The sequence below is a fragment of the Nomia melanderi genome, chromosome 3 (genome assembly GCF_051020985.1).
Source record: "Nomia melanderi isolate GNS246 chromosome 3, iyNomMela1, whole genome shotgun sequence".
Taxonomy (NCBI): domain Eukaryota; kingdom Metazoa; phylum Arthropoda; class Insecta; order Hymenoptera; family Halictidae; genus Nomia; species Nomia melanderi.
In genome coordinates this window covers 10,654,790-10,776,685 of record NC_135001.1, presented here as the reverse complement: position 1 = coordinate 10,776,685, position 121,896 = coordinate 10,654,790, and the positions used below count along the sequence as shown (strand labels likewise).

General features: G+C 39.7%; 1 protein-coding gene across 6 annotated transcripts; it reads right to left on the bottom strand.

Moving 5' to 3' along the window:
• Window positions 1-1,198: 1,198 nt before the first annotated feature.
• On the bottom strand, window positions 1,199-99,483 carry salm (spalt major). 6 transcript variants are annotated; one of them, XM_076365929.1, is made up of 8 exons: window positions 98,223-99,483; window positions 12,536-15,967; window positions 11,398-11,531; window positions 9,657-9,929; window positions 8,624-8,891; window positions 7,974-8,122; window positions 7,368-7,541; window positions 1,199-6,800 (listed from the first exon to the last, which is right to left on the bottom strand). In XM_076365929.1, the coding sequence occupies exons 1-8, from the start codon at window positions 98,323-98,325 to the stop codon at window positions 6,396-6,398; spliced, it is 4,938 nt and encodes a 1,645-aa protein (XP_076222044.1). In that variant the 5' UTR covers window positions 98,326-99,483; the 3' UTR covers window positions 1,199-6,395. The 6 variants fall into 6 exon arrangements, with proteins under 6 accessions (XP_076222044.1, XP_031843529.1, XP_076222045.1 ...); XM_031987669.2 differs by lacking the exon at window positions 98,223-99,483 and adding an exon at window positions 18,223-18,491; XM_076365931.1 differs by having other exon boundaries at window positions 6,660-6,848.
• Window positions 99,484-121,896: the final 22,413 nt, after the last annotated feature.

Genomic DNA, 121,896 nt, shown 5'->3' with positions numbered 1-121,896 from the left:
TTTATTGCCTTAGATTATTTCTATATAGAAATAGAATAATTAGAATAATAATTTTTATTTTTGTGCTTGTTCAATTTTTCAGTAAATTTTTGTAAGTTTATCCTTGCATGGTACAATATCGACTGCACTTAATACTTTATGAAATCTTAACAACGACAATTGAAAATTAAATACTGAAGATCTACTTAAATTTCTGATATATTATTATAAAATGTTTTTAATTATAGTGAGTTAATTTTAAAGTATATTTTAATTTCATATTAAAGGATATAATGCTGAATATTCATTTGTAATATAGTAAAAATATGTTACGCGATACCAAATTATTAGTTCTAATTAGCAAAGTAAAAAAAGTTAAGGTTAATTAATTATCAATTTCAAAATAGGAGTTCTTTTTCAACAAGAAAATGATATTTTTTAATTGATAGTAAAAATGAACAGTACAATTAATGATGAGGAATCTCATGGTATAATACCGAGTGTATAGAAAGTGAGAACGTATTACTGGAGATTCGTACAGATGGCACTGTATGTTTCCAATTGTGGCTATATTGCTGTGCCATAGGCCTATTTTTACATTCCTTGCAAAGTTACTACTAAACTACAATCAAAGAATGAGACATAAATATTTAATCATTAAAATAATAGTTGACAAACGTGAAACTATTTTCTTATATTCATATATTTTTACTGAAATACTGAATTCTTTTCTGTATGTATAATGCAATTATTAAAACAGATAATATATAAATTAATTTTTAATAAGTAAATAAATTTTCTTCATTGAAAAAAGTAATGTTGTTATATTTGATGTATCTTGAATTTTAATGAAATAGAATTATGTCAATTTGAAAATCAATCTTTACACAGGGGTTGGTCGTAGCTTCAGTCACCCTCAACTTTCGTACGCCGATGAGGAATAAAGTTATTCTTTTTCATTTCCTTTGTTATTTTCATCATTTTTTTCCATAAAAATTATCATCAAATATATCGAAAAGAAATTGAAAGATAAGTCAGTTTTCAAAGTATAAACGTATTTCAAAGGGTTTTCTTCAATTAAAGAAATTTCATTCCATTACAGGAATTGCTTCTTCGAGAAATATGGCAAACAGAGAGCCGATAAACAGTTCAACTTGGTTTTACGATTGCTGGTAGAGAAAAGAACAGAAAATTAACAAACTTTACTCATTCTCATAATAATTGTTTATTGTTTAAGTGATATAGATATAATGATCCGTAATGTAATTTAACTACAATGATGGGTTTCGCAATTAGCAGAGTCGTGTTTATACATGGATTATACAATATGTACAGAAAAGCAATACTTGTTTTGGACAATTTCACAGAATTTGCAATCAAAGGATCAGCTATCGGGCACTTTCGTCCCCCCCCGTTCCATCTTTGAAAAATGGCGTTGTGTATGTAAGCGCGCGCGACACCTGCACACTCCGAACGCGTAAGGGTTCGTTCCCACTTATCTTACGAAACATCTTTTTTTTTTAGTAACACACTAATGATTTACACGGATTTCTCTAATCGATTTCATTTTCCACTTATCACGTGTTCCTTATTTACAGTAGTGTTATGTATATATTTATAGATCCGTCGTTCTCGTCGATGAACCGCTCGTGGTTTCAACTGACGAGAATCTTTTGATTTTCCTCTTACATCTATCCTCGCAATCATGAACTGTCTTTTTCTTCGATACACGCTGCATGGGATGCATTTCCTTTCATTTCTTTTACTCCGGAATTACAAATCATATCGAATTCTCTCATACCTTTTGATACGGATGCGATTGTTTAAACATGCCTAACTATTCACGATACATTCGTTTCTGGCTAATTTAGTTTACAAAGTGAAAATATAAGTGCCCAGAAGACACGTCATCGATATGCTTTTCAATTCGCAACTGTAGTTCAAAGGAAATGTAACGTCATGAGTGTAGATTGCATTTATTCGAGCCACCATGTCGATCGGTCGTGGAATTTAATTATTGAAAATGTTTTCATATCCGCGTGATGCACGTAAACATACTTGAAATCTCGTGTTTTTTTCAATGCCTCTTTGGAATTTCTGTTTTCGTTGTGTTTGTCATACAACGTCGATTATTTGTCTTTTTTAAACAAATGAAAGTTAATTGTCTGGAAATTGTTCGGAACACACGTCTCGCTTTCAATATATGCAACATTCAATTGAACTTGTCGTTAGACTGTGAATGTTTATTCTAATTCAACGTGTTTGATAAAGCTTTGTTAAAAGAAAAATTCAGTAGAATTTTATTTGTTGAAATAATTTATTGTTTATTGTTTGAGTTACTGAAATTTGTATTCTATCGTGTTTCGTGAGTTAGGAAATGTTATATAAATGCTTGAATTGCCACAGTCTACTTATTATTAATAACCATTCACTTCCTTGCAAATATTCATTCGCATTCATTCCACTTAATTAGAGAGACTATTGTTTAAATTAATTGTTTGATTGAAATTTTAGGAAAGAAAGAAACGTAAATAAGAACGCGATACGTTTAATTTCTTTCATTATGAGGATATTAATATTCAGTTTATGTCAGTCAGTCAAATATAAAAGTTTATTCTTGATTGTTTGGTTAATCTGATCCTTTATACCGTGGAGGTATTGTGCGATTTTCATAGAAACGGATCAAACATACTTAAAATTCATGAAAATATCATTTAATTTAACCCTTTCGGTACGGGGCAGAAGCGTTTCGTATGGTTGGAGCGAAAGTAAAAGTTTTTCCTGCACAGTAGTAAAAATGCATTAAAATGCATTTTCTTTAAGGTGGTTATATGAGTCATTTATAAAAATCAACATAAGTATAAGTAAATCTTTCTGAACGTATATATCAACGCGAGCTTATTTTTCGGAGCGCATTTATACGCTCATAATACTCAAAATGTTAAGGTATCATAATGCGTATTTATACGCTGATAATGTTAAAAGGAATTTATTATTGAGGATACGAACTGTTAAATAATACTTTTCTAAACTTGCCACTATTGAATTCGTGAAACGTCGAAATGTCGAAATTAATATTCATTATAAATAATTCATTTAACATTTTCGCCGGAATGAAACTTTACACCAGAAATATTTTCTGAATTCTTTAAAAAGTTTTAGTTCTCAGAGATGTTCTAGGATTCCTTCTCAGTCGACGGATTTCAAATTTTTGTATTTCCAGCAATTTTTATTTACGGGGATTCATCGTCGAGATCGAGATCGTGGCTTCGGGTCTTTTTTATTTCGCGCGCAACCAGTTTCCCAATCGACAAAGCTCTTAAAACGTTATCTCTAAGCTAATTAAAAATCAGATAAATTACGCAAAGTGCCTACTGGACACATGTATGTCGCTATCAATACTTTTTACAGATTTATACACGCATATCGCTTATTACTTTTTTTTTCTTCGTTATATTCTTCGCATTTCAACGGTTTAACACGAGAATATAGAGGAAAGCTGTTACACGTAAGTATTAGTTTTCGAGTACGAATGCGTGTGATTAATCGCATTCCATGAATGGTGGTTTTACGTGTCTACAATTCTGAGTCTGGGAACGCGTATCAAATTATGTATAACGTAACGGCGTCGATACAGTACAAAGCATCCCGTCACGATATTTTCGGCGTAAACAGAATCACTTCAATCAATTGCATCTAATTAATTTTATTTTATTTGTGGTTTCGTTAATTTGATGGTTTTTAAGTTCAACGAATACTTGCGATTTTAGGTTACCGTTTTTACATAATAAATAATCAATAAATTACTGCTTTATATCCATACAATTCTTATTCTTTCGTTAACGCCATCAGACTTACTGAACGTTGTAATGTACATTATTCCCTTTTGTTATCTTAAAGAAATTTAAGGGATTCAGAATTCGGATTATCCGACATTCTGAATTTGAAATACGATGTCACAAATCTGTTTTACCGATAGTGGGTGTTAACAAACCCATTTTGTACGTTCATTTCGTATTTTATTTAGGCCTGAGGGGTTTTAATTATTTCGAAGTTCGTCAAAGTTTACAATTCTTTCACGTTCAGATTGTACCGAAACTGTTGAATTTATAATAATTTATTTTACATTCAGATTAATAAAAAGATCTCTAAAATTTTAAGGATTTATGGTACTCATCAAGAAGAGTAAAAAATGCCTGATCAATATAAATCTCAATATCAAGTCGTTCCATAGAGAATACAAATTTTCCTACGAAATTGTTTTGCTAATGTATATAAATATTGATATCCTGTCAGGCCAACCCTTTCGTTTAGAAATAAAAAAAATATTTTGCCCGAGAAAGAATAACTTCTGGATTTATTATTGATTAACAAACTGCAGATTTTTATGCGTACTTTTATTGTTGATTCCGGTGCGAAAAGCTTCAAAGGTTTAGAAATGTTACGAGCACGAATAAAATCTTATAAAAATCTCTATCTTTTATACTCTTTAAAAATCTACACAATCTGCGAATGCACAATAATCCGCAGTCTATTAATTAAGCATTTCTACCCCCTTGACGATCAATCTGAATGCATTCACTTTGAACTTTCATTGTTACAATGACTTTGTACGCCTGAACGGAACAATGATATTTTGTATTATATTGTTCAAATGCCCACTAATAACCTAATTATTACCTACTTGTTGCATATCACGTAATCTGTGTTGATTGTAAAAATTACCAGTGTCTCGATTTTAATATAAATCGTTTCGAGCTAGGCGTACACAAATTGATTATTCTAAACCCCCTCAGACCTGCTATACATTGTAATGTACATTACATTTCCATTGGCTTGAAAAAACTTAAAAGCTCAAATTACTGGATGTCCTGAACTCAAAACACATCATTATAAATCTGTTTTATCGATAGCTGGCACTAACAATTCCACTTTCGTTACGTTTCCTTCGTGTAAATTCGAATTCCAATCTTAATTCGATAAATATAACAATAAAATGTATTTGATCGAATTAAATAAACTGGATAATAATTCTGAAGAATTGAGACAAATATTTCCATGTCCTCTGCAGAAGTTTACAACGATGCCAAACGAATCGCGATTGTACCCATGTCCACCGGAAACGAACACCAATTCCGCGTGTAGATTACTGGCGCTTCATCGAAAAAAGTGAAAAGAAGAAGAGAAAAGAAAAAAAGACTGTCGAGGTTCGGGGGAACACAAAATAGACGTCGGCTGTCTTTTTCTATACAAAGAGGAAGGTCAAGCTAATTTGCGGTGCGTACTGTACATCGAGTGTAAATAATAATACTATGATACAACGTATAAGTACATTGGTTTAAATGATTGCAGGCTGCTCCTCTCATATCACAACGAGGTGCGTTGCCGGACCCGCTTCTAAATATCTAAAAACGGCTTTCTCATAAAAGAAAGCTGTACATGCGCTCGGATGTGTATGTATACAATTTGCGCACTCATACCCCTTCGCACCAATATATATATATGTATATATATATATATATATAATATTTATATTCATATTTATAGTTATATTTATACTTATATTTATACTTATATTTATATTTATATTCATATTTATATTTATATTCATATTTATATTTATATATTTATATATTTATATATATATATAATCTTTCTCTTCTTTTATGTATATATTTATATCATCTCGCGCAGAACATGCCGTGTAACCCCACCAGTTTAAATGCACCATTTACAATTCACCGTGCAACGAGACTGCGCTGTTTTCAAAAGCGATACAAAATTTAACTAAATATTCGGGGCTCGAGATTCTCTAGAGAAATGTCCAGGAGCAAATTAGACTCCGGGACCAATTGGACATCATCGAACTTCTCTTTCTCGTTGCACAGTGAACAGTAGCATAGCGATTCTATCGTATGGCGAAGAGCTAAATGGCACCGTTTGCGCGGAACATTTTGTAACGTAAAATAAGCCTAAGTGAGGTGACCATCACTGACGCGCATGGACGGTCGAGAATTAACGAAGGGCCGGGACGTCGCGGCACCACGTGTCTTGCGGCCCGACCGGCTCAGTCTAGGCACCGCGCACGTCGGACCCTCGTACGAAACCACGTCACGGGGGTTCTGGGGAACCGGGACGTGGGGCCCGGTATTGACCAAGCCCCATCAGTCCTCTTTTAACACGTTTAAGACTAGTGTGACAATAGGAACATGGTATCTGCTGGCTCTGGGTGTTAACGAGAAGATATGTCGTCGGACTTTCTGGTCCTGAGTCTCTTTCATTTCCCAATGCACTCGAATGGATGCACACTGGCCTGGCTCAAACCACCACTCTTCTATCGGCTGGCTAGAGCGGGGCGGAGTTCAGTTTCCGATTGCGTGCAGCGTTGAACGTGAGAGATATGTACCGGTTGTACTTCACGTGGCCAACCCTTCGCCTCTGGCCGCTGGGGGCGGCGGGAGTCGCGTAGACGGTGGTGTCGAGTCGCCTTCTGATCGATTCGAAGGCTCTCTGTCGTAGTGATGCTGCAGCCCGTCACCTGTCCAACTGGGGACCCCCGACGAGTTCTGGTTGCTACCGTTAGAAGACGGCGTGCTAGGCGAATGGGACGGCGAGGACGTCTGGAAGAGCATGGACCCAGATGGAATCGATGATTTCCCGTCGACCAGGGGCCCATTGCTTGTAGCCGCCATAGGTTGTTTGTCCAAAGGGAACCCAGCCCCGGTCGCGTACACCGAGCCAAACAGGCCCGCGTACTTGCCGGTCGCCACAGAATGGCCCGGAAGGCCGTTGTTACTTTGGATCACCGAGATCTCGTTCAACTGTAAGTAATGCACGCCGACGGGTTAGGTTTATTCGGGACCAATTACCTATAAAAATCAAAACAGAGAATGATTGTTTAATGGTTGTCTGAATGCACTGGATACCCGGTGATTAGAATTAGTTCGGGACTGGACGATTTGGTGTGGCGCGTGTTCTGGGAGATCGTGGTTTTCGTTTTTCATGGGAGCACCTTATAAGAGTGCTTTCGAAGTTACTGGTTTAGGGTCTTTGGATATCCGTTACAAATCTGTTACGAATGAACTAATTTCAATCTGAAGATTAAAATTGGTGCAATAGAGGAGAAAAGTAAAATAACATTGTATTATGTTTTATGAGAATTTTGTATCGCACGATTCTTTAAGAACTCGTGTATGTCATCAGAGCATGACGTTTTGAAATCTTAAAATAAGTATAGTCACATCGCTATTTTTAAAGATTTATGTGATCTCAGACACTTTATAGTTTCAGGTTAAAAATCGTAATTTGTTTTTTGAGTGAGTTTACAAAATTCTCAATACATATAAAAACTAACAGGACGAAAACGCAATGTTTCGCGTTCGACATACCTTCTGCTGCACGCCGTTAAGGAACGGCGCGGGTAAATACGGGTAAAAGAGATCCGGCCGCCGCTGGAGAAACTCCGAGTCCTTGGGCGTGATTGGTAGGGGAGGCAGATCCAGGGACATTCGACGGCCTCGTCGCGACGCCCCGTTGGTCCACATATGAGTGCCCATGTGCACCTACGGGCAGAAATCACAAAACATCCCTCGGTACGTCTGTCACAGTCGATCAATCCGGCGCAGGTGTCTTTCATCGAGCTCGAAATTTTGTACGTTACGCGTCAGCGTTAGTACAAGCAGTAGCAGCTAGCCAATGTTAGTGAGAAGAGAAAAAACTCGAAGACTCAAAAAATGGGAATAAAACACACTAACGATTATGAGTAATAGGGTTTGAGGGAGGGAGAGGAACGTAGAAAAAGTAGAAAACTAGAGGAAGAAACGGAAACGTAGAAAGGGAGAAGAAGTAGACAGACAGAAAGAGAGAGAAAAAGAGAGAGCGAGAAAGAGAGAGAGAAAGAGAGGGGGGGGGGAGAAAGAGAAAGAGCGAGAGAGAGAGAGAGAAAAAAAGGTGGATAGATAGAGAAAGAGAAGGATCAAAATTGTTCTGTATACCTTCAGATTGCCCTTGGTGGTGAACGCCTTCTGGCAGACGGTGCACCGGAACGGTTTGTCGCCCGTGTGGGTTCTCATATGGATCTGTAGCGCCGAGGACGAGGAGAAATTCTTATTGCAAATCTGGCACAAGTGTTTGCTCGGCACGCCTGCAAATACACACACACAGTTTTCTCTGAGCAGGCCGTGGACACAAGTGGGGCGGCGCGCGCGGCCGCAAGCTTCCCGACTAATGGACACAGGAGGGTACTGAAGACGGTGTTCCGATCGAGAACACGATCGTCCCTTGAGTCGGAAAAGCGGGGGCAGAGAGACGGAAGAAAAAAAGACGATAAAGAGATCGATTGTTCCCCTGGTTGTCGGCGGTGGTGGTGGTGTGCGTGTGGAAGAAGAATATAATATATATAGCGGTGTGTACAGAGAGAATAGATGGCAAGCAAGTGCAAACAAGCGAAGCCCGTTGACAAATTAACTGCCCTGTCTCGGCTACTAATCGTCATCGCAGATGCTGGAACCATGAGCTGATCTGTTAGCGGAAAATAGTTTAGTTTTGCCAAGCGGCGAAAAGCCTTGGACTGGACGGATTGTGCTCGATGAAAAAGCGATATGTTGGACCCTGCCGCTGAGGGGCGGCTAGCGTCCTTACTTACTGGCTGGTCTCTTTGGCGCTGGCAGCTCTCCTTCGGACGGGGATCTCTTCACCGCGATCGTCTGCTCTATCGATGTTGGCGGCATCGGCGGTGGTGGAGGCGGAGGCGGCGGAGGCGGAGGCAGGCTAACGTCCTCCGCGCACATAGGACTCCTCGAGCTCTCGTGCTCCGGCGGCTGCTGCTGCTGAAGTTGCTGCTTCGAGTCGCTGAACAGATGCGGTGGCATATCACGGATTTTGTGGGTCAGCATGTGCTGCTTCATGTTACCCTGCGGATCAGAATATTATTTTTAAGGCGAACGTTCTTACGAACTGTTTGATTGGATCGCTCGGTCCAGATTACACCACACTGAATAGTTTCTGATGGTCGAAGTCCTTTCATATGATTACACAGGAACTCGCTAGTATTTAGATATTTATCAGTTCACGTTTTGTCGGAAGAGATATTGACGGTGGTAACCGCCCGACAGCGATTTCTATCAAGACACGTAGAAGATAATTGTGATTATATATGTGATGTGTGAAAGCTAAAAGAAGTAGGAACCATCGTTGTCGCCTCTGACAACACAGTGAATTGCAAGAATGGCAAGGAAAGGGACATCGAGAGAACACGAAAAAAAAAAACAGTGTGAACGCTAGGGGGATGTTCCCAATTAGACTTTCAAACTTCTGTCATTCCATTGTTGAATTGTTATAATGAACAAAACTGTTGTAATCGAATAAAATCGGTATGCTGAATAGAAATGTGTTACTTGCTCCCTAAGTGTGTATCATTAAGAAAAAGGTGAAAAGAAATTCTACGGACAATTGTTTGATAATATTCAGTAATGTGGAATCCTTTAACACTTTGAACATTAGCGGTATCTGCACTTCGCGCGTTTCTGACCTAATTCTGATCTTGATCATTGAACAGAAGAAATATATAAAAATGATGCTTAATCGGGGTCGATTTAGTTGGCAAAGTGTTAAAAGATGCACAGTGGTGTTATCATTGGCATTTTTGTTTCGTTCTCAAAGCTTGAGCAGGCTCTTACCAGGAGGCTGTGCGCCGAGGGTAGAAGTCCGAGGGCGGGTGACATCAGCGGGGGTAGGCGGATGGCAGGATAGACAGGTGTCAGCCCCCGCCCCCCTCCGGCAGCTCTCCGCCCCCGGTTCTTCCGTTCCTCAGGCCGCCGCCGCCTGCGTTTCGGTTTCTCTCGATTACTGGCGCACGATGTTTGATATTGGGAATCGGGTGAAGTGATCGAACTATTATCGGGCAACGGTTGCGCTGTGCAGTTGCATGTTTGCTGACCGGAACCGTCATTCTGAAAGTATCGTAGAAAAACAAAGATAGAGAGAGGTCCGTCCAAAACACGATACGGATAAAGTTTTGTTGGGCGTGGTCACCGGTTTTCGATCCCGATGACATGGAGGATCGTTTGATCGATCCTTATCGCGCGAAGATTCGGCCATTATGTGCCTAACGTGTACTGAAATGTTTCACTCTAACAATAAACGATAGAATCCGAATGATTTCAATGGATCTCTAACTGCGTTCTTAAAACTTCGAAGGCAGTCTATTGTATTGTATAATTTTATAAGTTGTCAGCATTTTTTACAAACTTATCTAAGCGATGTTTATAGAAGTGAATATATTTATTGTTTGGATACAAATAAAACTAATAGTTTTCGCAATTTATGATATATATACATATAAGAACGTTAATAAGTATTTTAATTTGAAATGATAGGTCTGAAGACATAAAGTTACGTGTACGTGATATAAGCTGGTAATGGTTGATTGACGGAGGTCACACCGACCAGATACCGATCGTCAATATGTTAAAAATAAGATAACACTGCGAGATTGTTTTGAAGGGATCGAACTTCAGGGATTTCTTGGTGAATGAAACAAATTATTGAGCGTTGCAATCAAATTGCATACGAAGTATAAAAAATCACTTATTTTTCCTTTTGGTATTGAAAAGATGTTATTTTTAAACAATGACACTGGATATACGCTATTGTTTTCGTAAATAAATCGATTTGGTAAGCGGTTTGATTTTTTTCCTTTGTTATTTTACGATGCCTGCTTTGCAAAAAGTAGTTACCATTTACATACTATTCTCTTGGCACGAATACGATTGTTATATACTTATAATGTAATGTGTATATACTTATTCACGATCAGAGATCTTTGAAAACAATAACAGTCAGACTCATAAAGTTCGTTGTCTTGATATTTTATGCTAATTTCATATTTACATAAACATAATTATCACTACGACCTGTACTGCCATTACTGATAATATTTTAAAAACTGGATTTTATATGTGCATAACGTCCATTCCATATCTTTGATCGTTTCAACATGAATACAAGCACGAACCCTGTTAATTTATGTTTCTCTCACCGATGTTTATATTCCAAACAAATAATAGTAAAAATTATCTATAATAAATCCAACCAAAGTGCTAAGTAGTTTTTAACGTTTAGTTTATATAATACGCCGAGGTTGATTGCAAATTAATTTTTAAAACCTATTGAATTGAATTTTATACGGACAAGATTGTTAAAAATATTCTTGCTGTCAACTCTCCTTTTACAATCGAAGGGAGAAATTAGGATTAATAATGTTCTTCACCATTGTTCGCCAACGTTTCACGTAGCTTTTCATCGAGCATAGAACGAGAAGCTAAAACGAGTTTCAACGTCGTTTAACGTCTTACTGAGAAAATGTGAAACCGCTCATCAGTACACCTAACAGATCGATTTTAAGAAAGTGTCTATTACCTTTGTGGAAAAGCCTCGGTCGCATATGGTGCATTTGAAAGGTCGCTCCTTCGTGTGGCTCCGGTAATGAATCTCCAGCGCGGAGTTGCACGCAAATGTCTTGTAGCAGATATTACATGTGGTGTTTCCACGCACTGTAACAGATCGTAGCTCTTTACAATTCGCTTCTCGACACTTCCTCGACGTGCTATGCTTACGAGAACAATTTATAACCGCGATTGTAATCGTCGAACCACCGGCAACGGGCGCGCGAAAGTAGGCTAATCTCGGCGCGAGAATAATCTCTCGGCGACAACAAAGACGATTTGTAACGCGAACATTCGCGACTCGAGCAACAATTGACTTTTTTGTTTTTATCATCTGCCCGATAAATCTATGCTTGTACAAACAATTCTTTCGTGAAAAAGAGGCTCCGAAGCTAACCGTTACGCTCGATCGTCCGACGGAAGGATTGAAATGAATAGTGAACGCAACAATCAACTTTTTGTAAAAAAGATTTTATTTATTCACCATGTGTCCACAGTTCTGACTTTCTTTTATGCAGACAGAGAAAGAAAAAAACTGGATAAATACAAAACTGATGGTCTCTATAATAATTTCCGGAATCAGAACGCAAAAGTGACTCGAACACAGACTAAAAAGGCAATGAGAGTGAGAATGAGAACCAGAGACACAGACAAACAGAGCTAGAGAGAGAGAAAGAGAGAGAGGGGGGGGGGAAGAGAGACACAAACAAGACGTAGATAGACAACAGAGTAAAAGACAGAGAAACAAAGAGAGAGAAAGAGAAAGAGAGAGAAAGAGAGAGAGAAAGAGAAAGAGAGAGCGAGAGAGAGAGAGAGAAAGAGAGAGCGAGAGCGAGAGAGAGAGAGAGAAGTTCCGAAAAGAAATAGGTGTATACATAGAGACGATAATAACGAAGTCAAAAAGTGGAAGGGTGGGAGTGCTAGGTCCGGCTACACCACAAACAGGATGTCGATAGTTACAGAGAGCTTGGATTTAAGGTGGACAAATATATAATATATATGTTATATATATATATCAGTCAGTCTTTCGGTCGAGGATCAGTGAATCAGTGTCAGATCGATCGGGAGGTGTAGCAGGAACTGCAGCTCGCCCTGATGCTAGCAGCGCCTACCTGCTGGCCCTCCGACAGCCAGGCCGAGCGGATTGTAGGTGGACGTGGCAGCCAACACGGCCGACGTGGTTAGCGACGCCAGGGGCCCAGCGGCGCCGGATCCCGGTGTCATAGCGTTCATCGAACTGACACTATTCACGCTCGTGGATCCTATGCTGCTGGTGGATGGCGACGAGGAGACCGCTTGCAGTAGGCCTGCGAACATGCCGAATGGGTGTGGATGGTGTGTCGGAGCCGTCTGAGGAGGCGGCGGCGGCGTCGGTATCGATGCCACGGTGGCTGGAGTCGAGGACGCCCTTGGGGTCAGATCTAGGGGAGCACCGGGGTTCGGCGGGCTACTGCTCTTCTCGCTGCCGTTGTACCGGTGAAACGGTGGCGACCTACCGGCGTTCCCTGCGCTCGAAGCAGCTATCGTGGTGATAGTCCGCACTTGGTTCTCTAGAGCCGCGAGGGAAGTAGAGAAACTGGGCAAAGAGACGTCCTTATGATCATTCTCCTCGCTTTCGTGATCATGCTCGTCTTCTGGCTCGCACCGATTTTCGCGGTTCACGTCACATCGTTCGTCGTCTTCCCTACGATCCTCTTCCTCGTCCTCTTGATCCTCCGCTTCTTCACTCTGATCTCCCGGGTACCTCTGCTGCTGCTGCTGGTGCTGTTGCTGTTGGATGTCTTCTTTCAGCTCCAATTTCGGTGGAAAACCTAGAGGAAATCCCGCGCTGGCGGGATGTATCGGCGGAAACCCTTGCGGTAGGAACGATGCTAACGGGTGGTGAGGATAACCGGGCGGGAACTCGTTCACCTCGCCGGCCTGTATCTGCTCCGGGCTGAGCTCAGTCGGCTCGCCCGTGTGTAAGCGTATGTGCTGCTGCAGTACCAGTGCGTTCGTGAACTTTTTGTGGCAGACGGGGCACTGGTGTAGTACCCTCAGTGGTGGTTTCGCTCTGTGCACACCCATGTGCGTCTTCAGATTGCCCTTGGTGGTGAATGCGCGACCGCATATTTTGCATTTGAACGGTCGTTCACCGGTGTGGGTTCTGTAGTGCATCTGGAGCGCGCTCTTGCAGGACAAGACGCGGTGGCAGATCACGCATTGGTTGGGATCGGTCAGTTTGTGCTCGATGTTGTCAACCAGCTGCTGCAACTTCGACGTCTCCGAGGTCTTCGTGATCTCGATCAAGCTTTCCCAGGAGTTGTCATTGCTGCCCGGTCGCGGTAGGAGACTGGAATAAATGGCCGGATCCTTCGCGGGATCAATCATTTCGTTGGCGGAGATCGCGGGCGCGTTTACGGCCGAGGTCGCTGCGTGGTGGGGTATCTGGTGATGGGCTGGTGGACCGGGAAAGAGGATTCCAGCGAAAGACGTCTGAAGGCTGCCGCTGCTAGCGCTACTGCTGGCTGGAGAAGCTCCTGGATAAGCAACGACCTGCTGCGGCAGACGGTTCATTGTTCCCCGACTGGATAGGTTTTCTGGCTGCTCCTCGATCTCCTCGTCGACTTCCATGTCACCGTCTGCCTCTAACCTTCCGCTAATCTTGCTGTCCATGCTGCAGTCTTCGTAGGTTTGCGGCTGAGAGAGCGGGTTCACGGACGACTGGGGTGAGTTCAAATACCTCCTGGATGCTTCCTCGAAGTCCTCGCTTTCCTCTTCCGTGGGCTCCTCAGCCTCTTCCGGCTCCTTCTTTGGGGTTATCCTCTCAGCGGCCTCTCGACTCGTCGGCCGTTGGTGGTACTGCTCTTGCATAGGCGACCGATGCTCCAGCTTGATCTCGTCCCTCTGCTCGATCTGCTGTTGCTGGTGCTGTTGCGGCTGTTGCTGCTGCTGCTGCTGCTGCTTTTGTTGTTGGTGATTGTCGTGAAAGGAATGACGAGAGTTCGACACAATCGCGGGGGAATGTGGAGAAGATGTGGTCGGGGCAGTAGTGACGGGTTTGCTTAGGTTCTCCGGTACGTCCTGGTCGTCCCGGTGAGCAGCGACTACCGGCGATCTGTACAGGGGCGGCATACCGGGCAGGGCAAGGCTGAGCGGCAGGGGTGGCTGAGGAGGTAGAAAACCGTGTGCCGCCGCCGCCGCCGGGTGAAACGTGGGATGATGAGAGGTGGGTGGCGGCGGTGGCGGTGACGGCATCGGTCTCTGACCGGAGGCGATCTGCTGCAGCAGGGGCGGGTGGTACTTGTCCAGGTGTTCCGGAACGGGATTCGGGTTCATCTTAACATGTGGAAACTTGGCCGTGTGCCTTTGGAAGTGGACCTTCAAGTTCCCTTTCGTGGTGAAGCGGCTGCCGCAGACGTTGCATTTAAAGGGTCGCTCACCTGTGTGCGATCGTATGTGGATCTGGAGGGCCGAATCGCTGCCGAACACCTTGCCGCAGTAGCGGCACCGGTGCTTGAAGAACGGCTCGCCCCGGCCGCCGCCGGACTTCGAGTCGTACGGCGATGGGCGGGACCCTTTGCCGCCCCTGAACGCCAGCTCGTCGGCGAGGTTGTTCGCCAGCAGACCTTGGCTGGCGTTGTCGAGTACCTCCTGGGCTCTCTTCTGCAGCATCTCCAGGGTGTTTGGCTCGTGCAACGGCGGTGGATCGGTGTTGGTTATGATCGACGAGGCGAGGGACGAGCTGATGGAGCACAGGGGCGGCATTTGATGGGACATCGGCACTTGGCTGCCGCTGTTGCCGCTGCTGCTGCTATTGGCGGCGGTAGTGCCGGTCACGTTCGACGAAGGTAGCGGGAGATTCAAGGGCGAGGCGCTGCTGGTCGGCGTCGGGCGTTCTTGGGACAGATTAGGCGTCATAGGAGCCGGCGAGGTTTGCTGATGGCTCGGCGGACGCGATGACGGGGGTGACGTCAGGCTTGACAGAGGCTTGGGGTGGATGATCGGCGACGGGGATACTTCTTTGTTATCCGAGGGCTCGCCCACCGTTTGCGGCTGCACCGACTGGTTGTGCGTGATGGACAGTTGCTGCTGGAGCTGGCTGATTAGTTGCAATTGGAACACCTGCTGGTGTTGCAACGTGTACAATGTGCTCTGCAGCAGCGCCAGGTCCTGCAGAGCTGCCTCGCTGTCCGCGCCACCGGCTAGCGCTGTCGCGGCGAATTGTGCGACCGCCACCTTCGTGTTTTGCAGCGCTTCCAGGGTGACGTGACTGGTCCCGGCTGGCGGGAAGAGGCCAGCGGCCGCGCCGCTCTCCACGAAGTTGTTGTTATTCTCCGCGTCCTGTCGGTGACGCATCTGTTTACGCGAGCCTTCCTCGTCGTCCTCCTGTTCATCCTGTTCGTCCACGCCTTCCTCTTCGTCTTCCTCCAAAGCGTCGTCCTGGTCCTTATCATCCTCGTCGCCCTGATGCGACCTGGACGCGGTGAGATCCACGGCCTCGTCGCCGCCGATTCCTGCTCCGCCGCTCTCCTCGCCGTCCGACGTGAAGTCATTTTCTTCTCCTGTAACAGAAATATTTTAGATATTATTAATGCGGTTAAAAAATCTTATAGATTAGTAAGTATGTTGATTGTATAATTAATGTCCGTTAAAATGCTACGAAATCGAAGGTAATTCTTTCGGAACGGACGGCAAGAAATTGAAGTTTTCTAGGGTAATTGTATTACATTCTACAAATGAGTAAATATTATAAGAAAATTTGTCTAATTCTCAATTAATTCTGCAGATAATAGCCGTTCTATTTAATTTACGAAAACTTTCTTCGTTTCTACAGCGTAAAGGAACACGAACTTCTTGAAAGTTCGTTAAAATTTTACGCATTCTGAATGTAATGTTGTAAATGCATAAAAGATCGCTTTGTATTCGTTGCGTGTACAATAAACTTTTGTAATCGTGGAGAGCAAATTCTCACGATTCGGTTGACAATAATGGAGACCATTTGAAAATGGTCAGATCTCGAAGCAGGTATCAAAGGGACACTTCCGGCGAGAAAGAACTCGTTTTTCCTAGAAGAAAACCCAAGAATTTTTTACGAAGATGAAAGGTATTCGCTCAGGGAAGCCGTCAACAGAGGCATTAACGATCCAAAGAGTTCGCAACGACTTAGACTTTTAAAGATTAAGTTTCAAAGATAATGTTATCCAAGAAACGACTCGGCGCGAAACGAAGAAGCGATCGTAAGGCTTCATTTCACGATTAAATCTATCGGCAAGGCTGAAACGGAGTAAAAACTTGGCAATACTGACGCGAAACTATCATAGAATCGCTGATCGCCGATTCTCCGGCTTCAGTTTAACCATTGGATTTCATTAATACTAACTATGGAGTACAGTAGAATCACGATTATCCACGATCTTGGACATCCAGGGTCTTGACCATTCATGGTCTCCCTGCTTCGGAGTTAACCAAATTTCGTTTTTTGAATAAGATATGTCTACTACTTAATATTTAAATGTATTACATTATCATTCGTTTATACATTTATTTATTGTCTTATTGTTCACCGGTTTTCGTTACCCCTTAATAAAAATATTTTGTTGACGCAGATACTTCTGATTTGGATCAACCATTTCATAATGAAACTTGTTTCACATGAAATATTTCCACAAGAAAAACATATTTTTGAATTGCACGTTCCAATGTTTGCTGTGTGCTCTAAATCATTGTATAATGAAACTATTTTCTAACACCATAATACTAAATTCCACATAAGTAATGTTAAACTTATAAAATATTATAAAATAGAAAATCCCGTTATCATTTTCAGGATACAGTTTCAATAATATCTTCCGGAATCTTAATTATCTAGCTCAACCATTTTATTCTCATTGCATGGATCTATCGACTCTGGATATTTACGCGAGAACTGCGATGAGCCGATATGTCGATTTTATTTATTCGTGTCGAAAGCTTACATATCAAATCAGCTCACATAGTTTTCACACTTAATCATTTAACTACGACAGTTTCATGAGAATAATTCTAACAGCAATCTTCAATAACAACAACCAACAAGCTGTAAGTGAGCCAGTAACGAAGACCTTGGTAAGAACGACGCTACAATCGCGCAGACGATAAGAACTCTTCAACCATTAGTATTCCATGTCGTAGTTGCATAGAACCCGTACTACTGGAAACTTTTAATAATCACAGGTGGGACCGGCGAAGAATGAAAATCACGCGATTACCATTTCCGGCGGGCTGTCCGGGCACTGAACGAAAGTTAACGTATCACTCAGGTGACCTAGAACCTCTTGCCAAGATCCAACAAAATACAGTCCATAACTAGAAAGCTGTGAATATCTATGTTTGCGTATGATGCGTTACAAAACTATTACTAAAGAATCCACTAGCAGATCCCAAACGAAATGCACCCCTCTTTCTCTTCCAACATTTCTTCTTTCTACCTACCATTCACTATCATAAATTTATATTTTAACATCAAGTAATGGCTCTGACCATGTATCCACACTTTCAACCGCCTCTTTCAACTGATAAGGCGAAGACGAAGGAACCATTCCGTCCCATAAAGCCATCTCGAAAAGATAAAGACCTTCGCCCAGAGTTCCTCAAACACGAATTATATTTTTAAAAAAAACCACTTTCCATTTGGAAAAAAAAAGAAACTTGTTATAGCACCATAGTGCTACCAGAGTCCTTTTATACTATCTACTTTTCATGTTTTCCCCTACTTCATTTTTTCAATGTCACCGGTACACCATGCCCACCATCGGATCTACAAGGGGTTGAACCGTACCAGAAGACTGGGGACAAGAGAGCCTGGATTGCCTGCAGGTGCCTTGCTTGATGCCACGGGATTCGAGCCGACGCGTGATGCTCCATCTCATGAGCTGCATGTCTCCACCGGTCCGCGCACAGTCACCCGGTCCGTGGCGCCGACTCGCGGTGGCGCGTCAAAACTCTCCCTTATCCTCCGTTTCGCCAGGTCTCGTTTCTATTTCGTTCCGTTCCGTCTGGTCTGTGTATCGGACGGACGTCCGCGTGTCGACCGGTGTCATCCGGCAAAGGACGAGAACCGACTGATCGGTTGGTAAAGAGCCGGCCTGGGCGTAGGTAGTGTCGCGACGACGTCACGCATCACCCTTCCCCCACCAGCGTGACTCGTCTCATCCCCACCATTGGCCCTGCCCCCACTACCGGGCGGCTCGTACGCTTGCAGTTATGACAGGGAAGGCGGTGCGGTTCATAAATCAGGGGGTAAAGGGCGGGGTCTGCGCGAACCATTCAGCGGCCGGTTATTAATTATTATACAGCGGTACCCCCCACCCCCCTCTATACTCGCGCTCACTCACTCTATCTCTCTCTCTCTCTCTCTCTCTCTCTCTCTCTCTCTCTCTCTCTCTCTCTCTCTCTCTCTCTCTCTCTCGCTCTCTCTCTTTCTCTCTTTATTTCTCTCCCGCCTTTGGCTCCCACCTACGCCGCGCAATTTCCGGATCCACGGGACTGCCTGCTTGACTGCATGCGCTGTGCGCTCGTCCGTCCGTCCGACCGTCCCACCGCTTCGCTGACTGTGACACGGCTCGTTGCGTTCCGCTTTCGATTTTCTTCTTCCCGCGCGAGGTCGCGTCCCGCGACGCGAAAGTGCGAAGTCCGGTCAACTTGCAGACTTTTTTTCTATTCCTTTTTTCTTTCCTTCTTTGCGGAGGATTGTATGCTCCTGCTTCTTTCTTCTCCTTTTTCTTTTTTTGCAGGGTTTGATTTCTTGTTTCCTTTTATTTTTTCTTATGGAGAACCGGACGATTTTTCTTGTTCTTTTTTATGTAGGGGACTATGTGCTTTTGCGTGTTTCTTCTTTCTTCTTTTTACAGAGGACTGCACGACTTTTTGGCTTTTCATTTTCATTGTTCTTCTTCGTAAAAAGATTCTATCATCTCTTTTTTTATCCGAAGTTTGTCGATGAAGGGATTTATCGGTCGGAGTTTCGCGAAGGAGTAATTATTAACTACCACAATTTGGGTTACATTGTTCCTCTATTTGTTATGCAATTGAAGGCTGTACTTGCGTGACTGATTATCATTACGTAATTAAACAACTGTTTGTTGTGTTAGTATATGTGGGACCTGGGTGGGTCGATAACTTTGCTACGAGTGATTCTCTTCTTTCGACTAAAAAGAGTCGTGTGTGATGTATAATTACAGAAATATTCAAATGAGATTAGCCGAGTTTCTAAGGATTTCAAAGTGAATTAGATAAATAAGCAGAATACAATGCAATAATCTAAAGTGCATTAAATACTGAATTTAGATGCCTGGGGGACCAATAGTAATAAATACATTTGAATTTACAAGCTTACTTTACCATTTTAAATGTGAAATTCCAACTACGGATTTTAGATTAGCAACGAATCCGTTACGTTCGTACGCGTTTGCTTCGATTCTAACACTTGCTGTCAACAAAAAACGGTTTGAAACAATCGAAGATGTATAGAATTAGGTGTGGGGAACGTGTATGATGTAATATGGACGATCAGCATGCTCGTTTTTATAATAATGTAACAAATACGGCCAATATTCTTATTTTGATCCTATTCGCCTCAGTCTGCCCTACCATTGACAAATAGGTAGGTACCATTGAATAAAAATTATTTCTAATCTTATTTCATATTTATAAATTCAGTTAGGTGACATCCTTCGCTTTTCAGTTGTCAAATGCGTTTTACATGCAATAATTCATAGATACTTAAAAACGCAATACTACGAATGTTGATATGAACTTCGTTATTCTTTTTGTAATACAAGGGTTTCAAGAAGATACTCCTAATTAGTTTAACTCGCTTTAGCTGTAGATCAGTGAAGTTATTCCGACAAAAAATAAAGATTCTTTGAAACGCAGGATTTCTCAGGACCTCCGCTAAAAGAAAGTCTAAGAAACTTGGACTCATCGGAACTAAGAATTCTCCTTATCTTTTCTTGAGACTAAACCTCTTGAAGAAACCGCACTTTCGCAATTCACTGAAAAAATTCCCAATTTTCTCCGACATACAGATAATTCAACAAATAAACCGTGAACAATATAAAATCGAATATTCGCACTTTTTAACTTCTGAAAATTCCATTTTTGCGTTACCGAAAGTAGCAATTTTTGGTAGTACTATTCTTCAAATAGAGAAACTGCTAAATGTGTCGAAATCATCCGAGTTTCACTGAATCATCCACACGTGGCATAAAGTAAGTTTAAATTCAATTACGTGTTATTGACTGTAAACCCTGGTACTTCGTATGACTTTGTGATCACTTTCCGACCTTTTCTTCAAGATTACATAGTACATTTCGACATCAGCGTTAGTCACATTTAACACGAATTCGCGCATCCCATCCATTAACTCCACATCCATAACACTGATGTACGATCTGCAGTTCGGTTACCATTATCAACAATCAGTATTTCTTCTTTAATTGTTTATTTCATTTCTTCGAATTATAAATACCTACCAATGCTATCAACAAATTGAAATTATGAAAACATTCCCAACAAGACAAAAATCCGAAGGAATTGAAATTCTAAGGACAGTCGGTAGATAGAAAGAAGAAAAATACAAGTATAGAATGTAAAACAGCCCCTTTGTCGTTATCTATATAAAGCAAACAACGATAGATGTAATCTGATAGTGAATGTGCATCTTAGTATTGACGCGGGCGACATGTTAAAACGCAAAAGACTTCTGCAAAATACTCAAACTCTGTTAAAAGTTTAATCCAGTAATTCGAGATAAAATGCCTCTGAAGTTAAAATGCTCCGATCCCGAGTTACCAAATGTCTAAATCTTCAATTGTTTTTAATCGCACCAAGTCGTCTTTAACTATACATTCTTCTTATCCTATTTGTTCTCATAAATATGTCCCTTTTTGTTAGATGTCGATGACATTTTTGACGTAACAGCCTTATAAAAGAAGTGGGCCATCTATCCTAGATTTTCCCTAGTCAATACTACATCGTGGATACAAAGTAACCCGTTCTAAGTGGTGCGAGGGATAAGGGACCCACGACCGAAACTCTTTCGGTTGGAAAGTCATAGGAAAAGGCGTCCCGGACACGCGCCTGGTGACGCGTCGAGTGACGCAGGTGGTTGCAGTAGGGGGTTCAACCACGAGACAACAATCTTCGTCCCTCGGCCGGAGTCGGCCGACTTCTGGCAGGTCAAAAGCGGACGGCCTCCGGTTGCGCAACGTGCTGCCCCAGCCACCGGGTGGCGCAAGGCGACGAACTTTTGTTGGAGGACCCGGCCTTGGCCAGGCTGAGATGATTTATATGCCAGTAAATCATAAATCCACGAAGCTCGCCGGACGAAGGTCACCGAGCCAGCCGGGCCCACGCGACAATGTGAAGAAAATGGGTCGAAGGAAGGCATAATTCATGTCCTAGGCACAGCAGCCAGCCGACCGGCTTTTGCTTCCTGTTCCGAGGAGCATAAATATTTCACTCGGAAGGAACTATGAATTCGCTGGGAACACGAGCGATAGATCTCTGACTTTCACGCCTGGCACCGTGGTAAAAGCCGCTTCCTGTTCCCGGGATCTTCTTTTTTAATCTCCACGTTGACGAAGTTCCATAAAATTGAGACCGGGCGCATCGGCTGCTTCTTCGTTTTACTGCTCGGCGGGGGACAGCCGATCACTGGATTTACAGCCGTGGCTGGAAAGCGTGCGGGAACTCGTTGGGGATCCTCGGTTTGGAACCGAGAGGAAATTATTTAAAGCGAAATTCAAAGGAGGATTTGCATTTCACTAGGTTTTTTAGGGTTCTCAGTGTAAAGATTTACTTAATGTTAACGCTTTGAGGACGAACGTCATCCCATTGGCGATCACTTTTGCGTATTTAGGGTTGAAAGTTGCGAGCGAATAATTTGATTGTTTCAGCAAGAAAAGATCGATACATAGTTTTCTACCTTTCTATTATTTTAGAGTTTGAGAGGTAATTGAGATTTCTATGGAAAACGTTCAGGCATCTATGCTTTAAGCTGTAAATTATGGTTCCTGTGACAAACACCCTTTTAAGACTTTAAAAAATTGACGTATTGCAGTAACCGAACCTTCTGAATCCCCGTATCCTTATTATTCACTGGTACCTTTATCCTACTCCCTACTCAAATAATTTACTATACAGATGCAATTTCTCAACTACTAATATTACAGACTCATACAACGTCACTGCAAATTAAATTTAGATGAAAATTTAAAGTGCCTCCCCCATTCCCCATATTTAATTGTTTACCGTTTACACTCAGAGTTAACTTTGTCTACTACAATTATTCTGAATACCATGCAGAAGTAGAGAAGAAACTAACCATGCCCGAAGATATTATTAAAATTACCATACTATTACTAAATTGAAAGATAACTCTCCTACAACGAGGGATAATTGCAAAATCCTCGCAACCGCTTGAAACCGGAGCGTACAAGAGGTGAACGCGGCGGGTACAGGAAGTAGCCGGCCCATAAGATAGAGAGATTCGTGCATCCTGCGGAGTACAAGGTCACGGGACAAAGAAGGCCGATCGATAAAAGCACCGTCCGAAGAATCGTCGTCGCGGGGGTCGTTGCTCTCCCGAGTCACGGCGCATCGGTGCCGAATACGAAAGGGATTCGTACTCGTAGTGACGGGGTCGAGTCTCGTTTAAATAAGTTAGCAGCGGCGGTGGCGGTGGTGCCGGCGTGCACAGAGGCAACAGAGACAGGGGGTGGGGGAGGCAAGGAAAGGCGAAGGCAAGGCGATGCAAGGCAAAGGCAGCGCACACAGCAGCACAGCAGCAGCACCAGCAGCACCAGCAAGGATAGATAGAGGAGGAATGAGAAATGAACAGGGAAAGAGAGACGCCGAGGGAAATTGCACGTGGCGGGTCGCGATTGGCTCGCACCTGTCTCCTCGGACCGCCCTCTTTTAGCCCAGGATCGCATGCCTGCGTACCTAATACGCTTTCTTACTCGTTGCATATACGCGGGCTCGCCTTGCACCGCGCGCCGCGCGTGTGTGTGCAGCGTGCACACCTTCTCACCGGCCTCCAAGGTGTTCGTTTCCCCGTGTGCTGTGTAATGAACCGCACACACCACCGCGTTACGGGCCCGTCCCCGGCCGCTCGCCTTTCCTCCACCGTGTCCTACGCCGCTACTCCTCCTCCTCCTCCTCCACCCCCTTCCGCCCTGCCGCCCTCCGGTCCCCACTCCGGCCGATGATCCGTCGCAGTTCAGCCGGAGTGGGGGCGACACCGGAACAAAGTGGTGGGGCCACGGAAGACTCCGCGGATAGGAAAGAGGACAGACGATAGTACATATTATACTTTTGTACGGGCGTGTATAGAGCGTGTGTATAGGTGGGGGTGGCGGCACTGGCTGGCTGGCAGGCAGGCAAGCAGGCAGGCAGGCAGGCAGGCAGGCATAGCCGCGGTTGCACACGGTTAATCTATCTCCGGGTAGACACTAAAGCGCAAGATGGAAGTCTCCTTCCATTACGATTGCCATATTTGCAACTCGAGGTCCTCTCTCCCTCTCCCTCACCCTCACCCCCCACCTCCTTTTTCCTTTCCGCTCTTCACCTCGCTCTCCCCCAGCAACCCCCTTTCAACACCCCGCCGTTCGCGATCTCCCGCGACCGGGTTCCCTCTTTGTTCGCGAGTGACTGCTTGTCGGCTCTCGCGATGAGTTACCGGCTCGTTTTTCTCGCCCGGCGCCGGGACGAGGAGGGCGCGACTCCGATCGGAAACACCACCGGACCCAGAGGCTGCTTCCCTCACCGTTCTACTGTTAACACGTTGACTGCTACATAAGCACTCACTGAAACTCCTATGCAATTGAAACAGTTTTCTTAATCAGACAGCAACTGGAAAATAAAGATTCTACATAACGACAGCTCTGCTGTTCTTCTTACGTTTCACGTATCAAATCAAATTTGGTTCATTCGATACGTCACGATCGTCCGTTTCCTTATTGTTTCTGTTGCCCCCCCCCTGAAGTTAGATGCAATGATGCCGAAACGTTGAGAAAATACTCCTATTGTACACAGCTCCCACCCGAAAGTCCCGAACAATTATAACGTTCATTGCTGGTGGAACTAATTGGACGTATTGACACTGACAAGAAAATCCAGCGCTTGGTGACAACGGGACTAATCACTTCCATGTATTTTTACTGTACTAACACTCAGCGGTTTAGTATGTATTAGCATCAGATACGCACACAGCTAGATTGGTAAGCAACAAATGTATTAATTTTCGTTGTGCCGAGTAGAGTACAGGTGTACAACAAACATCATGTTTTTGTTATTTCGACTTCCTTCGTTTTAATACAATGATTTGTATTGTAAATAATAAGTGCTTGTTATAATATGCAGTAATTATATTCATTCCTTTGACTAAACTTATTTATATGTACGTTCAGTACAATTAGGATAAAAACGTAAGGAGTTGGAATTATCTATACCATGAAGGTTAAAAGAAATTAATTTAAGCAATTTCCAGAGATATACGAATATAACAATCTTCAAAGGATAATACGAGAAGAAAACTAATAAAATTTGATGGTATATGAGACGATTGCAGTTTATAACGATGTATGGAATTTGCTGAGGGGTTAACTCTTTAGGAGCGATATACTGCTACAAGGTTCTGACCGTCGATATCATTTGCAGCGTCAACATTTCATTTTGTACCTTCTAGTGTTAAAGATAACTATGTAAACTATCAACAATTTAACATCCGTAACAGAGAAAGAATGGTTCGGATAGATTGAAAAAATTGAGAATTGGGCGTTATCCCTTGAAGGATTAATTTTCGAAGTGCCAAAATGGCAACGGTTCAATCCCTCGCATTTACATTTTTTATAACATAATAACGATAAATCATTTATATTTCATTCTCAGTGATGTATCTGAACGTATAGAAACGTACTGAGTTGTTAGGGGTTAAATGAGAAAAATTCGTTTTTTCGATCGTTCCCTGATCGTTGTCCGCGCGAGTTGCGTAGCTTCTCCCTTATCAACGTCGATCGCCGCGCGCGGAAGGGGAAGCGAAGATCCTCGCGTAACGATTGCATTGTTTCGGATTGCGTGCTAAGTTACAAATTGCGGGGCTTGTACGCGCGAGCGTGCGTTATATTTGAGGCACTCGTTAACAATCGTTGCATGTTCCCCTTTGAAGATACGCGGGCCCGCGGTTTCGGGGATGGGTCACGTGCACGCGGATCTTTCTTGAGGTTGAACTGAATTCGGAGCGCTTAGACAAGCTTCGCTTGCCAATTTATATAGATCTACGAATAACTCCTACGAGGTACTTGTGAAATAGTTTCAGAAAGTTTATCGAGACTTTTGTTTTCTTTGGCATGTGACAAATTTATCTTGTCACGTTTGACGAATCCGTTTATAGAGATGCGCATCCGTATAAAAATTACTATGTCCCGAAATAGCTGGTAAGCTCACTGCTAAAAGCTGAGAAGCTAAACGAGCCTTTTGAAAAGATGGGTCAAAGCAGATCGGCGCTCCTTTGTTCGAGAGTTAGCACAGGTATAGGATAATATATAAAATACATTCATAGATAGCAGTGTTTTTGTATATGCACGTTTTCATTGAAATTCAATGTGGAAGGAAATTATGGACTTCTTGTCCTATGTTAAATACTAACTGAACGTATAATTTTGTACTCCAAATTATTCACTGCAAACAATACCTATATGTTTACATAAGCTCCTTTGTTGTGTAATCATGCAGCATCTCCCACTGCGTCTTTTTAATTCATAATAGGAGATGCGTATCTTTGTTTGCAAATGATTAAATGATTGCAAAATTTAGTTGAGAACTCATCTCTTGTGAATCAGTTTTCTCATGTAAATGTGTTACGTTGCTCCGTTGAATGTTATTGTTCGGTGATCGTATCAGATTCTTTGATATATTATCAGCCAGTTTCTTTTCTATTGTTAATTACACCCATGCAAAATCCTTTTGTAATTATACTAAATGCGATTGTTTACTATAGACATATGAAATTTATAAAAAGATACCCATCTTAAATCGTGTAAACTGCCACCGCCATTTTAAAATTACTATGTAACTAAACTCAAACTTCTCCGAGTTTCAACGCTTCAACGTGCATTCGAACCGTACTATTCAAATGAGACTCATTCTCAATCAGATCCAATAAAAACCTATTATTCCTCAAGCATTCGCTTGCATCAATGGAATCACCCGATATCAAACGATTGAACACCCCCGTAAAAAGCTAATAAAAATGACGATTCACTAGAAACTCCTGCTCAACATCCACGAAAAACCTTTCCCAAGAACCAAGCCAAACCCGAATAAAAGCAAATCAGATCAGAACACCCAAGAACCAAACGAAACAACGAAAGAAACCGAACAGATCACCGTGTCAGAAGAAACCAAGCCGCCCGGTTCCATTGATAAACCAAGTATCCCTAGCTCGACATTAGCGGGCGTACTCGCGCAGAACAAACTCGTCGTTCCCAGCGTCCGGGAATCCACGGTTTTTCACCGTGGTACCTTCTCCCCCGGCTCCCACCCCGTCGATCCACACTGTCGAACATTTTCATCGCGCGATCCCCCCCTGGCCGCGGGACTTATAGCCGATCCGCGTGTTTGCTAGGCGATCAGTAACGCGTTAACCGTGTCCGGGCTTTGTTATCTTCGAGCCAAGGCAACTCGGAAACAAAAACACCGTCCGCCCGGGCATGAAGTAATAAAGAACCATAGGAACGGCGAGGAGAAGAAAGCCAGGCGCACGTGTGTACGTGGTGTACACATACGTGTGTGTATGCGGTGGGAGCGAGCAGGGGGGGGAGGCAGGGTTGTAGCGGGCCCCGTGAAGATCGTTCGGCGACCTGTTAAGTAACCAACAGATTTACAGGACTCTATCTTATCGACCGGCCCGTACACCGTCCCTCGGTGGTTGCGCCGCGCGCGCGCTTATTTATTCGTTTGCAAATGAATAAAGAAGGCCGATCGATGCTCGCGAGGCCCCCGCGGCCGCCTATGGATTCCAATCTAAGAAGTATAGAAGTTGCCCGAACGGGCCCAATGAGAGAGGGAACGAGAGGGTTGCTGCGGCGGCGGGCGGGTGGGGGAAGTCCGGGCATGTCATACGCGAAACCCTTATCTCGTCCGGGCGGGATCATGATCGTTCCTCCGCGCGAAGTTCCCCGCGGGACAGCCAGGTACACCAATTCACGGGCGCAACACGGAGTGTGAGAGGGTTTTAATGTTACCGGCGCTCGGGCCCCGGGGAATTTATCGTTATTCGTAATCGGCGCGGCTGGTCGAGTTTCTCGGCGAGCTCGCTCGCTCGCTCGCCTTTCGGCGGGCATCGCGCGCGTGTGCACACGTCCCGATCGGCGAAATGTCTTCTGCGGAGGGGGCCCCGCGGGGCCCGTGTTCGACGGGCCCGTAAAAAAGCGTTAGATACCGCGGCAACTAAGTACCCGCGGATCGCGAGTTACGGCGGGATCACGCTACACCGCGGTTGGAGGGGGGGGGGGGATCGTTGTTCACCGTTGTTAATCGTTGATCTCGCGAGGTGTTTTGTGTTTCGGGAAACCGAGGCTGAGGGGAGTCGTCGGATTAATTGGCTTGATCGGTGGACAGACGGCCCGGATAGAGGCAAGGAATAATCGAAATTGGGTGAGTGATCGTTGATTGGAACGTTTTTCGGTTATACGATGGTTCAAATCGTTGATTGGTGTTGACGAGTGTAGTGTAGATATATTCGTCTTCATCTTTGGTTGGCTTCTGGTATTGTTACTTAGTTATGCGGGAATTCTTGGGCCGAGTTATGTCGTGGTGTGTGTGGGACTGTAAATTAAATTTCTTTTTTGGGTCTTGTAGGTGCTGAGAGAACTATTCGACGAGTTCGTAAATCATAGGAAACAGGACGTCTGTGTTGTACTATTTTACTTGTTGCATGTAACAAATTAATGGCAGTAGTAATTTTAACAATAACTTTTTAGTGACAGCTCGGTATAGTTTAATTTCACCGATGGCCAATCGCAGAACCGTCACTATTTTTGCAACAATCCGCAACAACTGTCATCAGATTCAAGGAGTAAGAAAAGAATGAATCAATTTTTAGGGGAGTTTGCTGCGCGGATGAAGTGGACATAAGCCAAAATCGTTCACGGTTTCGGAGTGGGTTCATTACCGCGTCTAAAATTAGACGTCGATAGATCGTCTTTGATCGATATGGGAAACCCCGAATGGTATCAGAAGATTGCACGGAAACTGTTTCATTGTTATTCGCGCCCAGTAAAATGAAATTGTTCAATCAGCCCAGAGGACAAGAAAAGGTTCCGAAGTCGAAGAGTCGTGACAGCATCCTAATCGCGGAGTTGAACTTGACCGGAGGAGTTAAGGAGATCCGCTGAGTGTGCCGATCAGTCACGCAGGCTTACAGACCTATAACCGAACCATTTAGCTAACCTAATCTTCATCCGGGCCCGGGTGGTATAATCCCCGAGGGAAAGAAGGATGCGCGGGAACAGGTCATTGCGTGGCACAGCGCATGTGAACATTGTTCTGGACGCAATTTAAACGGCGTTTGACCAACGGGTCAATCTGCCGGCACTAATGCACTCATGCCTGTGTAATAGACTGGCGAAACTAAAAGCAAAACTTGAGGATCGTTCTCTTTTCTTATTGGCCGTTTATTTACGAGGCGCGCGTCTATATATATGTATTGTTAGACAAAATGATAAAACGCAGAGTTGCTCGGTCAAGGTTCCCTCGGCGTGGCACGAGAAGTTGAGAGTTATGTTCATCGGTGAGGGAATTCGGTTGCGATGCCTATACATGCTTGGTTTGGAAGTTTATTGAGATGTTTGTCGTGTAAAGATATTGCATCTTGAAAAGAAAAGTGTACTTTATGTAAATTGCTATGAGAGCAAAGTAGTTGTTTAGTTTCGAGATACATTTTCATTAAGATTTAAATATTCGATAACTGTCCAGGCAAGATGATTTTTTAATATATTTAATCTGAAAAAATACTTTTAGAAAGGTTTGCTTGGTCCTTGTGAAATATAGTTCAAACTATTGTTTCTTCATACGTTGAAAGTAACTGACTAAGAAATTAAGTGTAATTGTATATTATATTAACATTATAAAATAAAGTATCTATACTTTTTTGAATTTCGTTCAAAATAGATAAGTGCGCTGTTCAAAGTCTGTTTCCAAGTTGATTAGCAAAAGGCATTTTCATGTAGCAAGAATTTAAAAAAAACGTGAACGTGTTTTCCCGTTACTTTCATTATAAGGTATATAAGTTTCTATAGTATACAAGTTTCCGATTGTAATATAAAATCCGTGACGCGACATCTTAAGATTTTATTATATATAAATCCTTTCGAACTGTTGAACCGTGGCGCGAAGATTTTTATGTTCCTCTGGTTTCCCGTATCGAATATACAACAGTGAAAAGATTTGCCGAACATTAGCGCATTAGGTTTCCTCAGAAATGTCTGTCTGTATTTCTCAAAAGCTATGATTTTAATTATGACAGGCCAAGCTTTTATGAAGAAGTATTTGCATGAATTACCGCTTAATTAAATAAAAGAGGTATTAACGGCAGGGTTTCCGGAGCCATTTAATAGAACCGCGTGCATTCACACCATTACTAAGATTTATGCATTGACCCGGCCAAGTTTTATCCGCTCGATTGGCAATGTCCAATGAGCGACGATTAATGCCACTCGTTTAGTCGGTTCGCGATAATTGCCGTTCGTTTTAACTTGCCGCTTAGAAAACTGAATAATACGCGCGAACGGAATTCTCGGCCGTCATTCAGATCAGTTTTCTCGATGATTTACGATCGCATAGTCGATGTTTATGGATTCGGAATGTGTATGTACGACCTTCCAAGATTGAACACGGTTGAAGTTTAATATTATTTTCGCCGAGCCGTTCATTTTACTTGTAGCCTTGATATGATAACAACAATAATAACGGAATATACAAATTTTTTATTGTTTTCAGTTCGTGTAAATTAGTTCATGAATATCGGAATTTGCATAAGCATTCGTAGTATATTTATAATTCGCAATCTCGTTTGCATGGTAATTTTTAGTGGCGTGCAAACAATCGTGTATAATATGTTAATATGATCTACGATGGGCGGTTCACGTCTCGCGAAAAACTGTAACGTCGCTCTAGACATGTAATGTTTATGGTTAAAAATAATTTTCAACATCGAAGTTCCTTTTGTAATATTAATCTCTGTGAAAGAGATCTCTATTCACTCTGAGAACAATATTGTATAAAAATTTATAAATTCATTCGTATTTCTTCTATCAAGAAATAAATTTAATATTCTCATGAAATAAATGATCTCAATTTCCCTTAACCCAAATATAACATAGCTTTTTCAAACATTTTGAACGGTATCAACATTTATAATTATAAACCAACATAATTTAGGAACTACAAGGGTATTAATTACTTAAACGGCAGAGGGTTAAAACGATTTTCAGAGATATACTTTCCGCATATGCACAGCCACGGCTAAGAAATAAATACTGAAATGCCTGATAATGACACTACTTTATATCCTTCAAGGCGGACACTAAAGGAAGTTTCGAAAAATGAACTCGGAGCTACCTGATATTCAAGTTAGATATTATGCAAGGGGTTGATGCGGTCTAAGAGAAACTCCCAAGCTATCTGTCTCCGTACTGTTCCCCCTTCCCCGAACCACGCGATGACCAACCCTTCCACGTAGGTGTGATTAATTCTCACAACGCACGGACTACGCTTGAAAAGCTGTTAGACACGAGAACCGTGATACCTGAAATATTCGATTAAGTCGTTGCCGTCAAATATCTCACTGTAGATGGTGCTCACTGTACAAATATCTATCTGTAATCTTAAAAACGTTGTACTTAAACTAGTTTACCTTCTATAGAAAATTTTCGTTCATATTTTATTTCGCGAAAATGTGTAAACTTAATTTTTGGAGACACATAATTCGCATATTTACATATCTGTATTCTTCTCCTTTGTGAGTGAAGTTTCTTTTTATCGAAAATAAGATTCTCGAAGAAGCAAGTCAATTTTCATAAATTTTCAATTTATAAGAAACGTTAGATTCGACATTTTAAAGCTCGTTTTCGTTAATAGGCGATCAGTAAATTGTACATTTTCATGCAAATGTAGCCGTCTCAATAAAAATGTTGTTTCACTGTATAGTATACCGAGTTAATGTAAAGTAGCTTGAAGTTTACACTTCGAATCACAATATTCTCCGCATACCATCATTCACGCCTAATAAAAACAGACACTTTAACTTAACAAACACCTTTCGTTAATCCAATCAACCCGAGTTACCAAACTGCACTAATGGGAGAAGTCCGTTCCCAACAATCAACTGGCAAATCTGAATAAACCCCTTATTTCTAATCCACAGAAACCGGTATCTAACAAAGTGAAATTCCAAAACCGATCTCGTCTCCGAATTCGTCTAACCCATAAATCCTCTTAAATTGTCGCTTAACGGTTCGCTAACGATACGATATCGCATTGAAAATCGACGGCAGAGCGTCGCGCGCTCCGGACATCGTCGAACAAACGGAGCAGCAGCTGCGGGGGTGGTTCGCAGCTGACCATCGGCCAGGAAGAAACAAAAAGTGGGGGCGACACGGGGACCAAAGGCAGCGTTGACCATCGGCTGTCTCCGCCGGACCCATTGTCCGGGCTCGTGCCCATTAGAAACCACGCCAATTCCCATTGATAAAGTCCTCCGGCTCCTTTCACCATTATCCTCTATTATTCAGCCCGGTAGCCTGGCCCCGCTACCTGCGGAATATATTTCATAATCGTCGGCAGAGGGAGGGGAGGACGGGAAACAGGACGACTCCCCCTTTTTCGGGGACTAATCAACGCCCACGCAAGCTGCGCGCTCCCGGCTGGAGCATTGTGCGCGCGTGCTGGTGGCTGCTCCCTGTCCGCTCACGGATCTGGACGGGTCGCTTCACAGACGCTGGGGATTGTTGGGTAATTGCGGAAATCTATTTACAGCCCATTACTTGTACAAGCTGCCGTAGGAAATACGCGTTGCACCGTTGTCGGGACTATTTTCAGTATCACGAAATCGGCATTCGATTGCCGAAACTCGGGCCTGACATGGGTTTCTCATTGCGTTCTTTGTTTAACGTTTGTGTCTGTTGTTTCAGGAGTTTCGCGAGCGAAGTTGGAGCGTTGAAAATTGGTGACGCGAGGAATTGAGTAGAGAATTCGTATGGAATAAAGGATTATTTTAAGCGAAGTATTGAATTAAGAAGTTGGTTGTTGAAATATATCTGCAATTTACTTCTTGGTGCGTTGGAAAAGTTTGTGGGAGTTGTGGGAGTTATATTTTTGATAATATGATAAACATGTACGTTTGAAGGAAAATGATTGAAATGCTGCGCATTATAATTTGGAATACATCTTCTTTGATTAAAGATTTTATAGGAATTACTTTATAGAAATAACAGACATTTATTACTCTAATTTAGGTTTGCGTAAATACAGATTGCAGTTGGATTATGCAAGAAAATATGTCCTCCGCCTTTCAAGGTGGCACGTTTCGTGTTCCTCTTATTTTAGGAAGTTGCCACGTGACATTCAAGAAGTGTGCCTAATAGACAGCTCACGCAGGATTCTCTCGTCATTTCCCCGCATTTATCCTGAAAAGTGACTGAAGAGGGTGAGAAGGTTAGCAGCTGCCTTCTCGTCTCTGTTTTCCTTGTTCCCGAATTTCGGGCGCGTGTCTTCCTCCCGCCATCCATTGGAATTCCCGCGGCTGCTGCGTTTTGCTTTCGATTACGAGCGATTATTTTTAACAGTTTTCACGGGTAAAAGTTATTTATAAGCGTGCACGATGAGTGACCCTTCGCGGTACGCGCTTAAGGGATTTTTCCTTGTTTACATTTTAAAGTGCAGGATGAGTGGCGACGTTAAGGGCTGCATCAAAACTTTGTCGCCCCCCCTGGAAATTTTAGCCACTGGATTATGTCAGTTAAAGCACGCTGAATATTTCAATACGGTACAATGCCGTTGCTGGCCTTAATAACTCTTTAATTCGATTTCGTTCGATTTGTAGATGTTGCTGTAGCTCTCAGGCATATAAATACAAAGCATGAAAGAAATTCTGTTGACAGTTAATTACTTACATATGTGTACTGTTTAAGGTAATTGTTGCATTAATGTGTTGCGCGTTAAATTGTAACGAACTTGAAAACTTAAGGTAATTGTAAAACTTTAAATTTGAAATTTGAAATTTGAGATCTGAGTTTCAAAATTTGAAGTCTGAAATCTGAAATTTAAAAGTTGAAATTTGAAATTTGAAATTTAAAATTTGAAATTAAGAATTTAATATCGAATACACTGCTAATGATTCACAACGAGTAACCTAGTTAATCAAAGTAGATCAATGATTAATAGTATTAAACAAGATCTCTCACAAAACTGTTTTTCTCCAATTAACCATAAAAACATTCGGTTAATAAACACGAAATCCAGTCCTCGCAGTGTGTCACGGTAAAAAAAAAACATTTCAAAATCGTCAGTTTACGACGCGCACGAACGCAACACGCTTCCTTGGGTGTATTACAAACGTCGTTCGACCGTCAACCGAGGTCACGGAAAAGGAAAAGAGGACGGATATCGGGGGTGGCGCGTGGCTGTTTCAATTTTGGGGGTGTAACACGGCCATAAATAAAATCCGGGCCGTTCGTTTTCGGGCGCAGCGTGCGCGCGGAAGCGCGCTCGCCTATTTTTGGATAGCCGATGGTGCGTGGAACTTTTACAAGTTTCAGGAAAAACCGGCCGCGCCCGTTGTCTATGGGGTTCTATCAATAGCGAGAGAGAGATTCGTTGCCCGTGGAATTGCTTTCACGGACTGACGAGCCCTCGAGAAACGCTGCCGCTAGTCTCCTGTGACTTATTTTTTCAGTGTTTCCATGATGGCTTTATGGTGCTCCACGAACGGTGCTCTAGGACTTTGCCATGGTTTAATAATTGATGGCTTTTTGAGTAACACGCTTTAGTCTAATTTACACGGGAATCTTCCTCTTTCCAGATCCTACTCGTTGCATTTACGTAGACGGACCTGAAGTTTTCTAACCAGCTTCGTACGCTATTTCTGGCAAGATTCTAGGCTTTGCATTATTATCGATAGAATTTTATGCTGACTTGGATTTTTATGTAGCAAAAGAAAAAGAAAAGATCAACGAAACATTTTGAATTAACCGTTTGATTTACAATACTGAATTAATTAGCGTTATATTACAGATTTTATATTGAATTTAATAATTGCGAATATTATTCTGACTACTTTGCTTTAGACGAGTCGAAGGAAAATATTATTTTTTATGTTTTCCTTAGGGGAAATTATTAACGGTGAAGTAACTTCGTGAAGCTAATTAAGTAACATTATGAAGCAAGAGATTAATTAAAGGATTCCGAAATTTATTACGAAATCTGAGTATTTCGGTGTGAAAATGTACCAAGCTGACATCGTCGCTAATTACCTGATATAGAATACTAAATAAACGCTCTAATTAAAAAGTAATACTTTAAAATATCATTTTCGTCATTATTGGTTTTAATAAAGTAGGAAAGAAGGGACACTACATTTTTAATTGAAACTTGTGTCTTATTAGTATTGAAATATTTTTATACGTTATAAACGCATAAAAATCTGCTGTCCAATCATCGATGATCTTCGAATTTCTAACTGTAAAATCTATTACAATTTACGTCAGTTCTATTCACTATGAAGAGAATGGATTCAGATAAGATTGTACAAATCATTAAGTTGTATTCAAAGTAAAAACAATGAAATGAAAAAAATTAATACAATTTATAATTCCATTATAAACAAACTCTCATATAGCAATATGAAAGTACTTTTAAAATCTTACAACATTTACATTCGACAAAGTTTCATTCGCTTTGAATTCATGTTTCCGTTCCCCTCGACCCCATGCAACTGCGTTTTAATCCATTTTCCTCTGCACATAATAATATTGACATAAATTATAATGATAATATCAGGAGACCCAACCCCATATAATTTTCAGATTAATGTCGACGGTTATAATCGCGTTATGCTGTATCACGTTTAATTTATCGTAATTAACTGGCGTGTATTAGATAATTATCTCTAATTAAGTAAGCAATTTTAGACACGATTTTCTTTGCTACAATACAGGAGAAGTTACGTAAGATAATTAAAGTATGCTGATAAACGCAAGAATTGCGGGTTTCAGACGAGATAAAGGTTTCAAACGTTTATATTCGTTTATTTCTGACAACAACTGCTATATCGATTTCTGAGAATAGGCACACTGTTTAGTTTCTTCCGTAGAAAAATCTGTGTGAATTTCCAGGTTTCCTATTTTGATTTTATTCGTTTAAAGTTTCGCAATCGTCGGCGTCCTTTATTTTCTAATGCCGTCAAGTATCAACTACCCGGCAATATGATTCAAGTGATGTTGCGTGTCTACTAAAACAGAAGAATGATTCCGACAGAAAGACAACAAGTTCGTCTACGCATGCCATGCAGAAAACCAATGAATGTTTAACACCGTTTTCAAGGATTGAGCACTGCGTCGTATAAGGACAAAGTTGAACTGGTTCAAGTCTAGAAACGACTTGAACGTGCCTTGAAAGCGTACAGTTTCTACAGTGAAATCTGCATAAAAATATTTACTTGACACGAAACATTGTGTTCATGGAAAATACGTATTTATTGTCTATTGCATTAGACGTGGACTCATTGGTAATACAATGTTAAATATTAAGCATGTTAAAAATATTTTTCAAAAATTTATAAAATCTGAATTTTAATAGAATTCAACACACTGCAATTTCATTTAGAATTCATTCAAGCCATCCCCAAAGGAATTTTATTTAACTTCAGTTATTTTATAACGAAGAAGACACGGAAACGTGAAGTTAAATGATCATCCGCGGTTCACTGACAATTCGAACTCTTTACACTCCACAGACTCCGCTAAGGTGTCAATTATTGTTTAAATATTTTAATAAGCAAAGTTGAAAAAGCTGCCACAAAATCATTGGATTTGTTACATATGTAAATTCTGCCTTAAGTAGGAAAATAAAAAATTTTAAAACTATTATGACATTTTATAATTAGAAAAATTGCTTGGAGTTGCAGTAGGTTAGAAAATCGATTAGAGTGCCAAGGTCTGATAATTCAATGAAAACAACGAAATAAATGAATGGAAAGTACAGGTTTATGCGCGAGGCTACGCACGTCCAGAGAACTTTAAACCGCAGGTCAAATTAGTCAACACGTGTTTTAGCTCGTTTGAGATACTACCATGAGAAACAATTAAAAATTCTTTTGTATTCCGGTCCTGGAACAAAACCGCTTGTCACCCTTTTTCCATTTCAGTGGCGGCACGTCGACAGCGGGAGCTCAAGAGAGCGCAGCGCGTGCATTTTTCCGAGATAAGCCTGTTCCGGATTTCCATTCAATGGGAAGATCGTGTAGAGATTCGGCCCGCGGAAAAATTGCCGTGCAACCATCGTATAATTGCGTTATCAGTGTCCGGCGGATATATTGCGGGGAGCTTCTGATCTCACTGACAGCGTATCATGTTTCTCATAAAGGAGAGCTTCGCGCAGATCGAACCTTCGTATCGCCAGTCCACATCTAGTACAACAGCTTGTAACCAGACATGCAACTTGATGAAAATTAACACCGCCGTGGACAAATTTCAGCAAATTCGAGTAATATCTGTTTTTCTCGCATTAACCGCACTAAGTTTATGGACATTTATTTACAGTTTATTCTATTGGTCTTCGAAAAATCGATGTTCGTTCATTTGGATTTTGAACATTGGAAGTCTAAAGATGGACAATTAATCCTTTGCACTTTCCTCGATTAACATTAGGTTTACGAATATTTATCGTGCAGTTTATCCTATTAGTCTTTGAAAACTCGATGTTCGTTCATTTGGATTTTGGGAATTTGAGGTTTAAAGATGGATAATTACCTCTTTGCACTCCAAAGACTCCTCTCGATTGTCAATTGATTTGATCCAGCGAGATTGAAAAATTTGATATTTAATATTTAACTTTGTACAATGCATCAATATGTGAAATATTGAAAGAAAATAGTTTTGTCTCTCAATGTATGTTCGATTCCTTGTCAAGTCAATTTCAGAAAATGTCGTCTGTATCTTATTAGAGAATGTTGAGTACTTCTAGTGAAAAACTGGAGCTTGTAAGGTTAAAATATACATTTAACGAACGGATGAAATATTACATTTTCGTTTACTTTGTGCTTTACATAGTTTTGAGAATATTATCTTACATTTGCGTAGAAATCCTCAAACTATTTCGAAATGGAAATCGAAGTCCTATATAACCTAATTTAGTTGATTAATTAAACAAAGAAATCTTATATTACAGTTTATTTTAGGAAGCTAATTCTTATTCAATCGTGTCTATCGAAACAAGCACGCAAAGGTATCCTCCAGACATTCGATCCGTTCATCAGATCGTCATCGATGATGAATCCTCAGCAAGAATCTGCTATTTTCAGGTACAAAAGGATAAGACGTCACGAGACTGATTGACCTCGTTGTCACGTATGTGCGTTGTTGTAAAAAAAAAAGAAATTCAAGTTTCTGAAATGAGGCATAATAATGCCGGAAACCGAAGCCGATTCCTGAAAAAGGAGAACGAACGAAAACCGTCAGTTCCCCGTACACGCGCAAACACGCCTGTACGTAGTACGTGTCTCGTTGGAAGGAATTGGCTGTGAAAGGAGTTTTCTAGGAATGGATGGAACAACAAGTGCAAACCGTTGATCCTCCTTTAATTATTTAGTCTGTGCTGCATCTTGGTTATTCTTATGAGTTTATGATCACCTCTAATGATGCTCAGTGACCGGGCCGACGGCGATACGTAACACGATGCGGATGTACGTGACGCGGTTTCCCATGGAATAAAACAGCGAGCAGAGCCTGATAATTGCGGGCGTACGCATGCCGGTCACGGACAGGTGTTGCGCGTCGTGCAACGCACTGGAATAGCGCTTATTTGTTTGTAACAGTTGTTCTCGCTGTTGGTAAGTATTAACCTCTTTGCGCTATCAGCGCGTCCGCGGGAATGGCTGCCGCCCGTTCGAAATTTCGCGGAATTTTCGAACCGTCGCGTCGCGTCGGAGGAACCGGAAGAAACGCCAACGCGCGGTTGCTCCGTTGCAATGGCGAAGGGAAATACGAGTATCGCAAGGGAATAATGAAAAGGACGTAACAATTTTGTATGATTTTTAAATGAGTATTTTGTATGAATTATGTACAATCGACTCCACTGCAATGTCGGAGGGAAATATAAATATGACAAGGGAATAACGAAAAGGATATAACAATTTTCTTTCCATCAATTTCGTGAAATTTTTAAATGAATATTTTGTAGAAATTGTATATAAACGTGCAACTGATTCCGCTGCAAAAGATTATTCCGTTCTAACAGATCATTTGTAAAATTCTATCATATCTATTGTAAAAATGAAATGAAGTTAGTAATATTTTAGATACACTGATATTCAAAATTATCAGCAGTATTTCAAATATGCTGCATTTTCTCTATACAATATGCGCAATCGTCTGTGATGGCGAGCGAAAGTACTCGCATAGCAAAAGAATAATGAAAAGGATGTAACAATTTTGTTTCGCTAAATTGTGTTGTATAATGTTTCAATTAATATTTTGTACAAATAAATGTAAAGAAATAAAATCTGTACTCTAAATTTTACAAAGGAATTATTCTTAGATTTAAATATTATAAAAAGTATATGAGAATGGCATTTTCAAGTAACTTATACTGTCGAGAGACAACATGAGAGACGCCTTGCATGATCCTACATTCAAATTTTCAAATTTTTTACAAGAATGGAGAAGATATTGAATATTATTAAATGAAAATTCGGAAGTACAGTCATACCTTTATTTAAATAATATCTAAATATTCTTTTACAATTTTCACGGGACTGAGGGACGAATGAAAATACGTGTTGCTCATATAAGTCGGATATTAAAAGCCTGAGAATTGTAAATTATTTTTTGAAGGATGCAGGAAATAACTGATTATCTAGCAGAATATGACGTTCATTGTTAATCGTTGTACATTGTACCATACAAATCAGCTATTCAAATTTATGTCAATTCCTTTATTTTTTTAGAGAACATTCTAGACATGTTTTATCTTAATTCTTTTAATCTTAATGTAATCGTGAAATATTATAATCGGTTCGTTTGGTTTCAATTTTAATGGGAATGCTTAGGAAGGTATACGCACCTACACGTGAACAAAACATTAGGATTAAATTGGCGTTCGTTGGCAGTCCAAGTTAACAGCGCGAAAGACAGTCCTTTTGTCAGCGTCGTTCGTTTCGCGCGTGCACCTTTTTCCCCGTGACAAAAGCGCGGAGATAGCGGACATAAACTGTTATGAACGTGGGCGTCAGACTAAATATACCGATGTAAATATTCCAGACTGGTGGGCTCGAAGGGGGTTGACCGCGAAGAAAAAATGCTCGAAGTCGGTGGCGGGCATTTTGTGCCTCTCGACAACTCGTAAAGAACCAGCCATTAATTGCAACGAGAATCGACATACATACTCGCTTGCTCAAACAAAACTTACACGCTGAAAAGAGATGCTGTTCTCCTCATTGTTATGTAGCCGATTGTATTATAGAAGTTTTTGAATTTTCGAATCTCAGGATTTTTATGGTTATACGTAATATGCCGCTATTGTACAGTTTGGTATATCGTTTTTAGAAATATTGACATTTGTTCATTTAGATCTTGGAAATTAGAGGTTTAAAAGTAGATAATTGAGGTATACATTTACGTGACTGCAACAATAAAAAAAATCCAAACATTTATTAAATAATGTTTATAAAACTTGATATGAGTTAAATTGGCTCGTTCTGCAAATCCAATGTTAATGGGAATTCAAAGTTTTATGCGTTATTTTACTCGAAGTGGCATCAACGGATTTTATTTGCATAGAAGTGGCATAAGCAAATGCAACTTTTGTCATGAGAATTGGATATGTATGGAATTAAAAAAGGTAAATAAATGAATTTTACACTGTTTTGAATGTATATTATATTGATCTTTTCCTTTTCTTCCTTTTGTACGTTAGATACATGTTTAACACACGGGAACACTAAATTTATCGTGATCACAATGCATTGAACATATTTTTTCATTATTATCATTTTTATAATTACCACTATAAAATAAGAATATAACAGTAATAATAACTATTCCAAGAAGAAAATAAATTCGCAGCAAATTGCTTTCGAATAGTAAAAAACAAACATGTTCAGTGATAAATCATGAAAAAGTAAAATTCTTTAGCCTATCTATGTTAAGAAATTTGCCTATTTATCTCGTCTTCCAGAAAATTTAACAATAACGCTTCGCATTCAACGACAAACATTTAATTGATGTCCAACTATTAGTACAATTGTTTTCTCGGCACGCCGAGCAATTTATTTTCCGAAATATTCTGGGGCTCTATATTAGGAGCTGCTCGTATCAGTCGCCTTTACACTAATTTCCTTCAAACGGCATTATCAGAAATCGTATTTTCAAAAAGACTACTGTTCACCGATTCACAAGTGAACACGCAATGGAACGTTCAACAAACTCGATGTTTTATATTCCGAAAAAGTATAGCTTCCCCGTAGACAGTACTTTATCAAACCGTAGCGAGCCGTCTCAATTATTAGAGGCTCGAGAAGTGTCTGGAACGTAACGCGGCAAAAAGAAGGGGAGAAGAAAAAGGAGCAGTCCGTTTACACGATGAACCTCTCGCGGTTGATTCTCCACCGTTGGACTAGGAATAAGTTCATCGACACGGGTCCGCGACACGGCCGCTCAAAAATAGCCGATGTATAAATTATGCGTTCCCGGGGAAATGAGAACAATGTTACGGCCGGGCGTAGTTAATGCAAATTGTGGCCCGGGGTAGAATTAGATTCTACTTCGAGGACGCTTAAATAGTTCGCGAAGCGCCGGCCAGGGATTATCATTATTCATCGTGAAGCGTCTTTGAATTGCAGAAAGCGATTAGGCGGTAAATTAATTCACTTTTTCTGCCGCTACGGAGCCTCGGTATTCTCCCCGATTCCGATCGTTCCGCGCGGCGAGTTGCAGTCGCAGTCGAACGCTTCGATCGGAATTTACATCACCGAATCTTCGAACAAGCGGAACGGCAGCGTTAACACAATGAGATAATTTATTTATGATATCGTGGGAAGAGAGCGAGAGCCGACCGGATTTCTCGGTTCTCTTCTTCTACCGTGGATTTTCCGGAGTTAATTAGTCCATTCATGGAAAACGACTAATTGATTCATGAGGCTTATTATGTTTTTCATATTTCTTGCTGTATATGCATATGCATCAGGCTGCCCGACAAGCTTGCGACGTTTCGGTTCGTAGAACTGTGGCGTAATTTACGATCCGTTCGCAACTCGCGTTTCGCAATTTCGCTTTGCTTTTGTATGCCGGATTGATTAAACGTTCTTCTCGTAGTTTTTGAAGGAGGCACTAATTGACTGGACTCAATATGACTAATTGAGTACTGCCGGTTTTTATTCGCTAATTTTCTAACGTTTTTTAATGCGATTCGTTATTTCGAATATTACACTTACTTATAACGGGAACTGAGAAATAAAGACTTCTTAACCAGTTATCTGCGTTCGACGAGTATACACGTCATCTTAAAGATTGAAACGATACTAACTCTTTCAACGATGAATTCTTTATTTTCTCACATAAACATGTAATCCTTCTGAGCTTCGGTTTGGGTTTTCATTAAAATATACCGTAGGCGCATTCGTCCTGCGTTTGACGAGTGCACGCTTCGTTTATCGATTTCATTCATTTCGATTACATTCCACGGTTAACAGGTCAATCAACTCAACAATGTCACTATCGTTTTATTCTACCACTTAAAAGATTCGTTAAACATCTATACTCCGCGTACTCAGCTCTCCACGTCGGCACAACGTTTAAACTAGAAAATTTCACTCCCTCCTCAAAACAAAAATAGAAAATTCTAAACTGCCAATGAAACGTTCGTTATTGAAAAGAAATGTGCCATAAATCGAACGAAAACTGAACACCAATTCAGCTTCCACGCCCAACACGTGCAACTCTCCCGAAGCGTATGCCCAAAGTCGACGAAACGAGACAAAAGAGGGGGGGGAAAAATGAGAAACTGTCAATCAATACCCCCCGGCGACGTTCCAGTGGCAAAACGCGGCGGCGAGGATTCCGACGGGCACCGGCAAAAATTTGTTTCGCATGAAACACAAGTTTTCGCGATGTCGACGATAAAGACACCCCGCAGCACCGGGCAAGAAACCGGCCATTCTTCGGGAAAAAGGGGGGCCCCGGCCAGCCCGATGCCAGATGACGAAATTCCGTAGCACGTGCGGTTAAAACGAAGTCACAAAACAAACCCAGAAGTCGTCTGGAGGCGGCCAGGCCTCGACGTTTATCGGGCCGCTACTCGACGACGGAAGGACGTCCGCGTTTCGAGTAAATATTTGAAGATCTTGAGTCGTAACGCCGGAGATCCTCTCCTCATAAAAACCGCGGGATCGACGTGTGCGTTCCACGGGCCTCCTACGAAATCCCCGGCGCATCTGCCCCTCTGGCTGCTCCCGATGATACGATCTTTACTTCTTCGTGATTATTTCGCGGCCAAATTCGTACCGCTACTACTCCCCTTCTGGGCAACCGTTCATTCCATCTGTATTTCTCCTTTTCTTTTCTTATTCATCGCAGACGTTTGCTGCGGGAATCTTATGTATCACTGTTTATAATTATACAGTATTTAACCTGTTAACTGTGGAATTTAATCTCAGAAATCTCTGATAACGCTCGCAGCGAAATGAAATAATGAAGTGTATGCTCGTCTAACGCGGGCCAAACGCACCTATAATAAATATTAAGGAAATGCTAAAGCGGAATGAAGCAGAATTACTTGTTTCGGTGGGAAAATTAATTTATCATTGAAAGAATTGGTACCGTTTTGATTTTAAGATGACGCGCATATTCGTTGAACCATGAATTTTAAGGCAGCACAATCAACGTTTCGAGAAAATCAGTCTTTCTTTTTGTCCTCGTTCACTCGGTCGCTATTTTGTTGATTCTTGCTACAAGTATCTTTATTACGTGTATATTTTTTATATTAACCCTTTGCACTCCAAGCAATTTTTAATACGACCTTCCAGCAACTCCGAATCATTTTTGCTATAAGCTATTAACTACTCCAGGAATAGTTACAATCGCACGGGCGCGCTTTTGTGAAAGATTGAAGATCCTGCTTTGTCATTACAATAGCTCCTGTACATTATAAGGTTATACTTGATTAAAAATGGAGTTATAAACCTATCTTACAATGTCGCCGCAGCGGCAACAACAGAGTGCAAAGGGTGATGTAGGTTTGAATAAGCTGAAAGCGGTTATATTCATAACTCACGTGGATAAAGTTAAAATGTAGACTCATGCTGTTTTGGAATACACGATCTCAATTTGAGAAAAGCGTATTGAAGTGAGATTTTATTGAAATTTAATGAAATGAAAGCATTTCCGATTTTTGTTGCTAGATTTGTGTTTGTTGATGTTTATATTAATCATTTGCACTGCGATGGCCTCTCTCAATGGCCACTTGATTTAATACATACAGGATTGTGTAATTCTAATGCTTAATGTTAAACTTCGTGCAATGCACTAACGTGTGAAATATTCATGCAAAAGAACATTGCTATTTAATCTGTGTATGGTTTCTTAGGTTGTTTTCAAAACACGTCGTTTGCATCTTATCAGAAAATGTTGGTGAATTTTATTTATTTGGTTTTCCAAACTTTTTTCTGGGAACATGTTAACGTTTGACGTTTGTAATCATAGCCGAATCATGACACAAATATCTCGATGAAAGATAAATTAGCGATGGCAGGAAAAGAATGTACGTTTAATATTATACACGGAAATCTGGGCTACTGCACGACTAAACGGTCCCGTACACCAAGCACAACAAAAACATTTAATACTACAATTTTTTGGAGTGTTAACAATGATTGGGTTACAAAAACAAATCGCTTTACAAAACAAAATCGGTAAAAATATATTTAGATTGAGAAGAACGCTTCGATTTCAATGACTATGTTTTCAACAAAAAGTGGAACTCTCGTTTCGTTGAATTTATAAACGAATGTTTGTTTTAATGGTAACGATGATCATCACTTTATGTTTTATACAACTTGAATAAAATTCAGCACCTCACATTCGAAACAAATAATTAAACTTTCACAGCTCGGTGTGCTTTTTTTACTGTAACTGACCAGTATGACGTATCTGATTTGTTATGTTATTTTCTCCCGCAAATTGTTATCATAATAAAAAAAATTTTCTTTTAGAAGACTTTGGTAAAATAATTTAAGAGATACAACACAAGCATTAAATTGAATAAACTGATATCATAATAAAACAAGCAATATTAATTCTTTATGCAAGTTAAATTGGCAATGTCTCTGTCGAACACTAATGGGTAGTTAAATGTCAGAAACTCGTTTCACAACTAACATCCCCTTTTATGATTAATATCCAATTATAAAATAACAAAAAAGAACAACAACAAAAATATTTGCAATCGAATCAAATAAAATTCAGGTCCTTAGGGGATGAAGTCAAAGAAATATCCATAGGAAGGATCAATTAGTTCAATAATTATAAACATATTTCACAACCATATTTAATAATCAACATTCCACCCACAACCCAACATAAAACTAACAAGAAAAATATTTCCAATCGAATCTAATGGAATTCAGGTCCCAAGGGGATGAAATTAAAGGAAGAGCTGGAAAAATCGATGGGGAAGGGTTAGAACGGACATCGATAATATTTGGCAGTCGCGAACCTCGTTCCCTAAGTTATGACCGATGCGGAAAATGAGGTCCTGATCCCTGGGGAACCGAACGCGGTAACGTATCGTCGACTTCCCGGAATCTCGCGTGGCATTATGTTATATGGGTATAAATAACCGAACAGGAGCAATAATACGTAATAATATATCAGTCGGGATTTTAGTGGTGCAGCTAGCTCGGCCGGCCCAGCGGTCGTAATTCATCGCGCAACCCGGCTCACGCCGTACCGTATCCGGCACACGCGTCTCTATACAGCCGCGCACACGGAGAACGCACGCGCCGTGTGCCGGAGATCATGCGAGTTTGACAGCAACCGCGTTTTCGATTGGCGAGCCCCGTCTTGATATCGGTTCTGGAGCAAGTCCGATATCGAGACGTCGTTTCAAGATTCTTTTGTGCTTTTCTGTGCAATCACTCGAGCTGCACGCCTTTTCGATTTATTATTTCCTTTGACAATAACATTGCAATGGTTGGGACGTGACGGCTGGCGAGAAAGAAAGAAGAATTTCAATGCACAAACTTGGAAACACGTTACACGCTAAACATAAAAATGAAGGAAACTTGATTTCTCCTTTAACCCATTCTCTTATAATATCGAGTCAGGCTCATAGTAAAAATTTGCAATTGAATTTGATCAAACTAAATGTTATTTATTTGTTTAGAATATGAGTAGAATATTATTTGTCTGTTATCCATCTTTAAACTTTAGAGCAAACGCAGACGGAGAATAAACATAATTTCATTTCTTTTTTTACTAATTAGTAACGATAAAATAATTCTATCAAGCAAAAGGGATTAATACTACAATATTATATCTTCTTTTTTCGAGTTTCACTTTTTCTATGATTCGTTCTAATTTATTTATAAATTTGGTTTTTCGGGTTTAAAACAGAGATTCGCTGTATCTCTTTGTTACTTTTGTGTTCAATTTTAGTGTGATAAAAGCTTTAATTCAACTATCGAAACGGTAGAATTTACTTGTGAAAAAAGGGGATAGTACAACGTAAGAAAGTGTATATATTTCACAACATTCGAGTATCTTAACGCTAATAATTTTGTTACACCAGTGGATTCGTGAAGCTTAACATGTGTCCGGAGAATTTATGTAAGAACCGAAGCCGGGCAATCGAGAACAACCCCTTCGGAATAGCGTCAGAGCAGGGAGTTAACTTTCCAGCTCGATTACACGGGAGGTTTGGGCTATCCGAGATTTCATCATCATAATTTTCCAGCCCATTAAGTCATAGGGGAGCGAGCACGATCCTCTTTGCATAAGAAACTTAACAATCTCTCTCTGACTCCGAATGCCGCGCACCCTACTCGCGAGTTTCCACAAAAAATCAAATCTGGCGCTACACGAGCGTAATGTTTAATCACAGGACACAAATAAATAACACAAATATATTTTTAGTTCAATAAATTGATCATCGTGATTCTGGAAACAGTTTCTTTAATAAGAACATTGTCAATTTGACTCATACAACAGAATGGAAGTAATTTTGCAAGAAATACTAATTCCAATGCAATTTAAAAAATTCACTGGAAACATTTTTTACACGTAAACTCTGTTGTTGAAGTACATTGTCCACAAACACTTTTATTACATCTACAACGTATATATGTTTTTCAAAAATAATATTTAAGCTGTTTACATACATATACAGCAATAGAGTTTTAAACGCGTCAAATTGGAGCAGTTCGTACATTTAGTTTTAAGCAGAACTCTCAAAAACTACATCTCAAGGAAACTCCTGTAAAGATTTAATTAAACATAGTTCACTTGAGCAGAATACTTTGGTCGATAACGATTTCTTATCATCGCTATAATTATGTAATTTTGTTATGTAATTACGATAACTTTTTATAAATCTAATACGAATAATTCCTCGGCCATGCGAAAACAAACGTTCACTCCAATAAAGTCGTGGTTTCGGCGATAAACGGTTTCCCGGGAAAAGGGAACGAATATCGAGTACAACGCTGTGCATGAAAATGATTGACCATTGCCACTGGATCATGCACCGATGTCTGTCACAGTCAAAGAACAACAAATTTGAAAAATTACGTGTAGGGAAATGCCCGGGAGAATCAAAGAGCCGCGTCAAATCGTTTTTTCATCGCGTGGCATACAATTTTCGCGGTCGTCGCCCCCGCTATTTTCTTTGCCGGGCTATATAGATACGCTCCAATATTTACCGAGCGTAAGCGTGCCGGGACTAGCGTTTCCAGCATTAATATTACATTATATCAATAAGGGCTTGAAAAATCAGGGGCGTCGCGTCGCAGCAAACGGATGCCCGTCGTTTGAGGTTTCGTGTTACTCGACAAACACTCCGCTGTCCTTTCCCTTTCAATCTTCCTACTCCCCAGCGGTGTTTTTCACCTTCAGGCGAAGGGATATTAGGCGGACGGCGTCGAAAGTAATATCGGCTGCCGCGTCGGGGACACGTAGCCCGCCGTTGCGACGATACTCGAGCCTAATTGTGCCGTTTGCTTTACGAAACACCACGTTTTCTTTCGTTTACAAGCGAGACTTGCATCGCATCTGACTCGACTCCTTGCCGTACGATTTCTTTCTGAACTGTGATCGATCTAATTATTTTGTTATTAATAATTTATTGAAAACAAGTAAAAAATTCTAGACATATTCTACGTCAACGTTGCCTCTACGATATAATCACTGATAACAGAGAAGTAATAATTAATTTGAATTTAAACGAATTGAATAATATTTGTGTTCGTTGAATTCTAGTCTCTATTTGGAATAGTTTGTGTTTCCGGATCTTTATGCAAACTGAAATTGTTAAGACTATAATTAAATAAACGTAATTATGATAGAGAAGTGACTTTCCAAATAAATATTATAAAATCACTGTAAATATTTTATATACTTCTTTGTATTGCGTGCATTCCGTACAATGTTACACTTTCAAATTTCCCATAAATGTATAAAGATCCACAGTCCAAGTATACTGCCCCTTCGGTTTGAAAGTGTTAACACATTTTGACCGGTCGCGAGTTAACTCGTGTCTGCACTTGCATAAGCCATTTCAATGTTCGGAACGCGGGGCAATATAGAATATTGCAAAAGCAAAATATCAAAATTCATCGAAAAGATACGTTCAAAGTTCCATTTCGATTCATTGTCTATGAATAAAATGTATTAAAGCTTATTTAGACTGTTTCACTTGCATATTTAATTATGGAATAACAACCGGAGTAGCTACAATGAAATCATGTTATCGCGACGCCGGCCGGTAACATTTGGCCTGACGTAAGTCACGCCCACGTGAGACCGGCCAGGAAAACGGCAATCGTAATACCGCGGCCGTCTCCGGGTTATTGTGAATCCGAAAGAAGCCGAGTTTTAATAAATCGGTCACGATACTAAGAAAGCGGTGGCTCGGATGCATTTCTCAAGGGTGCCCGGGGCAAGAATTCGACGGAACGTGCCTCGTATCTCGCGCTATTTTCGTTTTCAACACGCGAAATGAAAATAAAAGAGTGCGGTTCGTGATCTACGCGGGCCGCGCCGCCTCTGATTTATCGGTCGCTCTCCCCGTCGCATCGAACGCGTCACTATTGTGCACCCGTCCGAAATGCACTTTTATAAATAGCAACTGACGCCAACTCCTTAGAGCCTCTTTAACAACCTCCCTTTCGCTAAGGGATGCGTTTCGACATCTAACCGACAGGGGTCGATTAAGCAGACTACTGACTAGACGTCTTTTGATGTTCAACGGTTCTCGCTGTTCCATCAATTACACTGGGACTGTTTCATTTTATTGAACCTCTCGGATTCGAAGTTTTGATCTGCTCGAGTCAAACGGAGGTTCACACCTGTTGCCAGCTTCGCGGTGATTTTGGTGACATTCTCCGTTGAGTTTGGTCGTTGAGATTTTTCGAAAGTTTTTTTGAGATTTTCGTATGCTTTTTAACGGAGAATTGAGTATTAATAAATGGACTTCATCTGTCTTTGACTTAACCAGCTCACTGCGTTTGACAAGTGTACGCGTCATCTTAAAACTTGGAATGATATTACTTCTTTCAACGATGAATTACTTATTTTTTCACATAAACAATTCTTGTTTGTTTTGCTTTGATTTGTCATTAAATGAAATTTCACAGTTAACAAGTTAATCCAAAGAGTTTTCTTCGTGTGATTGTTGAAGCATTTCTTTGGAAGAAAGTCATTTGATTTGTAAAGCTTGAAGCGTTATATTTGAGAAGAAAGGGTTTCGATCGTTCCACAATGTCGTATATCGATTTGATTCCATCTTGGAAACGGGGCTTTGTAAATCTATCAGTATTTTTGTAATTGATGTAAACATGCATTCTCAGCTGCACGTGTTTCAGGATTCATGTTTACAAGGTTAATTGTTAATGCACACTTACTAGAATTGGTATCTTGAACAATAAGATATAACCTATTTGGATTTTTATTTCCTTTTTGGAATTTGCGGAAAATAAAGTAATCGAGTTCGTGATAAATAATAAGTCTACCGGAAAATCCATCCGTTTCCTAACGTGCAAGAATTTGCTTATACCTACTCAGTTATATAAAGGTATTTTCAATTATTCCGTTTCTTTTCTAGCTGGCATACATTATATAAAATGACAGTGTTCCGAATCCAGTAATTAGTTAATTAGCAGTGAAAGCGCAGGAAACATTTTTATAGAAAGCACTGTATTTACGAGTTTCAAATAAACAAATTTAGAGACTGATATTTCAGTTGTAAAAATTAAAGTACGGACATCTGAGTTGCAGAAACGAAAAGATTCGTAAGAACAAAGAACCACATAACGACTGTACGGTGTGCCACGGGTAATTAAAATAATTATGAATATAAAACTTTATTTACAATTAATTAAAGAACCTACAGTGTCCAATAGCAAAGTAATAAAACCTTTTAATAACTAACAATCTTCTGTTAACTCCTTTAATAACTTCATTTCCACTTTGAACGAGGTAGAACTTTTTTAACAGCCCCGATAATTGGCGAAAGTTCCAACAATTTTTCATTTTCATGGACAAACTTCTGAAAACAAGGATCAAACGCAATTAAATAGAAGCTCGGCACTAAAATTAATAGTTTCGCTTGGCTATGAGGAAAATTAGGTTCGCGCCAAGTTCGATTAAAGTTTTTCGTTTCTTGCGGCAACAGTTTCTCGCTTCGCGCGAGCCGCTCCGTGAATGCTAAAAATCCCGCGGCGCAATCATAAAGCGGGAACACAAAAGAAAAGTATTATCACTGTTGGCTGTGGATTCTCGCGCGTTTATAGCTTATAAGATTCTTCAAAGAGAGGAATAAAGTGGCAACCTTAATAAAATGAATATGAATACAGAAACGGCCGGTACAGGAAACAAAATTTTATTTCGCCTCGGCGACGCGGTGCCGCCGCCAAGAAAAATACAAATTTGCATGAAAATCATGCGGTCTAATTATTATAAATGAAGACATTAAATAATTGTTCCATTTCCGTTACCGGAAAAGGAAATGGCGATTGATTGGGAATTAATGCTGATTACTAGCATTGGTATCAATTTTCCTAGCGACTTTTTTCACGAACGCGCGTTAAGACGCGAGTGTATCGAGTCAATCAAGTTTTTCTCTTCATTCACCGCAAATAAAAGGCTTCGTCCTCGTTCTTTCTCCGTTTTAGTTTATTTTTTCATGCTGCTGGTGCTCGTGCGTGCTCGCTCACGTTCCTGGGGTTCTCGCGCGCTCGCCACCGTATGCTTCCCATGGGGAATGACTGGAGCATAGAGCCACCATAACGCGTTGCCAGCACTCCGGTGTCCTATCGAAAGAATCCGGGATAGTGGAGCGTACGTGAGAGTATGGCGGCTATATAGGCGAACATGCTGTTACAATCCTCGAGAAATGGGAAACTCGTATAACCGATGTTCACCGATTCCCGTGCCGCCCGGGGATTTTCCTAAGAGACTATTTTTCGGGATCCTCAAACATTAGGCGCTGTACTCGATCGATTTTCCTGCTTCGTTTCACGTTTCCGGCGTGCTCGTCGACGTTTAACCCATTCGAGGACAAGGTTTTTCTTCAACTCTTCGCGGCCGAACGTCGACGTTTTGCCGAGATCGAACTTTCGTGTTTGGAATACTAAGTTGCATAAACAAATGATTCGACTACTCAGACTGCAAGAAATCGGTACATAGTTACTTTATTCTCTTTTATTCAAGCATTCGATGTGTAATTTGGCAGAATCTGCGGAAGGTATTTTAGACTTTGAAGAATGTTCGTATACAAAGGGTTCAAAACGGTAAAGAGCCAACACTGGAAATCATCGTTTTCATCATTACCGTTTATTTTCTGTAATCTCGACCATCTTTATTTTGGGAGAGTTTTTGGGGATTTAGCTTGGAACTAAGGAAAGTTCTAACTATTGCGTACCTTTAATTTTTATTAACTAGTAGAATAAGTTGGTTTTTCATTAATGACTGATAATAGAAATTTATAATTATCATAGATACGTTGTGGGGTCAATTTTTTTGGCTAAGTATTTCATTATACATTTGGTGTGCAATTCTTTTTGAATGGGTTAAAGAGACCTCCCATTTCGAGCGTTGAAAAACTACGTGATGGTCGAGAAGTTGTTTTGAACCATTCTCGTTCACATAATAAATTCTAATTTTATGAACTTATTCATCGATATTTGGAGAAAATACAGGAACTTTTTTACATGTAAATAACGAGTTTATTCAAAGTTATGATGACTATCTATTCTGATGATTTAATCATGAAATCGTTGTGAAATTACCGAATAATTTCTCGTTAAAGCACTTTCATGATTTTAGTAAATATAAAAAATCATGGATGAATTATTGTTACTTGTCTAGTATACTTGTAATGTTAATCTTAGATAATTTTCATTTTTCATAGATCCTTCGACCGGAAGTATTTCCTTGTGCGTGATAATTGCTGTTTCTAATTATCTACACCTTCTCTTCCTGTACATAAAAGTTTCCGTGGAATGATTATTTATAAAATCTTTAATTAAGCACCCGTTGATGTGATACCTACACAGCGGAACATAATCTATTTGTAGCGTGTAAACATCCTTAAAGAATTATAAAATAGGAACTTTAATAGTATTTAATATCCATTTATTCAATTTGAAATGTACCGAAGACAATCGACAAGGAAATAGAAGTTTATTCAATTTCGCTTTGAATAAACATTTGACGAACAACTAATTAAAAAATGTAATTGCTCTTCATGTTTCATTCGTTCCATTGGTCACCTACAATTTCTTTCTTTTAAAACTTCTCTATTATTCTCATATCTAGAATTGTTTAAATTTTTTAATATTCTTTGAAACATATTTTCATATTTTCAAATCGCGTTTAGGCGAGAGTATATGTATAACACACGCGCAATAAAAAATATCATGTGTGCTATCTTTCGTTAATAACATGTATTTAATTACTTGTAAATTTAAGAAATATTTCAATTGCTTCTGTGACTATACGAGCTTCGTATTCGATTAATCGCCACGTAACAATAAGCAAATGAAACTTATTATCGCTACGCTTGTTAACCTCGTTAAGGTAACATCATTCCCGGCAATCACCCACGAAACAATTCCATAGAAGGTCAGTTTCATCCATTGGACTAGAACGAAGCCACGATTGGATAAGATACTCGAAGAAAAAAATATTTCAAGAGGTATTCGAAATATTAAATTACATACAATTATTATGTGTAGAGAAATTTTCGAATTTCTATTTTCATTATTGGTATACATCATAATTCTTAGCTTAACAATGTAAAGTGTAAATTGAATCATTTGGGAAAGAAATGTTACTATAACGCGTGAAACCATAACGCTCGGCAAAGAATATTTATTTTTAGTCTAAGTGCGACTATTCGCATTTAATAAAGTATGCCTATGATTTTCATTGTTTAGACTACAGTTTCGTGGACGCAGAATCAATTCTGCATAACCAAACAGAAACATTTCAAAATGAAGCCTCATTCTTTTCGGTATTCTTCAAATAAAATATTATTTGTAGAAATATTTTTGAAGTTTAAGCTCATACGGTATGCATGACTCAAAACAGAAGAGACTGTTTAGCATTTGGAATAATGCCTTATTCGTCACTGGATGAATTTTCTTTGTCTCTGCGCGGGCAGCAGATAATATGCGAGGTAACTGAAATAAAGAAATAACTAAAAATGTGAACAAATCAAGAAGCACGTAAAAAATATAAATTTCTCTTTGGAGAATTCTTCGCTTTTGAATAAATTCGCAACAAGCGAATCAATACTCGTAATACACGCTACATTATTTCACTAAAATACTAGAAATTTTGACAGCTCAATTTCTAGAACGCCATCAACATTGAGTTTCGAAATTAGAAGAAAATATACCAACGAAAAACACAGAAAACAACCAGACCGCACAACAAAAATGTGGCATTAAGGCGATGCATAAACATCATCATTTTCCGCTCCATGTGAAACACGCAAAATAGTACCGACATTGCTACCAGAATGTCCGAAAACAGTGAAAAAACAGAATTCAAGTTTAAATTTTCAAACTAAAACCCTCTAGTGATTGTTCACGCTTAAAAGTGTCTCACGAAACGCGATGCTCACGTGACGACTTGTGCATTGGCGAAGTGCAAGGATGAAAACGGAAGGTAGAAAGAAATAAAAAACAGAACGAAAAAAGGGAAAGAAGCGAGCGAAGCGGCCGCGGGAACGAAATAACGTGAGAGAAAAGAAATGTGGAAAATTGGGTGAGCCGGGGGTAAATGAGGGAAAAAGAGGGAAAGAATGGCGAGTAGCAAATACAACAGATAAACGAACGCTAAAGGACGTTTGTAATGGTCACGAACCGCGTCGGACAGATGCTGCTCGCGTGCATGCCGATGAAAATACGCGAGCGTAACGGTGGCGCACGCCTGTGCCGCGCTGAAGAGGGCCGAGAGCTTTTTGTTGCGCGCGGCAATTAGCCACGGCTCGTCGTGCTTTGGGTTTAGCTGCGACTGTCGCGTCGCCGTGATCCACGGCACTCCTCCTCCTCCTCCTCCTCCTCCTCCAACTCCTCGTGTCGCTCAAAAACAACCAATAGCACGGTTTAAAGGTCGACATTAACCTTTTATAGTTGACTGAAGCACATGCAACAATGGTGACGTCGAAACGTTCGACTTCAGTGTTGATTGTTTCAAATTTTCTTGCTTTTTCTTTTATTCTGTGAACCTTGTAAGAGGTTCGTTGTAACAGTGACTGTCGCTTACAAATAACCAACAGCGCGGTTTAAATGTCGACATTAACCTTTTATGGTTCAACGATGCACATGCAACAATGGTGACATCGAAACGTTCGACTTCAGTGTTGATCGTTTCAAAGTTTTCTGTTTTTTCTTTTATTTTATGAACATGGAGAGATGTTCGTTGTAACAGTAACTGTTGCAAAATGATCAGTTTTGCGATATAATACATGTGTATTGTGATATAATGTCTACACATTATTGCATTATTATATGTTATGTATTATTACATAATCTAGTAGTAGATAGTTTAATTAGTATTGATCAATATCGCTCTTTGCACGGTATATAAAGTAGGTCGTAATAATACATGCTCGAGTGTTCCATCTTCGAGTTTGCATTTACATTTTGGATTATTAGTAATGCGAGACAATTTCAAATGATTATTTCTTGATTTTGAAAAGGAACAAGAGTCCTTCATCTTTCGCGACTGAGAATTCTTTAAACTTCTAAAAGGTCTTTCCATAAAAAAATCTATTATACATTGAAGTTTTAAATATTAGAATAGAAACAAAACTATATGTGAGAATATTTCCGTTTACGCATTAGCTTCAGCAACGAATGAAGTACAATACTGTGTAAGCCGATTTTTATTAAAGTTGGTATCATTTTAATAGCAATTCAGAAATTTAAATTCCAATACTTTCTCATTAATCATAAGCAGTGATGGATATTAGATAGTTACTGTCAGTTAACTCTACATTTTCAAAGAAGCTAACAAAATCGTGGAATTCCAAGGATTACCACTTACAACATCAACAAAAAGAAAGTTTCCGAAATCAAAAATTCGATGAAACAACGTGTTCGGAAAAGACAAAAATAAGAAGAAATTACATACAACGAGGACATTATGCGATAAAATGAAATCCAGATGAAACCTTCCATTTCATAATAAAAAAAGGAACCTAACGATAGGAGCTAATTACCTCTGTCTTGCCCATCAAAATCCGCCCAGCAAAGAAAAACATTTCCCAAGACAGAAATCCTCGAAAACGTTTCCCAAGATAGAAATTAATCTTCCTCGCTAATTAACAACGTCTTACTAGTAAAACAGAAAAAGGGTTTCATTCCTGTTTCAGGAATTATATGGTGTGGTGTGTCGAAGTGGCTGCAGGATATAAAACGTTACCATTGACACCGGTAATTGGCGGTGGGAGAAGGATAACGATTTTCAGCGTGCCTCTCAAGGCCAGGGTTTCTAGAGGCTCATCGGACAGCTCATTCCAACGCTATCGGTGACAGCGGAATCAGATTTGCACGCGCTTGAACGCGACACCTGCGCTCGCTCGCTCGCTCGCGTGCGTGCGTGCCGCACCAGAAATACACACGCCGTTTGTAGGTACCTATGTACGTGCACGGCCGCGATGAACGCGTGTACACAGGCGCGTCGCGGCGCGCGGGCGTCTGAAAACCGATTTTCAGCGTCACTTTCGCGAAATTCGCCCGTCCCCGTTCCTCTTTCTTTTCTTCGTCTCCTGTACTTCGGCCGCTCTCCCGTCACGCGATGAGATAAGTGCTCTCGCGGGGACTCAATGTTGGCTCCTCCGCTCCTTTTTGCTCACGGCCAGGCGACTCCGCTGAATTTTAGTGGAATTCCGTTCCAGTTATACGGCCTTCGCAGTTGGTAGGATAGATTTTAGAACAGCGCGCATCGAATTGTTCGACGATCGAATGTTCACCCATGCGAGGTGGGATTTTGTTTTAAAATTCTCTGTTGGCACGCGGAATTGGAAACTAGCAACGACGAGTATATCTGTCGGACGCTGCTGAAGAGGTTAGTAACTATTCCTCGAAGTCTACGGAGTTGATTAAACGTTTTTTGTTCTTGTTAACGATGGAATTTTATTTAGATATATTTTATTTGCATGTGTAATTGGAAACAAACAACGGCGAGTATACTCGTAAGACGCCGTTGAATGAGTTAGTCACTATTCTTCGAAGTATACGGAGTTGATTGGATATTCTTTGTTCTTGTAAACGGTGGAATGTTGTTTGGCTGTTTCTTATTCGCGCGTGCAATTGAAAATAATCGAAGTATATCCGTCAGACGCCGTTAAAAAGTTTTGTCGTTTTATCGAGATGTTTGTGTCGATTAGAGTGTTGCTCTGTTTATTTGCATCGTGTCATTGGATTCGACAATGTACTATTGTAATATGCAGAACGCAGCATAGTTTCTTGCATATATTTTCATAGTAATACTGCGCAAGTAAATAGAAAATTAAAATCTTACGATTTGATAAGAAAATCTTACGCAATGATAAGTGACTGCTATCGGGTTATCTTGAATTCTTCGAGTATTTGAATAGCAACAAAGGAACAAAAACCGTGTGAAAGTTCAAGCACGATTTACATATTACTATTATATAATCGGAAACACGACTACGAAAACTGAATGATATCACTTCTAAACCGAAGGACACGCGGTAATCGAAATATTTCAGCAAATTTCGGAAAACGAGAACTCGTTAGAGATTTAGACCACAGATCGCAGACACAACTCGCCAACAAACTGAGCTACCCAACCAACAAAGCACAAAGAAAGAGGTAACGCAAAACGAGACAATGAAACGGAGAAGTACAAATGGCCGAGCCAGCGGGAAACACGCGTCGCTTTTAAGTCTAAGTGTCCGAAGTATATCGGTCGATTTAAAAAGCCTCTCCCAGCAATGCGTCCACTGGGTAGTAGAAAAATAAATTTACTTACGATTATTACAGAGTTTACGTGTTTCCCGGGACTTGTAGCCGGACCCTTCGCGCGTTACCTACACGCGAAGAAAATCGTGTACACAGCGTAGCGCTCCACTGAAGATCTGTGGGTTGCGAAAGCAGTCTGTATCTCGAATCGATCAGTGTACACCGGTCAATTATAGATTATGGAGGCGATCGATCGCGGAACATGTAAATCACTGGGCCGACCACAGTTTCCCATCGGCGGCCGGTACCACGGGCAACTCAATTAAACGAGATGACACGGCCGGTAAATAATCGGAAAGATTATAAATTGAAAAGGCGCGCCGAGTTAACGAACGTTGTCAGTTGATCGGGGCCCCGATTTTTCTCATTAGGCACGCGATGGAAACGATCCAGCGCGCGGCCGACGTGAAATAGTGCGTTCTGTCCCCGGGACACGTTTTCGTGTCCCGGTAATGACACGGGGCTTGACTGACTTTCTTGTTAAACGAGAGGAGAAGGCCGGGAGAGGAGGCTTGCATCAGATCGGAAATTTTATGCCGTTCCGTGTGTCGCGTTCCGAGGGAACGGCCGCTGATGAACTTAAAACTGGAATAACCATAAGATGGCAGCGTCCCCCAGTGAATATTCCGGAATTTGACCAACAATGCTGGTGAAAGTTTTTCTGCAAAACTTGTGCAACTCCGTGGAAATCTTTATCGCCGATGGTATTTTATTAACACTCGCGACGTGACGCGGGAGCAATTGAACCGGGAGGATCAACGAATCCTTTTTAATTAAGAGGACCAACGGGTTGTTCGTTTCGTAAGCAATTATGGTTATGTTGTCAAGTATTCCGAATGCTTATCTTTATACCACGAACGTTCGCGTATACGCGCAGTTAGAGAAATTCAATCATGCAGGTCTGAATGAAGAAATGTTTGTAATACTATAGCTTCTTTGAAATTATAAAAAGATTCTTGGTTATTTCGAAATTTTTTAATATTCTTGGATTCTTGTTTTGGATATTTTCTAACTGATGGTATAGATAATATTATTATAATCCTATTATATACTATAGTAATACATAATACTATCGTTTCCAGACTCAACACACGAAAAACACACTCGATACTCTCTCGAAACGAACCAAACGCAATGTTTCACAATACTCCCTGATCGGAGAGTCCCATACTTCCAATTCCCACTCTCAATCCCCAAACACAAAAGCACATCTCTCGAAAATTTATTTACAAATCTGCCGAAAATCCGTCGCGATCGTTGCACCGAGTGGTACTACGAAAAGCTTCCTCCCGGACGTTCAAATACCCCCGAGGAACAGCTCCCTCCCAGCCGCGTCTACCCAAGAATATGCCCTCACAATAGAAATCAGTCTCTCGAAAAGACATACATATATCCGTCCGCCATAAATAAACATGTCCTTCCTTAAACCACATACGCGCAGCGCACACCATAGGCCCGCGCACCATACAATTTCACCGAAGGGAATAAAGACAAAGGTTTGAATCCCGCCCCTGCCCCGGAATCATCCCAAAACCTAAATCACCATTTCCAACCCCTGTCCCTTTTCATCCCTCCCCCACCCTCCTGATCCACTTCTCTCGTCAAACCAAGCGAAGAGAGTGTTCCTCCGAGGGAGGACCATACGACGTACACACGAACACGCGTACATGTAGGACAGGACGCAGAAAATTCGATATCCCCGCGGTGTATGACAGGCAAAAACGGTCCGGCCCCCGTTTTCGAATGACAATTTTACCTCTATCCGACCCCCGCCCCTCACCTCCGCGCTTCTAACCCCGCCGTTCACCGCCAATCCACGCGAGCTTCCATTCAGCTTACAGAATGTCTCATTGTCCCCGACCGTTGTTTGCCAAGGTAATCCTGTACGCAAGAACCTGACCAGCCAGCGGCAGCGACGACGAACAAGAACCGTACTACGGGGTACGCAGGGATGACAAATTTTCCGGAACAGAAAATTCGAATAGGAGAGCGGGCCGGGGCGGGACGGGGAAAACGATCGGACCCCGGGGGCCAGGAACGTATTACATTTTAAAACGACAAAAAGGAGGGGCCCAGGCTAATAATGGGGATAATATGGGGCGCGGAGAGTGTATCGGGGCGCATCCTGGCGAAAACCGGTGTGTAAACACAGAGTTACCGCGACGAGCCCTGTCAATCCCGAGTCACGGGGACCCCCGCGCTCTTTGGAGGGCGCCGCGTTATCTGATCGCGCCCCTCCGGCCGACCGTCGACAAAGATTCCAACGGGGGCTGGACGGGCTGTTTAATTCGGGACTCGTTACACACGGGAGAGGTAGACGTTCCGCGGAGAACCTTGTTATACGGTAGTTCGTGTCTTCCCGGAGCCGGTTATGTTGCATATGAGTGGATTAAGGGGCGGAGAGGGACGCCGGGCGAGATGCGCACAGGAGGAGGGGGAGGAGGTTATTGTTCTGTCTATCTTGACGATGGAAGTGGCTGGTCCTCTGTGCCGGCCCTGATGGAGGAAAGGGACTGTTGCGGGAGGTTTAGCGTATTCGAAATTGATTGGATGGTAAAGACGCGCTCGTTTCTTTTCGAGGGATTAAGCTTCTTTAGACTGCTCAGCTCTTTCGTTTCAAGCGATTAACTTTTTTCACTTTGTTCGTGATTATTGAAACTGTTTTTAGGGTTTCTCGTAACGGATTTGTAATTGTGGATGCGATTTGTCAGCTCGTATTTACCAGGTTAACTGTTATGGAAATTGATGATCGGGGTTTCTGAGTTGCTTGGAAATAACTGTAATGCGTGAGTGATGGTTGGTGCTCGATGTAAATGTTTGATGGAGTAAGTTGATAATAGTGTATTGTAGGGATTGTGATATAGAATAATTAATAACTGTTCTTGTTTATCTTTGACACCTTACCTTTGAAACAAAGTGGCAGTTAACGGGTTAGGATTGTTTGTTATGGCTAAGAAATGTTAGACATCAGTTTTTTGAAAGAACTTTGTTATGGGCTTTTACACTTTGTAACTTTTCTCCATGAGACATTTCTTTGAACAGTCATAACGAATGTTAACTTCGATAAACTTACTACTGTCAGTAAATTGGTGTAAATTGGAAGTTTCGTTTTCTTCGGACCGTTTTGTTTGTTTGATATGCGTTCTCACTTTTCCAATAGTATTTACAATGTATTGGCGAAACAGAGGCCGCAGAAGGGTTAAAAATGTTTTATTATATTTCGCCAATCGGAATTTAAATTCGCAAAAACACGAATATGGAAGCTGTTAGGGTCGACCGTGGATAAAACAGGTTTACGATTTTCTAATTTATGTTTAAAACGTCCAGTGATTTGAGCTCCTGAATTGATTCGAGGTAATGATAGTAATGAGCGCTAGAATAGACATTGGATCGCGTTAGGCTGACGTTCGATGGGAATTATTCATGAATAAGGTTATTAAGGGATATTTTGTGTAGTTTTCGCCCACGCATATTTAAATTCACTTATTTTAAGATTGACCGCGCACCTTCGAAAATTTTAATAGAGCTCGGAAACGATATGGATATGCATCTGCGCAGGATCACCCCAATTTTTTCGTATTAATATATAGACCATATTGAGTATATCGAGTCAGTATACGAGGAATGAAACTACTGAAAAGGCTACTTTCACAAAAATAACTTATGAAAGACGACTTAGCTAATTACTTGAAGAACCAACGGACATCATAGGTGCGCCAGCTATTCACTTCAGTACCAATAGATTGAATGATATTATCATTAACACTTTGCTATGGAAAACTTCTTGTTCTCAATACCAGATATTCATTATGTTCACAAATGTCTCATTCATTTCCCGCGCAAAAACTAATAATTAAGTTGAAACATTTCTCAACGGACGTCAGCCTCGAGTAATTTCAATCGTAACGATAATTTCCAGCGATCCACCGATTTTATACGGCATCCCGTGCAATTTCCTAAAAACTGGTACTCGGTTAAATCCCCGACACATTCGAACGAGCCTTTAAATTCGCTCGAGTCCCCGGCGAAACTCCCAACGAGAAATTCGCAATTTCCTACGCCGATCTCGCCGGAAGATTAGAAATTTCCAGTTAATCATTTCCTTATTAAATTTCGCGGTCCAATTGGAAATGTCCACGATCGTTTCGCCGATCGTGGCCGACCGCGGCGAAGACGTATTTCATTAGCGTCGCGCGGCGGTTACCCGGACGATACACGAGCGGCGGTTAGTATTTCACAAAAAATTGTTTTCGTCACGTACTTAGGGATAAGAAATTACCGGCGACACGATGTCTCCCTCAACGCCCCGTGGAAACTTTCACTCGAAGCCTCTCGTGCTATCTCCAGTAATGCGGCGGTAATTCAGATGGTCCCGTGTTAAGTGACTCGGTGCCGTTGTAAAATCACAGCATTAAACTCGGCGACGGGCCTCGCGATCGCCAATCAAGATTTTACGCGGTCGCCGGACAATTATGATATTTTACAGGTGATTTGGAGGGCATAAGCTTATCGTATATCGCGCTCACCGGGCTGATAAGCGGGGAACGAGCCGCCTGGAAATATCTGAATCCGTTTGACCTTGGATCCGAGCCAAATCGCGTTCGACGATCTCTCGGATGCGCAAGGACTGTTCCGACGTTGACTTCGCGCCTTGTTTTCACCGCCGCGCGCGTTTCGATTACGTTTTCGCGTATCGGGCACCTCCGCGAACGGCTACTAAACTCCCAGCGTCCGTTGCCAATGAAATATATCGTTAGAAACTCGCGGCACACGGATGCTTGTTTGTTTAAACTATTTTATTGCCCGTGGAAATAGATACTGCAAGGAGATAATGAACAGAAAGAAAAGGAATTTGATGTTCTAGCGAGCGAGAGGGAGAGTATAAGGATTCCAAAGGAAAATTTCATCTTTAATGCCAGGATTATCGAGTATTTAAAGGAATTTATACGTAATCATTTGAATTATTATGAAAATGGTAGGTGTATACGGTCTCTAATTTTTCTATGGTGTTCGTTGCATTATGCAAGTGGAAAGAAAGATTTTTTTCATAATTTCGGACTCGAACGCGTTCGTGATTTCAGTAAGTGTAAAATTATGTACGAGTCCGGAATCCGTGATTTTGACAAGCGCGGCGGTTGCACTGTTAATTAGTGGTTATATTTGCTGGCTGATTATTGTTATTTTAATTCAGACACGAGATTTCTGTTCCTTGATTTTTCTGCGTTTCAGTTTTATTTTGCAATTTGCCGTTTGTAATATTTATAGAATGTATTTTAAAAGCACATATTAATAATGAATGAGCCGGTTCTAGAGATAATTTTCTTCATTTCTCGTTTTAAGTGCGAAATAATTGATATACATATGTATCTCCTAGATACGGGAGTAAAGTGTAAGAAATTATCATTCTTTCTGTTTTGCGTTGTCTAAAAAATATGTTTCAAAATCATATTAATAATGAATGAGAAATTCCGCCGATAAAATCCCTCATTTTTTTATTTTTATGTCCTACTGAGCGAATCTGCGCATACTGCAAATGCAACAATAAAGTATGCAATAAATTAAGATCTTAGTAACCTATATTATTTTCAGCTGCCTGATAATCTACACGCTAGTTAACGCCACTGCAGATAGAAGGGAAATAACTTTTTCTGAAGGATATTACGTATCGTGATATGCAATACATAAATGTAAATTCCTTCTAATTTTTCCCAACCCATGCAGTGAAAAATTAACATTTATAATAATGCTTACTTTATCCACTTATGCTAATCACATTTTTAAGTCCGATGAAGAAGAACGTTTGTTTTCTTTCTGTTTAAGTAGCAACCAAATATTTCTTATTAACCAATATATAATCTTAATGTCTTGTAAATTATTGTTACAAACAAACTGTCGCTTGCTATGCAGACTTCCGTTTTCATAGACAACTGTGGAGCAAGCGAAGTCAAGTAGAATCCCATTTTCTACAGTATGAATGATCAAAAAATGACGTTCAACGAATCTATGTATAACAAAGAGCTGTTTGTAAGGTAGTTATTAAACCAGTTATTAAATGTCAGAATGAATCATTGAACGCTAGCAAGTTCAACATCGCGCCAGTGAATGAAACGGGAAGTTTTCGCAACCGCAATACGTAAATCTGTTTACTGTTACGATACACGTTCACAAAAGCTCGATGGCAAAATGGAAGCATAATAAATGTATGTAAGCGTACACCGACGGTAGAAATGATTTTCTTTATACGTTCGCTTCTTTTCCAAAGGAGATAGTATAAGCTGCTTATTGACCGATCCACGTACTAATCACGAGATTCACGCAAGGTCGCTAACTTCTCGCGTCCCGTCACACGTCGGCCACCTTCCCCTCGGCCTGATCCGATACGTGAAGTAATTGAGGCGTTAGGTGCAGTAAGAGCATGCGTGCGATTAACTGTGATTCCGAGAACACAACGTCCAAAGAATAGAAACTACATACTGTCATTTAAACATTCAAGGAGCACGGCAACATCAAATTATAGGCCATAAAGACGATAAGTATTTTAATAAAATTTGCAATTTGTATTCTCTTCATAACCACCTGCATCACGGAATAGATACTCTTATCTTTGATGTTATAACATATTAACATATCAAACAATAATATTTTCACAACAATACATTCTACGTATAATTCTCCTAACAATAACAAAAACGACAACAATGATAGAATAATCAAATAATATTCAGTTGCTTCAGCAATTAAGCCACATGTCAAAATACAATATCCCCTCCAATTTAACACTAAACATCAATTTACAATTCAGTTTGCGTATTGATAAATGAATTTCTTGAATAATTTCTCAAAGAAACATCTGTTGTCTACTTAATAATTGAAAAGGAAGAAATCAGGAACGGGTCATTTCGACCCGCCCGGTAGTTTTAGCGTTAAAAGGCATTGCAATGAAACTTTGGCGTTCCGATAAAAGGCATTTCTACAGATGCATCTCTAATGCATCGAACCAATGTCCACCAATCTCGCCGAACGCCTCGATTGTAAGAAGAAACGTAGGCAGCCTTACTAGACCTGGCTCCGAAACCCAATCCAACTCGGCCCCGACGAATGATCAGAGAATCGTAACTGCAGAACTGGAAGAGAATCGCTCGCGGTACGGCTTCCCCGTGTCCCGATGGATGCGCCAAGGGATTGGATTTTCGGCCTCCCTTCCAATCCCTTTGCGCAAAGGGTTTCATCCCCCGGAACGGTTCACGCGCTCGTTAGCATATCATACGAGCACGGCGGGGCCTGCGTTAGGGTTGAGTTCTCGGCCAATAACAATCCATTTTAGCCTGTCCGCCAGGTCCTCTCGCAGCCCCATTCACCCCTTTCGTCGAGAATCCTGTATTACAATTCGTATTCGGGTTTCCTTCCCATGGCCCTTTTATTTGTTTGTCCAATGGCCGGACAGCTCGGAGCGCTACCGTACACTCAGGACGCCATTTTTTCTTGCGCCGCCATATCGACACCCATTAGCACTATGATTAACCTCTTGCCGTACTTCAACGAGTTTTAAAAATTTTGAACCAAACATAAATATCACGAGCCTGACTCGAGGTTACAACACGAGTGAGATATCGGTCGCGATCATTATGGCCCGGATTTTGTTCGGTTAAGGAAACTTTTTGGTACTTGGATTGCAACAGGATTCTGTACCACCTGTGACGAAAAGGATCTTTTGATTCGGGGTGAACGGAAGGTATTTTTGAAAAAAATTAGAATTTGATTGTTCTTTCTCGGGATTTTTGAGGCGATGACAGTAAAGTTCTAGTATTATTGAATATTTTTTCGTGAAATATTTTATATTTTATTTGTATCGGGCGTTGGTGATAAGGTATCAGCGATTTTAAGTTTCACTGGAATATTCGTTATTTTTATTGGTTTTGATTTATTAAGTTTGCAGTCCAATGATGAACTCTGTTTGCGAAAATAGAAAACGAATATAAATCTTACAATGAACATTTAATTAGACTTTCATTTTACTTTTAACTTCTTGAAACTTTCAAAGAGAAATGTTGATCCACTTAATCCTCGTTCCTGCGAAATAATATAGAAGAATCCATGATTGTACGAAGATCCGCAGTCTACTAACGAGAATCAAAAGGTAATGTAACTGATTCGGTCGCAGGTTACTTTTTGCAACCGTTAATTGTTACCATATAACCCACAATTGAGACTCAGATAATTGCAGCGAGTTGTAATTAGCAATTATAGAAAGTAACTTGCATCCGAATGAACAGTTACATTTCAATCGCCATTCTGACCACGGAAATAATGTCGATATAATTTTTTATACAATGAATTATTGCAACAGTGTAATGCTGATTTGTGTTTGGCTTCACCGTTTCCCATAATTATCTTACTTAAGTCGTTATGTTCAGTGGAAATTTCAAAAGAACTTCCGCGCCAATTTATGGGTGTGAATAGTTTTATAGTTACCTCCGCATTATCTATACACACACAGGAAAGTACAATTAACGACACTTCATATAAAGACAAAAAATTCAAACGATCAACAATTTCAAAGCCAACAGGAATTAATAATCTTTCACTTCCCTTGTGAATAGTCATTAGAAGCCATTCCTATAGTGACATATTCCTATAGTTCCTATTTTATCATCATCCTTTGGAAAACCAGATTTTATCGATTACCAATTTTATCATTTCTTCGAGTTGCAAATTTCGTTTGTATGTTCCGACCATTTTAATATACAATATTTTTTAATGCTTTCATTGAGTCGCGAACGGATATTTACGAGACCAAACACGGACGAGAAAACACTAGCCGCAGGTTAAAATTCTGGTTCGAATGAGCACTGATGAAGCTCGAGCTACTGGCCGGTGGGCTGTGCACGTCGACGGACGAGTGGTTCATACAATTCCCATAGTCCTCATTGAACGGATCTGCATTGATACTCGGCCCCGTACAGTGCCCGTTGTTCTATTCTGCGTCTTCGAAACGAGTGTATAAATCCGGACTGATCTGGGTCGAATGAAAATAAACGAACAATGCGTGACAGATGTCGATGTATTGCTCGAAATGACATCGGGGAAAATGACAGCGCGTATACTGTTTTGGCTGTCTGATACTACATAACTGTTGGACCCACCGATATTAGGTCCTCTTTCTTTTTTCCTTCCGTAAAAACGCGAAATTTATTGGGTTTGGCAACGTTTTGCCGCGCCTCTTAACATGGACGTTTGAGTTACGATACACCAATAAATATTGCAATTGAATGAATACCTTAAAAGATATCAGAATCTTGACGATGCGAAAATACAGTCAGAATTATCGTTTGATTTCCTTTAGAAATCGGTGGAAATCTATCGAACACAATAAGAACATTACACAGTGAATTACTTCAAACAATATGTTAACAAATATCTTCTAAAACATTGGAAAAACTTGTTAGAAAAGGGATTTGTAGACAAACAGGAATATTTAAAGCAACGAAAGAATATAACTACACGACTATAATTTTGAAATAATCTTCAAAGTTGTATTGTATAAGTATAAAACAATGATTTGCACCACGACAAAATGATAATCAACGAACTCACTATATTATTTTCGCTTAATTCTCTTTTTCGATGATAAACGGAACGTAATTTAAATGTAAGCAGGATTCCAAAAATATCCAAGTAAAACAAAATTCGCTCGCATCTCCATTCTGTTTCGTTGACCCAATATTTCACTGAAGCATTCCGCTTACCGTTTCGTAGAAAAGGAAAAGGTTGCAAGGAATTCAGCGTTCGCGAGTGTCTCGCTGTCACCTGGTACCAGGTCGCAGGGGTGATTTCGATGGTTGGGGAAGAGGACAGAGAGAAAAAAACCGGAGATGCTAATCTCCCATCGCGTCGAAGGGTGGAAACTGTGTGCTAATGCGATCCCGTTTAGCCAAGTCAGCTGGAAAACGTGCAAGAAGCGCCCCAACCCCCGAATGCATGGCAAAACACGGGCCAGGGGATTCTCCCCATTAGTCGGCCTCCGGGCGTTGTCGATGTTGCGGCTCGAGGATTGTCATTATTTCGCGATATCCGCTCGCCCGGAAACATTTGGACACATTCATTCCCGTTTTCTCTGTCTGTCAACGCGGAATCATTCCCACAGGCACGAGATGTGATTATGAAGTTCGGCGGCGGCGAATCGCAGGGGGAGAGCAATTTTCCCTTTTTTTTCATCCTCGCAGATTCCGCGTGTTAAGAGGCTTTCTTATTTCTTTCGGATGATGATTTTTTGAGGGAGGGTGACAGTTGGCGCGATTTTTGCGCGTTTGTCTGCTCGTGCGAGCTGCAACGGAATATTCCGTTTGAATATGAACTTGTATGCTTGGGACATGTTTATTTTTATTTATTCTACTTGGTTACAGTCTTTTCATTGGGGGACTGTTAGTTGTTGTGCTGTTGGATTTGTGGAAATGTTTGGACGTAGTTGTACGAGAGGAGAATATGGTTTTTTAGGGGGTAAGGAGATACGGGTGGGTTTCGGTTTATGGAAATTTAAGTAATGAGATATTCCTGGTAGAAATTATGGAATGATAACAGGTCGCATTTAATGCGAAGGGGAATTCAAATAATGCGAAGTTTTCCAAACTTCTTTGATTGATACAGTCTCGTGTGAAAGAATCAAATTATCGAAACGAGTGAAGGTATGAAGATATAAAGAAGCAAAAAAAAGATGTAAAATAACAGATACATTTATTTTATCGTAACTGACAAAAATACGTATGAAAAGGTATATTTAAAAATCTGTGTAGTATATTCTTTGTTTAATTATAACGAATTCTTATATTTCAAATAGGCATTCGAATAGTGCGAATTCAAATAATGAGATTAATTTCTGCGATTTATTATTCCCACTAATTGAGGCCTACCTGTACTGTAAAACATTGAATCCTTTATAGGTGCCTTTCTATAAAAAGGTCTCAATAATTCCGATTACAATACTGTTTCTACTTTAAATCAGCATATTTCAAGACTGAATACAAACATCTTGCACAATTATCAATATTCAAACACATACATATAGTCATACTCTACGTTACACCAAACTGAACTAAAATAAAAAAACACAAGCATGCTTGAGTCATAACAAAACTTGAATGGTAATTTGAAGTACCGTTCCGGATCACAAAGGGTTCAAACGGGGCGCCGTGTACATTGAAAACATAATAACACCAAGAGTACGTGCACAATGGTAAAATGCAATCAGACATTTTGTTCCGATCATTTGATGAAACTGGCAAAAACGATCACAGGGAAAGGAGCATCCAGAAAGGTCGCAAGTCGACCATCAAAATAATGGAAGCGCGAAACGCGAAGTGTCGCCTGGTTGATTCCTCTTCGCCGCCGGTTATTAGGCAAATACGGTCCCGTCAATGATAACCCTTTCGCTCGGGGGCTGAATAATATGGCACCCTTAAACGGGCGGCGTTTGATGTGCCGCCGGTTCAACGCGCGTCGCAGCCAATTTCGCCTCGCAAACCCCCTGGTTCACGCTACCCCGAGTGTCATAATCATCGCCCTCTCGTCTCTTGTCTAATCCTCCATTCGAAACGCGACAAATTTTTCCCTGTGAATTTTCCCCAGGCGTTTATCGTAATCGTTTAACACTAAAACTACCGAGCAGTTAAATTGACTTTTTGACCATCCTCTATGAAAACTCCAAGAGCGCATCTATTACGACTTTAATTGATTTTCAATCCTATTTGCGTATTGCTACATCAATTCCTTTAATAATTTCTCAGAGAAATAGTTGTTGTTTTTTCAATAATTGCGAAAAGAAGAAATCAGGAACGGGTCATTTCAACCCGTCTGTGAACTTACAATCCAACAAGCAGTTACCTATTTTCTTCACGGTGTTAAGAGTCCTCGTCGTTCTTTCAACTCTTTTCAAGCGTACATTATTCCCATAACCCATCAGAGCTACCAAAGCAAGTGGAAACGCGAACAAAACGGCACTTGGTTCCCTCCAATTAATCCAAAAAAAAGGAAAGATCATGTATTAACGCGAGAATGCTCGATTGAAGCGAGCTAGAAAACAAACGCGGGAAGTGCAACGGACCAAAAAGGCACACAAGTCGCGGGAAGATGGCGCGCGAAGATTGGCGTATTCGTCGCAGAACAAGAATAGAAGAGCATTCTCGAATAATATCTATAGTTATAATAGCGTGACAACAAAAACAATCAGGTCGTAAATTAAATAGACTCTAAACCTTCAGTATTGTAATATAGAAACGAATCTTAGTCACTCACTATATAAAAGCCTGATAATATCAAAAGTCCTCTCCTAATTTTCATTAGTAACCGTATTGACGAATAGTACATTAGTGTCGAAAATAAGGTGAAAATTGACCAATCAGATCCGCATTCTACAGCCTAGCCAACAAGAGGTCTTACAACAGTCTTAAGAGGCAACTTGACGTCTAGCAAAACGGTACAGATGGAAGAGGGGCCGTTCGCTGAATGTTTTTTTTTATAATTTTATTTCTTGACGTGCATTCGTATTGACAAATAAACTCGCATTCCGCAGCCTAGCTATTGAGCGGTCTCCCAACAATCTTAGGAGACGACTGATGTCTAGCAAAACGACACACGGGCAAGATAGGTCATTCGCTAAATGTTTTGTTTACAGTTTTGTTCGGTTACGTGCAATCGTATTGATGAATAGCAAATTAGCATCGATAATGAGATGAGAATAGATGAAAACTGGCTAATCAGATCCGCATTCCGCAGCCTAGCCATAAAGCGGTCACCCAACAGTAGTTGAAAGCGACGCGCACGCGGCTGGTGTCTCGCGAAACATCGATTTCGATGGGTGAACCCGGCGTGGTCGCCTGGTTTGAGTTATCCTGTCATCGGCAGGAATCGGTAATGGTTATTTATGGCGGTCGTAACCGCGCCGATATTATGACGTCTCCTCTGATCATTGGACGCGCGCCTGAAACAAGTTGTCCCGGCGCTGTTCGCGCGTTGAAAACGCTTCGCTTGGACTGGAGCCAATTGGGCTGCTGCCCTTCACCTATGCCAGTGAACGCTGTACGAAATTGGTTTCCCTGTCCGCCTGTGAAAAGTTTCGCGCGCAAGATTGAACGGGGAATTGGCTGACTAGGCGCCTAAACGCTTACGAAAATCGGAGACACGCAATTTCGCGGAAATGTTCGCACGGAAGGAGACAAAGTATCCACCGGTTAGATCATCAAAGATTATTGGTACATTCTTTTGTATAGATGAAAGGATAATTCTTCAGAATATTTTCTAGATATTAGGTTAATAGTTCAGTAGCGTATTGGACGCTGTTGATTAGGAGATTACATTTGAAGGCTACTTTTAATTTGAACAAGTTGCAAGTTTCTGTGGCGTAAATCAATAAAATAGTAGTTGATAGTTTTCTTTACATTATAACGCACCTTTTTATTCTTTTTCTTATATCTTATATATTTTCTCGATAATGTTTTTTAATGAAATATTTTGATGTGATTAGTGGGTATCTAAGTAACCTCATTTTTCAATCGATGCAACGATTCAAGCATCCTTGTCTATTTATAATCAGAAAACGTCCGAATCCACGGGTCGAACGTGTTTTCGAGATATTGTACCTTTGCTTTCGAAAGTGATGGTAATTTATAGTCAGCTTAACAAGCACTGTTTGATTTACATCCCACGGCTCGAAGGCATTCGAATAATTCGATTATTTTAGTACATCGAACAAAAAATATTCAGTACCCTTCGTTTCAGAGATCACGAAGTCAAAGCTTTATGGCTTCAAATGCTAACCATGTTTCGTAAAATGGAATTTTCAACGTGAAAGATACTCTGCTTTATCTTAGGCCAAAATCGGGCAAAATTTAATCTGATTACATATTAAGACTAACGACTAAAATGCAATGTTCCACTATATACTTATAGTATATAGCATACTAGTTTCTTATCAAATCAGTTATTACATTCGAATCCTCGTTAGTGATACGTAGTCAGGTTACATTTTTCCCAATTATATCCTGGATGTGCAAAGTGTGCATCTAGCAGATAGAAAGCCAGACTATATCTCGAATAAGTTCTATCACCGTGTTATACGACTTTCTACAGAAGCTAATCTATGTGGTCAAAGTACAATTACAGATTCCATCAAATGCAGCTTTTACTCCTTTCATGAATCAGTTTCTCGTATTATGAATGAAGATCAAAGTCCAGAATAAAAGCATAATATCAAAAAGATTAATATTCTGTTGCACACTTAAATGTGATAAAATAATTCATTTCAGCGTTGAAATGTTATATCGTATCACTGTTGCGGTTACCACGTTCTAACGGATATAACGTTGAAAGTTAAATAAATATTTTAAAAAGTATTAACCCTCCGAACTCGGAGCAAAATTATAAAGTTTGTTACCTAACATGTTCACAACCACGATCTAATCTGAAGTTCCTTCGCCATGGACCCAACCTTTTTCGCAATTCTTTCAGGTGATAATATTATTCATATTATTTTCACACATTTAAAACATAGTAAATAAATGAAACAAAGCATTTTACATAAATGTCATATATATTACATTTTGATATAGCCAAAGCGACGATAGGGTATACTATACGCTAATTATATGTTAATATCGCCATAACAATGTCACACACACACACACACACACACACTCTATAAATATAATAAATTCTGAAATAACAGCATTGTTCCTGATTTTATATACAATTTCTCGATAAGTTAATTTCAGAAACTGTCGTCTATCTCTCTGTATCTCATCAGAAAATGTTAAATATTTCTAATGGAGAAACTTTCCAGTGTAAAGGGTTCAGTTTTCCAATTACTATACACCCTGCATGATGTCTCAAATGAAATTCATTGATATGTTCGCCGCAGGAGTTCCACGACCGAAGTCGGGGGCTGCTTCCGTAAGATTTCCGTGATCCAAGATCCGAGAGGGAAGGGATGCCGGGTTTGGAGAAGGAGTCGCCGGGCCGCAATTCCTTCGGTCGAGGCCTGAATGAAAGTTATGAGGATGAATCTGGTCGGCCGGTTGCGGGGGAGGGCAACGTTCAACGAAAAAGAATGGAGGATGAAGAGCCCGAGAGTCTGAGCTCCCATCGTCCCAGGCGTATCCACTTACAGGCGACACTATGGCCGTGCCGCAACGGGTAGATTTAGGCCAGATAATACTACTTCGTACGCGTGCACGGAATTGCTCGAGGAAGATGATTGGTGGTGCCGTGTCCACTGATCGTTTCGATGTGGTTTTCCTCGATAGTTTCCAAAAATACTTTCTTTAGTTTGAGCAGAAGTTTCCTTGCTGGACGATATTGTTGAAAAGCAGACGCCTTTTGTAACTTGCCACTGGACACTTGCAATGGGTAACCGTAAAATACGTATTTGATTCAGAATTGATTTTATGTTGATTTGTGAATAAAATGATAGAAAAATGTTTATTGATTCCGTATATTGCAGAGGGAATGTAAATTTGGAAGCTTTTTAGGAATCTAGAAATTTTGGACGTTTTCCGAGTAATTTTACTTTAGAGTTTCTATTCGAACGTTTTAATACTCTGTTTTTTGGAGTTCTTAGTAGTTTGTGTCGTGTAGAAACTATTTCTTGATTCTTTGTTCTCTTGTTCGAGATTTTTGTACAATTCTCGTTGTTACCTCGTGATTGAAGGTAGACACCGTTATAGAAAGCGTTGCACGAATCCGAGCTTGGTTTAATTGTCTATTTTTCAACAATAATTTAGAAACGCATTCGATATGCATTTATAGTCTCCTTTCTTACGTAATAATAGAACAGCTGTGTTGGGCACTTTCTATGCTCGTGCCTAGTGTAAGAGTTTATGCTTTCATTAGAACAAGTACTTGTCCAGTAACTTATGGACGGGAGAGCGCATGTAATTCGCCAAAGTTGGAAAATAATTACTTTACGAGTATTCCTATCCAATTGTTCTGCAATACTCGGCTCTATGCGTGTTTCTCACGCAACAGCTATTTTATAATTATTTTATGGCAATTGTGATCATTTCTCTGAAGATAATTACTCCGCAACTACTCTTAAATCCTACAACTATGTATCGTTCTCGAAACTTATAACAGATACGTTTCTTCGTTTAAATTAGCCTTTGAGTAAATTGTACTCCAGTAGAACCTTCTTCTGAAATCATTATACTAATGGATTCTCAAAACGACCGTATAATTTATATTTATCATTAAACTTTATTTAATTTTAAATATTTTACAACCATTAATGACTGCGGCCGTGAACTGGATTTCATAAAATTTTTTAAATGATTGGAACCTATTAACTTCCAATGAAATATTCATACTAAAATTATTTTATATTCTATGACTAAAAAATATGTGGTGTAAACGTTACGTCATTCAAATGTTGTACAGTTAACAAATTATAACATATAATATAAAATACTGGATAGAATGTTATACAGTTAAAATATGATAACATCATGTGTAAATTATAATAAATGTAATTACGCTTTTCCAGCTATCTCAAAATTCGCTGACTAAACGTACGTACCTATGAGAACTCCGTTAAAATTCATGGTCAGGAGTACCAAGAGGAGGACAAGGGAGGAGGAAGCGATAAAACGTGCTCCGCAGGGTTAATTGATTTCACGAATCAATGATTAGTTTGGTTATCATAAATTGTACAACATCGTTCCACGTGTCGTTAAAGGCTAGCCGTTTTCACACGATTTCGTAGAGATTATTATGTAAGTAGCAAGTAATACTAAAATTATGCGCAAACCGAGTTCAAAGTTGACCTTACTCGACCCGAGGTAGCTTCATTAATAATCCATGCGACGAAATTATAATTTCTGGTAATCCGATGCCTCAGTTTCAAGCCTTGGAAGTATTGTTTTGAATTATCTTCAGAACCGTTCGATTCGTTACTTCCAATGTCTACGTCTTCAATAATAATACAATAGCAGTGATACACTTCTACTTGCAAGTGAAATTATTAAAATTATAAAAAGAAAAATGAAAAAAAAAAAATAATATCTAAACGTACTAAATATCTTGAAAATTGTTTCTTCCCTGGAAGACGCTTCTGTGTTCTTATCTGGAAAATGTTTGCCAGTATCTGCTATTTTTATTCAAATATAATTTCATATTCTTTCAGCACAGTGGAGAAATACAGTGAAAACAGCTAATTGGAAACTTGCAACGCTTGGAAAACCTCAACCTTGCATTTCCAGAAATGATAGATACTCTAAACTAATTTTCTAATTATACAAAAGAAACAACATCAAGTAAATTTCTCCGATTCGTCGATAATCAACGCCCATGTTCAATACAACAAACTGTACCTACTATCCAACTATACTCCAACAGTTTTCTACAATTATCTCATTCATCCAATCAAACAGACTTCGCAAGTATCGGCAAATCAAGATCCCGCAACGTCACGATAATCATGCTCCATATACACACACAAAAACTCAAATGAAATTCCGAAATTCCCAGGAAACCTGAGAAAAAGTCTACGGTATTGAATAAGCGTTTGTTGACACTGCAGGGTCGTTTCCCCGACGAAAAGAGACGGAAAAGAAGCGACCGAGAAAAATAGCTGGATAACGTTACCGTGAAATTATTTCTCTCGCGTATGGCCGATTTCGCGGTTTATAAATACCGGCCGTGGCCGGCCCTGAAAAAACAATCGCCCTCCTGAAATTCCATTCGCCAATAAGTCGGCACCTTCGACGCCGTGAAGCCCACACGGACAATTACCCCCCTTAATATTATTTATATCTGTCCGTCGTTATATCATGGTGGAGAGAGAGAGCGGCGCTGCACGGCTAGTGGAGGGGTTGGGGCAGGAGGACGGTTGGCAAGGATGTTGCCTGTTCTTTGGCGGTTTCGCGCAAAACCTTCCGCGGCATTCCTTCGAGGAAGAGGCGAAGGTCGCCAATTATCGAAGGCGGCTTAATGCGAGCCCCTATGACGGGTCATATTCAGCCCTCTTTTTGCTCGCCGGACGATTCCGCGCCGGCGTCAAAGAGCACCGGCCGCTTCGTAAATCCTCCTCGCGGCTTTCCAACCCCCTCCACCATCGGCACTCTCCCCCACCATCCCCCGTTCGCGGGCTCGCCGTTCGCGCGCGCGACCTGAACTTGATTATACGCTGTGTTCGAGGAACAAAGACGACTTATCGTCGCCATAGCCGGTGTAGCTGTCTGTACCCGGTAGAGGTCACAGTAAGAACGCATGCGTAACAAACGCCTAGCGGCTCCTGTCTCTCGACTTGTCGGCTGGTGCTCTTGTTTTTGAATAGCGCGGAGTTTCGCGTAGCGTTTGCTTTTTAACCCCTCGCCCTATGATTCCATTTCGCAGGTGCACTTGTTGGAACTATTTATCGTTAACACTAACGTACCGTAATCTGTTGAATAATTGATTATAAAATAAATATCAACAGATTATACGGTGGATTTCTTTTAGTGAAAGTTGAAACGACAGACCAACAGAAATGAAAAAATTGATTACTCGGACAATGGAGGGGTTATATAAAGTTAAATGAATGGAGGGAAATGTAGAATTTTCAATTGAATTTGAATATCGACCATTTGACCGGTCGCGATACGTTTAATGTTAATAATGTACTAGTAAAACAAAAAGTTCTGTGCTCTTCCAATGTCTAGATTTACTCTAGACCATACAAATTGCTGTCGAGAAGAATAATGTTTCATTTGAACTCGAAAGAACCGAACGACATTTATATTTCTTAAACTATATTAGAAATCTTCGCTACGAGTCTGACAGGAGATTGTAAGGCAAGGGGTTAACACTTTGACTGCACGTTACCCGAATTCGAGTGACAGCATTTTTCCCATCGACTTGAAAAATTATTTTCTTCGCGACGTATCGAACGAACTGAATTTTGTTAGATGTATCGAATATGGAAGGGACAGTAGAGCAATCGTTATGAAGAATCTTGAGTTTTTAGTTTTTGTTTTACTAAGCAAACTGTTTCGATCGTATGAGGATTTTCCTGAGTGTTTATTAACGTGTTAACGCACGTTAAATGTCACGTGATTTTATAGTGTAAAATATGGGAAATGAAAATATATAGTTATATAAAATTATAGTTTGTCTTGCTGAATGTAATCATTGATTTCATTGAGTGATTCATAGTAATTTTTGGTTAGGGTCATCAGGGGCCACACGGTATTCGACGTGTTAAACATTCTTCAGTTATGAACAAATACTTAAGTTCTAAAGATTAATTTTAATGTTACAATATACTAGACAAAACTTCGTTTTGTCACAATCCGAGGCAAACATTCTCCACGTTGGTGAACTCGTTTGACCAATCTATGAATGCTTTCGGATCTACAAAAGTCGATCTCTCATTGGTAAACGATCATCGAACTCGATTGCAAGCTAAGGCACAAGCCTTGAGAGCTTACATCGATTTTCAAACTAAAACGTTCATTCGTCAAAAGAAATGATCTGAAGTCTTCTTGCTAATTAACGATATCCTTTCGCGGTATAAAATCTTCTGAGCAATTAATTATGCCCTTTTATAACACGAAACATTCCGGCTAATTAATTATATCCTTTCACAACATGATTTCTAGTTTCTCGGACGCGAAACGGACAGCATCATTCATAAAATTCTAGCGACTCGTCTTCTCGTCACTCGGAAAATAATAAAATTTTGCGACCTCGCTGATTTTCCAGTGAATCTTTTCCCCCAGAACTAGTTTCGCAGATATATAATTATTGAGTAGCCGAAGACAGCGTCCACGATAACTTCACGAATTCCGGTATCTTAAGGGTTCCATTTTCCTAACATCTGCGTGTCGACCGAACTTTATTTAACAAACCTTACTTTGATTACACGGGGAGAAACACACGGGTATCGCCGTAAACGTTACTAGTGGACCGTAGTACCCGCCCGTTAAATTACCTTGCCTCATCAGATGCTTATCGAATTCATCGGGAAACAGAATTAGCGACAGGAATCGACATCAGTTTCTGCGGACGTCGGAGGGTCTCGCTCGTAAATTTCACGTAACGTTCTCGTAAAGGTGATTTTTTTCAAAATATGACACCGCTAATATATTCTTATCTTGGGCCGCAGATTTATCGGACGCGATCAAACGCGGTGGGAATATTTTATGATCGGCCTTGAAGAAATTATAACACGCTGATTGTAGAACGGAGTCATAATTGTCCGGTGCAACCACCTGTTACTTGCATCGTAGATGTGAAATCAATTCACGGCGGGCGAAATTACGCGGTGCCAGCTCGTTTCATTGATACGCGACGTCGATTTCGTTATAAAAACACCGGCCGGTAACCAGTTAGTCTGTCCGGTCTCTCGTTCTTCTTTGAGAAATTATGGATTTAGTAAAGACCAATCGGTTCTTTTGTACCGCTAGACCTCTCTCCTTGAAAGTTATGAAGCAAAAATGTGCCAAGAAGAAACTTCATGGTACACTCGGTCCAGAAAATCTCAGTTTTACCCGGTTCTCTCGCGCACTCTCAGCTGCGCCACACCGTTGACAATTTCGTGGCAAGAACGGTCATTGAGAAGATTAAATTGCCGGTGAAAAATATTTAACGTTAATGGAACATTTTATCGTCAATCTGTTATTTTTCATTTTGTTTCGATTAATGACTTATGAAAAAAAATTGAACGATACCGTGGCATTATCGAGATCGAAATAACAGTCGATCGATCTGTTCCCTTCGCGATTGAACTTGCTGCGTAAACTTCCGGACGAAACATTGAGATTTCGCAACGAATGTATCCTTCAGAGAATTATTTATACGTTGACTTCTTCGTAAGTTATAAATTTGCGCGGAGAAGCAACGGGAATGCAATTTAAACTCGTTTCAACTCGAATCTCCGGCAGCTACGTAGGTTTCGACTTGATTTTTCTATCTCCTAATTTCTGCACAACGAAATCTGTAACCTCCGAATCGAAAATAGAATTCGAGCTTTTAAAATCACCGTGATTTACAGTGCGTACTGATACTTTTGTATCGCGTACACTTATTTTTAACCTAAAAGAATTCAAGTTCCCCGAAACACAAGGGAGTCCGCGACCCGTTTTTCAGTTCTTACGTACCAGAATACTCCGTGTCGGATCCGGGACAGGAGGTTTTGATTTACGTGCTCGGTCGGACATCGATCTTTCCTGCTCTTTTATTTTCATTTCCGACACGATAGCATTTTCACCGCGGAATCGCGCGGTAATGACACCGAAAATATTCACGCGCGGCGTAGGTGAAAAAACCGGTAAGTCGGCTTCGCCGGCTACGAAAAGGGAGACTGTACATTTCCCAGATTCCTGTCTCCCAGCCCATTCATTCTTCTCGTTCCCTTCATTGTTGTCTACTAGTCTATTCGTCGGCATACTTTCCGACTTTTCGGATGGCGATGATGTATCAGTTGGAAGATTTTTCCAAAAACATTGATTTTTTAATGGCGCTTGCGTTATAGGGTAGATTGAGAGGCAAATCGGATTGTTTTCTGTTCGATTCTAAAGAAATTAAAAGGTTTGAACGTTAATGAACGAAAATGAGAAGGGGTTTTCGAGTTTTTCTTTTGCACAGAAAATACAAAGAGGTTAAATATAATTTTGAATATAATAAATATAAACTGGATTCTTATTTTGATCCGATTCACCTTGGTTTACCCTAATACATGAATAAATATCATAAACAAATACACATCAAACGATGGTAGATGTTTAACAAAATAAGCAACGCATAGGAAGGTTAATTGAATTAAACGGAAGTTGCCTTTAGATTTCCTGGGATTTTTCTTTTATCTGAAAATTACCCTCGAACCATTTTGCGTACCCTAATATTTTATAAATAAATTTTACACGAGTGTTTCGCACACGCCACTGTCCGGTTATATAATTATTCAAACACTCTTCAAAACATTTCAAATATTTCCTTGATTCCATGCAATCGTAAACTAACACGATTCAAGGAATACAAAAGTCAAATAATTTGAACAATACATAAAGCATCGCGATTGCTTCACAATTAGTCATATATACCAGGTACGAATCTGCGATCGTGGCCACTGAATCTTTTCAATACGAAAAATTCGTCATCGATTAATCATTCGCTCGTGGAAGTCTCAGGTTTAAATTCCCGTTCGTCGCGATCGTCGGTCTCCGAGCAAATCGCGAAAAGAAACGATTCGACGCCCCAATATCTCAAGCAAAAAATCTCGATTTCCTTTTCTCTTTTCTTCCTTTTTTTTCATCGATTCAGACGCGTGTGAGCATATATATAGAACATTTACATTGGTGGACGCGTTTTCGTGCGCGTGTACGTGACACGATAAATCGGTCTATCAATAGCCACCTGGGATCATCGACCAACAGCATGACGATGATCCCCAGGCCGGTTGTTGATTCGTGAGAATTCGTGCACCGCCGGTTTCGCTGCATTTGCATATTTCTCGCGAATGCCTATTGCGGCTCCGAAATAGCCGGCATCGGGCACCGAATCCGCCGAGCGAACGAGACACAATACGAAAATATCGGGGCCGGCGGGGCGTTCGTGAACAGATGAAAAACAGGAGGAATCCGGGCAATTAATTTACGATCTTGGAACTGGTTCGGCCGGCTGCTGCGACCGCGCTCGCGGCCCCCTTCACAATTATTTCGCGTAAGGGTGGCTCTCCCTTTAGTTTATTTTGCCAGTTTTCTTGTTACAGTTTATTCCGTTGCAGCGGTGTCGCACTTCGGGCATCCGGATGGACCGTAATTGAATTTAGATAACGATCCGACCGACCAGGAATACATTACAAATCATGGACTATGTATTTCATTAGAAGACCGTGAGTATTGTCCTAAGGAATTGCCTGTATAATGATTAATTAATTCTTCTGTAATTTCATTTTTTCAATTGTCTTTAATCTTTCTGTTAAAGGTTCTCTTACTATAGAAGTTTCGTACACTTAGAAAATTTCCTCTTTGAAATTGATAGAGTAATAAAGTGACTTTTAGAATGAAATCGAAAATTGTATTGTCTTCTCACGTTACTCATAATATTAACACTAAAACTACCGTTCTTGTTTTTGGAATTATTAAAAAAATAACAAATGTTTCTCTGAGAAATTATTATTAAAGCAATTAATTCAGCGCCACGCAAACTGAATTGTAAATCAATTAAAGTCTCCACAGATGCACTCTTGGAGTTGCTATTGAGACATTTGCAAAATTCAATTTAACTGCTTGGTAATTTTAGTGTTATTGTCATTAATCTGTTAAATTATGTTGTATTCTATTGTTCTATGTGATATTTATATTTTACATTTTGATCGTGCACCCGCTAGAATTCTCTTGTTTCTTAATGTTTGGCGACACGTTTGCGTCAAGTGGAGACATCTGTTGTTGAAAGATACGCTGTTCGGATAATGGAAAGTCCACGAACAAGGCAGTCACGAGAATTCCTGCGATTACGTTCGCAATGATTTCTATGTCCCGTGGTGACTCACCTTCCTAACGAACATTCGATATCACTCCTAGCTTATTTTTGCCAGAGTGACTAGTCAATGTGTATATAAAGTTGCTGTTATCGGTAGAGATGTAAATACACGGTCGATTTACAAATTAGATTAGTATGTAGTGCGCATTGGAACGCGAGGTAGACTATCATTATAAGCCGATTTGCAAAGTAGACAGTGCTACTTCCGATACATATGCAACATGAAGCACGATCCGGCTGCAGAAGATTTTCATTTCCGTTCATTTATTTCGCGAAATAGGATGAATAATTTCGAACTTGTATTTTATAACGCGGATTATCGGCTGCGATTACACAGTTCGCCGAGCGAGGTGTTCTTCGGTCGTTAACTTCGAAAGAATGTCAGTATCCATAACTTAAACCCTGGATGTCTCATGCAAATTTCCAATTTAAATCATTTCAGCAATCGTAAATAAAACTGAAGGAATACCCGAATTCTGTATAGTCCTACATCATTTCACTTCAGATTGTCAAAGTGATTTTTGTTAAATATCAGTCTGAAATTAACGTCCAACCGAAAATTTTGCTCAATGACAAAATATTAAAATTTAACTCACTTTTGTTCAATCGAATTCCCTCGTAAACTATCTCTATAGTCAACAAACACGAAATTAAGGTGAAATAGAATTTTCTCTCTCGTGTTAATCGTCACGGTACGTTCGAAAAAAGGATCTAGGAGAAATAAAAATCCATGAAAATTTCCACACATCCTTTTACGTGAGCCCGTATAAGCAGTGGATGCATAAAAATCCGCAGTCCAGTTATTAAAACACGTCCGCGGCTCGTAAAAATCCCCGGGAAAGAAAAATATAAATTTTTTAATACATCATTCTTTCTTGCCGGGCGTTTTTAATTTACTTGAGATTATAAATACAGGAAATGAAATTCTATTTCAGTTTCACGACACTCACGACTGTATAAACAGTGGGACCGGGAATGGCGCATCAATAGGAAGCGGACAACCATTTTCTTCTTTTTCCTCCATTTTCGTGTCGCTCGTGAGCGCGCGCGCGTCACAGGTTCACCGTTGAAACGCAGAAAAATTTACGCGGACGGACCGTCTACGCTCTAATAGTCTCTATAGTTTGCGGAACAAACGGCAGACGTAACGATGCCGAGCGGCGGCGTATATTAGGATCTATTAATATGCAGTCAAGTCGGATGTTAGACGGTGCTTAGTCGCTTGTCACACATATTATGGGCCAACACACCCCCTTAGTGTGTTGTCAACACCAGGGAACTCGACTAACAACTTCTCTCTATTCGTCTGTCCGCGACTTGTCGCCGACAGAGCAAAACTGTATTACAGTAAACCGGGATTACCCAACCTAATTGGAAGACAGACATTCTGGATAAATTGAGAACCATGGGATTTTTGATTTACGAACAATTCGTTTATGCTCGCGGTGTAACGTAGCTGCGTGTTTGCTCGTGTTCAAACATTCGGGAGCGTTATTAATATAATATAATTTATCGTCTCTTATATCGAGTGATTTTGTATGTTGACCAGATTAGTTGTTCATTATATAACCTTTTATTTTATTTCAGCAGAAAATAATATTTTCTCTAATTCATGTAATCGAGTAATTTTATGAGTTCCTTGTTGGAAATTACTGAAAATATGCTTCTTCTCATCGTGACATTAAATTCATAGTTATTTTATTTATATAGTATATGAAATATAATAAAATATGGAAATGACGAAATTTAACACAAGTTTCTTTATTTTTGTCAATAATTTTAATACATCGATAATTTGTACGAAATATATCATAGAAATTATTTTATATATATATGTATTAAGTGTTGATTGTTTTTCGTCGTTGCATGATACTAAGAGTTGAGACGAATATGTTAACTTGTAGAACTAGTGCACGCAGAAACGAGACCTAACTGTATTACAGTATAAAATGTAATGATTATTATTATTAAGAAAATCATGTGCGTATGTATCCAAGCAGTTTAATCATTCTAAGAGGAAATCGTGGCGCCGCACCTTTCTCTCTGTCTCTCTCTCTTCTTCTCCCGCTTAATTTGTCACGCTGTCCCGAACACGTTCTAAAAACTAGAAAATTCGGTGCGAACGCATCAACGAGGTCTTCTAGCATAAAAAAAACATATTAGCGATCCCGTCCATCGCTCAATTCGGTGCTTGGAATTGGCTTAAATAAAAATTGTATAATTCCCGTGATTTATAGCATAATAACACATGAGTTGGATAAAGTAAAAGCTTTTATGACACCAAGAATTTTTCGAGAACTTCATCGTGAGATGTTACACATTTTTGTTGTACTTTAATTTACAGTTCGTCAACAAATGTTAAGTTTCCCTATAATTTCCGAAACATATTATTTTTCGATAATAAAGCAATTGTTAAGGTTCGTGCTGTAAATAATACTATTGATATATCTTTCAGATAAGTAAACTGCCATCAGCTTCTAAGTTTGTAAAACTGTCGCGCAGAAGTAACTGGTGATTCATAATGACCCGCCGTGTCCTCATTTATTATTTATGAAACGATTTAAATCAGTAATGACATCTTTTATTAATTTTCGGTTTTCTAATTAGAATAAAATGCATAATACATGCCCTGTTAATGAGAAACTGTAAACCATTGTCTATGCACCGTTTCAATTGTCGCATTTCGAAATACGAAATTTGTCATGCTACACAAGACTTCGAACCGGGGATATTAGGATAATTTAAATCACGATAAATCGCGAAAAATAATTTTATTCGGGGCACGATTAAAATTGTAATTAGCAAGCAGTAAGAAAAATAAAGCAGAAACAGGAAAACGTGAAAATAATTAATTTTGCGTGATTAATTAAACGTTGCAAATTCAACAATTCATCTCTACTTATGTTTGGCCATATATTTATGTGAATTTGTAAACATCGTTAGTAATGTTTGTACAAGCATGCTTGTTTGGCAATAGATTCCCTGTATTTCGACACACTCGGAACAAGTAATTATTAATGTCATTTAACAATAATACTTCACATAATTTTACTTCTTTGTATTGTACAAGTCATTCAAATTAAAAGGCAAGTATGAACGGCAAGAACGAACGGCAAGAACTATGAGTATCCACCGTAATGAAACAAAAAAAGAAAGAAAGAATAATAGCCTGCAATGCGTGTTTCATGCATATTCGATTGATAGTAAAATTGTAAAACGGAAGCAAATTTTACAAAAAAGCCGAATAATAGAACAATTACGCACCGGCGAGTATAATAAAAGATTAACTGGTTTTATAGACATCATAGGGAAGAATACCTGGAATGGCGTGATTAGCCACGGAATGTTAATGAAATAATTAAACCATAAAAATTTTGCGAACAAAAAGGTAGAGTCCATTACGGAATTAAAAGACGTATGATACATTTATGAAGAAACTTACATACCGATTCGTACGTTTCTCGCAAGATAATGCACTCCAAAATTATATAAAATATTTACTTCCTCGAATTATCGTCGCGAGCTTAAGATCTTAAAAAGTTTATTACATGTATGTATATTTCGTATTTTATATCATTTATAGTTTATACACCTTCATTCTAGGTGCTTCGTTCCATTTAAATAACAGCCATCCTGAATATACCTAAACCATATTTTACAATCATTAGGTCATATATGTATACATCAAAATTTCGAATAAATACATACAGTCGAAGTAAGCTAAATCAAATACAATTTCTTAAAAATCTTAACATGTTTACTTTTCAAAAGCTGTTCGAAAGCTTTTTAAACTACTTTTCATCAAATTCACCTATAAATGAACTATCGCCAAATGTTTAACAGTAAAACTACCGAACAGTTAAATTGACTTTTCGAAATTCCTGTATAGAAACTTCAAGAGTGTATCTTTTGAAACTTTAATTCATTTGTAACGCAGTCCGCGTATTGCTGAATCAATTTGTTTAATAATTTCTCGGAGAAACATCTGTTGTCTTTATAATAATTGCAAAATGAAGAAATCAGGAATGGGTCAATTTGACCCGCCTGGTGGGTTTAGCGTTGATGCAATACAATTTCTAACAATTCAGTTTAATGTAACTGAATTCAACGTAAATATTACACATATTTACATCAAATATTTGGAGTTAGCATAAATGCTGCTGGAACGACCCTGAAATACCTCGAGCCAACGTACGAAGTATTTTCTTATTTGATAGAATCAATTTCTGACGAATCCCGTCACGCAAAAAGTCACTCTATAAAATCTTTACGAATTCCTGAGTAAAAATTAATGAATTCCGAATTTCTTGAGATACCCGCGCGCCCAGCGGAACGCTGACGATTGGAAGGACAAGTGTCGGGGTTATCGTGATTTTATCATGACCAATCACAAGATATGATTAAACTGTTACGCGCAGTGGTTTCGCGACAATTTGCAGTCAGGAATGGCGGCCGCGGTGAAAAAGGCGGGAAGGATGCGCGCCGCGTCCCAGGATTAATCGAGAAACACGGAGTTCCGGACGTTCAGCAATTCGTATCCCGGGGACCGACGATATCTCTGTTTATCGTTTAATTGAGAAACACATAAACCGGACGGTTAGAACGAAATAAATAACCGACAGCGTTGCTGAAAGGGTTACACACACAACACACACACGCGCACACAGAGAGAGAGAGAGAGAGAGAGAGAGAGAGAGAGAGAGAGAGAGAGAGAGAGAGAGAGAGAGAGAGAGAGAGAGAGAGAGAGAGAGAGAGAGAGAGAGAGAGAGAGAGAGTCTATTAAAAAGAATCAATTTTTCAAAAATATATTCATGTGAATTTACGATTACAAGTTAGTTCGACGCACTTTGAACATAAAATTATCGGTCGTGTGAAGAAAAATAATGCATTTTTCAGACCTTGAAATATTTGAAATCGTTTCCGATGATTTTGCTCCAACTTCGAGAGAGAAGTAGGAATCTTAAAACAGCGTGGAATTGTTTGAATTTGAAATGAAAATGAACTTTGCAATCGATCAAACGAAAATATATCCAATGAATTTCAACAGCTACTTAATATAATCCTTTAGATGCTTTTATTCCAGTTTTATTATTCACGAACACGATCACAATATGTGCTATTCGAATCAAACTTATCTGCGAACATTTTAGCGTCTGTTTAGTAAGAACTTACATTCATATTGCGATATAATAATATCGCCTGTTGCTCGGGTATAATTTTTATATTTATACTTGAAGAAATTAGCATCAACGTGGCGGGGAATTGTAATACGGTACTGTGTTGCATAAACGTATGCAAAAATTCGTTTTACGTCCGTTGATAAGCAGTTCTAACGAATACCAGGTTAGCCTGGTTAATTTACGAGCACATATATTATGTGATTTATATACAGTAAACATCACAGTACAATTATTTAAATGACAGGCAGTTAGATAAATTTTCGATTTACAAGTTCCAGAACTTGATCAACCGCATAATAATTTATGTTTGACTGCAGGTTATGAATTGCGAAACGATCTTTCAATTTCATAACACAACACTTTAAGTTCGATTCTAATTCAATTTATATCTTTTCACTTTTCAAATGTTTTTAAGTTCATTGTCATTTTTGCGAAATCGAAAAATAATTAAAAGATTATTTTAAAAATCACGTATTGTTTCCATCTGTATGATAATATCTAATGACAAGAATTTATTCTAGTCGTATATAAAATTATGTTGCTTGTTTAATAATCCATGAATAAATGAAACAATTTATAAATTACTGATTTCCTCTTTGAATTTTGATCCTACGAAACGAATTACAGTTAGTGTTATAATAAATAATAAATTTATAATAAACTATAGTTATAATTTAGAGTTTATTATACTTAATCTTCTTCATTATTATTTACAGGAAGTTCTTTGAAGATGAATTTTTAAATTGTCTTGCTTAATTTGAACCTGGCTTCTTATATCTTTTAAGATTTCTCCTGTCCTAGTAGATAAGGATTTTTCCATAGCAAATCGGCAATGTGCAGTGCACTATGCTCGTTGATAACGGTTATCAATGTGCCCGGACTGGACAACTAATAATTGACAAATATTTACAGAATCTTTGTTCGGAACTGCACTGTTATCATCTGAATTTTTTGTCGTGACTCATGTCGTGCCCCTGTTTCTTACGTACAGAATGTGTTCTCTGATTGTCTTTCATTTCTACTGGACATGGAATTTCTCCAACAAAATAGGTTTCAGAAAAATAAAAGAAAAAACAAAAATAATTACCAACAGACTCGAATTTCGAAGACTTTATTAAATTTTTTGTATTTCGCTTGAAAATCGTTGTGCAGTATTCTGTTATCAACTGTTAAATTTCAGCTAACTGATTTCCTATTAGTTTATCTTTCTATGCGCAACTTTTGTTAAAATTTAGTTTACTTGAAAAGTATGTATAACTTTATCAACATTCCCAACAGATTTTATTAAACAGAATTTCCTCGTAAATTTATTTTTACAACCAATAATAACGAAAATAAGGTAACACAGAGTTTTATTTTCTGCGTTAATTGTTTCAGTAGATTAAAAATAACGTGTAATCATTAAATTTCATAAAAATTCTCCTCCTGTCTTTTTCATAACTTTTGCAAGTTAAAAATGCATCAACATCGAGATTCTACTTGTGATCTTAGGAGATATTAAATTCAATTCAGTAGCGCACGACGATTTTAGTAATCTCACGAACAATAAAAATTTAATATTGTAAGTATCGGTGAACGAGGAACGATAAAAAGTTCGATGATCATGCGAAGCCTATCATTGGCCCGATTCAATTCCTCGTTTCTTATCTGCGTTTCTTTTCAAACTGCATGCCACGAGAGATTCACGACGGCTCTGTGAAATTTCACGCGGAGAAATTCCTTTTTTTTTCTTCCCGTGTAGAATTCGATCTCAAAGGATTTCGCCGCTACAGACTCGTCCGAGTAATCAATTAAGGGTGTATTCCACTTTGTGCGCCCGAAAAGTCGACCTTTCTTCACAAACTTTTTTCCCAGAAAACGGGAACAACGAATAATACCAACGTTTATACATGAATTTCTTCAAGTTCAAAGAACAACGTGACACCTTTTTCATTTTATTTTATTGGTCTCTCGTTGTAAGGTACGACTGGAAAATGTTATTGGAAAAAAAATTACGAGCGGACGGTGGATACGTTTTTAAATATTTAAAAGATCCAAAACGTCAACTACGAGCATTTCGTTTTATTTTGGAAGAACGTGTCCATTGTTTGAGGTCTAATGAAACGAGAAACTCGAAAATTATAAGTGTGCTGGCCATTGAAACGAAAAGCGGGATAATTTCGTGACAAATTTATTAATACTTTTTTTATTATTAAAGCCAAGTAATTAAATATGTACACGTTATTCTTATGCATTTGCTGTAAAAGTTTCAAATTGATATTTTCAATTTTTTTGAAGAAATCAGTCAAAAAAATATTCAGGCCCCAAAAAATTTTACTAACTTGAAGTGTCCGTTGGTTCAAGTGGCTATAATTTTGATAAAACTTCGAATTTCGACAAAATTATGTAGGAGGTTATTTTTAAGACATGAAAGATTGAAAAATTTCCGAAAGAATTTGATTCTTTTTATCCAATAAAATAGAATATCTATTTAATGCGCCGATTTTCTTGCCGTGAAGCGTCCGTTCACTTCTCTACTACAGAACAGCGAACTTCAATTGTAATACAGTGTTCCATCACAGGGAACATTTAACTTTCTAGGGAAAAGATATTAAAACAACGGAATCACGATTCATGAAACACAGATCTGTACTCTAGTTAGGCATTTTTGATTTTATTGTTCATAGAGTCTTATTGTGTCTTGATAAAAATAACTGCTCCAGAAATGTTTACAATGGCTCGCTATTTATTTACGTGTTATGAAAGAATTTTAAAAAGTGATTTGAATTTTATTGTCCCCTGACATATAAGTTGGTCATTTTGAAACATCTTATCTATGATTTTTTAGAGACTCGTGTATTTATGTAAATGCTTAGAATGGAAATATATTAAAAGGCAATACATTAAAAAAACATTAATAAAAGAAACTTAATACTGTTAGAAGGAAAATTTGAAAATTCGAACGTCTTTTCATTGTCTAAGTGAAATTTTAGTGCAAAGACTATGGTCATTTTTTCTTGGAATTGTACAATACAAAATTATTTTGTCAAAGGATTATCAGACGCTATAACTTTATCTTCGTTGTCAGTCACAGTTTCAAAGAAGACAATTTATAGCCCGTCACGTTTGAGGAGTTCATTTTGAAACCACTATTGATGCTTCGCATTATCGAAACTCTCAGTGTACTTGTTCCAAGATAAATTGTCCGATATGTTCGAAAAGTTACAGCCATATTTCTATTTTAACGAATGAGGTTGTACTTAAGCGTCCTTCGCATTTCATATGTACAGTTAACCACAAAACTCCGCGTGCACTTGCCAAATACCGAATTCATCAACATTAATTCATTTCTTCGTAAAATGTAGACAGATTTCGAAAAATTGTGGCGTTTTATATATTTGCATACCAGAAATCATAAATAAATTGAACGGGTAACATCATGAGTTCTATTATACAATTACCAGAGGTATATTATAGACTACAAAATATTGTTTACAAGATTGTGTTTTATTTAATATTATTCACTTCAATACCATATTCATGATAACTGTTAGTTTTCAGCTAGTAAATGCATGGATGTTCATAGAATGCTCAAAACAGATGTTTATTCGTTTAAAATATTTAATATTTGCCAAGCTCACGCAGCTTTCCTGGCCGACTGTACACGCACTTAAAATAGAAACGAGTTATTCCCTAGACAAACTTGCTGATTCTGCTTGTTTTGATCGATTACTGATCACGATTTTTCAAAAACTACTGTTCTAAGAATCCGTGGCAGCACTATAGACACATATACAATACCTACTGTTACTCGTAGAGTAATTTACAGAAGTTCAAGGCAAAAAATAAAACAAATGTCTTCTTCATTAAGGATATTATTTTCAATTATTTAACTTTACGTTCGGATCGGAATCTAAAGAGATACAAAAGATTGTTAGAATTTATCAATCTTTACCTACACTGAATTTTAGAAAGTCATATAAAATCATAGTTCAATAATCGCACATTAAAATCTATGTGGATCGAATTTAACTGGTTATCATAGTATGTAATTACAAACTAGTAATTCACAGATTTTTTAAAAACTATTACTATAGATGCTAAAAATGCTTCGACGATGTAGTGTATGTGTGTTACGGAACATTGCATATTAATTAGCATACTTTCGTGGAAAGTTTACTTTTCCGGTGGATAAACGAATAAAAAATAGTTATTGAATAATATAAAACGACATTGAATTATTAACCCACCACATATATAGGTTATCTCTTCACAAGTTCGATGTTGTTCCTTTCTTTCATTTTCAATATCGTCGAAGGCGAACACTACACACGATTGCAAGTATCGTCGGGATATATCTTCGTCTATCTTCTCTTCACCACTATTCGCGATATCAACAACTTCTTCGTGACTGGAAAATTGTTCCTTAGAAGTGAAGGCCATCTGAAACTTAGCCGGACTCGAGGAGAACGTAAAAGTGCTTAATAATTCCATCAAACTGATTGTGAAATTCATCGATTGTAGTATATAGGTGTAAGTGGAACGGAGTTTCGCTGTTCGAGACACCTACAATTCGAGTATAGCGTATTTGTGCACATAAAATCCACAGAGGAATTTATGATGCTTCCATCAGCTCGCGAAATTTCATGAATTTCATTTAACGGAGAACAGAAATCAATCAAATTTCTGCTGGAAATGGCCGAAGATTAAGTAATGTGATCGTTGAACGGAAAAATGATCGAATTATTCTACAAGTTCTTTCGTTCCAATAGTTCTCCTAGTCATTTTTTTGAGATTGCGAACAAGATGTCATTTTGTTTAGTGATTTACTTGTTGTCCTAATGTTTTCTTATATAATTTGGAATTTGTGTTTTTGTTTTGTAATGTTTCTATGTATTAGAATATTAGTTGGAATATGCTCCTATATTAGTGTATAATGAACCCAATTAAATCCTTACCTAATATACACAATTTTTAAAAAAATATATAGATATTTTATTATTCAATTCTGAACATCCCTTTCATTGTCAGTTATTTATTACTAAAAATTCATCTAATAATTCTTACAAACAAACGAACACAGAAATATTTAAGCAAATTTTATACAAAATTTACATACACCAAAAAGTAATTCTAAATTTTTACGATCCACTAATTAGTTGAAAATTCAATATTATCACAAAAAATAAAAAAAAACGATCGTGGAACGTGCGGTAACAATCACGATCAAGTACGCGTAGCCGCCGACTTCGAAGACTTTCTCCGAAGAGCCAGTTAATTTCCTCCTCCCGTGAAAATGCTCTCGTCCGACAAAATACCACGGAAAAACTAGATCGTGGAATTAAGATCTCACTGCGAGGCGAGAAGGAGGATCGAATGCGCGTAAACGCGGTCCGCACCGAACGAATGGCAAGTGACATCACGTTCGTTGCGTTTTTGAGCAGGTCATCGCACTTCGCTCGAGGAATCTGTCTTCGACTCCTATTTTCCTTCTACTCAGCTGCTCGTGTGACTACTAGACCCGCAGCCGAAGATAACGACGAAAATCGAGTCCTTTGAACTTAGTCGCTGCGTCGAGTACGCGCGTTGCACGAGGAAAACGAGTTTCATGTTTTTTCGAGAAGATTTACGAATTTTATTGTATTATTTAACACTGAAACTACCGAACAGTTAAACTGAGTTTTTCACTGAGTAAGTCCAAGACTTACTAAATGACAAACGAAAACATACAGGAAATAAAAGGCGATTTATTGCTAATTGAAAAGTGGGAGATCACTCCAGTCGGTTGGATAAGTGTTAACACTAAGTTTACGAGTTTTATAATCAGTATTTGCTAAATGTTTATGTCCATTTTGATTGATGCAATTACACGAATACGTTTTCTGATTTTTAAACTTCGAATTTTCAAGCTCTAAATGAACGACCATCAATTTTTGGAACGATAGAATAAACTGTAGTATAGATGTCCTTAACCTAGCATTAACGCAACATTAACCGGCTAAATAATGTGTATTTCTACTAAATTATTAATGTGTCAGCGAAATTTGACTAAAATTGAAATAACTAAATTCCAGTGGTAGTGCTACTAACACAGAACTTAAACGTACCCTATCGAACGCAACGAACAATATTGTAATCGCAATTTACATGATTTTGCACTCCAACAATAGTTAAAACCGATGCATAAACGAACACGAGTATACTCGTGTCCGGCCAAGATTTTTTTAGTATAATTAGTCTGTTGGCTTAGTCATTCTGTTACTAATAGCTGTTGTTGGATAATATATATTTGTATATAGAAGATAATGATAATTGACTAATTATAAGAAAATCTCAGTTATTTGCTGACTAATAGTTATTAGTAGATTATAGAGACTCATATATGAGATAATAATGGTATATGACTAATAGTTGGATATGGTTAGTCTAATTATACTTTGATCAGTAGCTGTCGTTTTTTCGACTTGAAAATATTGAAGACGCTCCTAATCAAGTAGATATCACTCCTGGCAAAAAGAATTCACTTATTAGATATGGAAAATATTTTCATTAATGCTAATGAAGGCAAATAGGATAACAACGATCGCCATATGTAAATGAAATGTTAATGTTAAAGTGGATACTAGAAAATTCAAAACAGTGATTCAGGGAAGTATTTAATCATCTTCGGACGTACAGGAAATTCCTTGGTAATCTTTATCTCGTCATCTTCTTCTTTGTAATGTTGCAAGTTTTCCAATGTTTTGTCATTCCGCTTAATACTAAGTTTGGAATTTTTTTCATATAAACGAACACTGTGGTGTTCTATATTTTCTAAGACAGCAGGATCGTTTATTATTTCATTGAAAGTTCGTGATTTCATTAACTTCCCTTTCAATTTTATATCCCTTCTGTTTTATTTCTTTGATATACGTACGCAAAATACTATTTTCTGATTTTAATATCAATAGAAACAATTCTTTCAGTGATTTACGTTGAAAAATTTGATGCGTTATCATCGATCAAGGATATTTTTTGAATATTTCAGATAATACATTTAGCTTGGAAGTCGCTAACAGAAAAGTTCCTACGACAGAAGATACAACTGGACCTTTCAGCCGAATGGATCGAATATAAAGCGACGGTGCAATTTTACTAGTTCATCTACCTCTGCCTGAGCTTTCGTTTTTTGTGTTTTGCAATGGAGCTGTTTCTAATCGCTTGAGCTACGATAAGCAATGAATAAATTGTGCGTTCTTTTAAACTTATAATTCGCAAAAATCTTTGCAATCCAGGAAACTTACAATCAAAATAATCATTTCTATTCTATTGAAATTAGTTACCGAGGAAAGAGAAATCAATTTAACTCCAATTTCTCGAAATCAGCCTACGAAAATGTAGATTTCCATAAACATCCGCGATCTACTGACGAGATGCACATCGAGCAATTTGGCGGGAATAAGTGCCAAGAAGACTGGCGAGGATCATTAACCTTTGTGCATTGTTCGAGCAATTATCGCATTAATATTTTGCGAATTAAGTTGGATCGGAGTTGACATTCAATTAAGGGAGCAACTTCGTTTACGACTTGAGTTTACCGTTTACAAATTGCTTGTATTAAATTAATTCGCACTTTTCTGTGGAAATAGATATTATTAGAAACAGAAGTTTACTTTTGAAGCAGGTATCAATGTATAAAAGAATAGAGAAATTGGTGGAAAGTGTGGGTGAAGTTTGCAGACAGCTTATTCGTGTCAAGTAGTATCAGAAATGATTTAAGAATTGCCCAGGACGTAACTAGAATCTTAAATTCGACTGGTTCTACGATTCTTCGTCACATTTGCTCATTTTCACTCAACGTAATGCAACGCACATAGCATTATCAATATTTTCTACGTTATCAGTGCCATTAGCAATTTTATACCCGGCGAATCCATCTTTACTTCTTCATGTAACATCGTTTGCAAACTCCTTCTTATCATACGTTGCCGAAGTGGGACTACGAAACAACTCGTAAACACTGAAAGTACATTCCCGGTAAGTTTAAGCACTTTTTTCTTACTGGCTCCTAATTATCAGTAAACCGAAGCTCACGGAGGAGTTTAATTAAATCGTAATATATGTGAAACAGTGTTTGTACTTTCACCATAAATTAAAATTAAATTAATAGCGTATGGAGCCCGTTCGGGCCGTTTATCTGTTTTTCACAATTCGGAATTAGAAACGACCGTAGAAATGCTGAATTATTTATATTCTATGAATAAATTTTATGTTGTTTGAAATCGCGATTACTGGCGTGAGCCGGTGTCAAAGGTAACGCAAGAAATTTTCAGCCAGGAAATATTATCTTGGAATTGTACCTTGTTGTTGAGAAACCCGAGGAGATCGATGAAGATATCTGACAAAATGGGAGGCCTGAACAGTTCGCCGAACACATTGGAATAAAATTCAATAGGAAGCATCGAAGAATTAACTCGAAAGTTAAGTTTGCCTCGTTCTACAATTCCCCGCCACGTAATATGTATTTTCACCTATGTAATATACATTTCGAAGAAGCTACATTAATCCTAAGAAGAACCAAGATGTAGAAAATATTGCTCAATCCATTAAGACAACAGCTGCCTGGCTCTATTTTGTCCCAAGTCCACGAAATTTGCACGTTTAACCCCTTGCCTCGTGTCATCAATTTAGACACGCAATAAAGATTTTACAATAGACTCGATAAATACGAATATTATTCAATTCGCATTAATTTACTCGTGAAATTACTACCTACAAAGATATATGTGATTTATTCGTTCGCTAAAATGTTATTGAACGTTTAACTTACGATTAATAAATTTCGTTGACAGTTAACTATATTAAATCGAGTAAGAATATTTTGTGTCTCAGTAGAGAACTCTAAAATAGATTTAAACTACAGAATAACTAAAACACAGGAAATAATCAACTTCAAATGTCTCGTCTTATAATTACTGACATTATAAAGTTATCCTTGTAGCCGACTATTAAATATAACTAATATATTCATGCATATACCACGATAAAATTTGTGCGAAATTTTAAAAAATGCGCTTTCACAATTTCTATTCGAAATTTCAAATTAATCATTGTAGCTGTCCGATGCTTCCATCGCCAAAAACAAAAAGAAAACTCTGTTTGAGAAGATCCATATATCAGCTCCAAAAGAAACTCCTTAAAAACGTCACTTTTTGAAGGTAACGTAACTCGTGTCAACTTCGCAGCTCGCAATGTGCATACAAATGAATAATATTCCATTAAAATCGTATTATTGTTTAAAACGATGCGAACAATCTCCAGACTGAGTGTACAAACGTTTTGCTCCTTTATCTTCGACAAAAAGAGTTCACAAATTCGATTATTTATTTCTTCCATGTAGGTGAATTTTTCATTGTTAAATCGATTGAACAGCAAGGTACAAATTAAATTTGGTAAATGAGGGGTACATGAAGGTTAATGGGTCGCAACGCGAGAAGTCCGACGGAGAGCGGCCGTGAATCGAGTTTCGATTGCAGTCGTCACTGATCTCGCACCGCCGACGGCTCGTATCGCGCGAACTCCGAAAATTCGGGGGCCGATAGTGGCCATGGGTTGGCTTCCCTGTTCAATGGAAAACTAGAAAACGTCTCAACGACCACCGAGAGGAAACACCTACTTTCACCGGGAACCTGCGTCTAGCGACACGAGAAATTCGTGAGACATTTTACTCTGAACTTGACATATACAGAAATTTTATTCAAATACACCTTTCAACGAAACTACAGGACACCGAGAAATTTTATACCAAGAATATTTTCACTTCTAATCAAACAGAATGCTGGGATCAAAATACTATACCAAAGACATTATTACATTGTTTAACAAATCGATTCTTTGTGCAAAAGTATATGCCACTTGGTTCAACGATGATACAAGTCAATTGTAAAACAGAAGGAATATTAACATTCAGTAAAATTTTTGTATCTTTTTGCATTAACAGTGACGTTTGGACCGTTCTCTGACTGCTAGCTGCACTACTCCGGATATTCTTCTGGGTGAAACATTAACAGAATTATTTAATGTAATCTCAGTTCAAGCTTCGTCCTTTTAAAATCATCTCTGTACCCTGTTTTGTAGTATTAAGCTCAAGGTAATCCATTATCGAATTTGAAACATTTTTGTATCCCGTTCGAAAATCATTTACAATTTTGCCAGCGGCACGCATAGCTGAATTACCTCGCTGAAACGTGTATTTTTTCGCAACGAGTCTGTCAAGATAACTCCGAACCCGTTTGTTAATCAAATTTAATTATCCGGCACTGTTAATATGGTCTGGAGTAGGTTTTATTTCAGTGCTAGTTCTGTATCTGATCGGTTTTCATATCATTACTGCATCGATACTGTGCTGTCGACTGCTTGGAAGTCTTTTCTCCTCTCGTCAACCGTAGAAACAGTATTTATATCTGGCAGGACTGCCTCATTTTCATCTCGTCTGTAAATATTACTAGCTTCCATTCTTTTTTTTTTCATCGTACGAGGATAGTCTGTCTACAATAAAACTCGACCGAGCTGCTCCGCGCTTATCATTTCGCCGGGCAGCGTACCCGAGCGAAGAATATTTTAGAAAGTTCTCGAGGGTCGTTAAATCATCCTAGGTGCGAGTTAGTAACACAGGAATGTTGTATATGGACATTGTCGGATATCGGAAACAGCTTGAAAGTTATTGCCGGACCGCGGATCTTTATGCAAATGTAAAGTTTCCACGGCGTAATTTACGAAGACCGGCGTTAGACAGAAGTTTACTTCCCCTATGAATGATTTTGATATGTTCGAGTGAAAACAATGTCGAAAGAAATAGAACCGGCGAGATCGGGAACGTTACAAGAATCGTTTTATAAATTAAAATACCGGGGGATATACATTATTTGCGAATAAACTTTCGTTTCGTTCGAGAAAAATGTGTTAAAAACGAATCGTTCAGTTTCTAATATTATAAATTCCATTGTATTTTATATTTTATGGAGTTTCATCGAGATTTGAAACACTTGCGGGTTGAACATCAATGTCGGACGAACTTCCACCGGATTTCTATAAAGACGAAGTCGAGAATTCGTTTCTTGCGATTATTTTTATGAAAATATTGCTTGGATCACCGTTCGAAGGAAAGGAACGTCGAAATGATTTTCTTTCATTCTTACTTATCGATGTAGAAACGTCGACAAACTCTGCACGACGAATTTATAATGGAAACAGAGTCAAGCATTCTTTCTCGACGTCGACGACGCTGGAAAATAGATACTTGACGTCCGAAGGAGGAGAATTTCGAAAAATCTTTCCCGGCTTATTTACCCAGATGAAAAACCCACAGAATTCCTATGTTTCCTACAGAAACAAAATCAAATATCATTTCCTGACCCTACGGACACTTCCGCGAAGAAAGCGAACTTCAAACTAGTTCTCCAGGGTTCGTTCATCAAAACGGAAACGTCAAATATCGATTCCCTCTACAAAAACGAGTTCAAACATAAGTCAACTTTCCTACAAAAATCTCCCCTAACAACCTACACCCCCTAGCCCACAACAGAAACTAGACACCGCTCCAAAACGATTGGAACCGCAGACATTCGCTACTCCAAAGCAAAACCCATCGTAGCGCGAATCGATGAAGACTCTCGAACATCACCAAAACAACCTCGACACTTCCGATCCTCGAATACCAACATCTGAACCACTCGGCAGGATTCTTTTTACAGAATCATCGAAACCGCACAGAACCTCGGACCTCTCGCGGTACCATTCACTGTTCATTGTCCTTCCAGCTCTCCGAACCATCTCGTAACCGTCCCCCCGGCATCAAGATCAAAGATACACAATCCCTAGGTCTATCTTGCACATCAGTTGAACTTAGCAACCGCTTCTAACCGAGCCACCATCAACCGGATACTGTTTGGCGGCATTTCGGTGTCGTTCCGATAGCAAAACTCAAACGATCGCGTGAAACGGCTCATTATCGTGTAGGTCTTTTCACGAAAAGACCTCCGAGTATCTGTACCCGAATGGGACTCCTACGCGCGGTCTATCCACAGAGGAGTACCGAATAGCCACTTGTCCCCCCCAATCGATCTAGAAATGTTCACCGTGTTCACTTACGGGTCTCGTTCACGTTTCCCACGGCATTGATCAGCAGAGGGCCCTGGGCAAGATCCTCCTCGAGGTGGGCACGGCTGGGACGGGCCTGCTTTCGCCGTGACATCCCTTCTTGCCTGTTGATCCTCGGGGTCGCGGGGGCGATTCCTGGCCCGGTGGTGGTCCGTGTGTGCTCCGGGGGTCGGTCGGTGCGCCCGGGGGGGCAACAATAATCGCCTCAGACGGGCCGACACGTCATCGGTCCGCGGCGTGGCGAGGACACCGCGCGCGCCGCCGGTGGTGCCGCACAACTTCGCTCGATCCCGGCTCTCTCTGCTTGCCGCTGCGGAACAACCGATTCACTGCTGTACTTCACCATCGACACTTGTCAGGGAGCCGCACCTCCCTGCGCGCGCTAATCCACTTCCGGAACGATCCCATGCGGAAAGAGGAACGGCCAAGAGAGGCTCCTCGCTCGCTCGGTATCTCTCTCGCTCTCTCTCTCTCTCTTTTTCTCTCTCCCTCTCTCTCTCTCTCTTTTTTTCTCTCTCTCTCTCTCTCTCTCTCTCTTTCTATCTCTCTTTCTCTCTCAACTCGGCCAGCAACACACTCGACCCATCCCCGATTCCTATTGACCGCGGCGCGCACTGTAACGTTGTTGTATCGAGTTTCTCCCGATATGGGCACGTGGGGCACGTCTGTCAATCAATCTATCTCTGTTTTTTTACGTTTACTATATATATATATACACATATATATACATATATTCTTTTTTCTATCTCTCCCAATCTACGATCTCTGTGTTTCCCACTGTACTCTGCTTCGCGTCACACACTGTATCTTTTCCTTTTCGTTCGGTTCTCTTTTCTTAACGCGAACCAACCGACAACACTGGGCGTGCGGTCACGTGTCTCGCGCCACCGAGCCGACTTTTGTCCCAGTCCACACGCGGGAACACGCCGCATGCGTTTCTTCTATCGCTTCGGTGCCGTGGCTCACTGCGATACCTCGACCCGACTGGTTAAGTGCGTGCGTACGTGTGTATGCGAGTCAACGTATGTGTACACGTGCGCGGGTCGTGTGTGTGTGTGTGTGTATGTGTGTGTGTATATATAAATATATATATATAGTATGTATATGTGTATATATATAAATATGTATGTATAGGTATCCGTGTGTATGTGTGTGAGTGTGTGTGTGTGTATATAGATATATGTATATATGTTTATGGTACTATATCTCGCGCGAAATCCGCGACTCTGGTGCCTCAAGTCGGCCGGACGACGGACGGACCAGCTCTGGGCCTGACTAAGCGACGCCCCTCTCCTGCGCTCGCCGTCGCGCCCCGTGGTGGGGATGGAGGGGATAGGCCTGCGCGCGCTTTTCCCCCACCAGCTCGCCACGCGGCCGTCCCCCACCACGAGCGCGCTATCCGACTACCCCACCCCACCAGCCGGGATCCGCGACTGCCGCTTGTCAGGGGTGGGATCAAGTTCAATGTGTACTCATGAATCTGAATCAATTCGATGAGTACGGAGGCCGGGTGGGAAACGTATGAGTACGCCGCGCCGCGGACCGATCCACTTCCGTTCTTATTCGACTCTCGCGCCCGGCGAGAATATCAATCCGGCGGGAGGGGGAACGGTTTTTATTCTTTATGGACGATTATGGCACCTCCGATGGGGTTGCTTTCGTATCTGGTTTTGAAGGTAAAGGTTCATCTTTGTAGAAGAATTTATTTGTTGTTTCTTAGTGGATGTTATGTTGCATGCTGGTTGCTCCTTGGAAGCTTGTTTTTTAACATGTGAATAGTTGGTTTGTGGAGGAGCAAAAGGGTTGGCATTGTGGATGAATGGATCCTGACGGATTTTAGTGGGACTAGTGATTCATTTGCTTTTGACGATTCGAGGATGTGAAATACTTTCGAGTATGAACGATTGATAAATTGTAATTCGATGAGTAGCACAGGGGAGGGCATTTAGTGGAGATTGTTGTTTGGAGTTTATGTGCCATTTTTGATAATATGTGGAACAAGTGCAGTCGTCAAAAATGAAATTGACATAGTCTAGATTAAAAAAGATTGTTAGTATCTTTTATGTCTTCAGGATTTGACGAAGGTTTCTAGTTCGGTGTAGATACTTTTTTTATTAAGAGCGTTCGAAGTAAATGATTGTTCACTCAGACATGATACTAGACCTCAAGATTTTGTATTTCCATGGTTATTTTTAGAGTTGTATGTTAAAAATAGCATTCATTTGATTGATCCTGTTGTCTTCGCCATTTATGTTCTATTCAAACTAAAAAAACGTTAAAAACCAACGTTTACTGATTTTAAACTAGAATCGATCGAAAGTATATTATGAGAACGTAGTTCGCAGCAAAGTTCAATAATTGGTGGATATCGGTCATTTACATAATTGTTTAAGTTTGATAGTTAGATACTTCTCTCTTCATATTAAATAAGATCAATATTACCCAATAAATCAAAGAAAATATACTGATTGTACTATTGGAGTGAAAAAGTGGAGACGGGAAATTAAGATTGAATGCAAAAATATATGTAATATATATTCTTGATTCTTTTAATATTATCAAACAGTAATGAATTTATAGGGAAATAAAACCAGTTTCCTACGCGAAACTTTTCGTTTGAAGTACTTCAACCCAAAGGGATTGAATTGATTTCATACCGAACAAGAAAATGATGCAAGAAAAGAGAAATATAAATCGTTCGTATGAATGCAGTAATAATGGAGCAAATTAAAGTACATATTGCGAACAAAGAGTGGCATTGATTGACTTACAAGGACTGAAATGGGTGAAGGATTCTGTTTCGGCCTTTGTCAGGTATATTTTTACAATTACAATAAATTCAATTAAACGGAGGAAGTAAAAGAAACGTTATTGCTTGCGAAATTACGATCAAATTGTGCTCGTGTCCCTGAAATGAACACGGCGACAATTTAACTGTCATTCCTCGAGAATCCTTCACACTGCACAACAATTATAAAATTAAATGTAATTCTTATCAGGTTATTGAATCTATCAAATTTCTAAAGTATTCTTTCTGTTTTTTTTCGTTACTGAGCTCACGTTTACGAGTTTTCTTCTTCGTTACGTCAACTGTAGTTGTCAGTAAGGTTATAGTAATAGACAATATTAAGCATAATATACTCTACACATACTAGCTTTGAATTAGTATTATACTTAGCAATAAAATAACATTATAAATAGTTTCAAATTACTACAGATAATATTTTATAATTATAAAATGTCGTTCGTTTGCCCTTTTCTGTTGTAATTTTAACGACAGCAGGTATAATAAAGAAGAACTATCATAACAACCATTACTATTATTCACAAAAACTAGATTTATTTCTGAAATCCCGTAACATTCGTACAAATAAGTGTGCCAGTAACGTTCCCAAGCACAGGAAGCGTACCTAACTGGCACAGAAAGCGATTTTCTAGAGACTGCCAACCGTGAAATACGTTTTTTTGTTGCTCAATAGTGCCACACACGCATGCAACACTTCGTCCATTAATGTTTCCATGCTTTACGTACTCCGCACTTTAAATTTTCTTTCTCACGAACGGCAACGTTAACATCCATCTCTCATACATACGAATCCAACTGAAACACACAAAAAATCCATTAAAACCAATATCCAAACCATTTAGTCACTAGTGATCCGACTTCAAAGAATCACCAACAAAATTGAGTTTAAACAGAGAAACGTTCGTTAAAATTATAGAAGAAAATGAACAAAAAGGAGTCCGTCACTGTTTAACACCGAGTCGTGACTCGTCCGCGAATAATATTATAATTTATTCGACAAGAATAATGGAGGCTGCGACGCGTCTGGTTATTTAGCGAGATCGTTGATACATTAATCAGGTATCGGCGGCGGTGTCCGCTAAACACGCCCCCAGCCCCGAAGGAAAAGGGAGAGAATTTCCCGTCTGACGGGCACGGATGATTTTCTGCTTCAGCTTCAGTTGTGTTTCTGTAACTCCCCACTTCGAGGCTTCGTTCTCAACTCATCCCCCTACCTACGCGGGCTTCTCCCACTAGGAGCCGCGACCGTGAGGGGCGTGGCCTGCGTCAGAAGCGATTCCGCCCCCTTATGCATTATTATAGCAAGCCACTCGTGTCTCTATGATTTTATATGCCGGCTGAATATTCCACGGGTTCCCCACCGTGCGCGCGGCGCGACGCGGCGCGCTCGCGCTCGCGCTCTCACCCGATTGTATTCTCGTCGCGCTTACGCGGTTTTTATAGCAGCGGCCAGGGAAATGCTGCGAGCGTACGGGCGTTCGCCGCGCAACGCGGACCGACCGGTGGACAGACTTTCCGCGGGCCGCCGTTTCTTTCGTGCGTCGGGGGGCTCTCTTTACACCTGGTCTTGATGAATGCGGAGTTATGCTTGGCAATTTGTTTCTCTTTGTTTATCGGATTATGTTTTTTGAGTAATCTTTCTGAATGGTAATTGTGAATTTTCATTGCATTCGTTCACTTTTTGTTTATTTATGTATAGCCGTGTGTAAGAAATAAATGTTGCTTCAAAGCATTTTGTTTGATCGTAAACTGTTTGGTTACCTATACCGTCTTGGTTTAGTTAGTTTGGATAATCAAGGTTCTACTGTGGTTCGACAAACGGTGATATAGATGTTTAACGTAACCAGGTTTTTGGAAATGATACTTTAGGAGTGAACGTGTTTTAGTAAATTTTTAGGAGCATTGAAAGAATGAAACGTTCCTTTAAGGCAGATAAAAGATAATTTCTATCATGTTTACCGTAAATATAGAAAAATTTATAAGCTGAAAATATTTGCTACGCATTTAGCATCAAGTGATTGTCTAACAATATTTTTCTCTTCAACTGAACGATAGCTGAATGAAACAAAGTAAACTTGCTCTTAAACTTCTTGAAACGAAACGAGTAGTCTTTCTTGCCAACTCAATAGCATATATTTTTCCGGCAAATACTAACCGAACAACATTAAAATTTACCAAACGAACAATCTTAAACTTTCTCCTCAAGTTGCGATCAAATTACAGCACAGGGTACGAAGAAAATAAACAACTCCGTTCATCCCGACTGACCCAAAAAAACCGTAAATATACTCTCCTCAAAAAACCCAAAAACCGCAAGATCTCCTTTGGATCGTTGCATCCGGAGCACGCAAAGAATAAAGAACCCCAAAGAAACATTCAACCCTTCCCTTCTTCATTGATCCCCAAAAAAGCGGGGGCGCAGCACGCTGACTTCGCCTTTCCGCGGACGTATCAGCCTATTATGGGTTCGTCTTTAAGGTGTCAGCGTGCTTTAATCTTCGGGAGCTCCGTCCCGGCTCCTTTTACCCTGGGCAGCTCCGCTTTGAAGCGTTCCGCTTATACTCTATCATGCGATGCCCGGAGGGGGAGAACAGGTGGGATCGTAGGAGTATCGACGATTTTCGGTCGGCAGGGGGAAGGGGAAGAGGGCGGTTTCTGGGGTAAGGCGAGAAGGTCCAAGGGTTCAGGTGCTGCCGAGGATCCGGCCGTTGCATGCACTTTTATTGCTCAAAGCACGTTTCTCTGTTGATTCTTCTCCGGGTTGCGTTTCAGCTTCTACAGGGTGGCGATGGCTGTTCGGGAGTCACGAGGGAACGATGAGTCCTTTAAAGCTTTCTATGCCCGGGGTTTCTTTGCGGGGACGCCGTTCAGGGAGCTTTCAGACATTCGTACTTTAATACTATAATGCAGGTCTCTGTGTTTCGATGGAACTTTGATGCTGCGTTACTTCACTTGATAAGATACTCGTTTACACTTTAATACATTTCTAAGTGACGTTCGTGGATATTTTTGTCATTTAATTATAAATTGTTAAGATTTGTGTTATTCGTATTGATTCTGCTTTTGTTTTAGACTACGGAATCAAAACTTAAATATTTCGTTGATTCAGAAGAGCTTTTGCGACTAATAAATAAATAATTGTGTAGTATTATTTGGAACGCAACAGTAAGCAAAGAAATATACCTATATGCCTGCAGTTTAGTTCTTAATAAAATGCACCAATTTCGCTATCATAATTTTCTTCTTATTTTCTTCGTATGATTTGTAAAATAATGTCCTGAGTAATGCAATTGCCTGTATAATTGGAAAATAAGGAAACTAGAACCACTCGTTTAGACCTTTCCGGCGGTTCTGATGTTAAATATCCGGAAAACAACGCAGAAGTTCGTGAGATGCGTATTTGCATGTGTATTGTCGAGCGCGAAATCCAGTCACGCGCTAAACGAACAACAAACACAACCCCGGAACATTAGCACTCGATACTGACGCTTTTGCTTTTGTTCCGAATCACTTTACGATCCGTAATTTTTGCGCGACGTAGTTTGACCTGCAGCGTCCAGGTAAAACCGGAAAGAGTGTGACCGGACAGGCGCCGGCGCCGGTTTTGACACCTGCGGTGAGGAAATTTCACCTTGGCCTACCTGTTTCACGCACCTTCCTCAAACAACGTTTTAGTTCTTAAAGAAACCGGGTAGAAGTACGCCACGGTAAATAATTCTCATTGTATCCCGAAAGTTTTTTTCGAAGGAAGAGATTTGTCTCGCTCTGCCTATGGTAGACTCCTTTCATTCTTTCAATATTTAATTGTTCAGTATTTTTTGTCATTTTAAACGTGCAATATTTGTACCCATCGTTAGAGTGAAGGATCGTCGTGGAAAATGTGAATTTCTTAAAACAATGGAAAGAAATACAACAAATCAATGGAAATTCTCTGTTCTACCTCTTAAGGATTACAATTATCTCCAAATAAGATAACACTCGTAAATTCTTTCGAAGATTTCTTTATTTTATATTTCACGCGTTCGTGTTTGTTATAAATATGCACCTACATCGAATCCATAGCTTGTTTATGAAAGGAGAACAAATTTTGGTATTTATTAATTGGAATTATTAACTCTTAACGCTGCAGCTGATTTTGTACCGTACCAGCAACTCCAAACTCTTTTTGTAGTACCCTAGCGAAAATTAAGTAAATTAAGTAAATTAAGTAAATGTCACAATATAACATTTCTTGGATTTTTTATTTTTCTTCTTTGGACAAGATTTGCATCTGCAGCAGATGCAATAATCTTAAAGTAGTTTTTCCAACTTTGTGCGTCGAAATATTTAATACCATAAATGTTGCCGTAGTGGATCCTATAGAGTGCAAAGGAGTAAGATAAGACACTTTGTGATTGGTAAAAATTTAGTACAAAAAATATAGTTTGTATAGAAAAATCGAGGAGATATAGGAATACAAAGTTTTACGAGTTACTGCGTATTGCACATAAGTTTTAGTTTGATGTGGTAATAGACTAGGCACAGAAATGTTGAGAAATGTTGAAATAATAGTAAGAATAAATGATGAACTGGTAAAGGATTAAAGAATGCAGAAAATTTGTTGCAGCAGGTGACGCGACTTAACGCTGGGTATTAACACTCCTTGTAAGGGTGACAACCTGGTAAAGCGACGTCATTTAGATTGTGCTGCAGTCAATTATGGTGTTTCTCAAAGCGTTGTGTTTTCATTAGTAATCTTCTTCTTCCTTCAGATATTACGTTCACATGTCTTATTTTTTATAACGATCTTTATATTTTTTAAATATTTCTTCGGTTTACGTTGGCATTTCATTTTTTCCGTGTTTATCTGCTTACCAGTGTATTAATTCTTATAGCTCGACAGTAGAAAAAATGAAAATGTCTTTTTAAACATATGTATTTATTCACAAAGTTCTGAACACTTACTACGATTTTGCGTATAATTTAAGAGATTGCAGATATTTATGCAAATGTATACTTTCGCAAAACTTACTAAGTTGAATAGCAATCTCTTGCGTTCGTTGTGAACGTTATGATCTTGGTAGTAACATAAAAATCGTCTCCAATTTCAATAAATTTTTTTTACATTATCGTGTTTCATAAATTTCAGAATATAACAAAAGTAAAGAATCCGAAGTACTATTATATATTTACTGTATTCCAGTATACAGTATTAAACACAATGTATTGATCACACAAAGATTTTCACTTCATCAAACTCGCATTGCCTATTTTATCATCCTTCGATATATTCATTTATCCGCAATATTGATTCGAATGAATAATCATAAAACAACATTTCGAAAGTACGAAACTTCCGCTATAATACTCAAATTTTCACCCTTAATCGAACATTCGTCAACGATACTCGCAGCACAGACTAAACCCGCAGAAAACATTGACAAGTTCTTCAATATATCAAACAAACGAGAAGATACACCACAAACAACAGTAGGTGCAACAAACAAAAGTAGAAAAAACAACATTCCCTGTATTTCCGCAGTGTAGTCCTCTTACGGTTAAGCATGAAAAGATGAAACAATAACGCTGCTCGATCGGCGAAACGCAACGGAGCAAAAACGAAGACGAACAAACTGCAGCGATATGAGACATCGAGCCGTAGACAAAAGCAAAATGCCCGAAACTGGAATAAATTATCCCGGTTCCAGCGGGGTTCGGTTTTCGGCCGGTGCACAATCGGACCCGGTAGCTGAGGCGACGCGAGATCGCGACGCCGATGGGGTTACAGCAGGTCGAAGTCTCACGGCCGGGGCCCCCGAATTCCGAATTGGTAGAAAACGTTCGTGGCGCTTTTGGATCGAGCGAGAGGGGAGAATCGGGAGAAGGCGAGGTCCGGGTTTATGGTCCCCGGGTTTGGCAAAAGAATAGATATGACGTATTCATGAGGATGGCGCGGGTTTGTCAGGCAGATGGCGCAGCGATAGCGGCGCGTCGGAGACCCGATAAAAAACACAAAATAGTTGTGGCTCGCTCGAGGCGAGACCGGACCTGTTTTCTATCACCTTTCTTCGCGTCCGGACGCCGTCCCGCTCTCTCCCCGCAATAAAATCCGATTTGACGTCAATTTATCTACGGATATTTCAGCGAGCGAGCGCGCGGCGCGGCGGCCCCCTTTTCTTTTCTTCTTCCTTTCAGCGTCGCGCATGAATTTCGCTCAACGCGACCGGCTTCTTTAGCGAGCCCCTCTTTTTGTCATGGGGCTTGCGTCGCTAATAAGATCGTGCAGTTACCGATCTGGATCGTTAGAGGATCGAGGCACCGCGGAGCGGATTTATTGGCGGGTCGCCGGATTTCTTTTTGGTATCGAGAAAATAGCGGGCTGTTTACCCCCGCTCCGGTAAGAAGACCGTCGAGCGACCAATGTCGGATATTACCTCTCTGAGGACGAATGTCGTGATATTAGTGAGGTTGGTTTCGTATTTAGAATAGAAAGGTTGCAAAGAAATTATTTAACCCCTTGTGCTATCATCTCTTTCTGTTTATTTTTATTTTCTGCCTTTATGTTTATTTATGTAACCGGAAATCAACGCATAGTTTTCTTTTATTCTAGTATTAGATAGATAGATATATGGATATCTAAGTACTTACTTTAGCTTCCTTTGCTTCAGATTTTGAATGCTTTAAACATTCACTGCGTGGAAGGCTTAGTTTCTCGTTGTTTAGGATTGATTTCGAAGAATATTAATAAAATGCACAAGTTCTGAAAGGATTTGAAAATTTATATAAACCCGTAGGTACTTATTTTATATAGAAAATTAAAAGACTTTATCGGATTGTATGGCGTACAATAATTTGTTAAACTTTATAATACACAGGTATCAATCAAATTTAATTCGCACTAAAACCGACAACGTAGAGAACGAAACATTAAGTGACTTAAATTTCTTTGAATTTCACAAAGACGTAAATTTGTATCAAGTTTCATGGTGTAGTAATATCATTACGTAGTTTAAAGTTACTTCACCTTGCACTGTTCCTCCCCGTTGCTTTTGTAATTAATAGAAGAAAACCAATAAATCTATTTATTTCTTCGACGCGATAGAGGAGGATTGATAGGTATCAATATTAATAGCTGTGCCATGGGACTAGTCCCATTACTACAGTTGCTGTTTTGCTGGGATATGACAAGCACGACCGGGCTGGTTCCACCGGTCTCCCCATATACGTTGGACCGTAACCTCCATATATACGAATACAGGTGTAAAGGTGGATACACTGTTTGATCGCGTGGACATCTCGCATTCTGACGGTATCAAAGCCTGCACATCCAACAAATACGGTCATAAAGCAAAGAATTCCTTGTACGAGGGACCTTATTTTCGGTACCGTAAAGATCGAAACGATTCGACCGTTCTTATACAGAAATTTGACAGACCATAAAACAACCGTGGCTTCCCAACTATTCAGGGTGAGTCATCTTAATCTTTTTTTTAATAATGTCAAGATATTCATAAAAGAACGAATGCTCTATTTGAACGAGTTGATACGATGATGAAGACTTTTTAAATTACAGTCCAGAGATTTTGAAGGTTATTCGAATTTCCTTAAGTACCATTTTGATTACCCTATACAACAATTCTAACGAAAATAATTTCTATTTTCAATGGAAGGAAGGATAAATTAAAAGAAATATGAAATTAAGAATTTTGTGACGAAACATAGGTGGAAAGTATATTTTGTTTAAGAAATAAAAACATATTCAATGGTTAATATTAAAAAAAATAGCTCTTTCAATGAAAAATTTTAAGATATCCAAAGCAGAACATAAATCCCAAGAAATTTTATTGTAACAAGTGTACTATTGACTTTGTTTTATTGTTAAGGTCAATGCGCTACAAATGCGTGGACATGCACAGTGTAACTGTAAAAAGTAATCGAATGTTCCTGAATTCTATTTTGGACATTTATGTTGAAGGATTATTTTTCGGAATAGTTAGTTAATGTTATTTACTGGAGGCCGGGGGAGCTTTCTCCTTTTGAATTTTGGATCTTTTTATGTGCGTTATTTTGAACCTAAAATGGTAACCGCAAAATAAATTCGTAAATCGTTGCCATGTCTTTCGGACAGCGGGCTACGTCAGATCGCTTTCTTACGGAGCTTCAAGATCTTCTGCTGTTTTTCTTTGCCTCTTTCTTCGTCCTTTCTCGCGCACTTCGGTTTCTTGTCCATGAAGGTCGTTGCGAGAATACCTGCCTTTCCTTTTGCTGTTCTGTCAACCGAGTACTGCGAAATCATGCGATTTCTGGTTTCACGGAGACCTTTGTAGCAATTGAAAACAAATGGAATTGATATTCCATTTCATTTTCTTCCTACGAAGTCAAAAATGCTCTGTGAACTGTTTAGCATTTTCTTTTCGAAGTTGTAATTATCAAGTTTAACGGATGACAATGTTTTAACCTATTTTGCAGAAGGAACGGAATGTTTTATTTAATTCTGTTTGTTTTCCTGAACAATATAATTGTATTGACTTTAACATTTTTTAATCTGAAATTGACTATTTCTATAATTTAATGCGAAACTCTAAGGATCATTTGATTAACAATTTTATTTATAATGTACAACGAAATTTTGATATTAGTAAAAGTATTCTATACAATTTATAATAAATTCAGGATAAAACTTCGACTTCTATGAATTTTTTATTAAAAATCAGTAACCGTCGAACCCACCCAAAATAATTTCAATTTTCTGTTACGTGCGCGTGTCAGATTTATTAATTATATTTTATTTAAAAAATTATCGTCTGGTTAGGTACGAAATTGTATTAAAAAATGTAGATAACATAAAAGGTAAAATTCAAGAAACGTTACAAACGTCTCTTATCGGGGACCAATTAAACGTGGCGGGCCTCTAGCATTAGAAAAGGATCGACAGAAACCGGATCGTCGTGATGGAATGACAAACTGAAATGAAAATGCGACGTTTGACTGCTTCTTACGAAGTTTCTTCTTCCTTCCATCTTTCGTTCCTTTCTTCTTTGCCCTTTTTCGGGTGCAACAGTTTTTTTTGTATATAATGGTTGCTCCGAAAAGCCTTCACGTGCTCCGCCATCCTTTAACATTGTTGAATTTTCTGTTTTAAAAAGTTAGACTCGATACATATATTTAACGAATTCTGATATATAATTAAAAACTTTAAAGCACATTTTCTGTAGTCCCTAAAAATACACAAAAAGAGTTATTCTACTTTTTAGTTTAAAATGCCCCATTGCATTATAAATCCAGATTGTGTATTATTTTCTTCTAAACTAGAAGTATTGTCCGTATTGTTCTTTAAATTAATCGTACAGCATAGAACATTACGGAATTAGTATACATAGTTTCAACAACAAAGACAAAGTCTTCGAGGCAATTTATAAATTGATAAATCAATAATAAAAGAGTCACCTTTTTTCACCGAAGGAAACCTTCGAAGTCCCCGTCTGCATTGAAACAGAAGTCGATAATGCTGACCCGATTGAAAAATCATGTTCTTCTCGGCGGGAATCAGATAATTACGATTGTAGTAACCTTCCAGGCAATTTGGTTGAAGAGTTGAAAGAACTATAAAAGTAAAGTTATTTGTAGCTGATAGTAGCTTCTGAGAATTTAATAAGGAAGCAAATTATCTTACAACTATTATTGTTTCAAAAACAATTTCGAATTTATCAACCTTCCCTCGTCAGGATTCATTGGTACATTTCAACATTTTCAAAAACCATGTATACCTATAAACCGAAAAACGTCGAATTAACGTATAAATTAAATATAACAAATTATTTGCTCCAAGAATTAAAAATGAAATATTTAAAATGTAAGTATACATGGATTACATGTAATGTAAACTTCTTTCGTAATCTATTTACATAATTAACATCTTATAATTACCAACTATTAGTATCTTAAAAAATTAATTTGCAATTCGATGAACTTCTGTTGTACAATCATCGCAAGCGTGATTCTGTCTAAACATTTCTCCTTTGTCTACCGTTTAACACATAGTTCCTCCCACTATCATCGAAAAGTATGATTCAGTGTTTCCTGCGGACAATCGTCTCGAAAAATCTCGTGTTCCGTTCATTGCAATAACTATAATAATGTCTGTCGAGGCTTGCGGTAGTGATGGCGGGAGGCAGGGACGCGGCCAAGGCCGGCAGAAAGGAGCTCGGGTCGGCCGATCGCGGATCTTGGTCGCATAAATTTGTTTTAATTGCCAGCGACGTTACATTTTGCTTTAATTATGCCGCATTATCTGGGAGGTAAATTAGGTAGGCCCGGTTCTCGGTCCATCTTCCCCTCCCGCCTTTTTCCCCACCCTATCGAGGGTCTGGGGCCCCGTCTGCCCCCTGTCCAGGAACAGTCCGCTGCTAGTGATGGGCATTCGATTCCTTTCTGCTGTTACTTTCCGAGCAATTTGCTTGAACGTAATTAACACTGGTTTTACGGACATTTATTGCACCCAGGAATATTACATTATTTTATTGCTTCTAGAGAAATAAGTGTTCGCTCATATAGATCTTGGAAACTGGAGCTTCGGAAACAGAAAATTCGGATACTTATTTATATAATAGGCATACATGTTTAGAGAATAATGTTTATGACATGTAATATTCGTCGAATTGACGAGTTCCGTGAAGCTGGTGGTAAATTACCTGCATTGGAACTCTTTATAGATATTTATCGACTTGACATTTTTTCGTTGTGAGTAATAAGGATCGAAGAACAAAAGTTGTACGTGTGTATGAACTTAATGAATTAATCATAGATAGACTGTGTACCTTTATGCAAGTGTTTAATTTCCATTTCCATCATTTACAATGATGCTATTTGCGGAACACAAAAAGAAATTAGAAAATCTTCCAATAAGACAGTACACTTTTTGTCACTCCGGTTTCATTCAAATAACAGATATTACAAATAGACCTAATTGTGAATATAAAAATTTGTCAAGTCCCTTTTCAACGATAATTAACTGCTAACTTGTACATTCAATTGAGAATTTCATTTGCACGCAAATAGAATGAAAAGTCAATGAAGCCTTCATGAAATTCCATATTATGCTATCCAACTCGATTCCAAGTAGAAAATATTCAGTGCAAGTTTCACGTCCTTGATTATACATCGCATAATAAAACTGACACAAAAAACAATAACATCGGATAAACGAAGATTCTCTAAGAATCATCATTTAATAAACAATCAATTCTCCAGAGGAGGCATTAACACTAAAAGTACGAAATGTAAAAAAGTTATCCATTCCGGATCTCCTCTTTCAAGATAATTAAAAGAACATCAACAATTATTTCAGAAAATACTGAATAAATCGATTAACTTATACGCGAAGCGACGCACGAGTTAATCAAAATCTCAATAAATACACTCCAGTAATTTACACAAGAGGATAGTAAAAAGTCGATTCGAGTGCTCGGTAGTTCCACTGTTGGAATCTGGTTCGAAGTGATTCGAAGCGTCTTGAATTCATCACTAGCCGTACCCGCGGCTCCGTCCAGCTTGGAATAGGATCTTTCTCCACCCGCTCCTCTTTCTTCCCGGCCGATCAGGGGCCCACCGGGCCCACCACCCCAATTCCTTGTTCCCTCAGAACGGAGAGAGCGTGTGACAATTTACTCGGCCGATCTCTCCGGGGCCTTCGTCCCGGGCCCCGCCTTTCACCCTTTCTTCTCTCGTTCTTATAGCCGCGTTATTTATGCGGGGTCCGGCTAATAAACATATGAACGCCCGTGGCCTCTCTCTCGTGAGACCAGGACCAAGCACACGCATACACCGGGGCCCCGGCATTGTCTCGTCTTATTAACAGCCGGCCGGACGATATATCTCGCTTGTCCCCGCCGACCAGGTCCCGGGAACATCTACCGACACCTTCGGGAAAGGACAGGGTGTCATAGAGGACTCTCCGGACAGCGTACACGTACGCCTACGGATACTTTCGGGCACATTTTTCCTGCGAACCGCTGCAGTCGCGCCGTGTCCGGGAACTGGAGCTCGGGGTGGCTTTTAACACCCTGTGACTTATGATTTCCTTCGCAGCTGCGTCGATTAACCCTTTGCGAACGAGGACTCTCTGAAACATTCGGAACCTTTGGCAGATGAAGCTGCATTGTCGAGTGCTGCGTTAAGGTAAATTATATTTATTCGCAATGTTGTATACTAAATGTAACAGTTTGATCTTACCAAGTGATGATATTCTTCCCTAAAGGATTAAAGTTCCTTTCTTGATCAATGTGGGATGAATTACGCGCCGGGTATGTAAAGGAGTTCCCAGCTAAACAGTCAAATCACACGTGTGAGTAATAATTGTGAATTTTGACCAGTTGGTAGTGAAAGATAGCTTACTTTATTAGTTAATAGTAAAAATTAGGGGAGTGTGAAGATTAAAACTTGTATTGGTTTTGGGTTGGGACTCTAAACAGAGTAACCTAAAATCAAGATCAATAGTAGTGTCTTGGTGAATGTGATGATTTCGAATCTAGGCTCTTGAAGATCACTTTTTCAAAAATTCTGGTTTCGAATGAGTTAATTCTTAAAGAACCAATATATAAAAAGCTCTTAGAGGAACAATATTAATATTCACAAGTTAAACTCTCAACTTGACCTAGAGTTAACATTGCAAGTCAAAGAGTTAATACGAATTCAACCGAATCGGATGGAATTGAAGCAAAACAACAATTACAAATAACCATCTCGCGTTATATTTGACTTTTTCCATTTCTTCAAACTACCATGTACCATTTCAACAAATCGAACGTCTTCGATCGACGATACAACTTCAAAATACCTTCAGCATCCTCTCTCCGAACGTCCCACAAGAAATATTCCAAAACCATCGACAACCTATTGAAAAATCTTTGACGAGCACAAAGCAACCGTAAACTGTATCTTTTTCACGGAATCACCTAACCGGAACAAAACAGGGTGTGTGTAGAGGGAGAGAGCATGGAGCGCGGGGCGTAGGGGTATGGAGCAGCTCCTTTTGGACGAACGCAGAGGGCCAGTTTGTAGAAGCGACGCGGTCGTGATGTCAACGAATATTTATTTAATTGGCTCCGCGGCGGCGCGACGTCGAATGCAGCCGCTGTGTTATGCGGGGGCGATCTCCGTCCTCTCCTCCCCCCTCCCGCCCCGCCGGTCCCCCCCTCTCGCTCCATCTCTCTCCCGCCAGTCGTCCCGAGGGAGATGGTACCCCCAATATTATCTTCGAACGTGTCCCAGCGTCGTGGGCAAAGCGATCGGCTATAATCGAGTGTCTCATCCCTCTGTTTCCTTCGAGCCGACTTTTTTAAGTGGATAAAGTGAGTGAATGTTTTATTAGGCGGCGGGAGTCGGGGGACAGGCCTCTTGCTTTCTTTGCGTCTCGTCGCTGAAGATTAAAAGCGGCTACGCGCGTGAATATTTACCGTGAACGATGAAACGTTCGTATCGCGTTTATTTATTTATTTCGATGGCTTTGTTGCGCGAGTACGTCGCGGGATGTTGAGGCTAGGCGGGTCAAGTTGGACGTTGCCTGGGTTGGAACCTACTTTAGTAAGTATGAAGTAGATTGGTATAGTTTGCTGTAGTTTGTTTTTAGTTTGATTAGAATCGTTGGTTTTAAATCGATTGTGGTGGAGGCAGTGAATTGCTAGATGGTATTTCGAATTTAATAAATAATGGGGAAGTTGTAATTGGATCATGGGTGATTTCGTATGATTGTTTAGCTAGCTTGCGTCGACTCTGCGTCTGTCGGGTAACTAACAAGAATATTATTGTAAACGAAACGAATCGTGCATTAAGAAGATAAAGTTTCTAATTTGAAGAAGTGCTCGTGCAGCAGGTTTCTGAAACGCAAGCGTGTGCAATCAATGTATTAGGTTTGGAGGATTTTACTATGACATTACCTATATGAAAACGTGTAATTTCCCGTATTGAAATAATTAATATCTGGGACTTTTGTTCATTCAGAAGTAACAACGAAAAACTTAAGAACGTGTAAATTGCAAAATAAGCGGTTAAAATGCCCAATCAGCACATCAGTCAACATCTTCCTCATTTCCCTGGTATACATCTACAACAACTATTCTCCCTCAAAAAATCTTCATCACCTAATGTCTCCACTTAATACACCGAAAACTCATTCCAGCCCCCAATTCCTCCGACATAACCGACTCTGAGAGTCAACTTCCCAGAAAACTCCAACCGCTCACGTCACCACGGTGTCCTGCCTCAGCGCAAATCCAATCCGCGGGTGCGCGACTCAGGACTAAGGTTACGGGCTGTCGACACTCTCGTCAACACACGTCAAACCGAAAAACCCTGACATTCCGCGCCTCGTCCCTTCTGACCCCCACCCATGCACCAACACCACCCCCTTGCTAACCTCTACCTCGTTCACCGCCCGCCCCCCATCAATCCGCGTCCCACGCATTCCTCAGCGTCGCGGTTAAGTGTTCTCCGATAAGCGAAACGAGGCTACTGGACGTAACTTATTGGCAAGTTGCGCAGGAGCGCACCGCAAATGGAATAGCTTGCGACATCGGTCGGTGGGTCTTCGGGGCAGGGTGGGGAGGGTGGGCGGCGGACAGCGGGGTGGCGGGGACCGCAGAGTCGGAAAGGAATATCTTCTCCCGTGGAGCCAGGGACGGCAACGAAGGGGTGGAGGAGAGGAACTTGAGCAGGGGGAGAGGGAGGGTGGCCACCGAACGGAAGGAGCGCTCGGAGCGCTTCGAGTGATTTGTGAAGACGCTCCTTGCGGTCGTAATCACGTGGGATCTCCAGGGCTGCCGAGCGTGAGCGAGACGGCGGCATCGGGCCCACCGCCGTTGGGAACGGGATCGACGGATTCTTATTGTTATTATGGGGAGTGACGTCCCACGATTCTGGCATGTTTATGCGTCCAGATTCGAGGCGGCCTTGGGGTCCCGGTGCGCACCGCGGCCGCAGCCGAATCAAAGACTGCTCTTCCCTCCCTCCCGCACGCCCGCCCCGTCACCCCGCCTTCTTTACCGACCGTCAACGGGCGCTATAGCCAGCTCTAGCGAGCGTCGGTCGACCGCCCCACCAGCCAGCAGCGTCCTCATCGAGCGGATTTTTTTCACCGATCGTTTCCACCCCGCGGTGGATGGAGAGCTACACCGGTGACGAAGACGTTTCTGATGGGGGGCGCATCGTGTTTTATTGTCATGGACCCGGGAACCGTGTTTTGGCGGGAGTGGGGGTAGTACGTTGATCGACGGATTCTGGTTAACACTTTGAGCGACGGTGGTTGTTGGGGTTGGATGCGACGATGGGAATTGCTTTTTTTTCATTTGGTTTTTTGGAAGTTGGAGGTTTGATTGGGGATTCAGGGGTTGCGGGGATTGGACTGATTGAATTTTCGGCGGTGGACGGTATTTGAGAGAATTGTGAGATTTTGGATGAGCTTCAGGGTGATATAGGTATTTAGATCTTTGGTCATTGATCGGTTTTGTATATATCTGTGAAAGGACTTCTTTAGGGCACATTGGAGTACTAGGATCAATTTGATGGATACATTAGTTCACTGCAGACTGAGTATAGCTGAATGAAAGTTGCGGTATTCCATGGTGGGAGTCAAAATCGACCACTGAACGCGTTATTAATTAATAACTAAGGATTTCGTAATAAGTTTTCTCAATGGCAATGGCAAATATAGCCTTGAGCCATTGTCACCCCAATTAATACTGGTTATCAAGTACGAATAAATTTGAATTTTTAATTTTCAAATACCCTACATTGACGAAACATTGTATTCTTTTAAGTGATTTTCTCTGATCCCAGGTAAGTTAACTCCGTTTATGTACGATAACAACAATACCTGTTGCGGGATCGTAGTTTCGACAAAAGACGGCTCAATTATTCAATCGCCGCTGCGTTTCCTCCACTTTTTTGACGAAATCTGTTTCAACAAGGGGGTGTGTTTATGACGCGCTCGTTTCGAAACCCTAGTGTCATAAAGAAACACCGGCACGAGCCGATGGTGCTGCAGAACGTGCTTCTGGGCGTGGCGGGGCCCCAGGGCGCCTCCAACGGGAATAAATTATCTCGCGGGCACGAGCCGCCGCACCCCGGTTATTATTGCCTAATAGGGGGCCAAACAAACGATTCCCGCCTACCCTCGATGACGGTGTGATTAAATTGCTGTTAAAGTCGGCGCCGGGGAGCTTTCAGAAACCGGTTGAAAGGAGCCGGTCAGTGACAAAGTGCAACGGAAACAGCGAAAAGGTCATCTTACTGGTATTTTTCAGATGGCAATTTTGCTGTCAATCGAATGCTATCCGCTTTTACCATGTATGTTATTATTGACAACAATTTATCAATGGTTTGCGGTATAAAAAAATTTCTTACGAAATTATTCGGAAGTATTAAAATTGATTAATTCCAGATAGAAAATTGTTGTTTCAAGTCACTTGGAGCATTTTCCACTTGACAATTAAATTTTTATTTTGCACTTGTTAATTGGCATTATAAATTTAATATATAAACAAAATATGACACTTAGTTGGAAATATTATTTCTATGTTCAATCGTATACAAAATTTTTACTTGTTTCTCAATAGGAAGAACAATACTAATTACTAATAGATATCAGAATAGTACCTTTAATAAAAACATCATTCTTCCACTTGCTCCGATTTTTTGTTCGTAATAAATATATTTTCCTCCAATAAATCTAAAGAAGACGCAAAGTCCTCAGTTCATCCTCGGTTCACCACTGAAACAGGTTAAAATCCTTAATAAATCTCAAATTCCAGGAAAACACGATTATTTATGAAAGTTCAACAATTTCGTTCGAGCACTGTGAATTCGATCGTGATAGTACAATCTCCGGAGAATTTACAGAATGTAACAAGTGTGGTCACCTAGTCCCATGTCCTAGGGCAGCGTCGCTCCTTATCTGCAATCCTGGCCGCTTCCGTGAAAAAGCGGTTCACCGCGGACCAGTTTCCGTCTCGATTTTTCCATTTTCTTGTCGCGCGCGCGACGATGCTGCCTGCCGCGCGGGCGGAGGCAGAGGGTCGGGACGAACGGTAGCCGTATCGATGCTTGGGATCGATGGGGATCGATAGCAACGCTGCTGAGACACGATCGAAGCTTCCTGGGTCGCAACGTCCTGCGGCAGGACCACCAGCATCGCGCCGGTTGCATATGTTAAAAGAAGGACGGTGTACCGTCGTTGTTTTTAATTATGTTTATAATCAAGGCGAAGCTTGTCTATGGTAATCGGTCGACCGCCTATTCGAGATTTACGATCCGCTGTCTTTCAAGACGAAACGAGATGTGGTGTATGAACGCGTTTGAATGGAAACAGGGAAATATTTATTCTACCCATTTTTTAAATTTCGTTTATGGCTTGAGTCATGACGATTTCTAAGTTTCATTATCAGTTACTCCACTAGGTTTACCCTACTTTGGTTACTTATTCATTGTACAATTATTTGTATAGTTACGTTTGTACTGTGCTGTCATAAGTTACTTCATCTTTTTTTTGTGCGATATACCATTCAGAACAAAGAAAATGTAGGATAAACAGTTTTCAAAAACTTGTAACGTATTATTTAAACGCTTTTTGCTTTGAAAACTGAATTAATCTTCGTATAACGAATAGAGGTTTTGATTCTCCAGTAGCGTTATTTACATATTCTCTTATTTATATACTGATTTATGTAACTACACACGTATCTAACTGTAAAGCGTGCAGTCTAGAATACGCATACACTCGAATGTCCAATTTCTTCGAACATCTATCCGTCATCCGAGAATGAAAACAGTACAACGACAATTTGGAACATATTTTCAAATTCTTATATTACTCCTAGGAGATCGGTTTACATAGGAATTCGACGAAAAGCGAAATCAAACGACAGGTCTATAGTAGCAAAATCGAAAATCCGATAAAGAGATAATTAATTATCCATCGATTCTCGAACCACTGAATAATCGTCGCGACCGTGATCTCTTCGGCGAGCCAGTACGCAGTTAGAGAGATTTTCCTTCCTTTTTTTTCTCTCTGCCCGAATTACACGCTGTTAATTTAAGCGAATGTTGACTGCAGCAAGGAACTGGCCCGCGTAAATTGGACGTCACCAGCACGCAACGTTCCATCCCCCCGAAAAAATGAATCATGCCCCCGGGGGCGGGGAGGGGACAAGGTGGAAGGGGTGGGGAGGTGAGATTCGCTAAGGGGTCCCGGTCATGCGAGGTTACACACGTGTACCTCGCCAGCAACGACAGCAACGCCCGCTAATGACGCCCGGAGATACCAGCGATACCTCTAATTAATTCTTCCTATCTTCTCGATATACAAATGCCCACTGTTCATGCCGATTGCCAGGCCAATGTCGATGGAAGAGATTTATCGCGTTCCGTGACCAGAGGGTTGTCGGGAAAGGGTAGCTCGCGTTTCGTTGGTATTTTGTTGAGGTTTTTCGCGGACGTTTATATAGGTGTCAACGATAAGGCGAGGTAACGGTACATTGGTATTAGAAAAATGTTTTGTTTGCTGTCAGATATTTTGTGAAAGCAGGGGTTCGTGCGAGAAAATTGTAATATAATAAGAAAACGATAGGATTACTATTTTTAATTATTTCTGCTATCTTTGTATGTTACAATTTTTTTAAGCTACAGTATGTCTACAATTTAAATGTTCTTTTATTATTACTCTGAGTATGATTGTTACGATTAGTATTATTTTTATTATTATAAATTTTATATGTTATATGTTTATATGAATCGTTATGTTTATTATTATTGTACATTGTGGTTTTTAATTATTGGTTTATGTTATATACTGATGTTTGCTGAAAAATATAACGTTAATAAGAATAATGTTTTTCAGAGGCTGTTTATAGAATTATAATTCTCCTAGACTGGGCTATAATGTAAATATTAAAGTTTGAGAATCGTTTAAATTTAAATATAATTTGTAAGTTATGCTGAGTTCGAGGCACATGAACAATAATATTATAGAGAGTATTGTGTAATTGACTCACGATCTGTTTTACAATTGTCTGGTGCATGTTCTATAGCATACACTTCGAATTCAATTTTAGAGCAGCCTGATGAATTCCTCTTTGTTGTCTAACAATAGTTCTCCCGGTTGTTAAAAATGATTCATTCGAAGGGAAATATTTGACAACGGAAACCGTCTGACAAATTTATCTAATGATGCAATATCTTGTGATGCTTTGAATTTTATATTAACGTACAAGTATCAAAATTAAGTGAATTCTGGTAGCACATGTAAATACTTTGGTAATACAAATTTACATTTTTAATCAAGACTACATTTTCTTTATTCCTAGTTTAAGTACATTATGAATAAAATAAAACACTTTAAGCATACTATTATAGTTTACATTCGTTATTATAAGCTTCTCAGATGTTCATGTTTGCATTTTTAATCGAATATCTATAAATATTAACCATAAACTATTTCAGAAATAGTGTATTCTATATCAACAAAATTAACAATAAAATGGAAAGTATTATTAATGAAACAAACGTAAATAGTATAATAACGAGAAAGATTATATCATTTAATTTGAAAGTATAAAGAATGCGAATCGGTAGCAATATCGCAGGCATCCCAGTAAATTTTATTCAATGCTCTTAATGGAAAGCGTGATCGTTCCGTCCAAAAATAGCGTTTAATTATCAGAAATCCTGAAATCGTCGAACAATCGTGACTGCCACCGTTATAATAAGCTCGCGTGATCCAGCAAAGGATCTAGAGAACTATCTCGTCTTAGAATCAGCGGGGATCCGTAAAATCTTCGCCGGACCGCGAATAAAATCGCGTATTTATGGCGTCGGAGTGGCGCGCGGCTGGTCAAATGTAAATTCACTTCATCAAAAGCGGACTGAGAAATTATAAATGTTCGCAGCAGTTCGATACGGTGTCTAACGATCTGCTGGTATTTCAGCCCTTCGCTCTGCATAAAGATCTTTATCCGGGCGGTTGTTCAATTTTCGAGGCGGCGGTGACTTCTACACGAAAGAAACTGTCCGAACCGACTGTCATCCGAAATGGTACTTTCCATTTCCGTCGCATAAAGGAATAACGAAAACTGAGAAACCACGGCCGAATCGTTTTCGATCGGAATATTTTAAATAATTGGATGAGATAATAAAACCGAAGCACATACGAAAGAAAAATAACAGAGAGTTACGAGATCGACTACTTTTCTTTATTGTCGTTTATTTTTATAAAATATAAAATGATACCAGATATTTCTGTAGATAGAAATTGGAAGAATGTTTAGAATGTGTAACGGAGCATTAACTTCTTGTTCTGGAATGTTATTACCACTTAAATGTAACAGAGATATTTATTTATTTCTGGGCACTTACTATTATTGTTTATCGCATTCTTTCATTCTCATTTGAAATCGAAGTTATTATTATCAATTTATTAATTTTAAAGAAACTTTCATAATTGTTTATAAAGGACTGAGCGAATGTATAACATTTGAATTTCTTAAATATATTTTTATATATCTTTAACATTAGGTATACGTCTTTTTATAATGCTATATTATTCGTTTTTATTTATATGTATTTATATTTACGTCGTTTCACTTAAAATATATGGTATCGACAAAGGTAAAAAAAAATGCTGAATGCTGTGACAACGAAAACTATATTGTTTAAAAAACGCTATTGTTAAAAAAAAGATTTTCTTACATTGTAAAAAATAAATATAAAATCATATTAGCGTTACATAAACCAACGAAAATACATTAAAAAGATAGATTCTTTAGAGCCCGTAAACTAAAAGAGATTACCAAACCAGATCCACAACGATCACCTATATTCATCGAACAGAAA

Excerpts from the sequence above, each read along its gene's own strand:
- salm (XM_076365929.1), bottom strand. The coding sequence starts at position 98,325 with ATGTCACGGCGAAAGCAGGCCCGTCCCAGCCGTGCCCACCTCGAGGAG. Across the intron at positions 9,930-11,397 it reads ACCGAGGCTTTTCCACAAAG|AATGACGGTTCCGGTCAGCA; the intron begins GTAATAGACACT and ends CGATACTTTCAG. Across the intron at positions 8,123-8,623 it reads AGCGCCAAAGAGACCAGCCA|GCGTGCCGAGCAAACACTTG; the intron begins GTAAGTAAGGAC and ends GTGTATTTGCAG.